The sequence below is a fragment of the Xenopus laevis genome, chromosome 4L, assembly GCF_017654675.1.
Source record: "Xenopus laevis strain J_2021 chromosome 4L, Xenopus_laevis_v10.1, whole genome shotgun sequence".
NCBI classification, from domain to species: Eukaryota; Metazoa; Chordata; class Amphibia; order Anura; family Pipidae; genus Xenopus; species Xenopus laevis.
This window is the reverse complement of record NC_054377.1, coordinates 4,380,763-4,524,941: the sequence shown is the minus strand read 5'-3', so window position 1 is coordinate 4,524,941 and position 144,179 is coordinate 4,380,763. Positions and strand designations below refer to the sequence as shown.

General features: G+C 42.0%; 2 protein-coding genes across 8 annotated transcripts; both read right to left on the bottom strand.

The window, feature by feature from the left end:
* Positions 1-9,732: 9,732 nt before the first annotated feature.
* mgat4g.L (MGAT4 family member G L homeolog) lies at positions 9,733-13,753 on the bottom strand. The gene is given in 3 exon segments (XM_018257292.2): positions 9,733-10,912; positions 11,249-11,396; positions 13,302-13,753. Coding segments are annotated over 3 exon segments (1,422 nt in total). The 5' UTR covers positions 13,413-13,753; the 3' UTR covers positions 9,733-9,749.
* A 22,842-nt stretch (positions 13,754-36,595) lies between these two features.
* Positions 36,596-143,667, bottom strand: tead1.L (TEA domain family member 1 (SV40 transcriptional enhancer factor) L homeolog). 7 transcript variants are annotated; one of them, XM_041589736.1, is made up of 15 exons: positions 143,449-143,667; positions 141,928-142,047; positions 104,689-104,942; positions 69,774-69,838; positions 62,609-62,671; positions 62,439-62,501; positions 57,002-57,013; positions 55,088-55,222; positions 54,283-54,329; positions 53,984-54,045; positions 52,087-52,211; positions 46,989-47,162; positions 39,617-39,757; positions 37,761-37,913; positions 36,596-37,455 (listed from the first exon to the last, which is right to left on the bottom strand). In XM_041589736.1, exons 3-15 carry the CDS (start codon positions 104,888-104,890, stop codon positions 37,342-37,344), a joined length of 1,356 nt encoding a protein of 451 aa, XP_041445670.1. In that variant the 5' UTR covers positions 104,891-104,942; positions 141,928-142,047; positions 143,449-143,667; the 3' UTR covers positions 36,596-37,341. The 7 variants fall into 7 exon arrangements, with proteins under 7 accessions (XP_041445670.1, XP_041445671.1, XP_041445672.1 ...); XM_041589737.1 differs by lacking the exon at positions 57,002-57,013; XM_041589738.1 differs by lacking the exon at positions 62,439-62,501.
* Between the last annotated feature and the right edge of the window lie 512 nt (positions 143,668-144,179).

Genomic DNA, 144,179 nt, shown 5'->3' with positions numbered 1-144,179 from the left:
AAATAATTGACTGTACAATATAAAATTGAATTCCTGAACCAGCAAGTGTATTTAGTTGTAATATTGGTGTGTAGGTGCATCTCAGGTCATTTTGCCTGGTCATGTGATTTCAGAAAGAGCCAGCACTTTAGGATGGAACTGCTTTCTGGCAGCCTGTTGTTTCTCCTACTCAATGTAACTGAATGTGTCTCAGTGGGACCTGGATTTTACTATTGAGTGTTGTTCTTAGATCTACCAGGCAGCTGTTATCTTGTGTTAGGGAGCTGCTATCTGGTTACCTTCCCATTGTTCTGTTGTTTGGCTGCTGGGGGGAAAGGAAGGGGGTGATATCACTCCAACTTGCAGTACAGCAGTAAAGAGTGACTGAAGTTTATCAGAGCACAAGTTACATGACTGGGGGCAGCTGGGAAACTGACAATATGTCAGATTTCAAAATTAAATATAAAAAAATCTGTTCTGCTCTTTTAAGAAACTGATTTCAGTGCAGATTTCAGTGTATCCCTTTAAAAATGCCGGCCTGTAGCTGGGAGAGAAGAACTAAGGAGACTCGACAAAGACAGAGCCAACAAAACCTCGGAACATGTAAAGCAAATATGAACTCGGATGAGACTGAATATAACAGCCTTGTAAAAGGTCAGGTTAAAGAATTATGTGATAAAATTATCACTAACTGGACTGGGTTTTATTTATTGGAACAGCACAAGGGCAGCTTGGCTTACAGATTAATATGGGGATAATAGGGAGTTGATCCCACAAATCGGCCCTCCCCATCCATCAGCCACTCAATCCGGCCGGGCCCTTTGCCCTTAATGGCTCCCTGCAATGTGATCTTGTTGTTATTTAAAAGATCTTTCCCAGTCTGTGAGTTGAATTGAGTCCTGGGGAAGCTCAGACGAGGCACATTTTCTCTCTCTGATGGATCAGGTAATGTTCTTCCATGATGGATGAGATCTGCAGGGGTTTAACAGAATTCCCCCCTCCCACCCCGTTGGTTCTGCTGAGCTGATCTAAGTCATGGTTTGTTTTTTTAGAAAAAAACAGAGGGCCCCTGTACCATGCAGGGCCCCTGTATAGCTGCACTGACTATATATATATATATATATATATATATATATATATATATATATATATATATATATATATCCATACTCACAGGTGCAGAATTACCAACATCTAATGAGGAGCAGACATGAAACTGATTGGCTGCCTCAGTTCTGGTGTCACCCAATCTCTGTCGCCCATTGGAGGCAGGTAACAGTGATTTGCTGTTTTGTTTATTCTAACAAGTACATGGGGTAATGTGTCCCAGCAAGAGGCATTTGGGGAAACGCGATGAATCTGATAGTGTCTTCACTTTCCTGATCCATCATTCACTTGATACCCTGGCGATAAAATATTTAGATGCCCAGGAATGGCATCTCTGTGACGCGCCCTTTGTTACAGCCGATCTGTGGGTGAATATCACTCATTCATAATGAGTAATTAGCAACTAGTTATTCTTTGTCTGTAATGACATTGCTGTATTAGAGGCAGAGATGGATTAAACCGAAATGGGCCCTTGGCATGGTAGTAAATTGGGGCCCTATCCTTTGGCTGCCAACGTACTGTCCCTCCTGTATATAAAACACACAGCTGTCTGTAGGGAGTTTATTGTAGAGCAGCTGCTGTTGGTACGAAGAATGAAAATGCCAGGTAGGGCAAGGTTAGAGGAAGATGGAGACAGTAGGACAAGACGGAGACAGTAGGGCAAGATGGAGACAGTAGGGCAAGATGGAGACAGTAGGACAAGACGGAGACAGTAGGGCAAGATGGAGACAGTAGGGCAAGATGGAGACAGTAGGGCAAGACGGAGACATTAGAACAAGATGGAGACAGTAGGGCAAGATGGAGACAGTAGGGCAAGACGGAGACATTAGAACAAGACGGAGACAGTAGGGCAAGAGGGAGACAGTAGGGCAAGTTGAAGACAGTAGGACAAGACGAAGACAGTAGGACAAGACGGAGACAGTAAGACAAGATGGAGACAGTAGGACAAAGGACAAGACGGAGACAGTAGGACAAGACTGATACAGTAAGACAAGATGGAGACTGTAGGGCAAGATGGAGACAGTAGGGCAAGATGGAGACAGTAGGGCAAGATGGAGACAGTAGGGCAAAGGACAAGACGGAGACAGTAGGACAAGACGGATACAGTAAGACAAGATGGAGACAGTAGGGCAAGATGAGACAGTAGGGCAAGATGAGACAGTAGGGCAAGATGGAGACAGTAGGGCAAGATGGAGACAGTAGGACATGACAGAGACAGTAGGGCAAGATAGAGGACAGTAGGACAAGACAGAGACAGTAGGGCAAGATAGAGACAGTAGGACAAGATGAGACTGTAGGGCAAGATGAGTAAATTCTATTTGTAACCCGTGTCTGAGTTCCCCTCGTGGGCACATCCAACTCCAGGTGTAAGTTCTTCTGTCGTGTCTCTACAGAGAGATTACTCATGTCATTGTAGTCAGGGAATTTACAGAGGGCTCCTTGGATCCGAATTCCCTATGGGGCAATTAATGACTCATTGCTGTAACAGTCGCTGCTGCTTTTTATGGAGATCAAAGGCCAAAGAAACAGAAGTTGTCAGTGAGGTGGCACCGTGCCTTTAAATGCAGCCAATGATTTGTTTTACACTTGACATATTATTAGTGTTTTCCAGGCTTGGAACTCCCCACCCCCCATCTGTATGTATTCTATGGCACCCCTTGCTGAAGCCAAAACCAGGAGTTAAATTAACACCCAAGTTAAAATCTTATAGAACCTCATAATATCCCTTAATCTCTGAACCCCCAAACTGGCACAGCACCTGCGAAAACCAGACGGTCCCATTCAGATACAGACAGGTGTCAGTTATGGGTTCCTTTAGCAGAGAGCAGGGAGTTAAGAGATAAACACTGGACTAGGATGGGAAAATACCTCCCTCTCCCTTTATCTCATTTGCCAGTAGTTGGGTAAATAACCCCCAGTCTCAGGCTGATTAAATTGACATAAACTCCCTGCGAGTAAATTAAATCCACGCACTGTTCCCTTTTCTCTGATTCCCAACTGGCCGGGAGTTATAAATCACCTCTAACACCTTCACTGATTTGTGAGACACTTGTGCCACCTGGTGGGCATTGATAATATTGCCAGGGGAACATTAACTGTAACATTTAACATGACCTGTAGGGGGAGCAGACAGGGAGTGGGGGGCAGCGGAGCCAAAAAACTTATGTAAAACTCAGTTCATGGGGCCTTGTAAAGATTTTCCTGTAGGGCCCAATAACTTCTAGTTACGACACTGATCTGGTCATTCTTTTAGCTCAATAAATATTATAACTATATTATATGCTGGGTTACAATATATACATGAGATATATATATATATAAATGCCTTTCCCAAAGGAGAGGGGAGAATATGGAGAGAGCATGGAGATTGGGCAAGGAGAAGGGAGAATATGGAGAGGGCAGAGAGATTAGGCAAGGAGAGGGGAGAATATTGGGAGGACAGAGAGAATAGGCAAGGAGAGGGGAGAATATGGAGAGGGAATGGAGATTAGGCAAGGAGAAGGGAGAATATGGAGAGGGCAGAGAGATTAGGCAAGGAGAGGAGAGAATATGGAGAGGGTAGAGAGATTAGGCAAGGAGAGGGGAAAATATGGAGAGGGTAGAGAGATTGGACAAAGAGAGGGGAGAATATGGAGAGGGTAGAGAGATTGTGCAAGGAGAAGGGAGAATATGGAGAGGACAAGGGGATTGGACAAGGAGTGGGGAGAATATGGAGTGGGTAGAGAGATTAGGCAAGGAGAAGGGAGTATATGGAGAGGGCACGTGGATTGGGCAAGGAGAGGGGAGAATATGGAGAGGGCAGAGAGATTAGGCAAGGAGAGGGGAGAATATGGAGAGGGCAGAGAGATTAGGCAAGGAGAGGGGAGAATATGGAGTGGGCAGAGAATTTGGGGAAGGAGACAGACATTGGGGAAGGAGAGGGGAGAAGTTGGATAGGGGACAGTGATTGAAGTAAAAGGTGGAAGAAGATGGGAAGGACAGGAGAGAAGATGGAAAAGGCACAGTGATAGGATGGAGAGAAGATCTTGAGGACAGAGAGTTTGGAATAGGAAAGGGAACAGAATTGGGGGCAACAGATGGAGGGGGCAGAGAAATTGGAGCAGGGAGAAAATTCAATGGAGGAGGCACAGAATCAAAGATGAAATGGGAAGACTGGACAGGAGCAGGAACAGCAAGTAGGACTTTTTACTGCAATTTGTTATCATTGGTGAAACTGCGTTTAATAAAAACCCTGTGATATGTATATATAAGATCCTATATGGTATATATAATGCTATAAGTTGGCCTTGGGCGGGGCTTTACCTGTATATGTTTGACTATTGGGGGGACCCTGCAATATTGATTTTTAATATTTTTTATACAACTGTATATGTACCACTAGGGGGCAGTGTGATATGTGGATATAGCAGGAAGCTGCTGTCTGAAACATTGCTGGAGTTGCCATATGTGAAAATAAAGGCAGTTTTATCTTTGTGTTATCTTTGTGAAATGGGAGCGCTGGTACCTTTGTGACTTTGGGATACAAGGCGTGTGAAGGTGAACATATCTATTTGCATTCACCCCTTTGAAGACAGTTTGTAACGTGTGCTGGAGAAGCCTTGCAATGATAAGAGTGGAGCCAATACCTAACTGAAGCCTTGACTGAGGCCGACCACACACAGGCAGATTTCATTTGCCCCTTCAGAAAATCAGCAGCTTATCGGCCCATTTGCCATATTATAATGATTTGCACTGGCACAATAATAATCTGATTGTTGTCCTGGGGGTCAAATAATGACATCAACCATATTTGGCCAATAATTGGGAGAGGAACATTTAGTAGAACTCTTTCCAAATTCAAGGCAGCAGTTTGTTTGTTGTACTGTCCCTTCCTCTCTTTCATCACTAGGTGGCGCTGTTATAATGACTTTTTATAATGTCTGAATCATGCAACATATAGCTGGTTTTCACTCGCTACAGAGACTCAGAGTCACTAAAGCAGGGATCCCCAACCTTTAGAACTCGTGAGCAACATTCAGCAGTAAAAGGAGTTGAGGAGCAACACTGGCATGAAAAGATGTTCCTGGGGTGCCAACCAAGGACTGTGATTAGCCATTTAGTAGCCCCTATTGTCAACCTACATTGAGACTCTGTTTGGCAGTGCACCTGGTTTTTATGCAACTAAAACTTGCCTCCAAGCCTGGAATTCAAAAATAAGCTCCTGCTTTGAGGCCACTGAGAGCAACATCCAAGAGGTTGGAGAGTAACATGTTACTCACGAGCTACTGGTTGGGGATCACTGCACTAAAGCAACTGATTTATTTGACTTTTATGTGCAATACCAGGTACATTATCCCTTATAATACATGAGTGATACTCAGAGTTCCCTGTATAACTCAGCCTGCAGCCTTGTGCCTTTATATGGTCACAGAACAACCCCTCAGTGACTTCTAATATCCTTATCATTTACAGTAGGGGTACATTATCCCTTATAATACATGAGTGATACTCAGAGTTCCCTGTATAACTCAGCCTGCAGCCTTGTGCCTTTATATGGTCACAGAACAACCCCTCAGTGACTTCTAATATCCTTATCATTTACAGTAGGGGTACATTATCCCTTATAATACATGAGTGATACTCAGAGTTCCCTGTATAACTCAGCCTGCAGCCTTGTGTCTTTATATGGTCACAGAACAACCCCTCAGTGACTTCTAATATCCTTATCATTTACAGTAGGGGGTACATTATCCCTTATAATACACGAGTGATACTCAGAGTTCCCTGTATAACTCAGCCTGCAGCCTTGTGCCTTTATATGGTCACAGAACAACCCCTCAGTGACTTCTAATATCCTTATCATTTACAGTAGGAGGTACATTATCCCTTATAATACATGAGTGATACTCAGAGTTCCCTGTATAACTCAGCCTGCAGCCTTGTGCCTTTATATGGTCACAGAACAACCCCTCAGTGACTTCTAATATCCTTATCATTTACAGTAGGAGGTACATTATCCCTTATAGTGTCTCTTACATTATGGGGGATTACTGTGTGCATATAACAGCCTGACTAAATATTAATTAAATAATGTTCCATTAGTTGCTCTAAACCACAACCCCATGGACAGAAGCTGCCATATTGATTCTCAGTTTCAGTATTAGCTGATTGTATAGTCCCATGCAAATTTACAGTTGCAGTCAAGGCACCAAATTGAAATGCCCAGCGGGGAAGTGCTGAGTGTGCTGTTACCTAAGGTTATAAAATGAGATTACTTATTTACATGAAAGTTGTATTTTTACCACCCCATGATCCAAATCTGCATTTTTTCCAGTGACAATTCAAAGACAGTCGTCTGACACTGAGAGAAAAGGGAAGAAAGAGATTTGTTTTCTGTACTGGGAACTACATGAAGTCTGGATCTTCCAGTAGGAATCAGATTATAATGGAGTCCAGTCTGTACAAGAAATGGGGGATCAGTCGCTATGGCAAACTCATGGCAAGCCAACAACTGACCAACTGCAACTCTTATTATGCCTTTGGGCTGTGGCATCGGGCAGAGATTAGGCAGAAGTCGATTTTACAGCCTCCTGATGGAAAGCATTTATGATCCATAGTTACATATACACCACAATTGCTCCTCATGTGACTCCCATATGCAGCTCCCTCCCCTGATAAGAGATATTGGGCAATAGACAAGAGCAGGATAAAGAGGCCACAGGGTGTACTCAAGGGGTACAGCATGTGACAATGACTAATAGACAATTAATATGTATAATTATAATAAATAGAGCAGATTTGCCTTTTTTTGCCCATGATTCAGAGTTATATTTACTCTGATTTATTATTAGGGCCACTGATATGATACTAGTGTAGAATCCTGTGATGGCAGCAGTAACATAAGGAATAAAAAATCATGCACTTAGACTAGCACACTCTGATTGCAGCTTACAGGGGGAGGGGCAACAAGTCTGTGACTCAAACAGTGGGTGGCACTAGGACATTGATGACAGCTGACACGAGGCGGGGCAAGGAGTATTTTACTCAAGCAGTGGGTGGGACTAGAACACTCTGATGGCATCTTACAGAGGGAGGGGCGAGGAGTCTGTGACTCAAGCAGTGGGTGGGACTAGAACACTCTGATGGCATCTTACAGAGGGAGGGGCGAGGAGTCTGTGACTCAAGCAGTGGGTGGGACTAGAACACTCTGATGGCAGCTTACAGAGGGAGGGGCAAGGAGTCTGTGACTCAAGCAGTGGGTGGGACTAGAACACTAATGGCAGCTTACAGGAGGAGGGGCAAGGCGTTTTTGACTCAAGCAGTGGGTGGGATTAGAACATTGATGGCAGCTTATAGGGGGAAGGGCAAGGAGTCTGTGACTCAAGAAGTGGGTGAGACTAGAACACTCTATATGTTTACAGGGGAAGATCTGGGAGACTGTAACTCAAGCAGTGGGTGGGACTAGAACAATCTGACAGACGCTTGTAGGGAGTCTGTGACTCAAGCAGTGGGTGTGACTAGAACACTCTGGAAGCTTGTAGGGAGTCTGTGACTCAAGCAGTGGGTGGGACTATAACACTGATGGAAGCTTACAGGGGGAGGACTGGGAGTCTGTGACTCAAGCAGTGGGTGGGACTAGAACACTCTGACAGATGCTTGTAGGGAGTCTGTGGGGCTCATTTATCAACACTGGGCAAATTTGCCCATGGGCAGTTACCTATAGCAACCGATCAGTGATTAGCTTTTTGAAGCCAGCTGCAAGTAGAACAATGAATGCAGCAATTTGATTGTTTGCCATGGGTTTCTGCCCATGGGCAAATTTGCCCAATGTTGATAAATGACCCCCTGTGACTCAAGCAGTGGGTGTGACCGTGGGTGTCTGCAGAAAATTTTCCGGGGGGGGGGCAAGTAAGCAAATATCACATAGAGTGTCATCCCACTGATGATGAACCTATTCACGACAATGCAGAAAATAACCGACTTCAGGCTTCCATGGGGTGGGGAGTTTAAAAATGTTTTGTGGTGTTGGGAATTAAATGTACAAACAAGTTCTTGGAAGTAACTGGTAAAGTCAGGGTGGGGCAACTTTCCCTTCTTGCCCCGTGTGCAGACACTCATGTGCTCATAGCGTAAGAGCGTGTCGGTTTTCTGTACATCAGTCAGCGTGCAAACTTTTATACCTACACCTTTCTGTTCTATATACAATTCTCAGTTCAATTGTGTCAATCAGTAACTTTCCCCTTATCTGTTTCTCTGTGTATTTCCACTCCCTTTCATTAAAAGCCAATACAGTGTAACAGAGATGAAAATAAAGTAGCTGTTATACCAGTTGCGGTGCTTTATCTCCTTCTGCTTGCAATCAAGTGCGCAATGTAAACAAATAAAATCACTGTTTGACGTCTCTCCGGGGGACTTTGTCTCTTGCCAGGTAGGGATGTCCCAGTGCAGAGGAAATTTTATATTGTCGGCAATGTCACACAAGGTTGTGTAGGTATTTAAGGAGGGGTTTTTTCACTGATACAAAGTATTTGCGCCTGGGTAATAAAGCAAATTCATTCTTTGCTCACCCTGTACAGGTAGGCAACACTATCAGCTGTGCTTGAGAAGTGGCTGCCTGGGAAAGACTCCTTAGTATCAATATCTCTGCCCACAGTTCTCCTGGGCTGTATCGGCTCTGAATATAAGGGGCAGTGTTAGCAGCTTGTACAAGGAAAGAGTCCAACAATCAGTGTTTATTTTAGGGAAACCCCTGCAAATGTCTAAGTGCCCCCTTGCCCCTATTTGCGGGATGCCCATGGGTGTGATTAGAACATTCTGATGGAAACTTACAGGGGGAGGGCTGGGAGTCTGTGACTCAAGCAGTGGGTGGGGCTAGAACACTCTGATGGGAACTTACAGGGGGAGGGGTTGAGAGTCTAACTCAAGCAGTGGGTGGGACTAGAACACTCTAATGGCATTTTACAGGGGAAGGGCACAGAAAGTCTTTAACTCAAGCAGTGGGTGGGACTAGAACATTCTGGAAGCTTGTAGGGAGTCTGTGACTCAAGCAGTGGGTGGGACTAGAACACTCTAGAAGTATGCAGGGAGTCTGTGACTCAAGCAGTGGGTGGGACTAGAACACTCTAGAAGTTTGTAGGGAGAATGTGACTCAAGCAGTGGGTGGGACTAGAACACTCTAGAAGTTTGTAGGGAGAATGTGACTCAAGCAGTGGGTGGGACTAGAACACTCTAGAAGTATGTAGGGAGTCTGTGACTCAAGCAGTGGGTGGGACTAGAACACTTTAGAAGTTTGTAGGGAGTATGTGACTCAAGCAGTGGGTGGGAGTAGAACACTGGAAGCTTGTGGGGATTCTGTGACTCAAGCAGTAGGTGGGACTAGAACACTGGAAGCTTGTATGGAGTCTGTGACTCAAGTAGTGGGTGGGAGTAGAACACTCTAATGGCAGTTTACAGGGGGAGGGCACAGAATGTCTTTAACTCAAGCAGTGGGTTCTTTAAAATATTATTGTACATTAAATACAATAAATACATTGTAGTCTTCACAAATTGTTCCTCCCCCCCCCCCAAAACTCCCGTTCCCCAAAATGCCTTTTCCATCAGGTTTGAGCAGATAGAAACCTTACAGCTCAGTTCAGAGCCGACCCAATAAACCACAGTAGTGTTGTCTTTTCTGAAACTTTTTTTTACTTTCTCATCCAAATTCCAATTTTCTGTATTAAAAGCCAGTGTTCTTGAGTGGCAGAGACTTGCACCTTCAAGCAGTCAATGTTCTCCCCCATTGGGTTGTTTATATTATTGCTGCTAAAAACCCCACCATGAAACTCCCCAATGTTTGTGAAGTCTTTGCAGGTCTGGTGACCATTGTCCGTAACCTTCCGTCGCCCCAGTTGTACGTACCCTGATCTCAGCACATCGCCCGGGTGATCTGCCGACCCAGTGACAATTGTGACATTCTCTATGTTAATAGGCTCCTGGAAGACCATGGTGAAGTGACTGGAAGGGGTCAAATTCTTACCCCAGAAGAAATTCGGACCTAAAAAGCAAACATTATCTGCCACGTGATCTAAATAAGCTTCTATGTTGGTAAAACAAGAGGCCGGTGGGCTGTCTCCAAACTTTTCCACCACTTCCACAAACTCTTTGTCCTTCAACTTGTTATGGTTATTTTGGAATGAAGAGTATGTGCCCATGTGCTGGAAGAGCGAAGGTTTGATCCGAATCATCTCCAGTTGGGCTTTCGACCTGTAGAAATGGTCCAACAACCAATCACAAGGCATTTCGTCATAAAACAGCAGCAAGAATCGGGCGAGTTTGGGAAGGTCTAGGTTATGATAGAGCTTCCCAATGTATCCCAGGCTTGAGAAGGTGATGGTGGTCCAAGAGGTCCTCTGAGACTCTATGCCCATTTTAATCCTGGTGAGGAAATTGTGAGCGCATGAGACGTCATCTTCTAGCATGAGGTAGTACTTGGATAAATTAGCGCAGAAATTTACCAGAAAAGCATAATCCACATTCTGCTTGGACCTAAATTTGACCCCGTACAGTGTGGGTCATTGGTAATTCGGCCGTTTTCAGACCGGTCCATGTGGCGGAAAAGTTTTGGGAAGAGGTGGCTTATGTTACTATATCGGAAGGCGCCCGGCACTTGGGATGGTAGAAGCAAACTTCTCATTAATCTCTTGGGCGGTGTTTAAGTTTAGGGACTGGTCCTGGTTGGCCAAATAGACCACAAGGCGGACCTCTTCCAGCTCCCCGGGGCTCAGGTGATTGAAAACAGAATCAATGGTTTCCAGCAAGTAGTTCTGCTTTTTCCTCTTCACAGACGAAATCCCGATGGTCAAGAACCCTTCATGGCAACAAAGAAAAGCGATTAAAATACGTTGACGCAATTGCGAGTTATGCTAAGCAAGGTTTTCCTTCATTTTCCAAGACTTTGGTCAAAACAGTGACATAGTCCTATCGTATTGCGATGTCAAGGGATTTGAACCTCCATGTGCCATGAAGTTTCCTGAGATACCAGAGAATTTCTAGTGATGTCTTATGACATCAGAGGATTTGTTTCCCCAACATCATCTTAGTGATTCTTTCAGGGACATCAGGGGATCTGTAGTTCCACCGATATCTAAGTGAGCCTTAGGTTAATGTTATTCCCACCACCAACACATAGGTAATAGATACTAACGTTTTCCAGTGCCGGGAGTTCCCAGAAGATAATCGTACGGGATGTGCAGAACACCCAGCACGTCTTGCCTCACAGAAAAGTTTTGGGGGGAACATGAGTTCGATACGTTGCTCCTTTGTAGTAACTGTTCCTCAAATTCTTCTCTTTTCTAAAGGCACAGAAAACAAGTGAAAAGCATGGTAAAGCAAAGATGTTGAAGTGGCTTTAAAAATCATTACTCCCCCTTTTATAGGAGGTGCTATATTGATTCCCTTAGACAGTACAATATGAGGGTATAGCTTATTGTGTGCCCAGAACATTCCTTCTCTGTATATTTGTATTTATACATATGGGAGGAGGAGGTGCCATATTGATTCCCTTAGACAGTACAGTATGAGGGTATAGCTTATTGTGTGCCCAGAACATTCCTTCTCTGTATATTTGTATTTATACATAAGGGAGGAGGAGGTGCCATAATTGATTCCCTTAGACAGTACAGTATGAGGGTATAGCTTATTGTGTGCCCAGAACCATTCCTTTCTGTATATTTGTAATTTATACATATGGGAGGAGGAGGTGCCTATTGATTCCCTTAGACAGTACAGTATGAGGGTATAGCTTATTGTGTGCCCAGAACAATCCTTCTCTGTATATTTGTATTTATACATATGGGAGGAGGAGGTGCCATATTGATTCCCTTAGACAGTACAGTATGAGGGTATAGCTTATTGTGTGCCCAGAACATTCCTTCTCTGTATATTTGTATTTATACATATGGAAGGAGGAGGTGCCATATTGATTCCTTAGACAGTACAGTATGAGGGTATAGCTTATTGTGTGCCCAGAACATTCCTTCTCTGTATATTTGTATTTATACATATGGGAGGAGGAGGTGCCATATTGATTCCCTTAGACAGTACAGTATGAGGTATAGCTTATTGTGTGCCCAGAACATTCCTTCTCTGTATATTTGTATTTATACATATGGGAGGAGGAGGTGCCATATTGATTCCCTTAGACAGTACAGTATGAGGGTATAGCTTATTGTGTGCCCAGAACATTCCTTCTCTCTGTATATTTGTATTTATACATATGGGAGGAGGAGGTGCCATATTGATTCCCTTAGACAGTACAGTATGAGGGTATAGCTTATTGTGTGCCCAGAACATTCCTTCTCTGTATATTTGTATTTATACATATGGGAGGAGGGAGGTGCCATATTGATTCCCTTAGACAGTACAGTATGAGGGTATAGCTTATTGTGTGCCCAGAACATTCCTTCTCTTTATATTTGTATTTATACATATGGGAGGAGGGAGGTGCCATATTGATTCCCTTAGACAGTACAGTATGAGGGTATAGCTTATTGTGTGCCCAGAACATTCCTTCTCTATATATTTGTATTTATACATATGGGAGGAGGGAGGTGCCATATTGATTCCCTTAGACAGTACAGTATGAGGCTATAGCTTATTGTGTGCCCAGAACATTCCTTCTCTGTGTATTTGTATTTATACATATGGGAGGAGGAGGTGCCATATTGATTCTCTTAGACAGTACAGTATGAGGGTATAGCTTATTGTGTGCCCAGAACATTCCTTCTCTGTGTATTTGTATTTATACATATGGGAGGAGGAGGTGCCATATTGATTCCCTTAGACAGTACAGTATGAGGGTATAGCTTATTGTGTGCCCAGAACATTCCTTCTCTGTATATTTGTATTTATACATATGGGAGAAGGAGGTGCCATATTGATTCCCTTAGACAGTACAGTATGAGGGTATAGCTTATTGTGTGCCCAGAACATTCCTTCTCTGCATATTTGTATTTATACATATGGGAGGAGGAGGTGCCATATTGATTCCCTTAGACAGTACAGTATGAGGGTATAGCTTATTGTGTGCCCAGAACATTCCTTCTCTGTATATTTGTATTTACATATGGGTAGGAGGTGCCATATTGTTTTCTTATGGAGGATAGGAACTTCCAGAACTTTCACTATATACATAATTATAATTTGATTTACACTATATATATACATATATGTAATTTAAGTAAATTCCCATTATTTACCTGGACAGAATCCCTGCAGTCACACTCCGTCCCCTTCTTCTTTAGCACGACAGTCAGGCAGAGTACGACCATTAACACAAAGAAAAACTGAGATAAATGCCATATTCTCATCTTCAAAAAAAACCAAATTCTTGGGACAGCGATTCTGAGTGTCTGGAATATAAAGAAATGTTCCCTAAAGTCATCAGGACCAGAAAAAAAAAACAATTCCCTATGATTCGAAGGAATAAAGGATTAAACCTTCTGAAACCCAAATATATTTATATTCTGTACTGGGCAGGTCCTTGTAACGAGAACAATAATTAACAGCCGGGGAAACGACAATTATAAGTAATATGGGCGGGGATAAGTCACAAGGATAGGTAGGTGGGCGGGGCCTAGTTTGTGCAACTTAAACCTTTTACCCTTATTTATTGAGCCGTGACTGAAACATGATCTCACTTGCTAATCGTATACATTTTATCACCCGGAAGTCCAGAGTTATTACAGGTAATAGGGCACCTCCCTTTTAAATTCAAAGAATAATGAAGTGGCATTTATTCGTTTTAATCCACATTTGAAGCTGGTTGCGCTTTTCTAAATGTTTAAGGCACCTTCCCAGCTGAGACCCAATTATATGGGGAGGCGCTGGACCCCGTTGCAGTGCATTAGCCTAAGAAATTTTTGGGACCCGCCATATACAGATTATACGTTTTGGTGGCATCTATTCAATTTTTGGTACCCAGAATGATTTTTCTTTTTAATAGGGGGGTCTGCAAGGGGGGACAACTTTTGCCTCTCTTACTGCAACCTTTATATGGAGTCCCTTAGGCGTTTAGGATTTGAGTTATGGCAAAGTAATTAATCTATACAAAAGTTTTAAAGTCACAATCTGATTTTAAAAGGGGTTCTCATCTCTCTTCTGACCAACCCATGTATATGAGAGGGGGGTATAAGTGCCACGTGTCTGGTGTATCAACCCTCATCCAAAAGAGAATAGTGCTGCGATGGGGGTACGCAGACTCCCTTGTTACATGATTTAGGTTGGTAAGCTCCCTGCAGCTTCCACAAAAATACCTGGGACATAGGAGGTCAAGGAGGAACCAGGCAGGGTTGTCCCCTATCCCCATAGCTTGAAGCACTGTCACTTTGTATTATTCTCTCTGTCAGGCATTGCTGGTTTTCATATACACATTTTTGGCCGGTGGCCAGGTCACCATCACCCGCCCCATGGGGAATGCGTAAAAAAACACTCTATATAAAAACACCCCGTGTAGTTGCACTCTGCACTGGTGCCTTCGTCATGCCTCCTGTTTTCCGGCACAAGTGCATCTATTAATGCAGGGGAACCCTGACTCTACCGCAACCTCCAAACATTCCCAATGTGGGCTGCATCAGCAGGGGCCACAGATTTGCACCTAAACAATTAGGCAAAACTTTCACAAATAGGACGGAAATGTGCCAAACATAACTCCCCCTTGTGGCCCACAATGCGCTGGACTTGTGGGTAAAAAATCTGATCCCCGACTGAGTTATTCTTTACACTCCCCCAAGTTACACACGAGAGTCAATGGTACAACGCACTGACCTTTTTGTCCCTCTGCTGCAGCAATGGATGTGGGTGTTTCTAGTTCCCCCTGTGAAACACTCTGCCCCCCTCTCTCACACACTGGAGCAACACTAATGAGTTAGTCTGTTAATGGGTTACTAGTCACCCAGAGCTGGATCCTGGGCTGGAGAATCATCAATTAAACACACACAGGTGTTAGTGCTGCGTGCTGGAAATTATGAGCCTCATTGTTACCTGCACCTTCAGTGCCAAGTGCACCGGCCCCCGGCTAAGCTTAAAGGCAGAGACACAGACAAAGAAGCGACAGACAATAGACAGTAGACCTTTAGCTGGTGATCTCAAGACTCTGTCAACAAACAGCTCGTCTATATCACCCGCCTGTTTCATTCTTTTCATTCCGATTTTTATTATATTGAAGTTACAAGGAAGTTACAAGGTCAATTGTCAATTTCCCAGCTGCCCCTGGTCATGTGACTTGTGCCTGCACTTTAGGAGAGAAATGCTTTCTGGCAGGCTGCTGTTTTTTCTTCTCAATGTAACTGAATATGTCTCAGTGGGACCTGGATTTTACTATTGAGTGCTGTTCTTAGATCTACCAGGCGGCTGTTATCTTGTGTTAGGGAGCTGTTATCTGGTTACCATCCCATTGTTCTTTTGTTTGGCTGCTGGGGGGGAAAAGGGAGGAGGCTGATATCACTCCAACTTGCAGTAAAGAGTGATTGAAGCTTATCAGAGCACAAGTCACATGACTTGGGGCAGCTGGGAAATTGACGATATGTCTAGCCCCATGTCAGATTTCAAAATTAAATATAAAAAAATCTGTTTGCTCTTTTGAGAAATGGATTTCAGTGCAGAATTCTGCTGGAGCAGCACCATTAACGGATTCATTTTGAAAAAGTTTTTTTTCTCCCATGACAGTATCCCTTTAAATAATATTTTCCATGGAACAAAATGCTAACAATGCTTTTATGGATGTAGATCTTAATGGGACAACATCACTTAAAAGTAGACCTCGCGTTAATAAAGTATGGGCACTCCTGGATTATATGTTATTCACATCAGTCCCTGCCCCAGTGAGTTTACAGTTTATGGTCTTTATTACATTGCCATCAGTCCTTGCCCCAGTGAGCTTACAGTCTAAGGGTCCTCTTACATTTCCCTTCAGTTCCTGTGCCCTTGAGCTTACAATCTAAGATCCTTATCACATCCCTATCAGTCCCTGCCCCATTGAGCTTACAATCTAAAGTCCTTATCACATTCCCATCAGTCCCTGTCCCAGTGAGCTTACAATCTAAGGTCCCATCACATTTCCCATCAGCCCTTGCCCCAGAGAGCTTACAATCTAAGGTCCCATCACATTTCCCATCAATCCTTGCTTCAGTGAGCTTACAATCTAAGGACCCTATCACATTCCCATCAGCCCTTGCCCCAGTGATCTTACAATCTAAGGTCCCATCAATCCTTGCTTCAGTGAGTTTACAATCTAAGGACCCTATCACATTCCCATCAGCCCTTGCCCCAGTGAGCTTACAATCTAAGGTCCCATCACATTTCCCATCAATCCTTGCTTCAGTGAGTTTACAATCTAAGGACCCTATCACATTCCCATCAACCCTTGCCCCAGTGAGCTTACAATCTAAGGTCCCATCACATTTCCCATCAATCCCTGCTTCAATGAGCTTTCAATCTAAGGACCCTATCACATTCCCATCAGCCCTTGCCCCAGTGAGCTTACAATCTAAGGTCCCATCAATCCTTGCTTCAGTGAGCTTACAATCTAAGGACCTTCTCACATTACCATCATTCCCTGACCCACTGAGCTTACAATCCTATCACACTCACACTCACTATGGGCAGTTTTATGAGGAGCCAATGAACCTGCCTGTATGTATTAGGGGTGTGGGAGGAAACGGGGGAACCCAGAGGAAACCCAGGTAGACATGGGAGGAACATACACACTCCTTGCAGACAGTGGCTGGAATTGAACCTGGGACCCCAGCTGACCACCCTCTTAGTGACAAAGTCTCCTTTGCAGACACAGCTGATTGTGCAAAGTGCACTCTTCTGACGCAAATGACCTTTCGCACAATTTAAACATCACTAAATAAGTGTAATAATAAGTGCAGGTTTTGTCTGTTTTTGTGACTTGTGCGCAGGCTGCAACTTTGTTTCCTTCTCTATTTATCCGTGAAACAAATGAGGGAAGAGCGACGTGTGACCTTGTGTTATAATGTGCGCACCTATAACTCACACCTGCAACAATAGGACTATTTGTAGCCTTTATTTGTACAGCAGGACACATTCCCCTGCCCTTTATTGTTTATTCGTCGCTATTATTCTCACATCACAATGGCACCCGCTACCTTCCTCGTTCATAATCATATTCATAATCATATTCATAATCATATTCCTGTAGGGACTCATATTCCTGTAGGGTGCGTGTATATAGAGTTACTGTATGTCTAGGTGACTATGTTCCTCCAGATGCATCACCTGCTCCTTCTTCCTTGGTTTCTCCTTCTCTGTGTGTAGACCAAATGGAGGAGCTTCCAGTTATAGCCCAGTCCAGTTATAGCCCAGTCCAGTTATAGCCCCCCAACCAGGCCGTAGCCCACTACAGTTTGTTTGTACACGTCCTGTAACCAGGATGAAACACTGTCCAGTAGTAGTCGCTGTAGACCATGAGATACTTCAAGTCCCATCGGCATCCATTGAATTCCAGTAATGTACTTTACTGAACACCATCCATAAGGTGCCACTGTACACTGTGTTCCATGGATATTTCAGCTAAACTCAATTCCTGTTAAACTAGTTTTCCTTGGAGATGGTCAGCATTCTTTACATAGATTCAGTCTGGGAAGATAACCCTTCTTATTTTCTTTTGGTAACACCAACTGTCTTCTTTTGTTTAGCATAATCATGTTTCCAAAGGCTTGCTTGGATACCTACTAGAGTCTCTTTCACCAATATTATTTTCTCATGTAGTCCATTATAACAATTCCCAGTGCACAGGGAAACCCCCTGGCCTAATGGAATCCTCGTTATGAGGAAGCCAAATCAGTCACAATCAAGGGTGAAGGGAGTTTATGCAGAGCTCATTGCCTATTTTTGCTGCTCCATTTAAAACAACACACCTGAGAATGAATGGGTGAGGGTTTACAAGAGATAACTGGTATATTGATGATTGTTTGTGAAGCTTCTCATTCATCCAGGTCATGGAATATCTGTAGAAATAAGTCAACTGGACTTGCTGTGTTTTTTCCTTGAAGACGTTTCACCAGTCATCCAACTGGCTTTCTCAATTCAGAATAACTGCTCAAATCAGCATAATCTAGAGAGAGAGTCCAACTAGAAGGAGAGAGTCCAACTAGAAGGAGAGAGTCCAACTAGAAGGAGAGAGTCCAACTAGAAGGAGACAGAGAGTCCAACTAGAAGGAGAGAGAGAGTCCAACTAGAAGGAGAGAGAGAGAGTCCAACTAGAAGGAGAGAGAGAGTCCAACTAGAAGGAGAGAGTCCAACTAGAAGGAGAGAGAGAGTCCAACTAGAAGGAGAGAGAGAGAGTCCAACTAGAAGGAGAGAGAGAGAGTCCAACTAGAAGGAGAGAGAGAGAGTCCAACTAGAAGGTGAGAGAGAGTCCAACTAGAAGGAGATAGAGAGTCCAACTAGAACGAGAGAGAGAGAGAGTCCAACTAGAAGGAGAGAGAGAGAGAGTCCAACTAGAAGGAGAGAGTCCAACTAGAAGGAGAGAGTCCAACTAGAAGGAGAGAGAGAGTCCAACTAGAAGGAGAGAGAGAGTCCAACTAGAAGGAGAGAGAGAGTCCAACTAGAAGTAGAGAGAGTCCAACTAGAAGGAGAGACGGTTGAAATAAATCAGCTCAACCAATAGCTGGGAAGCACGTTCTGCCCCAAAGAAAAGGGGAATGAGCCCCCCGTTGGTCTGGGCTCCCTTCTATCAGCCTCTCATGTTTGGCTTCTATACGTTAGTCTATATGGATTATTTAGTTTGAAGTGGACCTACAGCTCAATTTAGATTAAAATAGACCATATGACTTACAACCACCATCAAACACTTGGCGAATCTTTGAGATTTAAGCTCCATCCGTTTGTATGACGTAATGTTTTGTCAATTGAAAATCGGGTAAAAGGTTTGAGCAGAGAAGTGACAAAACGGCAACAGACTGGAACAGCAGTGTCACTTACGTAAATGGCCACACAATGGATCTTATGCTTCAGTGGAGCGAATTGATTGTATGATGGGTGTGAAACCTTCTCAATTATGTGCAGGTTTTCACAGTGGTGGAGATAAAGTAACATTTGACTGACCTTGTAACAAGAACAACTGATGGTGTTTTGCGCCTACCAAGGTTGTGATGGACACTGGGATAAAAGAAGACTTCTCACTGAGTCAAGGCTTTATTCACTTGTTAAACTATAGGCTCATTGGCCTTCGTGACCTTTTATTATCCACCAGTCACTTTCATTGCCCTAGGCCAGTTGTTACATCATTATCATAGCCAACTTTGCAGCTTTACCCATTCCCAACCTCAATTCCCATATTGACCCAAATTCCTGATAGAACTTGTATGATTCACATTCTCAGCACAGCCAAACTCCTAGTCTTACACAATTACAGCTGCAGTGCCAACACTCAACTTCTCCCAAACACAGAGACAAATGTAGAGGAGAAATGTAGAAGGGGAGAAAAGAGGGAGGATGGGGGAGAGTAACGCCAAACAGTTGGGGGAGAAAAGGAAAGGAGAGGGGATGAGAAACAGAAGGAGAGAAGGGAAAGGGGGTTAGGGAGTAAAGAGACAGTTGGAGGAGAGGAGAAATATAGAAGGGGAGAGAAGAGGGAGGATGGGGGAGAGTAAGGCCAAAGAGTTGGGGGAGAAAAGGAAAGGAGAGGGGATGAGAGTCAGAAGGAGAGAAGGGAAAGGGGGTTAGGGAGTAGAGAGACAAATGGAGGAGAGGAGAAATATAGAAGGGGAGAGAAGAGGGAGGATGGGGGAGAGTAAGGCCAAACAGTTGGGGGAGAAAAGGAAAGAAGAGGGGATGCGAGACAGAAGGCGAGAAGAGAAAGGGGGTTAGGGAGTAGAGAGACAAATGGGGGAGAGGAGAAATATAGAAGGGGAGAGAAGAGGGAGGATGGGGGAGAGTAAGGCGAAACTGTTGGGGGAGAAAAGGAAAAGAGAGTGGATGAGAGACAGAAGGAGAGAAGGGAAAGGGGGTTAGGGAGTAGAGAGACAAATGGGGGAGAGGAGAAATATAGAAGGGGAGAGAAGAGGGAGGATGGGGGAGAGTACGGCCAAACAGTTGGGGGAGAAAAGGAAAGGAGAGGGGATGAGAGACAGAAGGAGAGAAGGGAAAGGGGTTTAGGGAGTAGAGAGACAAATGGGGGAGATGAGAAATATAGAAGGGGAGAGAAGAGGGAGGATGGGGGAGAGTAAGGCCAAACTGTTGGGGGAGAAAAGGAAAGGAGAGGGGATGAGAGACAGAAGGAGAGAAGGGAAATAGGTTTAGGGAGTAGAGAGACAAATGGGGGAGAGGAGAAATATAGAAGGGGAGAGAAGAGGGAGGATGGGGAAGAGTAAGGCCAAACTGTTGGGAGAGAACAGGAAAGGAGAGGGGATGAGAGACAGAAGGAGAGAAGGGAAAGGGGGTTAGGGAGTAGAGAGACAAATGGGGGAGAGGAGAAATATAGAAGGGGAGAGAAGAGGGAGGATGGGTGAGAGTAAGGCCAAACAGTTGGGGGAGAAAAGGAAAGGAGAGGGGGATGAGAGACAGAAGGAGAGAAGGGAAAGGGGGTTAGGGAGTAGAGAGACAAATCGGGGAGAGGAGAAATATAGAAGGGGAGAGAAGAGGGAGGATGGGGGAGAGTAAGGCCAAACTGTTGGGGGAGAAAAGGAAAGGAAAGGGGATGAGAGACAGAAGGAGAGAAGGGAAAGGGGTTTAGGGAGTAGAGAGAAAAATGGGGGAGAGGAGAAATATAGAAGGGGAGAGAAGAGGGAGGATGGGGGAGAGTAAGGCCAAACTGTTGGGGGAGAAAAGGAAAGGAGAGGGGATGAGAGACAGAAGGAGAGAAGGGAAAGGGGGTTAGGGAGTAGAGAGACAAATGGGGGAGAGGAGAAATATAGAAGGGGAGAGAAGAGGGAGGATGGGGGAGAGTAAGGCCAAACTGTTGGGGGAGAAAAGGAAAGGAGAGGGGATGAGAGACAGAAGGAGAGAAGGGAAAGGGGTTTAGGGAGTAGAGAGACAAATCGGGGAGAGGAGAAATATAGAAGGGGAGAGAAGAGGGAGGATGGGGGAGAGTAAGGCCAAACAGTTGGGGGAGAAAAGGAAAGGAGAGGGGATGAGAGACAGAAGGAGAGAAGGGAAAGGGGTTTAGGGAGTAGAGAGACAAATGGGGGAGATGAGAAATATAGAAGGGGAGAGAAGAGGGAGGATGGGGGAGAGTAAGGCCAAACAGTTGGGAGAGAACAGGAAAGGAGAGGGGATGAGAGACAGAAGGAGAGAAGGGAAAGGGGGTTAGGGAGTAGAGAGACAAATGGGGGAGAGGAGAAATATAGAAGGGGAGAGAAGAGGGAGGATGGGGAAGAGTAAGGCCAAACTGTTGGGAGAGAACAGGAAAGGAGAGGGGATGAGAGACAGAAGGAGAGAAGGGAAAGGGGGTTAGGGAGTAGAGAGACAAATGGGGGAGAGGAGAAATATAGAAGGGGAGAGAAGAGGGAGGATGGGTGAGAGTAAGGCCAAACAGTTGGGGGAGAAAAGGAAAGGAGAGGGGATGAGAGACAGAAGGAGAGAAGGGAAAGGGGTTTAGGGAGTAGAGAGACAAATCGGGGAGAGGAGAAATATAGAAGGGGAGAGAAGAGGGAGGATGGGGGAGAGTAAGGCCAAACTGTTGGGGGAGAAAAGGAAAGGAGAGGGGATGAGAGACAGAAGGAGAGAAGGGAAATAGGTTTAGGGAGTAGAGAGACAAATGGGGGAGAGGAGAAATATAGAAGGGGAGAGAAGAGGGAGGATGGGGGAGAGTAAGGCCAAACAGCTGGGGGAGAAAAGGAAAGGAGAGGGGATGAGAGACAGAAGGCGAGAAGAGAAAGTGGGTTAGGGAGTAGAGAGACAAATGGGGGAGAGGAGAAATATAGAAGGGGAGAGAAGAGGGAGGATGGGGAAGAGTAAGGCGAAACTGTTGGGAGAGAACAGGAAAGGAGAGGGGATGAGAGACAGAAGGAGAGAAGGGAAAGGGGGTTAGGGAGTAGAGAGACAAATGGGGGAGAGGAGAAATATAGAAGGGGAGAGAAGAGGGAGGATGGGGAAGAGTAAGGCCAAACTGTTGGGAGAGAACAGGAAAGGAGAGGGGATGAGAAACAGAAGGAGAGAAGGGAAAGGGGGTTAGGGAGTAGAGAGACAAATGGGGGAGAGGAGAAATATAGAAGGGGAGAGAAGAGGGAGGATGGGGGAGAGTAAGGCCAAACTGTTGGGAGAGAAAAGGAAAGGAGAGGGGATGAGAGACAGAAGGAGAGAAGGGAAAGGGGTTTAGGGAGTAGAGAGACAAATCGGGGAGAGGAGAAATATAGAAGGGGAGAGAAGAGGGAGGATGGGGGAGAGTAAGGCCAAACAGTTGGGGGAGAAAAGGAAAGGAGAGGGGATGAGAGACAGAAGGAGAGAAGGGAAAGGGGGTTAGGGAGTAGAGAGACAAATGGGGGAGATGAGAAATATAGAAGGGGAGAGAAGAGGGAGGATGGGGGAGAGTAAGGCCAAACTGTTGGGGGAGAAAAGGAAAGGAGAGGGGATGAGAGACAGAAGGAGAGAAGGGAAAGGGGTTTAGGGAGTAGAGAGACAAATCGGGAGAGGAGAAATATAGAAGGGGGGAGAAGAGGGAGGATGGGGAGAGTAAGGCCAAACAGTTGGGGGAGAAAAGGAAAGAAGAGGGGATGAGAGACAGAAGGCGAGAAGAGAAAGGGGGTTAGGGAGTAGAGAGACAAATGGGGGAGAGGAGAAATATAGAAGGGGAGAGAAGAGGGAGGATGGGGTAGAGTAAGGCCAAACTGTTGGGGGAGAACAGGAAAGGAGAGGGGATGAGAGACAGAAGGAGAGAAGGGAAAGGGGTTAGGGAGTAGAGAGACAAATGGGGGAGAGGAGAAATATAGAAGGGGAGAGAAGAGGGAGGATGGGTGAGAGTAAGGCCAACAGTTGGGGGAGAAAAGGAAAGGAGAGGGATGAGAGACAGAAGGAGAGAAGGGAAAGGGGTTTAGGGAGTAGAGAGACAAATCGGTGAGAGAAGAAATATAGAAGGGGAGAGAAGAGGGAGGATGGGGGAGAGTAAGGCCAAACTGTTGGGGGAGAAAAGGAAAGGAGAGGGGATGAGAGACAGAAGGAGAGAAGGGAAAGGGGTTTAGGGAGTAGAGAGAAAATGGGGGAGAGGAGAAATATAGAAGGGGAGAGAAGAGGGAGGATGGGGGAGAGTAAGGCCAAACAGTTGGGGGAGAAATGGAAAGGAGAGGGGATGAGAGACAGAAGGAGAGAAGGGAAAGGGGGTTAGGGAGTAGAGAGATGAATGGGGGAGAGTAAGGCCAAACATTTGGGGGAGAAAAGGAAAGGAGAGGGGATGAGAGACAGAAGGAGAGAAGGGAAAGGGGTTTAGGGAGTAGAGAGAAAAATGGGGGAGAGGAGAAATATAGAAGGGGAGAGAAGAGGGAGGATGGGGGAGAGTAAGGCCAAACAGTTGGGGGAGAAATGGAAAGGAGAGGGGATGAGAGACAGAAGGAGAGAAGGGAAAGGGGGTTAGGGAGTAGAGAGATGAATGGGGGAGAGTAAGGCCAAACATTTGGGGGAGAAAAGGAAAGGAGAGGGGATGAGAGACAGAAGGAGAGAAGGGAAAGGGGGTTAGGGAGTAGAGAGACAAATGGGGGAGAAGAGAAATATAGAAGGGGAGAGAAGAGGGAGGATTCCATTTATTCCACTGGGATCCATTACTAGTTTTAAAATTTGCCCCCTACCCCCGTAACCTACTTTACCATTCTTGAATTTGCCCAGGACATGTCATTCTGTATTTCTAGAGCAAATTGGTAACCGGTAAATCAACATTCTGTGACTTTGTGCAGCGGCCAATGTGTTACATAAAGTGCAATAATGTAGCTATGAGTTTCCTTCTCTATAACAGTCTTACTTGTATCTGATAAATGAGAATCATAAGATTTTCTCGGGTAACAGTCTGAATAGCTGGGGAGTGATAAGCCAATCAGTGAATGGGAAGGGGCTGATAATCACTTGGGCAGGAACCAAACAAGAATAAAGGACCCCAGGCTGCAGGATATCAGTCACATCTCTAACCTTCCCCTTTAATAATAATTATAATAATAATAAGAAGAAGCATTTATTTATGTTTCCTGTTTTGTTACATAATTGGTTAAATCAGACACAGTTTATAGGAACAATGTGCCTCCCTGCACTGCCCCTGCAGAACCTCCTTATGTCCCGCATTGTTACATCAGCCGCTTGAATCCCCAGCAGCCCCTGAAATATTTCAGACATTCAGAGTATTTGTCAGTATCAGTTGTAAGTAAATACACTGTATTGTGACACGGCTGATACTGAATTACTGTATAACAATGGCCCCGCATTTTCCCACAACAGTTACTGAACTTCCCCATATCTGACAAGCACATGCCACAAAACTGGTACTGCAGCACCGCCATTGCCTTGTCTGATTCACTTGTGGTTTACAGAGTCCCTGGGGCCAGTTTTAGGGAAGGACAGAAACGAATTTGATTTGCTGTCTGTATAACAGAACATTCTGTCCCAGTGGCTGCACAGATCCTATCTGATCCCCATTGTAAGCAGCAGTCCTGTCCTGCTTTATGGCAGCTGAGATTCTAGCTATCTGTATAACAGAACATTCTGTCCCAGTGGCTGCACAGATCCTATCTGATCCCCATTGTAAGCAGCAGTCCTGCCCTGCTTTATGGCAGCTGAGATTCTAGCTATCTGTATAACAGAACATTCTGTCCCAGTGGCTGCACAGATCCTATCTGATCCCCATTGTAAGCAGCAGTCCTGTCCTGCTTTATGGCAGCTGAGATTCTAGCTATCTGTATAACAGAGCATTCTTTCCCAGTGGCTGCACAGATCCTATCTGATCCCCATTGTAAGCAGCAGTCCTGTCCTGCTTTATGGCAGCTGAGATTCTAGCTATCTGTATAACAGAACATTCTGCCCCAGTGGCTGCACAGATCCTATCTGATCCCCATTGGAAGCAGCAGTCCTGCCCTGCTTTATGGCATAGTGGAAAAAACATGAATAGATTCCCCAGCCCCAGTTGTATAGTTGTGCTCCAAAATGTCTTTCTGAAATCTCTTACACCGCACCAAAGCCTGAGATGAAGGTGTTGCTGCTCTCGATGGTCCCACAGAGAATGAGGAATCACTGGCAGGAGGTGTTTTGGGAGAGGGACTGGGTGTGTCCCAACCTGATTGGCAACAATGAGTGTTAAAGTTCAGTGAGAGTGATCTCCATTGCCCCAGCCTTAGGAAACCTCTATAGATCACCCAGAATTTCAAGGCTGCACCTATTATTATGTAATGGTCCTTCTGCTTTAAGTCCTCATTCTTCCAGAATCCCCAGTATTTCACCCCAAACCTGTTACACTGGGAACCTACTGGAACATGTGACGCAACTCTACCAGTCCAGAGATCCGTGTGCCTGAGGGTAATAGTTATAAATAGATAAAATAGCAGCTGGAATCACCCAGATATATAGGATCGTTGGGTGCTGATCAATCAGTGCCTTTAAACCAACAGTGCAGTGTTTCACCTTAAAAATACTTTTCTGCTTTATGGCCGGGGGTAGTTGAATAGACTTTAGTGTCACAATGGAGCAGGTCAGTAGTGATGTCACAATGTGTTGTAAGGCCATAGAACTGATTCTGCTTTCAGGAGCTGTCTCTAGGGGGCCCCACAGAGCAGGTGAAAAATATATATATATATATATATATATATATATATATATATATATATATACGGGGCGCGTCAGCTTGTGCATATTTTGTACAAACTTTGTAACTAAAAGTGTCTTTTTTACTAGTTACAGTTCAGCTCTGCAAAAATAGGTTTCCCTTGGGGTTTTATATTGGAGTGCTGGGGTTAAACTTTGTGTAATTTGTATATCAAGCCTCACCCATGTGCACCCAGGACCGTGATATTTACTTACTCTTTTGTTACCATTATTTATATTGTCTGTTACCAGTATCAGTAGTACCTACCGTGCCTGTTCTACCTGCGCTATATAAGAACTGCCTGTACCCTGTCCCAGTCTTGTCTCTTATGCTTTCAGATTTTAATTGGGTAGTGAACATGGATAGTAGTAACAGAAACATTGGGGTAACAATCACCCTGCTATAGTTCCAGGGGTACCCAGGGTACAAATAAGCACTCACCCCAAATCTCCCCCTAACTGACCTTCAGACTGGGCCCCCTTAGCTCATAACAAGGTTACAGATATATAGAAACATTGGGGTAACAGTCACCCTGCTATAGTTCCAGGGGTACCCAGGGTACAAATAATCACTCACCCCAAATCTCCCCCAACTGACCTTCAGACTGGGACCCCTTAGCTCATAACAAGGTTACAGATATATAGAAACATTGGGGTGTCACCCTGCTATAGTTCCAGGGGTACCCAGGGTACAAATAATCACTCACCCCAAATCTCCCCCTAACTGACCTTCAGGCTGGACCCCCTTAGCTCATAACAAGGTTACAGATATATAGAAACATTGGGGTGTCACCCTGCTATAGTTCCAGGGTACAAATAAACACTCACCCCAAATCTCCCCCTAACTGACCTTCAGACTGGGCCCCCTTAGCTCATAACAAGGTTACAGATATATAGAAACATTGGGGTGTCACCCTGCTATAGTTCCAGGGGTACCCAGGGTACAAATAAGCACTTACCCCAAATCTCCCCCTAACTGACCTTCAGACTGGGCCCCCTTAGCTCATAACAAGGTTACAGATATATAGAAACATTGGGGTGTCACCCTGCTATAGTTCCAGGGGTACCCAGGGTACAAATAAACACTCACCCCAAATCTCCCCCTAACTGACCTTCAGACTGGGCCCCCTTAGCTCATAACAAGGTTACAGATATATAGAAACATTGGGGTGTCACCCTGCTATAGTTCCAGGGGTACTCAGTGTATCTTGTGCAAGTAACAAAAGGTGTTTGGAGAACCTGTCGAGAGTAAGAGGCTGAGTCACTAGAGTTTCCCCCAGTTACCGCTTATATTCATGAAGGAGGACCAGAGACTTTTATTGCTTCGGGTACGAGGGCTGGAATTGGCATGTACAGTGCCGCCATCTAGTGATAAAATACCAGTATTACAACTATGACATATTTTGCTTTGTCAATGAAACCAAGCTGGAATCTTGCAGACTGTGAATTGGGAGGCTGCATCTTTTTGGGATCCCAGTAGATGCACCCATCATGTCAACTGCTGAATTTGCAGGAAACTCCATGTGATAGGCTGCAACAAATCCACCTGTTTTGGATTCCACTAAATACAGAAGATTCAGCTTAATGCCAAACCAAATAAAAAATGTAAAAAAATTTGCACAATCTGCGACAGTCAAAACTAGAATTTTTCTAGTTTCTGGAAATAACTCAAATCCGAAAATACACCAGCTAAAACCTGTCGAGGTCATGTAGGAGTCAGTGGCAGAGGTCCCTTCAACCATTTGAAGATGTTTGTAGCCTTCGTGAGGTTCAAGTTTTTTTCGGATGGTTTCGCTCGAAAATTCTATCACTTCAAGTTTTTTTTCAGCAATAACTCATTAACTGGAATTCAGGTTTTTTTTACCCCGAATTCACTGATTTGAGTTTTTTCAGACCTCACAAACTTCTGAAACGCGACCTTTGATAAACCCCTCAATGTAAAATATCAAATTGATTTTGAAGTTGATTCTACTTTATATTGAAATTAAATACTAACTGTAATTAATTTAAAACACATTTTTAACTTAACCTTAATTTAAAATGAATGAAATTAATATTAATTTAAATGTAATGTAAAATATTACATTTTTATTACTTTAAATAAAAATGCAATACTATGTTTAAATAATCTAAATTAATATCCTACTCATTATAATGCAAATAAAGGAAAATTAATACATTAAGGGGGGTTATTTACTAAATTCTGAATGCAAAAATCACTAAAAAATGTCAGAATTTTTTTTAAAAAATCGGACTTTTAAAAAATCACGATTTTTTTCGGAATTTATTAAACCCAGAGGATGGGAAAAGTCAGAATCGGAAAATCTGGCATCTCAGACCTGTCGAGGTTGGATATACCGGTAAGTCAATGGGAGAAGTCCCAATGATTTTTTATGTGCGCTGGGTTTCGTGCAATACCCCATCGTTTTCTGGCAAAAATCTGAGTTTTCAGATGAAAAATCCGAAAAAATCTTGAAAATCGGATGAAAAATCTGAAAAAATCATGAAAATCTGATTTTTTCCTACAAAGCAAATTTTCGGGAAAATGTAATAATAAATAAGCGTAAGAAAACCCGAGCAGATTTGATCTGAGTTTGTAGCAGAAAATATTGAGATAAATTTGGACTTTGATAAAAACCTCCTAAATATGATTTGCTTTAAATTAACATAAATACTATATGAATTTAAGTTAATTAAATTTACATTGTTTAAAAACAAATAATTTAAATTACTTAAAATTAAATACAAATTTTATTTTATATTGGGAATCCCATTTATCAAAGGTCGAATTTGAATTTCTGTAAATTTTCGAAATTCAAACACTCATAATTCGACCGGGAGGTTAAGAAAATTTTTTAGGTCTAATATTTGATAGAATGGTTCTGACCCAAAAATTCTAATCATATTCGATTCATACGAATCGAGTTTTTCTCCGAAAAGAAAAAACTCGAATGTCAGCAAGGCTATAAACATCTTAAAATGGATCAACGGACCTCTGCCATTGACTTGTACATGAACGCCGCGGGTCTTAGGTGGCGAATATTCGTATTAGGACTGTTTCCATGGTTGAATAGGGGGATCAAAATTCAAATGTGTGAATTTTTAAACTTCTAAAAATTCGAGTTTACTATTCCATCTATGATAAATCTGCCCCCTAATGTAACATCGATAAATTACAAATTTAAACAAACGAAATTGTTTCGAATTACTTTACATTAAATTCTTCTTTTAATTTTAACTTAAATTGACTGTAAAACGAATACATGAAATCATTTCAATTACTTTCAATTCAACACTAATTAATTAATGTTGAATTTACTTTAAATAAAAATGGAATACTCATTTTAGACTTTACATTAAAATGTAATACTTTATATTTAATGCAAATAATAAGAACAAAAAATGTATTGTTCATACTAGACTTTATGTGACGGTTAGAGTCACTTTGGAGTGAATGTATGAATTTTTAAACTCGAAAATTTGAATTTACTATTCGATCCTTGATAAATCTGTCCCCTAATGTAACATCAATAAATTACAAATTTAAATAAACAAATGAAATTGATTCAAATTACTTCACATTAAATTCTACTTCTACTATTCTACTAATTCTTGACTGTAAAATGAATACATTAAATAATTTCAATTACTTTAAATTCAACACTAATTAGTGTTGAATTTATTTTAAAAATTAAATACTCATTTTAGAATTTACATTAAAATGTATTACTTCATATATAATGAAAATAAGAACAAAAAATGTATTGTTCATACTAGAATTTCTGTGATGGTTACAGAGTCACTTTGGAGTAAATTCAATTTACTATTTGATCCTTGATAAATCTGGCCCCGAATGTAAAATCAATAAATTCCAAATTTATAAAAACAAATTAAATTGATTTGAATTACTTTACATTTACATTAATTTCTACTTTTAATTTTAACTTAAATTGACTGTAAAATGAATACATGAAATAATTTCAGTTACTTTAAATTCAACACTAATCAGTGTTGAATTTATTTTAAATAAAAATGAAATACTCATTTTAGACTTTACATTAAAATGTAATACTTTATATTTAATGCGAATAATAAGAACAAAAAATGTATTTTTCATACTAGAATTTCTGTGATGTTTAGAGAGTCATTTTGGAGTGAATGTGTGAATTTTTAAACTCGAAAATTTTAATTTACTATTTGATCCTTGATAAATCTGCCCCCTAATGTAAAATCAATAAATTCCAAATTTATATAAACAAATTAAATTGATTTGAATTACTTTACCTTAAATTCTACTTTTAATTTGAACTTAAATTGACTGTAAAATGAATACATGAAATAATTTCAGTTACTTTAAAACCCTAAAATTTTAATTTACTATTCGATCCTTGATAAATCTGCCCCCTAATGTAACATCAATCAATTACAAATTTAAATAAACAAATTAAATTGATTCTAATTACTTTACATTTACATTAAATTCTACTTTTAGTTTTAACTTAAATTGACTGTAAAACGAATACATGAAATAATTTAAATTATTTTAAATTCAACACTGATTAATTAGTGTTGAATTTACTTAAAATAAAAATGGAATACTCATTTTAGACTTTACATTAAAATGTAATACTTCATATTTAATGCGAATAATAAGACCTACTAAGTCGCATTGCAGTTGGCCAAAGTTGAAACTCTTTCACAAGGCAAAAAAAGCAACAGACGCAATAACAATTTAATGGTTTTTTATTTTCAATTGATACTGTAGGAATACAAATTCTCTAAAAAGCTACAAAAAATTCTACCACTATCAAGAAGGCATCAAAATCGGTCACTTTGCAAAGACATGAAAACACCTGCAGTAACTGACACAAAAATAGCATTTTAGAGTGATGAAATAATTGCACTTAACTGTCATAGATATTAAAGTAAATCACACGTACCGCGAAAAAGCTAGAATACACTTTTTTGTCTGTTTTTAATTTATTTTTTTCTTAAACAAAGCACCGTTAAAAAAAAAAAAAAAAAAATCTCAGCACACAATCCCTATAATTTCATATTACTATCTTTTCTAAGATAAATTCACTTTTAAAGCCGACGATTGAAACAGTTTTTATTTTCTTTAACGAAAAAAAAAAAGTACCAGTATCAACATAAAAACAAATAACACAAAATATATATATTTATATATATTGAACTGCTAAAAGCTTTGACGGATAAGGCCTTGACAAAAGTCTAAAAATGGTATTCAAAGGTTTAAAAACAGCATTTCTTTTTCTTTAAAAAGGGAGTAGAAACCAACAAGGCAACCTTGTCACCAACAAACCCCCCAGCAGTGCAATATAAAAAAAAAGAACCACTGACCACATAGGGAAAAAGAAGGCTTATGTCACACAACCATTTTGTACACAATACACAAAACAGGAAGTGACAACTCGTTTTAGTGCGAACGTAGAAACGGTTTACACACAGAGCTATGATAAGAGAAGGCTATTCAGGTTAGAAAGTTACAAAATTTTTTGTTTGATTATTTTTCAGGCACATTCTGTGTTGCGAATCAAACGCTGAAGTCGAGGCCCATTTAGGAGAAAGATAACAGTACAGTTACACAAACATAGAAACCATCATGGCTGACCTCCTGTGATGGGGAGGTCTTTGATTCCGGAGTGTAATGAAACAATGCAGAAAAACGAGTAAGAAAACACGCACAAATTCAAGAAAGTCTTGGGGTCGATAAAGGTAGCTGGTAGAACCCACTCACGTACTAGAATGAAGAATCTAGAACATCAACCTACGTTGGTGTTTCCCAAGAACGGGACAAATTTTGACCTGACTGAGTAAATGTCTTTTTAGGTTTAGGCAAACTAAGAATGCCCCGGCACAGATCCGATATTAAATATAGAAAAACCCTCTATTTTTGTATTATCGTATGATCCTTCTTAAATAGTTCAAGCTCTTCCAACATGAACAATTTTACATCTCTAAGCAATTTTTTTTATGTTTAAAAGAAATTACTTCCATAGGAAGAATCTCAACTATTTTCCTTAAAACTTTTTTTTTTTTTTTTTAAAGTTTTTCTACTTTTATACATCACAGTTCATATGTTCTATCTAGTGACAAATGTTCCCCTTCATGTTAGTGTCATAGTGTAAAGGAGACGGTGTGCTCTGTACATCACAACATTTTTTATCAAAAAAAAAATGTTGGTAAAGTCTCTTACAGCAGTCAAAAAACCCCCCCAAAAAACGATTTCCCATGAAGAATAAGAGGTAACTTACTCTTCTCTGTAGTGTATTTAAGAATTGTATGGTGGTTGTGTATTTTACATCTGCATCAACAACACACACAGCAGTGTAAAATAATCCCTTGGTTTAGAATGTTTAGGGTCCCTGATGTGAATAGGTTGTACAAACGGTTGTGCTTGCATTATTTTTAAATGAAAGCAATTGGGCGCATGGAATTTCAATTCTGAAACCCCACCTACTAAAACATAACTATTTTTATTTAAAAAAAAAAAAGTGACAAATATTCACTTGGTATGGGTGGCCACTAGCCCCACGCCTAATGAAATCGGTTAAAATGAAAGAAATGTTAAAGAAAAGGGCCACCTTAACATTTTTTTTAGGATGGTTGAAATAAAAACATACCTGAAGATTTATTTAAATTTTCTATTAAATGAAAGGAATGAAAACATTTTATTTTTTTATTTAAAAATAACCTGGCCTCATAATCTGATTTTTAGTGGCTGATTTCTACCAAGCAGACAGCATTTTAAGATGTTTACCAAACTTTAAAATGTAAGCTGAACTTCCCATTTAAATTCAACAAATCTGTGGGTGTCCAAAATCTTGTTCCTACAGTTAAACGGGGCAGTAAAGTCCTAAGAAGCCAAAACTATTTTTCATTTGTACAAGTTGCAAAAAGTACAATGTAGTTATAATACCAGATTCCAAATCCAGAGGGGCCCCCTGAACATGAAAATTGGGAACCTGGAGAGAGCCTACTGTGGGATGCTATACACCCTAAAATGTCATACATGGTGTTTTTGGATAGATGTTGTTAATGTATTACTACTCCCATGTTGTATATACACAGTCTTTGGTGGTGGCAGAACCTGGAGTCAAACACACTTTTTGAACCTCCTATATTAATATAAAGTAGTCACGTCTCAACTGAGCCCCCTACTACCTGTACCCCCAATTCCAAGGGCATAGAGTAGACATTTTAATGGAAAGATGAACGTGACTACAGACTCATTGCCATCTAGATGTTTGTTGCGAGTTTTTGTTGACCCAATAATCTTTATCCTATATGGTTTGAAAATAATATGGGAGATGAGAAGCCCCTTGTCTTATTTAAAGGAGTTATGGCTACAACAGAGAGATCTTTGCCAGACACAGCAATGCCGATGTCCACGGTAGCCAGCAGCTTCCACCAAACCATCCAACCAAAGGCATTATGGTGATCGGTTAATATATATATCTATATTTGGTCTAAAATTATGGCACTTTTTTAAGCTGGAATTCTTTTAAAATATGAAAGGCACATTTAAGATAGTTTGCTGAATCACTTGGTCAGGAGAATTTAGAAAGCAGCGTGGTTTCCTAGGGGGAAAAGAGAAATTGTAAGGAATTTGCAATGAAACATCCGTAAGAACAATGAGACAAGGCCACTGAATTCTATCCAGGCACAGAAGAGATAACATTATAATACTGGCACCTAAATGATTTAGCCAAGCCTGGGACTGGCACTATAAACAGCACTCTTACTATAAATTCTTAAAATGCAATGGGGTAAAACAAACAAACAAAAAAAAAAATGTCAATATTGGCTTTAGTAGAATTTCAAAAATTTGTCTGACAAAAATGTGGATAGGGAAAAAATTCATCCCCCCTCAACTTTCCCAAAGGTTCTCTTTAAATAGACAAAAGGCTGAATTAGAAAGGCATCAAAATAGAAATATTATAAATATCTTTTAAAAATTTTGTCTAATTTTTTGACTTCGACAGGATCCTAAATCATGAAAAGCACAAAAAATAAAATATACCCTCATTTTTTCTGCAGCGCTTTCACCCCTTTTCAATCAAAGGATGGAAATTTTCCCACTAAATTAAAAAAAAAAAAAATTCTGGTTTATCAGAAGTTGCTGATCCTGAGAAATGTCATATTAATTCAAAAATCAGGGAATTCGGATTTTGTAAGAATTTTTAAGAGAAATGAGAACGAGTTTTTTGCATTTCATGACTAGTTATGTAGTAGTGATGTGCGGGTCAGGGTTTTCAGGGTTTTCCGCACCCAACCCTAACCCACCCTGCTCCAGCCCGTGCTTCTGGGGTCCTTTTATAAACCCGCCCACCTATGACGTCACAAAAGGGGCGTGGCACGCAGACGCAAGACTATTAAACCGGAACCCGGAAGTCGGCATTTGAAGGTGGCGGGCGGGGAGAGCAGAAGAAGAGCTCAACCCACACCCGCCCGCCACCCACGAGGAGCAGTACGAGTTCGACCCAAACCCGCGGGTATCGGGTCGGCTGCACATCACTATTATGTAGTGTTTTGGATTTAAACTTGTAGTGTTTTTAATGTTTGCTCAGAAGAGTTTTATGTAGGGTATTATTGTCTTAAAACAAAAATATGGAGCATAAAACTTAAAAAAAAGGGTATAGAAGGTAATTCTCAAGGCAAATGTTACTATTTTTGTGCGAAATTAATTTTTGTGCACAAAAAAAAAAAATCAGTAAATGTGGGACGTTAAACATATAAATAGCAGAATATTCCACAACTTCCTGTTCTGAACAATTCCAGGGATCTAAGCAGGGGTGTCGATCGTTAAAGACTTCCCAAAATAAAATCCTCATCCTTGGTCAGCCAGAAAATAATGGGCAAAAACAACAGAGTTTTTGGGAATCTGCATGGATTGTTTGGTCCTTGCCTGGGACATATCTGAGGTTAAATTCTAAGGCACTGCTTCAAATGCTTTGGCAGTTCGTCTATAAAACAGGTCACAGCTAACGGGTGAAATTCTTCCAGCTTAGAAAAGAGCTCACAGTTTAAAGGCTACATTTCGTGATATTTTTCTTTTCAAAAAAATACAATATTTAAAGGGATTTAAGGCTTTTCAGGATGAACGTGTGCCGAGTTGAGGCCGTTTGAAAATACGGAAAATAACTTTTTAGACATGACACAAAATCCGGATCCAGAAGAAGTTTCTCTTCCCTAGAAGGGTTTTACTCAAAAGGGGGAACTGCCATGGCAATAAAAATGTACCCGAGCAATAGGGAAAGTTTTTAATAACGGTGATCATTACTACTGGTTTATTAATGCACTCATTTAGCCAAACGTTTGTTCCTGCTGCAAACAACTGACAGTTGGACATAACTGCCGACTGGAATCAGTTGGTTACAGTAGACTGATATAGGCAAGGTCTATTTGTTTGGTGAGATCTAACTGCACGGATCCAACGTTTTGACTCCCTGCAGGGACCATAATGGAGCCCTGTGCTGATCCGTTAGGAAACGCATGATATAGAACTGAATGTAGAACTCGCAGCAGGAAAAAAAAAATTGGAGGGAGGGAATGCACTAATAAAACATGTAGCAGCTAAACACAACTATGGAAAACCAATAACTAGAGATTATGGGGCAGATTTATCAAAGATCGAGGTAAATTTTCAAATGAAAAAAAATTCGAATTTCATGCTATTTTTCGTGTACTTCGACTAGGGAATAGTCCAAATTTGATTGAAACTGGGAAAAAATTTGAATATCGAACTGTCTCTTTAAAAACTAGACTTCGACCATTCGCCATCTAAAACCTGCCGAATTGCTGTTTTAGCCTATGGTGGACCTCCCAGAATCTATTGGTGGGCTTTGAAAAATCAAAGTTTTTTTTTAAAAACTTTGAATCGAATTCGATCAAATGCGGCCAAATACAGACCCATTCGATTGAAAACGGACCTATTCGACCGAAAAAACCTTAGATTTAATTTCGGTTTGTCTTTTTGAATTTCGAAGTTTTTTCAATTTGATAAATATGCCCCTATGTATGCACTGGAGTTCATGAGATCACATATATACATATATAGCAATGGCAGTTCAGATACAGTATTTTTTCTTAACAAATAACTTTGTGAAGGGACACATTTACTATTGGTCGAACATCGAGGGTTAATTAACCCTCGATATTCAACCGTCGAAGTAAAATCCTTCGACGTCAAAGGATTTACCGCAATTCTTTTGTTCGAACGATTAAATCCTTCGAATCTAACGATTCGAAGTGTTTTAATTCATCGATCGAACGTTTTTCCTTCCTTCCTTCGCTAAAAAAATACTTATAAAGCCTATGGGGACCTAACATTGGTGCTCGGTAGGTTTTTGGTGGCGAAGTAGGTGGTCAAAGGTTTTTTTTTAAAGAGACAGTACTTCGACTATCGAATGGTTGAATAGTCGAATGATTTTTAGTTTGAATCGTCCGATTCTAAGTTGTAGTCGAAGTAGCCAATTCGATGGTCGAAGTAGCCAAAAAAAACCTTCAAAATTTGAAGTTTTTTGCCTTCTAATCATTCACTTGAGCGAAGTAAAAGTGCCCCTTATTTTTGGTTTCATATCACCTTTGATTCTAATACAATTTATTTACTCGTATTAAAATCAGAATTTCTGCTGATGATTTCACTCCATTCTGTTTGAGGAGGGGACGGTGTTTAAAAGATAAAAATATTATCTGTAAAATGTTTTTTTAAAAAAAAAAGAAAAAAAAAGAAAAAAAAAAAGAAAAAAAAAAAAAGGTAAAATATTAAGCAAAACAAAACGTGATTTATTGCAAAGAAAATAAAGATCTCTGCGCTAGTAAAGGACAGTTTGATAGAGAACGTGCCGCTCAAGGGCTGGTTTGGCTGCGGTAACTGTTTATAACAGTGATCAGGGCTAGATTAACTCAACGAAGAAAAAAAAAAAAAACCCACCTAAGAATCCAAAGAATATATTTAACTTTTTTTTTTCCTCTTTTTAAAATAATTTAGAGAATTACAATCCGTGTGCATCTCCCTCAGGTAGTTAAAAAGAAACATTTCTTACATTCACACCATTTCTCTTTTAGCGTTTCGTGCTTGAATTGTCCAAGCAATATTTTTAAGTGAAAAGTTTAAAAAGGCTGAATTTTTTTCAAACGAAACGGATTTTTTCCCCCCTCTCTTTCTCGCTCTCCGTCCACCGGTGCAAAGTCTACTTAGAGTAGGATTCTGCACGATGTAGCGTCGCTGTGAAACGCGTTTGCTCTGCAAGGCTCAGCAGTGTGTCAACTCCTCAAATCATTACATTTGTTTTTGTGTTTTATCCTAAAGAAATAAAAAAAATCTTTACAACCGTAACGTTCTAAACAGATTATTTTTTCAAAAAGACTTGCTGGGTGAGACAGAGGCACTGCCACTTGTGTGAGGTTGAGTCTGTTTTCCGATGTGAAGGTTTTTGTAGTGTTTACGTGTGTAGGGGGCGACAGTGGGGGGGTCGCTCAATCTTTAACCAGCCTGTAGATGTGATGCTGTGCGCCGTGTTCGCTGTTTGAGACCTCGAATACACACGCCATGCAGAGCAGAGTCTCTTGTGTGTCTCTGTTCGTGACGACCTGAATAGAGAGCAATGTTAGACAGTACAGTAGAGATCTACAGAGTTTATAGCAATAACTCCGCCCCCTCCCAAGCTGCAGGACATCAGTTTCATAAATAGGATTGCCCAACTTCCCAGAATGCTTTGGGGCATGCTATGACAGCTGCACCCTCATGAGTCTGACAGCTGGGCAGTAAAGGAATTCTATGAACAGGACAAATAGAGGGCAATGGTTTTGGCCCTGTTACCAACAGAATATTTTTAGCAGGATCAGATCACATTACCAGTCACAACAAAACTCCCAGTAGCACCCAGTCTCCTTACCAATAAAATAGTGAAGTTTTCCAACACGCTGTTCATCATGTATTTCTCTGGTAAGTGCTTTAGCTTGTGGATAAAATTTATCATATATTCACACATCGGAGAGCGGTTTATCCTATATACAAATCGTCCATTCTCAAACCTTGCGTATTCTGTCTGCAGAGAAAAAAAGTACCAGGGGTTTCAAATGAGCAAATGTACAGACTATGAGCAAACTTAGGGACTGTTCCTGCTGAATTGTACTTAGTACAGAGGAATACCTATGCTGCCATAGTTTTATGGGATCTCTCTGTACAGACTATGAGCAAACTTAGGGGACTGTTCCTGCTGAATTGTGCTTAGTACAGGGAATACCTATGCTGTCATAGTTTTATGGGATCTCTCTGTACAGACTATGAGCAAACCTAGGGGACTGTTCCTGCTGAATTGTGCTTAGTACTGGGAATACCTATGCTGCCATAGTTTTATGGGATCTCTCTGTACAGACTATGAGCAAACTTAGGGACTGTTCCTGCTGAATTGTGCTTAGTACAGGGAATACCTATGCTGCCATAGTTTTATGGGATCTCTCTGTACAGACTATGAGCAAACTTAGGGGACTGTTCCTGCTGAATTGTGCTTAGTACAGGGGAATACCTATGCTGTCATAGTTTTATGGGATCTCTCTGTACAGACTATGAGCAAACCTAGGGGACTGTTCCTGCTGAATTGTGCTTAGTACTGGGAATACCTATGCTGCCATAGTTTTATGGGATCTCTCTGTACAGACTATGAGGAAACTTAGGGGACTGTTCCTGCTGAATTGTGCTTAGTACTGGGAATACCTATGTGCCATAGTTTTATGGGATCTCTCTGTACAGACTATGAGCAAACTTAGGGACTGTTCCTGCTGAATTGTGCTTAGTACAGGGAATACCTATGCTGCCATAGTTTTATGGGATCTCTCTGTACAGACTATGAGGAAACTTAGGGGACTGTTCCTGCTGAATTGTGCTTAGTACTGGGAATACCTATGTGCCATAGTTTTATGGGATCTCTCTGTACAGACTATGAGCAAACTTAGGGACTGTTCCTGCTGAATTGTGCTTAGTACAGGGGAATACCTATGCTGCCATAGTTTTATGGGATCTCTCTGTACAGACTATGAGCAAACTTAGGGACTGTTCCTGCTGAATTGTGCTTAGTACAGGGAATACCTATGCTGCCATAGTTTTATGGGATCTCTCTGTACAGACTATGAGTAAACTTAGGGACTGTTCCTGCTGAATTGTGCTTAGTACAGGGAATACCTATGCTGCCATAGTTTTATGGGATCTCTCTGTACAGACTATGAGCAAACTTAGGGGCTGTTCCTGTTGAATTGTGCTTAGTACTGGGAATACCTATGTGCCATAGTTTTATGGGATCTCTCTGTACAGACTATGAGCAAACTTAGGGACTGTTCCTGCTGAATTGTGCTTAGTATAGGGGAATACCTATGCTGCCATAGTTTTATGGGATCTCTCTGTACAGACTATGAGCAAACTTAGGGGACTGTTCCTGCTGAATTGTGCTTAGTACAGGGGACCTATGCTGCCATAGTTTATGGGATCTCTCTGTACAGACTATGAGCAAACTTAGGGGACTGTTCCTGCTGAATTGTGCTTAGTACAGGGAATACCTATGCTGCCATAGTTTATGGGATCTCTCTGTACAGACTATGAGCAAACTTAGGGGACTGTTCCTGCTGAATTGTGCTTAGTACAGGGAATACCTATGCTGCCATAGTTTATGGGATCTCTCTGTACAGACTATGAGCAAACTTAGGGGACTGTTCCTGCTGAATTGTGCTTAGTGCCCAACCTGCCATGATTTCATACCTCTACTTTCTCCACAACTTGTTTCCCGAACGAGCAGACTTTAGTAGAACAGGTTATCGTCATGTTTTCTGAACTCTCGTATTGACTCGTGACGCCATAAAACACCCCAGTGTCATCCTGGATATTGCAATTTAAATCCGCCTGCAGCAAAAAAAGGAAAAGAGAGTGAGAATGACAAAGACAAGGAAGAGAAGAAACCGGATTACACAGATTCAAGGAGGAACAGTGATATGTCTCCCGCTAATAAACATTATAGCCCTTATTGTACTTGCATGGGAAGAATGTATTTCCTTGTGCTCATGTGACTGTCTCTACTTCCTTCCTGTCAGTAAAGGAAGCAGCTTAAATATATTGCAATATATGGACAAACAATCCCTGTGTTGTTTAAAGGGTAAGGCATTTTTTAGTAGCAGTATGCACAAAATGTCTCTGTCTTAAATATATTGATAATGGGTTGAGTGCAGAGGACCTCTTGTAGTTGAGTAAAGGAAGCAGCACAGTCCTGCTTTATGGCAGAGGTTGTGATCATACACTCATGAAATCCAATATAAGCTCTCCAGATAGGATAAGATAATCAGTTTCTGGAAAATTAATTGCTGGCTGAAGACACATTATCTTAGTGCTATAAGATCTAAGGTCTTTAAAGGACAAGTAGATCTCCTTACTATGGTACATGCATCAGTGAAACAATATGGCTGCCCCTGGCCGTGCTATGCCTATATTTTTCCACTGCAGACTCGTTTTGGCTGGCCATACCTGCAGTGACTTCAAACCATAAACCTTTGGTCATTAAAGGAGACGGAAAGCTACCGAAGCAATTTATTGTCAATAGATTCGCTACAATAGTGGGAGGGAGGAACAAACTGAGCATGCTCAAGCCCTAACCCTGGAGGTTTAAGCTGAAAACAGGAAGTCTGATACAGAAGCCCATGAGTACACAATAGAAGGAAAGAAATGTGCTGTTTCTTTTGACAGAGGACTCAGAGCAGCATTACTTTGAGGGTTTACTGGTATATTTATATAGACCTTTCTGATAAAGCTTAATTACTTTTAACCTTTCCTTCTCCTTTAAGGCTGTTCCCCTTGCTGACAATGCGACCTCAGACTGCATTATCCACAGCCCGACTGACTACCTGCTGGCCATCATAAAACCGAAAATAACAATCCAGGATTCGGCCTTTTTTAGTAGGATTCGAATTCAGCCAAATCCTTCTGCCTGGCTGAACCGAATCCTAATTTGCATATGCAAATTAGGGGTGGGGAGGAAAATCGGGTGATTTTTTGTTACCCCACCCTTAAAGGACAAGGAAAGGCAAACAAATAAAATCCCATTTTTACTACCTATCTCCAATATACTTTAATTAAAAAATGTGTTCCCTTTTTATAAGAAACCTGACTGTATGCAGTGAAATTCTCCCTTCATTTACTGCTGTGGATAGGAATTGTCAGACGGTCCCTAACTGCTGAGAAGGGAAACAATCATACTTATGTACAGCAGGGGGAGCCCCCGCCTTACCAGCCATGCAGAATTTAAGCAGCTTTGTTTATGACGATCCCTAAGCAGCCCAGATCACACTGAGCATGTGCAGGGTCAGGGAAAGATGTATAACAAAGTTCCAAGATGACAGCCCCCTGTGGCCAACTTTGAAAGCATAAATCATTTGTTTGATTAGGCTTGTGGTGCAGTAAGTTCATGTTTATGTCTAGTATACAAAATACAGCATTTCTAGTCTTATTCTATTTTAGACTTTACTTGTCCTTTAATTTGCATATGCAAATTCGGAATTTGGTTCAGCCAAATCTTTCGCAAAGGATTCAGGGGTTCGGCCGAATCCAAAATAGTGGATTCGATGCATCCCTACCATGAACAAAGCAGCACCATCACCCCATATTTCCAACCTGCATTTTCGGGGTTACCTGACCCACTGCAGAACTATGGAATGACACAAGGAGGATTATGGCCGACTAGAGAGAACTATGGCAGCTTACGTAAGGCTGAAACTGCAGTAAGTAAGGAGAAGGGACAGCAGCAATAAGTCTTTTAGTATTGGAGGAACTTTTCATTCCCTCCTCTGAGAATAAAGTCCAAGTGTTCATCAATAAAAGCAACAAAATATCCAGACTTGCAGCACAAGTGGCTCAGGCTTTTGTCCCTGTGACAATGATTCTTAGCATGTGAGGGCCAATCAAGCTCAGTAAATGTGCCAGTGCTCTGTAAAGCCCAAAAGGAGAGTAGAAACAGTGTGGGCCTGTAGAACCGGAGGGCGTCATGCTGGAAGCCTTCCCTATGGCCTAATTACGCCTCCCTGTCATTACCTGAAATTGCAGCGAAACGCGTCTGCCCTTTCTTTCTCTAGCCAGGCGCAGAAATTGCTGCCGGACAATCACACGAGGGGAAATGGAACACCACTTAAAATGTGTCAGATTCTTCCGTGCTAAAGGCGTATTGATCCGCGGCGCTGCCTGCGACAGTAAGAAAACATGCGGCCGGAAACCTGCGGAGCTCAGGAGAGCAGAGAAGAATCGGGTGATAATCACAATTGTAACACGCGAGGGGAGAAGGAATAACAGGCGTCAGCAGCCTCCCCCCGCCGGCCAAAGTCAGAGAAATTCAATATTTTGTTCTTTTTTGTCCGTTAAAAATAAAATAAAATGATGATGGGCCTTAAAAGAAAAGTTAAAAAAGAAAATTTACAGAAAATTGGCCGGTAATTTCTCTTATTTACACGGCGTGGGAGCTACCGGCCTGCAGATATTCTATATATTGTCTCTTCCTTCTCTAACTGATGCATGAACTGTGGCACGTCGCATATACTCATCCCAGCACGTCGCATATACACAGCCGAGTACGTCGCATATACACAGCCCCGCACGTCGCATATACACAGCCCCGCACGTCGCATATACACAGCCCCGCACGTCGCATATACACAGCCGGGCACGTCGCATATACACAGCCGGGCACGTCGCATATACACAGCCTGGCACGTCGCATATACACAGCCGGGCACGTCGCATATACACAGCCGGGCACGTCGCATATACACAGCCGGGCACGTCGCATATACACAGCCGGGCACGTCGCATATACACAGCCGGGCACGTCGCATATACACAGCCGGGCACGTCGCATATACACAGCCCCGCACGTCGCATATACACAGCCCCGCACGTCGCATATACACAGCCCCGCACGTCGCATATACACAGCCCCGCACGTCGCATATACACAGCCCCGCACGTCGCATATACACAGCCTGGCACGTTGCATATACACAGCCGGGCACGTCGCATATACACAGCCGGGCACGTCGCATATACACAGCCGGGCACGTCGCATATACACAGCCCCGCATGTCGCATATACACAGCCGGGCACATCGCATATACACAGCCCGCATGTCGCATACACACAGCCTGTTACGTCGCATATACACAGCCCTGCACTTCGCATATACGCAGCCTGGCAAGTCGCATACACACAGCCCGGCACATCGAATATACACAGCCTGGTATGTGGCATACACACAGCTCTGCAAGTCAAATATACACAGCCACAGGCAACCAGTGAGCACAGGGTTCCATGGCAACTTGCACCCACTAACACTTCCAAGTTTGCAGGTCTGAATAACAAAAAAAAATAACTATGGGGCACCAAGGCACCACCCCTAACCTGCCAATCATACTGAATGCGGGCAGCACTGTGTTCATGGGACGGCACGGATCTTTATGCTTCACTCCGGACCCCAAAGACCTGCACCTAAGGCTACAACCCTGCCCTTTCCCAGAGGCCCTGGACCCACTAGAAATAAGGGCTGACGGAATTGCCCTTAGCAGGTGCCCTCCAGTCTCTCCTTCCTGGGTAACAGGTGGCAGTTACTGAATGAGCCCCACCTGATGGCACCATCGTCATCACGTTCCCCTCCAAATGAAAGGAAAGTTTCTCCAGATGGGGAGAGGGCATTTTGGCTGCTGTATTTCTCTTCCCTAGAACTGCATTGGTCAGAACACAGCATGTGTCATAGAATGTTTGGGGCTGCTGGGAGTTACAAAGCTGAAAGGCCCCGGCACTGCTGAATACCCCCCCACATGTTTGCAGTTTTGCATATGAATGCCTAGTTTCCCTTTATTTAACTCAAAGCCCATTTAGTGAGAGTATCTTATTTTTCTATTATCCAATGCTAATGAATGTGAATGCCCCCGTATTCTGCACCTGAGCTTGACAACATTCTTTCATCTTCAAAGGTCATTTTATTTACACCCTTCCCATCCAACGGCAGCACCTTGTTATAATCTGTATGAATAAACCCAGTATATTGCTCTTAATTATTCCCCTTCCCTACAAAACAGCGCCTTGTCCCCCCTCCGACTGCCGGCACGCACCCGCAATCATCCATTCAATGGGATCCTTGTCCAATTTACATTTCATAAACAAGCGCCACATCAAACAGCTCCGAGGCTTCTCCTGATTACTAGTGCCGCCACTTTCTACTTCTGTTTGTAATTCTAATTCCTCCCAAAAGCACACGGCATCTCATTACACAATCCAATCCCCCTTCCACTATCTACAAATATGCGACCGCTCACTCACCCCTGATCATTAGTATCTGTAACATGTTGTGTTTTCATTTCTAAAGATCCAATATAATCACCATACACTTGGCTAACAACTTCCAGCTGCCCTATGTACAATACAGGCATAGACTCTTTTGTCTCTTCTCCCAATGGGACAGAATGTTCTGTTATACCGATAGCTAGAATCTCAGCTGCCATAAAGCAGGACAGGACTGCTGCTTACAATGGGGATCAGATAGGATCTGTGCAGCCACTGGGACAGAATGTTCTGTTATACAGATAGCTAGAATCTCAGCTGCCATAAAGCAGGACATGACTGCTGCTTACAATGGGGATCAGATAGGATCTGTGCAGCCACTGAGACAGAATGCTCTGTTATACAGATAGCTAGAATCTCAGCTGCCATAAAGCAGGACAGGACTGCTGCTTACAATGGGGATCAGATAGGATCTGTGCAGCCACTGGGACAGAATGTTCTGTTATACAGATAGCTAGAATCTCAGCTGCCATAAAGCAGGACAAGACTGCTGCTTACAATGGGGATCAGATAGGATCTGTGCAACCACTGGTACAGAATGCTCTGTTATACAGATAGCTAGAATCTCAGCTGCCATAAAGCAGGACAGAACTGCTGCTTACAATGGGGATCAGATAGGATCTGTGCAGCCACTGGGATAGAATGTTCTGTTATACAGATAGCTAGAATCTCAGCTGCCATAAAGCAGGACAGAACTGCTGCTTACAATGGGGATCAGATAGGATCTGTGCAGCCACTGGGACAGAATGTTCTGTTATACAGATAGCTAGAATCTCAGCTGCCATAAAGCAGGACAGGACTGCTGCTTACAATGGGGATCAGATAGGATCTGTGCAGCCACTGGGACAGAATGTTCTGTTATACAGATAGCTAGAATCTCAGCTGCCATAAAGCAGGGCAGGACTGCTGCTTACAATGGGGATTAATAAATAAACCCAATAGGATTGTTTTGCCTCCAATAAGGATTAATTATACCTGAGTTGGGGTCTAGTACAAGGCACGGTTTTACAGAGAAACAGGAGATTATTAAAAAAAAAAAAATTACTTGATTGAAATAGTCTATGGGAGATGGCCTTCCTGTAATTCGGAGCTTTCTAGATAACAGGTTTCTGTATAACAGATGTCATACTTGTATTACAAAAATAGTTACATTACAGAAATAGTATGTTCTTACCACAATGACATAAAACTAGCAAATAATAGTGATAAAGCAGACTAAAGGTGGCCATACACGGATAGATCCGCTCGTTTGGCGATGTCGCCAAACGAGCGGATCTCCCTCCGATATGCCCACCTTGAGGTGGGCAATATCGGGCTGATCCGATCGTGGGCCCTAGGGCCCAACGATCGGATCCTAGCGTTCGCCAAACGGGCGGTCGGATCGCGGGACCGCATCAACTAACAGATGCGGCCGCGATCCGACGGGATTTTTAATCCCATCCGATCGAGATCTGGCCGACTTTCGGCCAGATCTCGATCGGGGAAGCCCGTCGGGGGCCCCCATACACGGGCCAATAAGCTGCCGACACGGTCTGTCGGCAGCTTTTATCGGCCCGTGTATGGTCACCTTTACACTAACGGCATTCGACGGCTTTATGCAGAAGTCTCAGGCTGCCTAAAAACAATCTCATTTTAATACATGTACTAATTGTGATTTCCAACCACTAGATGGTGCTGTAGAATAGAATTTAAACAAAAGAAATTGTACATAAGCCACTTTATAGCTATTATTTAAGGGCAGGCCAGTGACACACGGAGAGTATTTTATATCCAGTTAATATACCGTTACCCTGCAAGATTGAAAAAGCAGATAACAGCGAAGCTTTGTAGAATACAATGGGTTCAGTTCTTACACCAGAGGGGTCACATGCCATTGATGTCTCTATAAAACACTACAGACTGTAGTAATAACCTATAATCTTTCTTATATTAAATAAGCATTTGCTTCCAAGAGAATGTTGAACAACAAAGAAAACAAGTAAATAAACAAAATGCTCCGACGTTTGCTGATTTAATCCCATTGTTTCAAGAAAGGATGTCTGAGCTCTACAGATGACAAAACTACAAATTATCTTAAAGGAACAGTCCAGTGTAAAAATAAAAAATGGGTGAATAAAATAAAAAATGTATCTAATAGAGTTAGTTAGGCAAAAATGTAATGTATAAAGGCTGGAGTGACTGGATGTGTAACATAATAGCCAGAACACTACTTCCTGCTTTTCAGCTCTCTAACTGAGTTAGTCAGTCACATGGGAAACAGTTATGACTCATGTGACCTCCACTCAAGTCTCTGATTTGTTACTGCCTGGTAACCAATCAGTGGAAAGCAAGAGAGCTGCAAAGCAGGAAGTAGTGTTCTGGCTATTATGTTACACATCCACTCACTCCAGCCTTTAGACATTACATTTTTGGCTAAAAAACTATATTAGATACATTGTTTATTTTGCACAGCCTATTTACCCAGTTTTTATTTGATCACATTGAACAATTCCTTTGAAAAGTGCAAAGAAATAAAAAACATTTCCCCTAAATTAACTGGGTGATGTCAGGTTGGCACCTCACCTACAGGCTCAGCCCCCTTTGCACCCCATGAATGGCATCTTTGGGGCCACAAACCCTGACTGAGGAACACTCTGTACCCCCACTGAGGGAAGCCCTGGGCACCAATCATATTGTAGCACTGGCCAGGGAGCCCAATCCCAGCTTACTATTACCCCTACCAAACACTCTCTCTATGGACCGAGGGGTTTATTGACTTACCCAGAACTTAACCAAGAAAAATGCATTTTGGGGTCCCTTCCCGAACAGTTCCTTCAGTCCTCCCTTCTTCTCTGGAAATTTGTCGTAGATTTGGCGAATGTCTACGGCTTCAAGCAGTGGATCACTGTAAGAATGATTTGCTTGTCCAATGTGCACAAAGAGGTGTTTGTTGTACTGTGAGGGATGAAAAGACAAAATGTCAGAATAAGGGAAAACGCTGGGCACTGTCTGGAGATTTCAGCCCAAAGTTGGGGACCACCCTCCTTCGCGATAGTAGTAGAAGGAAAGCTACGGAGGCAGTTTATTGCTAATAGATTAGCCACAATAGTGAAAGCTATAACACTGTATTAATTCTGCAGAATGCTTTACCATACCTGAGTAAAAAGCTCTAGAAGCTCTGTTTTTTAGGATAGCAGCTGCCATATTAGCTTGGTGTGACATCACTTCCTGCCTGAGTCTCTCTATGCTCACTCATAGCTCTGGGCTCAGATTACAGCAGAGAAGGGAGGGAGAGAGGAGCAAACTGAGCATGCTCAAGCCCAGGGCAAGGTGGTTCAGTATGTTACAGAATGGTCAATTCTAAACAATTTTTCAATTGGTCTTCATTATTTATTTTTAATAGTTTTATCATTATTTGCCTTCTTCTTCAGACTCTTTCCAGCTTTCAAAAGGGCGTCGCTGACCCCATCTAAAAATACAAATGCTCCGTAAGGCTTCAAATGTATTGTTATTGTTACTCTTTATTCCTCATCTTTCTATTTAGGCCTCTCCTATTCATATTCCAGTCTCTTATTCAGATCAGTGCATGGTTGCTAGGGTAACCTGGATCCTAGCAACCAGATTGCTTAAAATGCAAATTGACGAGCTGCTGATTAAAAAGCGAAATAATTCAAAAACCACAAATAATAAAAAATGAAAACCAATCACAAATTGTCTCAGGATATCACTCTCTATAACATACTAACAGTTCATTTAAAGGTGAACAACCCCTTTAAGCTGAAAACAGTTAGTCTGATACAGAAGCCCATGAGTACACAATAGAAGGAAAGAAATGTGCTGTTTCTTTTGACAGAGGACTCAGAGCAGCATTACTTTGAGGGTTTACTGGTATATTTATATAGACCTTTCTGATAAAGTTTACTTAGTTTCAGCCTTTCCTTCTCCTTTAAGTATGGCTTTATATGGATACATCATTTCATATAGAGACCTGTCTAACAGAGACTCAACGTTACGGGATAGGAGTGTGAGAACTGACACTGATGAGAGGCAAAAAAAAGTAAAAGTGGCCCCTGTAACATGTGGATAAGTGACAGTTGAGCCAGTGACACTTTTAGCTGGGAGCTATAGTTGAACAACAGCTGGATCAAAAACACAAGTTATTAGATTAAACAATAATCTTTGCACAATAATTTTCCATATAAGGGAATATATCCCACCCCAAAAGCAACCCGCCAGCATGATGGAGACACGGCAGCTTTACTGGTGGTCTTCCCATTAAATATTATGGGAGAACACAAGGAAACAAGTCCCCCAGGCACAGGTCTGTGCTGCAGAATTCCTAGTAAGACTAAAAGAATTCAGCACCCCCGGGAGGCGAGAGGGAGGGAAAGCCTTGGGCACAGGGTGACCTGAATATTTATTTTTAAGACCACCTGCCTCTGATGATGGATGCAGCCCCTTAAGCCTCCAGCAACTCACTTACATTTCTATTTATGTTTAACTGTCACATGGGTGAACCCTTCATCCATCATCTTCTGTGCCAGTCACATATTCCTATAGCAAAGGATGTGCCCAACAACACTGGCACAGAATTCCATGTAGGGGTCGTGTCTCCTATTTGCTGCACATATAACTTTTGTAGTCAATATTCTATTGCTCCGATTGGCTAGGAGTTATTTTATTCATGTTCTAATTGGCTGCGGGGTCTGTGGCTATTTCATTCTCTCGTCGGTCAGAGGTTAGACTAATCATGTGAATGTCAGAAAGTTAAAGGGATACTGGTTTTTTTTCCAAAACACATCAGTTAATAGTGCAGCAGAATTCTGCACTGAAATCCATTTCTCAAAAGAGCAAACTGATTTTTTTATATTTAATTATTAAAACCGGACATGGGGCTAGGCCAGGAGTGCCCATACTTACTACTAATGCAAGGTCTACTGGTAGATACCGATCTACCTTTTGGGCACATCTGGGCTAAACTGACATATTGTCAGTTTTCCAGCTGCCCTTAGTCATGTGATTTGTGCTCTGGAAAACTTCAGTCACTCTTTACTGCAAGTTTGAGTGATATCATCCCCCACTCCAGCAGCCTAACAACAGAACAATGGGAAGAACACAAGATAACAGCTGCCTGGTAGATCTAAAGGCCCCCATACACGGGCCGATAAAAGCTGCCATCAGACCGAGATGGCAGCTTATTGGCCTATGCGTGGAGCCATCCAATGGGCTTCCCCAATCAATCAGGTTAAAAAATCCCGTTGGAGCGCGGCCGCATCTATGCAGTCCCACGATTCAACCGCCCGTATCAACGATCGGATCAGCCTAATATCGCCCAATGCGGACATATCGGGGAGAGATCCGCTCGTTTGGCGACATCGCCAAACAATTGGATCTCTACGTCTATGGCCAAGAACCAAGAAAAATGAACAGCACTCAATAGCAAAATCCAGGTCCCACTGAGGCACATTCAGTTACATTGAGTAGGAGAAACAACAGCCTGCCAGAAAGCAGTTCCATCCTAAAGTGCTGGCTCTTTCTGAAATCACATGACCAGGCAAAATGAGCTGAGATGCACCTACACACCAATATTATAACTAAATACACTTGCTGGTTCAGGAATTACATTTTATATTGTACAGTCAATTATTTGCAGTGTAAACAGTGTAATTTAGAAATAAAAACAACATCATAAAAATCATGACCTAATCCCTTAAAGGAGAACTCCCTCCTGCAGTGCCGCATACCATAGATGGCATTATTGTGGCAGCCCATGGAACAGAGCATGTAAAGATGGCATGCCGTGATGGGACGGGATTCAGCACATGTGTGACCCTGAATAAGAAGCAAAGAGAGTGTCCGATATCCCGGGCCTGGCATGTGACTAATCCCACTCCTCTACAAATAGCTCTGCCTGAGTTCAGCCCATTAAAATAGTTTAATGCAGACTTGCCTGGCGGTGACCTAATGAAGGTATGAAGCCTGGGTCTCTCCAAGGGCTGAATGTGGATATATTCCACTCCACTGCCCAAATAGCTGTATTTCATAGGAGTCATTATAATAGCAGATCCATTAGGATAAATGGAGGGAATATTGTATATTAACTGATGCAGGAAACACAGGGACAGTGATGAGCTTCATGGAGCTTTTCCTTAGTACTGACAATGCTAAATAATATACAAAGTATTTATCTTAAGTTGGCAAGTGCGACCCTACTAGCTTTTGACTCCTGTTCTATAAAGATGGCCATAACCATACGGAGAGATGCGAGCATTCATAGGGCTGCAACAAAAGCCCCGTTACCAACAATAATCATGTAAGCAGAAGATGAGCAGAGCCCTGAGGAATCTCCCGGAATGATATTCTATATGCCATCTAGAGCGTTGCATACCTAGAGAATCCTAAATCACAGCGCAGCTGCCCATGCCCTCTGCCAAACAGACAGGTGCCAGGGCAATGTATTCCCCCATATAAAACTGGGCTTCTTGTGCGAGAAAACACAACATTGAAGTCTGAATTATAAACACCTGCTTTATGGATACCAACCATGTACTGAGAAATATATTTCTACTATTATTATTATTATTAACATTTATTTATATAGCACCAGTATATTTCGCAGTGCTGTACCAATTAGCCACTTTTAGCTTGGGTCCCCCCTTAAGCACTCACCCCAAATCTCCCCCTAACTGGCCTTCAGGCTGGGTCCCCTTAGCTCATAACAAGGTTACAGATATATAGAAACATTGGGGTGTCATCCTGCTATAGTTCCAGGGGTACCCAGGGTACAAATAATCACTCACCCCAAATCTCCCCCTAACTGACCTTCAGACTGGGCCCCCTTAGCTCATAACAAGGTTATAGATATATAGAAACATTGGGGTGTCACCCTGCTATAGTTCCAGGGGTACTCAGGGTACAAATAAACACTCACCCCAAATCTCCCCCTAACTGACCTTCAGACTGGGCCCCCTTAGCTCATAACAAGGTTACAGATATATAGAAACATTGGGGTGTCACCCTGCTATAGTTCCAGAGGTACCCAGGGCACAAATAATCACTCACCCCAAATCTCCCCCTAACTGGCCTTCAGACTGGGCCCCCTTAGCTCATAACAAGGTTACAGATATATAGAAACATTGGGGTAACAGTCACCCTGCTATAGTTCCAGGGGTACCCAGGGTACAAATAAACATTCACCCCAAATCTCCCCCTAACTGACCTTCAGACTGGGCCCCTTAGCTCATAACAAGGTTACAGATATATAGAAACATTGGGGTGTCACCCTGCTATAGTTCCAGGGGTACCCAGGACACAAATAAACACTCACCCAAATCTCCCCCTAACTGACCTTCAGATTGGGCCCCCTTAGCTCATAACAAGGTTACAGATATATAGAAACATTGGGGTAACAGTCACCCTGCTATAGTTCCAGGGGTACCCAGGGTACAAATAAACACTCACCCCAAATCTCCCCCTAACTGACCTTCAGACTGGGCCCCCTTAGCTCATAACAAGGTTACAGATATATAGAAACATTGGGGTGTCACCCTGCTATAGTTCCAGTGGTACCCAGGACACAAATAAACACTCACCCCAAATCTCCCCCTAACTGACCTTCAGATTGGGCCCCCTTAGCTCATAACAAGGTTACAGATATATAGAAACATTGGGGTAACAGTCACCCTGCTATAGTTCCAGGGGTACCCAGGGTACAAATAAACACTCACCCCAAATCTCCCCCTAACTGACCTTCAGACTGGGCCCCCTTAGCTCATAACAAGGTTACCGATATATAGAAACATTGGGGTGCCACCCTGCTATAGTTCCAGGGGTACCCGCATCCCGAATCTTAAAAAAGAAAATCAGAAAGAGCACTTACTGCATCGGGGTCCCGCTGCTGTTCTAAAAACGCTGAGAATTCCACCAGCCGCAGTTTGGTTGTGCCAATGGAGCGACCTTGCCATGCTGGAACAGAGGATGGTGGGGGAGCGGCAGGTTCAAACCCTGAAAAAGAATATAGGTCTGTGTATCACGTCTGAGCATCAAAACATTGCGAAGAAAAACAGAAAACTGTCATCATATGGCTTTAATTACACTATATTGGCATAGGTCATTTTCTCATCGCTATATGCTATAGCCTCATACAAAACAATATGGCAGCTCCCACTTGTACATATATATAAGGAAGGAGTGTTAGTGCATGAAATATGTTATACCGGTATACTAAAAATATGAAAAATTCAGAATATTACAAGGGAAACATTTGGAAGATAAATTGTATTTAATTGAGGCACCAGAAGGAAATAAAACTTCTGGCTTCTTAAAATAAGACAAAGATAGTCACACATTCTGGCCCTTTTTGGGAAGGCGCGTTTGTAATACAGTTTCACCATATCAAAGTCAGACAGCGCAGACAAAGAAATCAGGTGTGAGCTTATGTTCCTGCACAGAAAGCGCCTCCCCGGAGGTACAATTAAAGCTTCTTAGCAGCGCACCTGTGCTCCGGCTCTCAGGGGACAAATCACAAGGAATTTAAAGTGTTTCTTGAAATGTCTCCACTCGAAGGAAAAACGAGTGTCTGGGAAACAACCCCACTACCAGCCAGTGACAATATCTGCCAACAGCATGGCACGGCATATCCAGTGCCCAAAAACTGGCCCCGGTTCTTACCGAAAATATAAATAGTATAAAAACGGGAGATTAAAGGTAAAGTATTTCCCCCCCATTTGTCGCAGCATACCTTGCGGCACTCAGGTCCTTTAAGGGGGTGGTTCACCTTTAAGTAAACTTTTAGTATGTTATAGAATGGCTGATTCTAAGAAACTTTTCAACTGACCCTTATTTTTTCTTTTTTTTATAGTTTCTGAATTATTTGCCTTCATCTTCTGACTCTTTCTAGCTTTCAAAGGCTAAAAAAAAACAAATACTCTGTAAGGCTACAAATGTATTGTTACTTTTTATTACTCGTCATTCTATTCAGGCCTCTCCTATTCATATTCCAGTCTCTTATTAAAATTAATGGATGGTTGCTAGGGGAATTTGGACCCTAGCAACCTGAACAGAGAGCAGTTTTCAAATGAGGGGTCACTGACCCCTTCTAAAAAAAACAAATGCTCTGTAAGGCTACAAATGTATTGTTATTGCTACTTTTTATTCCTCATCTTTCTATTCAGACCTCTCCTATTCATATTCCAGTCTGTTATTCAAATCAGTGCATGGTTGCTAGGGGAATTTGGATCCTAGCATTCATATGGCAAACTGCAAACTGAAGAGCGGCTGAATAAAAAGCTAAATAAGTAAAAAACCACAAATAATAAAAAATGAAAACCAATTACAAATTGTCTCAGAATATCACTCTTTAGTTAATTTAAAGGTGAACAACCCCTTTAAAGGGGAAGGAAACCTAGTCGGCGCAAACCCCCACCCCCCCTCCCGTTTGTTGCCCACCCTCCCTCCCACCCCCCCTGGCCTACCCGTCCCGCTGGACCTGTGCAGAAGGGTAAGTAACAAGTTAGGGGCATTTGCCCAGCGGGACGGGTAGGCCAGGGGGAGGAGGGAGGGTGGGCAACAAACGGGAGGGGGGGTGGGGGGTTTGCGCCGACCAGGTTTCCTTCCCCTTTAAGTAAAATATGACAAAAAACAAAATACACTTCCTGTTATAGTGACATGATTTCCGGGATTTCGCAGAACACAAAATCCAGGAGAGGATTGTGCCCAAACTGCCTGTGAGTCCAGCAGAGGGGAGTTAAATGACTGACATTTAATAGAAACATTACCTGGAATTGGTGGGGCGGCGCTTGGTTGAATGGGATAGACTTGCTGAGCAAATGGCTTCACACTAGAAATGAACAAAGAGTTAAAATCAATATCATGGGTTCTGATGCAAATAAGCACTATACGGATACCTGTTCTATAAATAATGAGCAAAGATAATACAAATCCTAAATGATGGCACATAAAGGTGATTTAAAGCAGCCACAACTTTATGTAGGGAGTCTGCCAATAAGAAGCACCCAGTACACAAAAGGCACGAGGCTAGAATCATAGCGTACAGAAAGTTTGGGGCTGTACTTACTCTTGGGAAGAGCCAGGTTGGCCCGTCTGGATCATTCCTGGCCAGTACTGAGGACAGAAAGAAGAGTCATCGTCAGCAGGATGAAATGACCTAGATGCAACCCTCTAAATGTATTAATATTACTATTATTATCCCCTTGGGTATTGCAGAGGTCAGACCTGAAGGGATATGAGATACAAATATCCTCTTTCCCAGGCACAGTGGCTGCTTCTAGTGACTTCCATTACTCCCACTAATTTCCCTGCCCATTCTGCACTCAACGTGACCCTTAACTTAGCTTCAACCTTCCATCTTTATGTTAACTGTGCTTCAGTGAGACCATGGAAAAGGTTTCCCTACCTAAGAGGTAAAGGAAGATACTTCTCCTTTAAAGGAGAAAGAAAGCTACCGAAGCAGTTTATTGCCAATAGATTAGCCACAATAGTACAAGCTATAAAACAATATTTATTCTGCAGGATGCTTTACCATACCTGAGTAAACAGCTCTAGAAGCTCTCTGTTTGTTTAGGATAGCAGCTGCCATATTAGCTTGGTGTGACATCACTTCCTGCCTGAGTCTCTCCCTGCTCACTCATAGCTCTGGGCTCAGATTACAGCAGAGAGAGGGAGAGAGGAGCAAACTGAGCATGCTCAAGCCCTAGCCCTGGAGGTTTAAGCTGAAAACAGGAAGTCTTTGTTTCTTTTGACAGAGGACTCAGAGCAGCATTACTTTGAGGGGTAACTGGTATTTATATAGACCTTTCTGATAAAGATTACTTAGTTTTAGCCTTTCCTTCTCCTTTAAGAGCTCCTAAAAGCAAACTTACCCCGGGAGCAGCAGGGAAGGCAGAGCGGGGGATTCCGGGCAGGCCCAGCTTGTTGTGAATTGCAGTAGCCGACACGATCTGAGCAGACGACATGGCTGCCATGTGTTGCAGTGCTTTGTCCTTTGACGTCTGATCCTTAAACATAACAGTTTGCATGCGGTTACTGAGTGCTGTGTGGCAGGGGAGTGGGCAGCTCTAAGCGTGGGTATTAAACACGAGAAGCCGTTGGCAAAACGTAGTAAAGCTAGCATGCATCTAACGGAGGGACATGGGACTCCCAAGCCCCAACTCCCTACAGTCTGGAGATGGTTTCTCAATGTCATTTAGAGTCACCTACAACTTAAAGGGATACGGTCATCGGAATTTTTTTTTTCAAAATGCATCAGTTAATAGTGCTACTCCAGGAGAATTCTGCACTGAAATCAGTTTCTCAAAAGAGCAACAGATTTTTTTATATTTAATTTTGAAATCTGACATTGGGACATATGTCAGTTTCCCAGCTGCCCCCAGTCATGTGACTTCAGTTACTCTTTACTGCAAGTTGGAATGATATCACTTCCTCCCCAGCTGCCTAACAACAGAACAATGGGAAGGTAACCAGTTAGCAGCTCCCTAACACAAGATAACAGCTGCCTGGTAGATCTAAGAACAGCACTCAATAGTAAAATCCAGGTCCCACTGAGACACATTCAGTAACATTGAGTAGAAGAAACAACAGCCTGCCAGACAGCAGTTCCATCTTAAAGTGCTGACTCTTTCTGAAAGCACATGACCAGCCAAAATGACCTGAGATGCACCTACACACCAATATTACAACTAAATACACTTGCTGGTTCAGGAATGACATTTTATATTGTAGAGTGAATTATTTGCAGTGTAAACAGTGTCATTTAGAAATAAAAACTACATAATAAAAATCATGACAGAATGCCTAGATCTACCAGGCAGCTGTTATCTTGTGTTAGGGAGCTGTTATCTGGTTACCTTCCCATTGTTCTGTTGTTATCACTCCAACTTGCAGTACAGCAGTAAAGAGTGACTGAAGTTTAGTAGAGCACAAGTCACCTGACTGAGGGCAGCTGGGAAACTGACAATATGTCTAGCCCCATGTCAGATTTAAAAATTAAATATAAAACAAATCTGTTTGATCTTTTAAGAAGGATTTCAGTGCAGAATTCTGCAGGAGCAGCGCTATTAACTGATGTGTTTTGAAAAAAAAAATGTTTTCCCATGACAGTATCCCTTTAAACACTTTCAGCAACTAATGCCATACCCAACACGTGGTAGCTTTGGGCCAATAACTGGAGTAGATAGGGGGGCCTTGGGAGTATGATAGTAGAGGGCAAACTCCACAGGCTAATACAATTCTCAGCCAATGTATTTTCCAATATCTGAAGGTGAGGCAATTACCTATCAGTCTGGAGAGGTTTAGCTGCCAGCCAGTTATATGACAAGTGTTGGGCTTAAAGAGTAGGTAATAAATGATAATTGTATCCCTTTAACTGAATGTTTCTCTCTTTGGTTGTTATTTCATTATACTGTGACCAATGAAAAACGAAGGCAGCTCGGGCATGAGGATTATACAGCCAAGACAAGACGTTAGAGATGGATACACGGTGTATGTAGAAATGCTGGTGCATGATGGGGCACAGTGGGAAGCTCTCCATAGCAGGCCGATATTTCAGGCAAGTAGAGAGACGTTCTGGCAGAGCATGCACGCTTTTTGTTCTCTAGCTTGGCCAATGGTCAGCGAGTGTCAGTACCGTCAACGCTGAGTTATTGGAATGATCTTGCCAACGCCCTAAACAAGGTGAAGGACAGAGAGCAAGCAGAGTCTACAAACAAAAGGCGACGGCCAAACACTGTGCCAAGCAAAGGGGCAGTCGGGCACGGTTGGGCCATTCAATAACTTACCATGTTTGTCACCTAGATACAATACAAATTGTGCGTTAGAAGGTGTGCGTAAAATCGGAGAGGAGGAGGACACAGGTATTTGCTACAGATACAAAAACCAGTAGGGAAATTGGCGACATGTATCATTTCTAGGATTGGAAACAGGTCTTGAATTCCACAATCCTCTGCATTAGAAAACTGCTGTGTACAAGATGCAGGGATTTCCAGTCGAGCAATGGTTGACTGACGATACAGGGGGTTATAATTTAGCAATGGCTGGCTGACTATTGCCAATGGCTGAAGAACAGAAGTTCAATGCAGAATTAGGCTCGAAACTTATATTTTGGGGTTTTGCACCAGCCCAAGGGCTTTAGCAGGGAAGCTCTGAGACCTATGAGTAAGTGAAACGCGTTAGGCCTTCATCTGTAATGTCCTAATAAAAGTGTTTGAATTTTTATCCCCTTTTTGGAGAAAAATCACAATTTCTGTTAAAGGTCTGTGCCCCCCCAATATATTATTTCATAGTCTATAATTATAGGAGAAATATCCTCTCTGAGAAGCTTTGGCTAATGATTAATCTTTAAAGGTAGGACACATTCTTATTTTACCTTATTATCCTTTATTATGTAATTAGTTGTCCTGTATATATAATAAAACTGTATGTAACTATGATTCCCTACAACAACAACCCCCTCCATAGTGAACTAGTAAATATGTTATATTGATGACATTTATAGCAAATCACTTCCTATTTTTCCTTAATTTTGTATTGGGAAGGCAGGCAAAAAAAACCGGAACATTCACCGAATGGTTTTTGTATCGTCTGCACCAAACAAAATAAAAACCCAAAAAACAGTTACACATTCAGGTTACCGTTAGCGACATAACAGTTATATGACATCACAAGGGTTAACAGACAAACCTACTTGTGCACAACACAATGACATTTGGTAAGGGAGCGGTAAAAATATTCAGCCGAGAAACATTTCTTACTACCTCTGCTGCTAGAAATCATATTTTAATAACAAATACACATGTAGGATCTGATATCCGGAATCCTTGGGGTTTTCGGGATAAAGGGGGTGGGGGATCTTTCCTTAATTGGGAGCATTGTGCCTTAAGATCGCTAAAAACATTTTTAACATTAAAATAAAAAACTCATGGAATTGCTCTGCCACCAATATGAATTTAGGAAGATTAGACTAAAAATTATTTGATTTAAAGGGGTGGTTCACCTTTAAAGTAACTTTTATTACGTTATAGAACAACCAATTCTAATCAACTTTTCAATTGGTTTTCATTATTTATTTTTTAAAGTTTTATAGTTATTTGTCTTTTTCTTCTGATTTTTTGCAGCTTTCAAAATGGGCGTCGCTGTCCCCTTCTAAAAAAACAAATACTATGTAAGGCTACAAATGTATTGTTACTTTTTATTACTGATCCTTCTATTCAGACTCTCTCTTATTCATATTCCAGTTTCTTATTCAAATCAATGCATGATGGTTGCTAGGGGAATTTGGGCCCTAGTTACCAGATTGCTTAAAATTAAAATTGAAGAGCTGCTGAATAAAAAGCTAAATAACTCAAAAACCTTCAATAATAAAAAATGAAAACAAATTGCAAATTATCTCAGATTAATTCTCTACATCTAAAAGGTGAACAACCCCTTTAATAGGACATCATGGAAAATAGTATTCATGTATTTCTGAGCTTTTTGGATAACAAATATGCACATATATATTTTTAAACTTTGGATAAAATAATAAAAAAAATACAAACAATAGTAAAATGTTATTAAAAAAAATCTTAATTATAAAAAAAACATTTATAAATAGTTTTAAATATAATCTAAATTTAATTTTTTTTTTTTTTAAAAAAAAAAAGGTTTTATTTATTTGTTTGAACATCCTCATACACAGATCAGTGGATTCAATAAGTCATTATTTACTAATACACACATCAAAGCTATCCTTTGTACATTCCCGGGGCAGATCCGGCAAAAATTGAATTTTTAATTAAGAATTTATAAGTAATTATTTTTTTCAGGACTGATCTGGTTTAAAACCCCGCCCCCCAGCTTTCTGGCTAACAGGTCTGTTGGCTAACAGGTCCCATCTCTACATGCCATGAAAATTTATATATATTTTTTTATCTTTGAATATCTACAGATGAAAAAAAATAAAAAAGCATTTAAACACTTTAAACATTAAAAAAATCTTTAAAAATGATTTTTATTAGTAGTTACTATTTTATATTTTTAATATATATTTTTTCAGCACTGTGTGGAGCTAACGACCCCGCCAAGCCCTAGTATGATAAAAGGAGGTCGCCTTAATAAGACTAAAATGAAGAGGCAGTTTCAAACGTGTAGAGAGACAAAGATAGTCCCTCCCTAATGTGTAGTCAGACCTGGAACAGCCCCTTGGGAAGAGAATTCTAATCAAGTATATAATTATCACATAAAGGAGGATTAATATTTAAAGTCTAGGAAAATAGGGTAACGGTCTTTAACCTAACAACCAAGAGATCCAGGGCAATTATGCAGCAACGGAGATGCGAGCTGTGACATCATGATTGCTGCTTCGCAAATTGAAAATTAATTTAAAAAAAAAACGAAAATTGGTTTTCTTTTTAAAGATTGAGTAAGTAGTTTCTGAAGGGCAGTATTGGCAAACAAAAGCTATTTTATCCGGGTAATGGTTAAGGCTAAGAAAAGAATGCACATGCAGATCTGTTCCAACTTGCAGCCTAATGAGCAGTAATTAATCTCCCTCTCATTGTGTTACAACTCCATTCACATCAAAGGGATTGTTTTTTCACAGCCTTTACCATTGCTCATTGAAGGGATGAAAAAAAAAGCAAGAAAAATAGGATTATAATTAAGACTTTTTGATGGGTTTTCATAAATATATTTTGTACATCACTAATCAGCCGTTGCATTGATCCAGTCCGCCGACATCAGAGCGGAATAGTAAACGCGGAACATTTTTGGGAAGGGTCATGCGCCCGCTTGTTTGGATGGGGCTAAAATGATAACGACCTTATTTGAACTCTCCCCGTGTATTTTGGGGAGTTTATTGCAGCTCTTTAATGCGTGTAGCTCTGCTGTGCAACATGCAAAAAGACACCATATAGCTTAAGGGTTATAATAGAAGAGCAGCAACCCAACGCATTCCACATGGTTTAAAAAGAATAAGGCAAGAGAAAAAAAAAAGAGAGTTTCCCTTTACAGCAAAGCAGTTAAGCGTGCCAAAAAGACTGACGCTATGGTTGAAAAATTTTAGTAGTTCCCTTACTCATCCGTTAAGCCAGCCTTTATAATAAGCTAGCCACCAATGAGCCATGCTTGTATGTGGGCACTCGTACTTGCCGCTACACATAAGAGCAGATACCTTTACCCTGTGGCCCTAAACAGGGGTGCGTATCCGCCGAAATGTCTAATTCAGCCACAGCGACCCCCGATCGAGGTACAGTTAATGCTTCAACAGCCAAGCTTTCTTAAAAGCCAAGATGCTTCAGGCAGTGAAAGGGTTAATAGAACTGGGGGCAGAGTAATTGGGGTGGAAGAAAAGCACAGACTGTGAGGGGCAGATTTATAAGGGTCGAATTGAAAATCTGAATTTTTATATTCGAATTTTGACTTTATTTAAGTGTAATTCGACTATTAAAAAAAAATCATGTACTGTCCCTTTAAGAATTCAAATTCGACTATTCGCCATCTAAAACCTGCCAAATTAGTGTTTTAGCCTATGGGGGACCTCCTACAATCAATTTGGAGTCATTTGGTGGACTTTTGAAAAAAGTAAAAAATATATATATTTTTTTTCCAAAAATATTTGTATTTGGGTGAAAAACCTCAATTCGAATTTGCATCTAGATCCTATTCACCTGTTTTTAGAAAACTCTATTTTTTTTTTTAAATAAATTCCGATTGGTCGTTTCCCACCCTGAGTTTATGGGAGTTTTTAGAAACGCCCATTAACTCGAAATTCGACCCTTGATAAATCTGACCCTTAAAATAATAATTATATATAAAAAAAAAAAGCTCACTGATGCTGAATGTGAAAGTCTGTGATGTTAATAATGGGCTGTGAAACAATTTATTATTGAATTTATTTTTAGATTATTTACATTATAAATATTCCTATAAAAAATAGGATTTTTTTTTTTTACTTTATACTTCAGAAACCCATTTCCATAGAGTCCTGATTCAACAGGCCTTGTTCTTGATAATAAAGTTGCTTGAATCCATATTGATGGCAAAACAATCCTTTAGACTTTTTTTTAAAAAAAAATATTTATTTTATTAGGCACAGTGCTTCAAATTACGGAAAGATGCAGTATCCAGAAAACCCTGGGTCTCAGGCATTCCGGATACCAGATCCCATGCCAGTATATTTTTTTAATAAATACAAGAAATTGGGACTGTTTGTGTCCAACACTATCAGACTCCAAAAGGCTGAAATTTTTAAAATTTTTGATCAGGACAAAAAAAAAAAAAAAGAGCAGAAATCGAATAAGGGACAGGGATCAATTTCAGTAACAGGGGACGTCAGCCAAAAATACACCTTTGCCTAATTAAAAAATAATTCTATGCAAATATTTTGGATGGTTTTAAAGGGCAAGTCAACCCCAAAAAATAGATTTGCCTAATAAAATAAAACAAAATTCTAAGCAACTTTGCAATACACATTAATCACAAATTTTCTATGGTTTTTAAGTTATTTGTATATGTATTGCTACGTTCTATTCTCTGCCCTGGTGGCTCAGACTGTTGATACAATGTAAGACAAGGCAGCTGATTTGCTGGGGAACTGACTTTTGCAACAACCAGGTGTTTAGCAAAAGTGTTTTTGCAAATAACTTTAAAAGCACTGACATTTTTTAATAAATGTATTTTGCAAAGTTGATTAGAATTCTGTTTTCTTTTAATAGTCAAATTTTTATTTTGGGGTTGACTTGCCCTTTAAAGATATTTGTAGAGGAAATTGCAATCCACCCGTATGTGGGTTCTGTCTTTTGAAACAATGTAGCAGAAGCCGGCCTCGCATGCAGCTCTGTTTCTCTTCTGTTACATTGGATCCAATTGCCAGAGAATAAAAATGGCCACACAGATGCCGCAATTACAATTACAAATACATTTAAAACCATTGAGATTTTTAAATGAATATAAATTGGAAAGTTAATTGGAATGGCAGGTTCTGTAATTCTGCGTCGATTTATTTTTGGCTTTTACATTCCCTTTAAGGAGTGAAATGTTATAACTAAAACTCTATATATATATTTTTGTAAACGGAGTGGGGGGCTGGTAGAGGAATAACAGAGCAGGCATTAAGAAATGTAAACAGCTCTCACATGCAAGGAAACTAGGTTACACAAAAAGCATTCAGCGGTCGCCATGGCAAACAGGAAGTGCAATGCTTAGCAACCACAAGCCCAAAAGCACAGAAGCGCATACCTTTAGCTTGGAATGAAAATCACGAGATTTCCTTCTGGCAAGAACCTGAATGTGACTAGACACCTGCAGGGTAGGGGAAGGGAGGAAAACAAAGGGGGAGGGGAAAAAAAAAAAAAAGCCTGTAACCATGGATATTAAAAAGCCCTTAAAGCCGGGCCAGCCAGACGTACCTTAATGGCCGCTTGGATTTCTCGAACTTTCTTTCTTGCTAACACCTGTATGTGACTAGACACCTATGGGGTTCAGATTTAAAAAAAAAAAAAATATATAGGTATAAAAATAAAGGGAATCATTTTTTTTTTTAACGAAGATTTTTTTTTTTTGGGAAGGAACTCCATGCGTTTAGTGCCGACATGTCGCCATGCAATGAAACGCATGCGACGTGTCGGATGTTGTGATGAAACAGGAAGTGAAGGAGAATCGCATGTAAGAACTACATTTATCCGACTGTCGATGCATTTGGTGCCAATAAGTCACCATGCGACGAAACGCATGCGACGTGTCGGATGTTGTGATATAACAGGAAATGAAGGAGAATCGCATGTAAGAACTACATTTATCCGACTGTCGGATGAAAACGCAGTGCGACTCCCTGTGAACACACTGCGTTTTCATCCGACAGTCGGATAAATGTAGTTCTTACATGCGATTCTCCTTCATTTCCTGTTTCTTCACAACATCCGACAAGTCGCATGCGTTTCGTCGCATGGCGACGTGTCGGCACCAAACGCATTGCGGAGTTCCTCCCTTTAACTGTGCTGGAAAAACTCATCCCAAAGCTTTCAGATTCAAAAGCAGACATTGCGGAATTCTGCAACTGGACAGGACAAGGCCTTCTTCACTCTGATTAATATTTCTAATGAAGCCGGATTTAAATGTAATTTGGACACTTAAAAAGAGAGAGACTGACACATCGAATTATAACAAACGCGCTGCAGCTTTTAAAATTGAGACAACGTGAACCAGATTGGATTATACTGTCAATTAGATGCAAATTTCATATGCTCAGTGTGTACAATACAGCATTTCCCCAGTTTCTTCCTGTGTGTCATAGTCTTGAATAAAAGGCACCAAATCCCTAAAATTAAAGGGATACTGTCATGGGAAAAAACATGTTTTTTTCAAAATGAATCAATTAATAGCGCTGCTCCAGCAGAATTCTGCACTGAAATCCATTTCTCAAAAGAGCAAACAGATTTTTTTATATTCAATTTTGAAATCTGACATGGGGCTAGACATATTGTCAATTTCCCAGCTGTCCCAAGTCATGTGACTTGTGCTCTGATAAACTTCAGTCACTCTTTACTGCCGTACTGCAAGTTGGAGTGATATCACCACCTCCCAGCAGCCTAACAAAAGAACAATGGGAAGGTAACCAGATAGCAGCTCCCAAGATAACAGCTGCCTGGTAGATCTGAAAAAACAACATTCAATAGTAAAATCCAGGTCCCACTGACAGACATTCAGTTACATTAAGTAGAAGAAATAACAGCCTGCCAGAAAGTAGTTCCATCCTAAAGTGCAGGCACAAGTCAAATGACTGGGGGCAGCTGGGAAACTGACAATATGTCTAGCTTCATGTCAGATTTCTAGATTTAATATAAAAAAAATCTGTTTGCTCTTTTGAGAAATGGATTTCAGTGCAGAATTCTGCTGGAGCAGCACTATTAACTGATGTGTTTTGAAAAAAACATGTTTTCCCATGACAGTATCCCTTTAAGAAAAAAACCCAAAAAACAGGAACTCATTGATTCTTATCGTTTGTGCCTTGGGGGAATGGTAAATAGATACATTCCTTTAAAATATTTCCATTGTAACTTCAAACACAGATCAGCTTGATCACATTAGTAAGATAACTGTCCCTGAAAATGCATAAAGATACAATTCAATGACAGGTACAATTTTGTGTGTGTGGGAGGAAGGGGAGATACTGCAATTTCAGCTGGTCATTTTTGCCTTTAAGTTAGATATTAGTATGTTATAGAATGGCTAATTCTAAACAACCTTTCAGTCGGTCTTCGTTATTTATTTATTTTGAGTTTTGTAATTATTTACCTTCTCCACTGACCCCATCTAAAAAAAAAACCAAATGCTCTGTAAGGCTACAAATGTATTGTTACTTTTTATTACTCCTTTTTCTATTCAGGCCTCTCCTATTCATATTCCAGTCTCTAATTCAAATCAGTGCATGGTTGCTAGGGGAATTTGGAGCCTAGCGACCACAGTGCAGAAATAACAAATTGGGAGAGCTTCTGAATGAAAATAACTCAAAAACCACACATAATAAAAAATGAAAACCAATTGCAGATTTTCTCAGAATATTATTCTCTGCATCGTACGAACAGTTAAATAAAAGGGGAACGACCCCTTTAAATAGACTGGCCTCCCATGCAAAACAGGCGTCATCTCTCTGAAGTGTTATTACCAATACTGGAACTTTAATCCTTCGCCTCGGCAAAATCGAAATGCTCTAAAATATGGAAATGTGTTCCAATGGTGACCAGAAGGAAAACCTTTCTATTGTTCACAGGCCGTAAGGTCTTTTCCTACTGCATCGCTGTGAATCTGCAGGACGAACCTCAGGAAAGGTTTTTAATTTACGAGAATGAAGCGCAGGCTGGTTTTTTTTTTCAGAATGAGTTAATGGATTTAAAAAAAAAAAAAAAAAAGAAGCGTGAAAAGACTCCCAGCAGCCCTGGTGTTTGTGCTGACTCATCGCTTGCTTTTTACTATGTACTGAAACATAAGAGGCCTGACAATGTGAGGAGCCTTTGTTTGTAAAGTGCAGACAAACACAGAAAGGCAGCCGAGCACTAAATCTGGAGCAACTCGCCACTCTGACCTTCTCCCAAGCTGGTTTGGGTGGAAAAGAAAAAGGAATATGGTGTCTTATTAAAGGAGAACTAAAGCCTAAAAATGAATGTGGCTCAAAAGGTCATATTTTCTATAGTGAACTTATTGCACGAGGCTAAAGTTTGAGCTTGTCAATAGCAGCAATGATCCAGGACTTCAAACTTGTCACAGGGGGTCACCATCTTGGAAAGTGTCTGTGACACTCACATGCTCAGTGGGCTCTGATTGGCTGTTGAGAAGCTAAGCTTAGGGCTCGTCACTAATTATCCAGCAGAAAATGAGCTTCCCTGGCTGTAATATAAGCTGATGCTACAGGTTTGCTGATAGCATACTCTCTATAGAAAAATACCCAGGGCAAAAAAATATAGCAGCGCCTACTGGGTTACACAAATACAGGTATGGGATTTATTATCAGGAAACCCGTTATCCAGAATGCTCCCATAGACTCCATTTTATCCAAATTATTAAAATAATTTCCTTTCTCTGTGTAATAATAAAACAGTAGCTTGTACTTGATCCCAACTAAGATATAATTAATCCTTATTGGAATCAAAACCAGCCTATTGGCTTTATTTCATGTTTATAAGATTTTCTATTAGACTTAAAGGGATTCTGTCATGATTTTTATAATGTCGTTTTTATTTCTAAATTACACAGTTTACACTGCAAATAATTCATTGTATAATATAAAATGTCATTCCTAACCCCATCTCAGGTCATTTTGCCTGGTCATGTGCTTTCAGAAAGAGCCAGAACTTCAGGATGGAACTGCTTTCTGGCAGGCTGTTGTTTCTCCTACTCAATGTAACTGTGTCGCAGTGGGACCTGGATTTTACTATTGAGTGTTGTTCTTAGATCTAACAGGCATTCTGGATAACAGGTCACAACCTGTACCAAAAAGATATCTTGGATTTGTTCTCAATCTTTTCTGGATAGGAGGACCATGTAGGAAACAGGCTGGATTAGTCGCAGGTAAATCACCCAAAATCAAAAGAGAGGATGTGACTTAAAACTGGGATAGAGACACCAGCTTGGCCAATTTGTGTATGTCAAGTCAACACAGGATCAATGGAATTTGGTTTATCTAGTTCTGTGCACAAATCATCCAACGACCGGATTACGGTAGGCACCGTCCAAACACACACACAAATATATCTGCCGTGTCGGCTGGGTTTTGCATGAGGCCAACTGTATTTAAATATATTTACAATGGGAGAGAAAGAAAGAATTTAGATGAGAGTGCAAAGCAAATATTGGGGCAAAGGCAGCGCACGCTGAAGGGAAGCAGAATGTGCCGTTTTCTGATAACAATGTTCCAGCATAGACAGTAAATGAACTAATACTAATTTCTTGTATTTATTGCACAAGTTGGGGCTGCCATGTTGTTTCCCCTAAAGAGAAGAGTATGAGAGCATAAGACATTGAGGCACATTTATCAAGGGTAGAATTTTGAATTCATGTGAGTTTTTTTTTTTTTTTTTAAACTCCCTTAAAAGAACAGTTCAGTATAAAAATAAAAACTGGCTAAATAGACAGGCTGTACAAAATAAAAAATCTACCGGTATCTAATATAGTTAGTTAGCCAAAAATGTAACGTATAAAGTAGGGATGCACAGAATCAACTATTTCGGATTCAGCTAAACCCCCGAATCCTTCATGAAAGATTCGGTTGAATACTGAACCAAATCTTAATTTGCATATGCAAATTACTTCCTTGTAAGTCACGCAATTTCCCTCCCCGCCCCTAATTTGCTTATGCAAATTAGGATTCGGTTCAGCCGGGCAGAAGGGTTCGGATGAATCCGAATCCTGCTGAAACGGCCGAATCCCACACCGAATCCTGTATTATTCGGTGCATCCCTAATATAAAGGCTGGAGCGACTGGATGTGTAACATAATAGCCAGAACACTATTTCCCACTTTGCAGCTCTCTTGGTTTCCACCGATTGGTTACCAGGCAGTAACCAATCAGAGACTTGAGGGGAGGTCACATGGGTCATAACTGTTGCTTTTGAATCTGAGCTGAATGCTGAGGATCAATTGCAAACTCACTGAACAGTTATGTCCCATGTGGGCCCCCTTTAACTCACTGACTAACTCAGAGTTAGAGAGCTGAAAATTAGTGTTCTGGCTATTATGTTACACATCCAGTCACTCCAGTCTTTTTATACATTACATTTTTGCCTAACTAACGATATTAGATACATTATTTATTTTGCACAGCCTATCTATTTACCCAGTTTTTGTTTTTACATTGAACTTTTCCTTTAAATTCGCATGACTTGAGGACATTCATAAAAAAAAAAAAAAACTTGGTCTAATTTAAAAGACCCCGAAAACCTTAATGGATTTCGATCAAACTTGATTTAAGTTTTTTTCTCAGAAAAAAACTCAAATGTCAGGAAGGCTGCAAACATCACCAAATTGATCCCTGGACCTCTACCATTGAATTGAACAGTAATTTGTCAGTTTTAGATGCCGAATAGTCAAATTCAAATTCTTAAAGGACCAGAGTATGATAAATCTTGAAATTCAATTACAATTTTTTTTTAAAAAAAACTCGAATCGAGTTTGGATAATTCCCTAGTCGAATTTGACAGTTTTGACCCTAAAAATAAATAAAATTGAATAAATCTGCCCCATTAATTTATACACATCTTCCTTTCTAAACATCTGCATTTATACTATAGGTTTGGGGGGGGGGTCAATGTCTGATTTTGAATGGTTTCAATGGAACACACTTGAAACACAAGGGTATAGAGTCTGTTGGAAATAACGGAGGCAAAAAACATGACAGCACCTTCCCATGTACATGAATGCAGACTGAATGTATATTCTGTGTTTTATAGATAGAGATATACATATAATGTGGTATTCTTAGATATTTGGTAATTTGCCCATTTTCGTGAATTGTCGGTGAAGGTTTGCGTTCCCATTTCGGACAATTAGGCTGCGTAATGACTAAGAGAAATCCGTAATTTAAATAAATAGCCGGGCTTTGCATCTCTGAGGAAAAAGGGAGCAATCTGCAGGCAATTATGCAGCGCTGCCTTAAAGCCAACGTGATTGTTGGTAATTATAAACATGGCGTGCCAACGGATCCCAGGGCCATTTGTAAAGCAGCTCTAGGTATAGGGTATTTTCTGTCATTTTCTAAAGAGATGGAAGTCACTGTTAAGGGACTTAAGATAACAATCAGGGGTTGCATATTAAACAACCTTTTCCTGAATACAGAAAGGAAAATAGAGAAGCTTTCGGCTTTATGTTCTTGTCTGGAGGTGTAATGTAAAACAATTCTGATAAGGGACTAAAGCAGGACATTTCGGATGGCCCAATAGCTTATCAAGTTATCCAACGTTTTGCATATACTGGTTTCTCATACAAAGATGTCAATGGACCCTTTAAAGCAGTGATCCCCAACCAGTAGCCCGTGAGTAACATTTTGCTCTCCAACCCATTGGATGTTGCTCCCAGTGGCCACAAACAGGAGCTTATTTTCGAATTTCAGGCTTGGAGGCAAGTTTTGGTTGTATAAAAACCAGGTGTACTGTCAAACAGAGCCTCAATGTAGGTTGACAATCCACATAGGGGCTACCAAATGGCCAATCACAGCACTTATTTGGCACCCAGGAACCTTTTTTAATGCTAGTGTTGCTCCCCAATTTCTTTTACTTCTGAATGTTGCTCACGGATTCCAAAGGTTGGGGATCCCTGCTTTAAAGGAACAGTTGTAAATATAAAAACTAGGTAAATAGACAGGCTGTGCAAAATAAAAGATTTTGTTAATATAGTTAGTTAGGCAAAAATGTAATGTATAAAGGCTGGAGTGACTGGATGTCTAACGTAATAGCCAGAACACTACTTCCTGCTTTTCAGCTCTCTAACTCTGAGTTAGTCAGTGACAATAAGGGGGCCCACATGGGACATAACTATTAAGTGAGTTTGCAATTGATCCTCAGCATTCAGCTCAGATTTAAAAGCAACAGTTATGACCCATGTGGCCCCCTCTCAAGTCACTCATTGGTTACTGCCTGGTAACCAATCAGTGGAAATCAAGAGAGCTGCAAAGCAGGAAGTAGTGTTCTGGCTATTATGTTACACATCCAGTCACTCCAGCCTTTATACATTACATTTTTGCCTAACTAACTATATTAACAAATTGTTTTATTTTGCAAGGGCTATATATTTAAGACTGGGAATTATCTTGGAGGGCCACATCTGGTCTCCAGTTGGACAGCTCTGATCTATGCTATAAAACTATTTGCCCCCTTGGGCAGTTATTCTTGGAGTTTCTTCACGGCTTTGCAGCTGGTTGTCTAATCCAATGAAATCGCAGCTGGACACGCCCCCCAGAGAACACATGTAAAACAACATGGCGCCCTATACCCACTTATTTACACCATAGACAAAATACATGGGCAAATAGGGTTTTTGAAATTCTGGTCTTTTTTTAGGACAAATCAGGAAGCGAGATATTATTACCTGTTTCCTGGTCCGCGTTTTCCCTGTCCTTAATTTGATGTATCGGGCTATCAATTCATTCCTACCTGAAATAAAGGAGAAAGAAAGAAGAAGAAGAGACACTTAGAATCAGGCACAATCTTTTGTTGCACATCATATGCACATATCACAGTAAATACAGTATATTCTCTCTTCCCTTTTACTGAACCAGTTCATCATGGACGCCAATTGATCACATGACCCGTTACCCTACAGACCTGTAGCAGGTGAATGAGTGTAATGATCCGCAATTCCACAACAATGCAAAACATGCGACTACGATGGGCTGCAGAGAACGCTGGGGCTTAAACCAATTATAAGCATCTTTATAGGAGCAGCCACACAGCTATGTTTGTTATGATTGGCATGGCTGCCCCCATGGCTACACAGCAGCTTGTCAATATAAACTATAGTAGTACTTATCTGTTATCTACTGTGTATCCTGTGCTTGAATGGCTGCCCCCATGGCTACACAGCAGCTTGTCAATATAAACTATAGTAGTACTTATCTGTTATCTACTGTGTATCCTGTGCTTGAATGGCTGCCCCCATGGCTACACAGCAGCTTGTTTATATAAACTATAGTAGTACTTATCTGTTATCTACTGTGTATCCTGTGCTTGAATGACTGCCCCCATGGCTACACAGCAGCTTGTTTATATAAACTATAGTAGTACTTATCTGTTATCTACTGTGTATCCTGTGCTTGAATGGCTGCCCCCATGGCTACACAGCAGCTTGTTTATATAAACTATAGTAGTACTTATCTGTTATCTACTGTGTATCCTGTGCTTGAATGGCTGCCCCCATGGCTACACAGCAGCTTGTCAATATAAACTATAGTAGTACTTATCTGTTATCTACTGTGTATCCTGTGCTTGAATGGCTGCCCCCATGGCTACACAGCAGCTTGTTTATATAAACTATAGTAGTACTTATCTGTTATCTACTGTGTATCCTGTGCTTGAATGACTGCCCCCATGGCTACACAGCAGCTTGTTTATATAAACTATAGTAGTACTTATCTGTTATCTACTGTGTATCCTGTGCTTGAATGACTGCCCCCATGGCTACACAGCAGCTTGTTTATATAAACTATAGTAGTACTTATCTGTTATCTACTGTGTATCCTGTGCTTGAATGGCTGCCCCCATGGCTACACAGCAGCTTGTTTATATAAACTATAGTAGTACTTATCTGTTATCTACTGTGTATCCTGTGCTTGAATGGCTGCCCCCATGGCTACACAGCAGCTTGTTTATATAAACTATTGTAGAATTTCTGCAGAAAACATACCAGTTGTAAGAGTGCAGCCCAATAAGTATATTATATTTTTATTACTTTTATGCACTTTCCTTTTTTTGGTGTTACTGTTCCTTTAAGTCTTTGGGTGAATAAGCCTGTCACCCTTTATTTGAGCATGAAGGCGTAATCTAGGGGTAGTGGGTGTCAGTAACACAAGCAGGTGTACAGTAAGTACCTAAGGCTGGGAGGGTAGGTGATTTCTGTGTAGGAAACTACAGTTGAGACGAGCAGCAGGGCACGTGACATAAGCCAAATAAACAGCATCTGGGGATTTTCAATTAGAGGCCATCACCCAGCTCTCCCGCATTGTAATCTCCAGCAGATGAGGTGCAGGCTTTACTACTCTCAATAATTCACACACACATATTGTGTACACATCACATGACAATAAGGGCATTCGTGCAACCTCCCGTTTCGCAGATCAAAGGGCCCAAATGGACGACTGGGAACGTGCTAACCGCTGAATAATTCATTTCATGCCACTGAGAGGAAAAAATATGGCTGAGCGGGATCGGTTGGCTCGAGACCTTTGCTGTGTCGTACCCCGAACACTAAATAGGAAAGGAGGGGAAGAGTCCTCCAAAAAAGAGAAAAAGGTCCAACAGGCCACAGTACTGCTACTTGCAGTTCCTAAACTGCAAGTAGCAAAGTGATTTCACTTTGTTTTGTAAAAGCATTTCCTTTTAGATCTGGACACCCATATAATATATTGGTCTGCTCATCCCTTAAGGGCAGAGACAGACGTGAAGATTCGGGGGGATTTAGTCGCTCGGTGATTAAGCGCCTCTTATTTGGGCGACTAAACTCACGAAAAGCCTTCCAGTCGGATAGAATCTAAATCGCCTGTGGGATGGCACTCTGAGTGCTTTGTTTTCCAAAGTCGCCTCACGTGGAAACTTTGGGCAACTTCGGAAAATAAATCGGAAAACATCCATCCTGTCTGCAATTTAGCTTCTAACTGGCGGGAAGGTTTACGGGGAGATTAGTTGCCCGAAGAAGAGGCGATTAGTCCGCGTCTGTCTTTACCCTTAACTGGGCATGTAGAGAAAACAGGTGCAGCATGTGAAACATCACTGGCCTGTTAGCTACATAAATAATAATACAAATTTAATTGGACAATTTAGGTAATTACAGTTTAATTGACCCAATTATGTAAATACTATTTAACTGGCCCATTTATTTTTCGGGTTGATTTGACATGATATTGTATGAATGTTGAACCTTGGGGTGAACAAAAGACTTTGGGGTGGCTGGTAACAGTTTGCCCCTGTATGGAAGGAATTTTCAAGAATAAAGGAACGTGAAATATTATGAAACCTTAAGTTAACTTTTAGGGGCCGATTTATCAAGGGTCGAATTTCAAAGTAATGGGAGGATTTTTGAACTCCCATAACTTGGAAATTCGAATAAAAAAAGACCAATCAAAATTTATTTAAAAAATTGAAGTTTTTAACATTGAGTGAATAGGCTGTATTCGAATCATCGAATCGAATTTTTAGCGCATTTGATTGAATTTGAAACTAAGTATTTGCCCCAAACAACTTCGATTTTTCACCGAATGACTCCAAAAATGTCCTCCGTAGGCTAAACCAGCAATTCGGCAGGTTTTACATGGCAATTGGTTGAAGTCGAAGTTTTAAAGAGACAGTACATGATAAATTTCGATAATCGAATTTTCTTCAAATTCGAATAGAATTTTGGCCTATTCAAAAGTCAAAGTACACAAAAATAGCTCGAAATTCAAATTTTTTTTACTTCAACCCTAGATAAATCTGCCCCTTGCTGTGTTATAGAATGTCCTACTCCCAAGAACTTTTCCATTAGTCTCTTATAATTTTTGAATAATTCATCTTCCATCTCTTTACACCTTTCAAACAGGGGCATCTCTGAAACTGGCAGCCATTAAAAAGCAATTGCTCTACCATATTGTAAGCTAAAAATGTAGTTACTTTTTATTAGGCTTGGTTGAATTTGACCCGTTTCGTTTCACCATAAATTTGCTGCCGGGGAAATGTCGCCAACACCCATTAAAGTCTATGGGCATCAGAAAAATTTAGATGAGCGGCGAATTTTTTTGCCGCGTGACACTATACAAGTCTATGGGCATCATTTCCGCGGCAAAACAAGGTGAAAAAATTCGCCCATCCCTACTTTTTAGCCCTTATCCTTCAGTTCAGCTTCCAGTCTCTCATTCAAACCACCACCTGGTTACTTGGCTAAATCGGTTCCTAGCAACCACACAGTTGGTGAAATTCCAAACTGGAGAGTTGCCAAACTAGAAAAAAAAAAACCAAGGCTCCAGAATATCAATTTCTGCTTCATACTAGAGGTGAACTATCCCTTTAAAGACAGGAAACGGGTCATATAGGACTTTTATCTAACGGCAAAGAGCGTGTGCCCCCCTTGGGTTACACTGAACAAGTATTAATACTTCATGCGAATACATATTTAAATAGTAATATAATCTATAATAATACTTATAATATAATTAATATATTTAATAAATACTTTATGCCAATATTCTTCCCTTCTCTCCTTACAAACGAAGCGATCAGCAAAAATGTGAAGCAGAACAATTGGCCGGGGAATAGCGGCCTCTATATAAGTTATAGATTGCAACTCTGATTTAAATAAGAAAAGTGCACCGAGCGATGCAGAGTCTTTGTAGAAATATAGGAAGGTTCCACGGCTGCCGATCAAGAGGGGGGGACAGCAGGCTGAACTAGTTTAGACCCCCTATGAAAGCTGCCTCCCAGCTGTGCTCGCTCTGTCCCCTTTTCCGCATTATTCAGGATGGTTTAATCTCAATCACAATAATCTCTGGAAATCCCGGAGGCCGGCAATTGGCATTTAAACCCTGCCTACAAAAGGCGAGCCGTGCATATTTTATAAACCTGTCCAACAGCTTCTCACACCTCACTCCCTGTCAAATCCAGGCTATTTAAAGGGGAAGTTGCCCACCACGGCAGAGCAAGCAGCAGGAAAAACAGGACATTCACTCCTGAATTTCAGTATGACTATTAAAAGGGACTGTTAACTTTTAGTATAATGTAGAGAGGGATATTCTGACACAATTTGAAATTGGTTTTCATTTTTTATTATTTGTGGTTTTTGAGTTATTTAGCTTTTTATTCGGAAGCTCTCCAGTTTGTAATTTCAGCCATCTGGCTGCTAGGGTACAGATTCCCCTAGCAACCATGTATTGATTAGAATAAGAATAGGAGAGGCCTGAATATAAAGAGGAGTAATAAAAAAGTAGCAATAACAATACATTTGTAGCCTTACAGGTAGGGATTCGGCCTTTTTCAGCAGGATTCGGCCGAATGCTTCTGCCTGGTGATCCAAATCTGAATTGCATATGTAAATTAGAGGCAGGATAGAAATTGTGTGACTTATTGTCACAAAACAAGGAAGTAAAAAATGTTTCCCTCTTCCCACCCCAAATATGCATATGCAAACCGAATCCGAATTTGCATATGTAGATTTGGGGTGGGAAGAGGGAAACATTTTTTACTTCCTTGTTTTGTGAAAAAGTCATGTGATTTCCCTCTCCGTCCCTAATCCCGAACCAAATCCTGGATTCTGTGCATCCCTACTTACAGGGCATTTGTTTTTTAGATGGGTCAGTGACCCCCATTTGACAGCTCAACCCGCAGTCCCTCGTTTGTACTGGAAAGTCCTGTTTTTCTCTGCAGTGAACAGCCAGAAAAACAAACAATACATCTAACTTAATTGGCTTTTGGCAGAGAGCCCAGAACAGCCACAACTGCAGATAAGATACTTTTGTAACAATTTCGAGATAAGCAAATAAGTAATTGTAACAATATAAGATAACAGGTCCCTTGGGAAAAGTTAGACTCACAGCTTAAAGGGCAATTCACAATCATTAGCAAAACTGTAAAAACTGAAAAAAATCACAGAAATATGTTCAAACTTTCATAACCTGCCAAATTTTGTAAAATGAACATGTTAATTAGGCGGTGTGGCCAAAAATGGTTGTGGTCAAAAATGTTCGCCGCTCTACATTAGCCAACTTTTTTTGTCCCTCTTTTTATTTCCAAAATGTTGGGAGGTATAGTAACATCAAAAATTTTTTTAAAAAAAATTCATTTGTATACTACGGGAAAAAAACCACGAACGCATACTAATCTTTAAAATCGCAAAGTCTTTATTTAGAAATACCGTACAGAATCTCCACTTGCGCTCCTCTTAAGAAAAGGCGATCCATTGTGCAGCGCTCGATTTCTCCTCCCTGCTTTCCTTATAGGAGATAGCCAGAGAGGAGAAATTGAGCGCCGCACGATGGATCGTCGCCCTGTCGCCTTATCTGAAGAGGAGCGCAAGCAGAGATTTGGTTAAGTTATTTCTAAATAAAGACTTTGCAATTTTAAAGTTTAATATAGGTTGTTGTTTTTTTTTTTTAGTAGTATGCAATGAATTTTTAAAATTTCTTTTTTGATGTAACTGGTGTTTTAAAGGGAACAAAGCCCCCCTGTTGGACAACTATGATGGCCTAGATTCATAGTACATCTCCCTGGAGGCACAGGCTATAAGAAAACACAGGAGTTACATACCTCCCAACATTTTGGAAGTAAAAAGAAGGACAAAATTTTTTTTTCAGCATGTAGCGCAGCAATTTTTGACCACACCCTTTCTGTGGCCACACCCCCTAATTACCATGTTTGTTTTACAAAATTTGGCAGGTTATGAAAGTTTGAAAATATTTCTCCTTATCTAAACTGTGTTTTTAGGTCTCAAAATTGTTACAAATTATCTTATTTGCACCTGTTAGCTGTTCTGGGCTCTCTGCTAAAAGCCAATTAAGTGAGAAACTTTGTTTCTTTTTCTGCCTGTTCAGTGCATAGAAAAGAGGGACTTTCCAGTACAAATGAGGGACTGCGGGTTGAGCTGTCAAAAGAGGGACTGTCCCTCCGAAAAAGGGACAGTTGGGAGGTATGGAGTTGTGACTGCTATGGAGAGCGCCATTTATGTCCCCATTTGGCAGGTCAAAAGCCTCCAATAACACTGCACCACACCCCTGTATAAGTCATGGGGAAAGGTAATAAAGAAGCTCGTAGGCAGCCACTCAGAAAGACAATGGAGGCTTAAGCAGGGCTGAAACAAGTAGAGTCAGTTTATACCTTTGTTGCAGGGTTAAAAGGGAAACTCTGCTCTGACAGATCAACAATAGAAACAAGAGAAACTATGGAATTATGGGTTAGTGGCCCCTGAGTGCACTCGTCTGTGCTATGTACAGAACTGGGAGTAAAACGAAATCCTTTACTTTGGGTCTGAGATGATTCTGGAGTCACTAGCAGCGGGAATTGCCCAGAGATCTGTTGCTACATGTACAGACAGGTTGCCAGCGCCTATGGCAAAGGGCAGAGATATTTAAAAAATGCGCCAACTGCATCGCTCGCAGCGCAGGTTATAAATAAATTCGATGTGTTTGCATTCTTCCCTGAGAGCTAAATTACACTCAATTATGTACTTTAGGTTCCAATGCAAGAAAGTATAGGGAGGACTTTCTGCTTGCACAGAACAGCGCTTCATTGTGCTTCTAATCATAGTGGGAGCTGCCATTTTGCTTGTAGGGATGCAATGAATATGGGCCTGCATATTTTGCAGTATTTCACAGAATCTTAAATATTAGAGAGAAAAATGTTGCGGGCACACAATAAGCTGTGAGGGATACTGTACTGTCTAAGGGAATCAATATGGCACCTCCCTCCTCCCATATGTATAAATACAAATATACAGAGAAGGAATGTTCTGGGCACACAATAAGCTATACCCTCATACTGTACTGTCTAAGGGAATCAATATGGCACCTCCTCCTCCCATATGTATAAATACAATTATACAGAGAAGGAATGTTCTGGGCACACAATAAGCTATACCCTCATACTGTACTGTCTAAGGGAATCAATATGGCACCTCCTCCTCCCATATGTATAAATACAAATATACAGAGAAGGAATGTTCTGGGCACACAATAAGCTATACCCTCATACTGTACTGTCTAAGGGAATCAATATGGCACCTCCCTCCTCCCATATGTATAAATACAAATATACAGAGAAGGAATGTTCTGGGCACACAATAAGCTATACCCTCATACTGTAGTTAAAGGACAATACAATAATGAAGACAAACTGAAGAGAGAAGCGTACGCTGAGCTCTATGGTATATGACAGTAAATGTACATTCTTGGAAGGAACTGTACATATAATGTGAAACATTTTTGTAACCTTGACAGCAGAATGCATTTCAGGGTGTATAAAGGCTGTGTCTTGTATTTTCCCTCTCAGTCTGCAGGAATGTTTTCCTGCATTGAATGTTATTTTAATGTATTATATAAAAAGCAAATATGTGTGAAAGCTTCACAATTTCACATAAATGGGAAAAAATTGATTTTTAGCACATATTTTGTTTTTTTTCATGTTTCGAAATGTCTGCACAATAAAAAATACAGAATGCTGTATTGTTCTCTTGGAGGAGACCCTGAATTGGCCTCAAGGACTCGGCACCTACATCACAATACAAATGGCTGCGGTTTGCTGCCTTGCAGGCAATAAAGTCGTTCTGCCGAAGGCTACACGTGATTTGGTCACTGCAATGCCCACGGCACCAAGATACTGGCATGGATACATTTCCCTAAAGTTGTCATGTATAATGCTTAATGTATATGCTCTGACACATTTTCACAGAGCTTTATAGAGATTGTCACACCAACTTCCTGTCCCAGTGGAGCTTACAATCTAATTTCCCTTTTACACAACACACACTAGGGTCAAATCTTTCAGGAGCCAATTAGCCTTTCTGTATGGTTTTTTGAGCGTAGAAAGAGTACCCACAGAAGCATAAGAGAGGACACAAACTGAACCCAGCTGTTAGTGATGCCACAATGGTTTAAAGGGATACTGTCATGGGAAAGCATGTTTTTTTTTCCAAAACACATCAGTTAATAGTGCTGCTCCAGCAGAATTCTGCACTGAAATCCATTTCTCAAAAGAGCAAACAGATTTTTTTATATTAAATTTTGAAATCTGACATGGGGCTAGACATATTGTCAGTTTCCCAGCTGCCCCCAGTCATGTGACTTGTGCCTGCACTTTAGGATGGAACTACTTTCTGGCAGGCTGTTATTTCTCCTATTTAATGTAACTGAATCAGTCTCAGTGGGACTTGGCTTTTACTATTGAGTGTTGTTCTCAGATCTACCAGGCAGCTGTTATCTTGTGTTAGGGAGCTGCTATCTGGTTACCTTCCCATTGTTCTGTTGTTAGGCTGCTGGGGAGGAAAGGGAGGGGGGGTGATATCACTCCAACTTGCAGTACAGCAGTAAAGAGTGACTGAAGTTTATCAGAGCACAAGTCACATGACTTTGGGCAGCTGGGAAACTGACATTATGTCTAGCCCCATGTCAGATTTCAAAATTGAATATAAAAAAATCTGTTTGCTCTTTTGAGAAATGGATTTCAGTGCAGAATTCTGCTGGAGCAGCACTATTAACTGATTCATTTTGAAAAAAACATGTTTTCCAATGACAGTAACACTTTAAGCTGCCACACATAGGCCCATACAGCCACTGCATTTGTTGGATCTATTTCAGCTATAGTGACCCAAGATCAGATTCTGGAGTCAGGTCGGACAGTGCTGAAAATCCAGATATGGTGTTTTGGCCACCCCCCCCCCCCAGTTCTGCTTCTATTTCAGGATGGTTAAAAAATGTAGGTGCAAACTGTAGGATGAAGGAGATTGAGCTGTTACTGCAGTTAGGGGTGGAGGGCCCCCTAAAATTTGACTTGTGTTATCGGTTGTTTCGTCAAATCCTGGATCTGTGCCTTTATTGGTCAACTTTGGTCAGGGCCGGAACCAAGGGTAGGCAGAAGAGGCACCAGCCCAGAGCGCAACGAAAGGAGGGCGCTGGGCAGGTACCAGTCTTCTGCCTACCCCTAGTCCATGTTCGCGCTCCCTCTCCATTCCCTACCAGCTCTCTCTCCCCTGCCCTCCCTCTCCCTTGCCGAGCTCACCTCTTCGGTTTTTCCCCTCCCCTCCGTCGCTCTGCGCATGTGCACACACACTGGATGGGGGGTGCACGCACGGAGAGGAGCGAGCATACAGAGAGGAGCGCGTGCACACACACGAGCACGGAGGGGAGCGCAGTGGCTGGCTGGGTCGCCTAGGGCGCCCAGTCAGCTTGGTCCGGCACTGACTTTGGTATCTGCTTACGGCCTCAAATCCATTTGATGCCTGTAGGGCCCATGTAACTGCTCATCTTGATCTGTGTGCCTCCAGCATTATACAGTAGAACCCCCATTTTACGTTTTTAATGGGACCAGAAAAAAATGGTGTAAAATCCAGGGAAATGTAAAATCAGGGAAATGTACTATGTATAATATACAGGTGGGACCACAGAACAGCAATGTAAAATGAGGGAAAACTTAAAAATCAGGGGATGTAAATATATATATTTCAGATACAATTCCGAAAATTTTTTCTTATTTGAACAATAAATCCTGAACTGGCTTAATATCCAAGGGAATCATCAATTGGTTCACCCTGACACGCAGCTAATCCTTACAAACGAGAAATTAATTGCGTTAGTGCTTCACCATGTGCCCATGAATGTGCCCTCATTACTCCTAAACGTATTCGCTTTACTGCTCGTTCCCAATGAATGGGCTTGTCCAGTCAATTACTGCCGGATCACTAGGGAGTAATTAATGGCATCCATTACGACCCAAATCATTCCATCAATTAACCAGAACAGGCTGTGTCCCAACGTATGGGAAGAGAGGGGCGCGCGTTTTGTTCTGGCGCTCTATGATGAAGACCACTTTCCACTGAACCAGAATCGACACTGACAACTCCCAGAATAATTTTACCAGATGAAAAGCCAAAATGTGAGAGTTATTAGCGAGTCCCCCTGGAATTAAAGCCAAGCAATTTTAAATGCGCTAAAAAAGCACTGGCAGGGCCACTCGGCACCAATCAGACACAGGGTTAAATCAATATTTTCAATCTGTGACAATCAATTCTGGAGTTGGAAACTAGTTAGCAATTGACAGAATGTGTAAATGAAAACCCAAACGTATGATTATTTGTTAAAGTGGAAGCGGCACGTTGCAGCTAGAGGTTCCATTTTTCCAGGGTATTCGCAGGGAATCAGGCAGCTTCTCGCACGCTAATGGAGAGGAGACGCTCTAGCCTGCAAGCTCCCAAAATCTTTATCTAACGATCGCTGAATCGACGGGGACAGTTTGGAGCTGTGACGAGCGTATTGTTACCAGTGATTAGCACAATCAGGAGAGAATAAAAAGCCTTGGAAGCGCTACAAACGCACTTTTCCCAAAGTCACCATTATTTTTCCCTGTTTACGCATTGCTGAGAAAAAGTTATTTTACCTTGATTTCTAAAAAGAAAAAAAAATCTGACCTTTTCATATTTTTTGCTTATTACGTGGAAATTTTTTTTTTTCTTCTTAAAAAAAAAAAAACGTCCTTCCAGTTTCCCCTGAGAGCAGACAAAATGCAACACGCAATAAACACACATTAAGACAAAAACAAAAAGCATTTGTTAATTTTCAGCATTCAAGTTCGCTTTTAAAAACGGTTTATTTTCCTTTATCTCATGTTCAGTAAAATGCAACCTGGATCCAAGGTCTTTTTGCAAACAGAACCTTATTTAGCTGTATTTTTAATAGTAGGAAGAAGCTATGTGATTAATGCAATAATTAAAATACAGGTATGGGATCCATATTTTGAAAACCCATTATCCAGAAAACTCCAAATTACGGAAAGGCCTGCTCTCTCCTATAGACTCAATTTTACCCAAATAATCCAAATTATACAAAATTATACCCTTTTTCTGTGTAATAAGAAAACAGGAGTTTGTACTTGAGCCCAACTAAGATATAATTGATCCTTATTGGAAGCAAAACGAACATATTCGGATTATTTAATGTTTGTTTACATGATTTTCTGGTAAACTTAAAGGGATATTGTCATTGGAAAATGCTTCCGTTAATAGTGCTGCTCCAGCAGAATTCTGCACTGAAATCCATTTCTCAAAAGAGCAAACAGATTTTTTTTTATATTTAATTTTGAAATCTGACATGGGGCTAGACATATTGTCAGTTTCCCAGCTGCTCCCAATCATGTGACTTGTGCTCTGATAAACTCCAGTCACTCTATACTGCTGTACTGCAAGTTGGAGTGATATTGCCCCCTCCCTTTCCCCCCCAGCAGCCTAACAACAGAACAATGGGAAGGCAACCAGATAGCAGCTCCCTAACACAAGATAACAGCTGCCTGGTAGATCTGAGAACAACACTCAATAGTAAAAGCCAAGTCCCACTGAGACTGATTCAGTTACATGAAATAGGAGAAATAACAGCCTGCCAGAAAGTAGTTCCATCCTTAAGTGCAGGCACAAGTCACATGACTGGGGGCAGCTGGGAAACTGACAATTTGTCTAGCCCCATGTCAGATTTCAAAATCGAATATAAAAAATCTGTTTGCTCTTTTAAAAAATGGATTTCAGTGCAGAATTCTGCTAGAGCAGCACTATTAACTGATGTGTTTTGGAAAAAACATGTTTTCCCATAACAGTATCCTTTTAAGTAGGAGAAATAACAGCCTGCCAGAAAGTAGTTCCATCCTAAAGTGCAGGCACAAGTCACATGACTGGGGCAGCTGGGAAACTGACAATATGTCTAGCCTCATGTCAGATTTGAAAATTTTATATAAAAAAAACTGTTTGCTCTTTTGAGAATAGGATTTCAGTGCAGAAGTCTGCTGGAGCAGCACTATTAACTGATGTGTTTTGAAAACACATGTTTTCCCATGAGAGTATCCCTTTAAGGTATAAAGAAGACCTTTGTGGAGTTTCATGCTACAAACAATAACCATCGCACAGAAATGGGAGGTCATTGCATACTGGATTTCAAACCATTCCTTTTAGCTCACATTGTTATTGGTTCACCACCACTACTGCATTCTAAACCTAACACCGAGCAACCAATCATGCTGTGAGTCCCAGACTGTGAGAAGAAGCATATCAGCTGCACCAGGAGAAAATGTTTAGCAAGAGGGAGTAGGTGCCATGCAGTGAGATCCATGATTCCAGTACAAGTCAGTGAGTCACTAATGCCCCGTAGCCAAACAGGACTGTTTTGGCTGAAACAGTTGAAGCAGCACACAAACTTTTTCATGGATATGTATATGAAAAATCTAATCATAGGAGACAATTATAAGACATTTGGAGGATGTTTAAGACAGTTTCCCTTTAATAAGAACCAGTGTACTAAGGGTTACTGAAGTGTCTGATGTCAACATAACACGGGATTAACGGCACCCATGAATGCCCGTTGCCGAACAATATTGTGAGTGTTTGTGGAATGGCAGGAAATCTTCCAGCACTTTCTAACATGGCAAATAGCACTTGACCTTAGTGAAATGCGCAGTGTACCAGGAGTATGTGCACAATATGTACCGCGCGCAAGCACAGCCGGCTGTCTGAAAAGCAATTGTACTTGACCCAGGACTCAAGTCTCCCTGGCGCTCAAAGGAAAAACACAAGTCTCTCTGGTATGAAAGAGAATATTATATAATAGTAACACAGGCATAAGTCCTACCCTGCACTATACAAGGCTGAGACACATTGAAACACTGACAGACCAGCGGTACTAGATGCCATTGTGTGTGTGTTCATGCCAACTGTGGGTGCACAACAGCTCATTACAGTGAAAAAATATCATAATATTTATATGGATAATTCATATTTGTGTGTGTGTGTATATCTATCTATATATATATATATATATATATATATATATATATATATATATATATATATATATATATATATATACACAAATATACAGAGAAGGAATGTTCTGGGCACACAATAAGCTATACCCTCATACTGTACTGTCTAAGGGAATCAACATGGCACCTCCTCCTCCCATATGTATAAATACAAATATACAGAGAAGGAATGTTCTGGGCGCACAATAAGCTATACCCTCATACTGTACTGTCTAAGGGAATCAATATGGCACCTCCTCCTCCCATATGTATAAATACAAATATACAGAGAAGGAATGTTCTGGGCACACAATTAGCTATACCCTCATACTGTACTGTCTAAGGGAATCAATATGGCACCTCCTCCTCCCATATGTATAAATACAAATATACAGAGAAGGAATGTTCTGGGCACACAATAAGCTATACCCTCATACTGTACTGTCTAAGGCAATCAATATGGCACCTCCCTCCTCCCATATGTATAAATACAAATATACAGAGAAGGAATGTTCTGGGCACACAATAAGCTATACCCTATACTGTACTGTCTAAGGGAATCAATATGGCACCTCCTCCTCCCATATGTATAAATACAAATATACAGAGAAGGAATGTTCTGGGCACACAATAAGCTATACCCTCATACTGTACTGTCTAAGGCAATCAATATGGCACCTCCCTCCTCCCATATGTATAAATACAAATATACAGAGAAGGAATGTTCTGGGCACACAATAAGCTATACCCTCATACTGTATTGTCTAAGGAAATCAATATGGCACCTCCCTCCTCCCATATGTATAAATACAAATATACAGAGAAGGAATGTTCTGGGCACACAATAAGCTATACCCTCATACTGTATTGTCTAAGGAAATCAATATGGCACCTTCTCCCCATATGTAAACCATGCAAATTTACATAAAAGAACAATTCAGTCCACCTCAGCAACTACATCCTTCTCATTTTGCTCAATATTAAAGGCTGATGTTTTTTAAGGATTTTAGATGTGATCCCCTTTAATCCTTTTTGCGGGGGCCCAATTAAAGAGAATCAATTTTGTGACTTTAAACCAGTTATGGACCTTTGTTTAATTGACATTTTTTATAGTATTCAGGGAGACCATGGTGACCCAACATAAACAACATAGGGACCCTATGGATGGTTAAAAAGCCGTGATTTTAGTAAAATAGGGAAAGTAAAGCCTTCTCACAAACAGGACAATGTTCCATTTAATCAATATTATTTTGCAAAATGATAGATTTAACAAAATCTTCTACAATATGAAACTCCCAAGTGAAATGTCTTATTAAGAAGCTTGCTCTGTTTTTCGGTGTTCTCCATATTAGAAAAATGCCTCGACATTCGGCGCCAGTTGAGTTAAACACTTGCACAGGAGCACAAAAGGGGAAAGAAAACAATTTGCTAAACGCACCATTGTGACATCCTTAGGGTGCAACACAATGGATTCTGCTCTGAGCCTTTAAGTACCCAGTAATATACTCTTGCTCTCATCACAGCTAAAAATCCCTTAATGCAACATTTGTTCTGAAAAACTCAATATTGTTTCTCAGCGTGCAGCCAAGTCTTGCTCCGTTAATGCATGTTCCCCTTACATGCATTTAAAGCTGATTTATATGGAGCAAGAATGCAGCGCTGAGACTCTGGCCTAAGAAACATTGAGCCGAGTTAAAGAAATACCATCATATTTAGATCATTTTCCATCCATCTTTAGGCCCGTTGTTAAAGGGAAACGGACTCCCAAATATAGTAAAATATGCAAAAATGACGTGCACATTTGGATAACGTCGTTAAAGGTAAAGTTTAACATAAACGAAAAGATTTAATTGAAGTGAAAGGAATCCTTTAAATAGGATTCAAAAGTAAAAATAAATATCAAGAGACTAATCTGAAAGTATATCAATTTTCTAGGGATGCACGAATCCAGGAATCAAACTTTTTCAGCACGATTCAGCCTGGCCGAACCTAAACTAAATCCGAATTTGCATATGCAAATTAGGGTCAGGAACGGAAATCACATAACTTTTTGTCACAAAACAATAAAGTAGAAGTGTTTTTTTCTACTTTTCCCTTCCTGTCTCTAATTTGCATATGCAAATTAGGATTCGGATTCAGTTCGGTATTTGGCCGAATCCTTCATGAAGGAAACCCAAACCCCAATTCGGTGCATCCCTACAGTTTAAAGGCAGATTCAGACCATTCCTTCTGCAAACTTATGTCTTATCTTCTGTGATGTATATGTATAGAAAGACGGATCCGCACACATTCTGATTGATGCAGTCGGGGAGTAGTGTGTGCCGATCCGTCTTTCTATACATATACGTTGCTAGGGGACCCGGCCGGGTCTACGGAATAGACGCACCACTAGTTGCAGGATTGGTGAACTACAGGTGTGTGCAGGCCTGGACTGAGATTGAAAACAGGCCCTGCATTTCAGGTACACAGAGGCCCAAACAGGCCACACAGCAGCCCAAACAGCCTCCCACCAGCCCAATATATAGTGACTGTCTATAGCAACTTACAGCAGCCCCTCTGGCATTTGCCAGAACCCACAGATTGCCAGTCCGGGCCTGGGTGTGTGGTAGGAGAAATAACATTATCTTCTGTGACAGCATCATCACACTAGCTGGTCTTCTACTAAAATAAACATGGAGCAAGTCAAAATATCTATTTGCAACATTTTTCCCTTAGGCTGATATATATATATATTCATTTTGTATTTCCTACTTCCTGGTATGTGGCTTTTTTTTTTACTAAACACCGCATGATAAAGGACCTTCTGAACTACGGGCAGCACCCTGTAACATCACTCGCCATGCTTATATCAAGAAACAAGCCTTCCACATATTAAAGCAAGCTTTGTAATATGCCTTTAAATGGCATTTATTTATAAAGCAGTAGGAGGGTGTAAACATCAGACATGCATATTCCACGTAGATAATGACTGATACAGGAGGTATCGCTAATACATACTGCCATTTTTCTGAAAGAATGGGGTCTCTCATTTAAAAAAATGCTGCCCATAGAAGGGGCTTTATAAATAACTTTTTGCAAGTCAAAAAACCCTGGAGGACTCAGAGTCTTAGAACTTTAGAACTAAACACTTAGGGGCAGATTCACTAAGGGTCGAATTTCGAAGTAAAAAATACTTCGAAAATTCGACCCTCGAATTGAAATCCTTCGACTTCGATATCGAAGTCGAAGGATTTAGCGCTAATCCTTCGATCGAACGATCGAAGGATTTTTCGTTCGATCGAACGATTAAATCCTTCGAATCGAACGATTCGAAGATTTTAATCCAACGATCGAACGAAAATCCTTCGATCAAAAAAAGGTTAGCAAGCCTATGGGGACCTTCCCCATAGGCTAACATTGACTTCTGTAGCTTTTAGCTGCCGAAGTAGGGGGTCGAAGGTTTTTTTAAAGGGCAAGTACTTTGACTATCGAATGGTCGAATAGTCGAACGATTTTTCGTTCGATTCGTTCGATTTCGTTCGACTTCGATCGAATTCGAACGAATTTAACCAATTCGATGGTCGAAGTACCCAAAAAATACTTCGAAATTCGAAGTATTTTTCATTCGAATCCTTCACTCGAGCTTAGTGAATCTGCCCCTAAGTTTTAGTCCAATTGGTAGGTTTTTAATATTTTACCACAATTCAGCCCTGACCTACTCAACTTTCATTCTGGTGGGAACAACCAGATTAGCTGCTGAAATTCCAAAATGGAAAGCTGATTTTTACATTTTCCAGCAGCCGCCATATTATAATCAGAAAATGAAAGACTTGCAGCTTTAGCTGGAGCGACGATTTGTCCAGGCGCACGATGGCCAATAATATGGTTTGAAAGCTGGAAACGGCGAGTAAATAAACAAGCGATTCCTTGACAGGAAGTCTGGCGAGTTCAGGGAATTCTAAGGAAAAACTATAAATGGGTGAAAATTGTGTCTACTAGGGACGCTGCCCCCCCCCGGTATAATAACATTGTATTTGTGAGTGCAGCCATTTCCAGAAAGAATTTGCCTACTTTGTCTGTTTTCTTAAGCCGAGTCAGCAGTGCGTAACGTAAACAGATTAGAACTTTGTCGTTTCTATGGAAATTCTGTAGAAACAAAACAGTTACCTATGGCTTTACCTACACAGTATATATCCCATAATATATGGGTCTTACCAACCACTGGAATACCATACTGGAATGCAAATATTATCTGTACACTATCTGCCAAGTATTTACTTCCTACTGTGCCAGGGATTCTGGGTAATATTCCATTTTCGTCATAATCACACAGCACCCAGCTCTTCCCTCACAGCCAGGGATTCTGGGTAATATCCCATTTTACCTCATAATCACACGGCACCCAGCTCTTCCCTCACAGCCAGGGATTCTGGGTAATATCCCATTTTACCTCATAATCACACGGCCACAGCTCTCCCCAGCCAGGGATTCTGTAATCCCATTTTACCCATAATCACAGCACCAGCCCCCCCACAGGGATTCTGGGTAATATCCCATTTTACCCCATAATCACACAGCACCCAGCTCTTCCCTCACAGCCAGGGATTCTGGGTAATATCCCATTTTACCCCATAATCACACAGCACCCAGCTCTTCCCTCACAGCCAGGGATTCTGGGTAATATCCCATTTTACCCCATAATCACACGGCACCAGCTCTTCCCTCACAGCCAGGGATTCTGGGTAATATCCCATTTTACCTCATAATCACACGGCACCCAGCTCTTCCCTCACAGCCAGGGATTCTGGGTAATATCCCATTTTACCTCATAATCACACAGCACCCAGCTCTTCCCTCACAGCCAGGGATTCTGGGTAATATCCCATTTTACCTCATAATCACACGGCACCAGCTCTTCCCTCACAGCCAGGGATTCTGGGTAATATCCCATTTTACCCCATAATCACACAGCACCCAGCTCTTCCCTCACAGCCAGGGATTCTGGGTAATATCCCATTTTACCCCATAATCACACAGCACCCAGCTCTTCCCTCACAGCCAGGGATTCTGGGTAATATCCCATTTTACCCCATAATCACACAGCACCCAGCTCTTCCCTCACAGCCAGGGATTCTGGGTAATATCCCATTTTACCCCATAATCACACAGCACCCAGCTCTTCCCTCACAGCCAGGGATTCTGGGTAATATCCCATTTTACCCCATAATCACACGGCACCCAGCTCTTCCCTCACAGCCAGGGATTCTGGGTAATATCCCATTTTACCTCATAATCACACGGCACCCAGCGCTTCCCTCACAGCCAGGGATTCTGGGTAATATTCCATTTTACCCCATAATCACACAGCACCCAGCTCTTCCCTCACAGCCAGGGATTCTGGGTAATATCCCATTTTACCCCATAATCACACGGCACCCAGCTCTTCCCTCACAGCCAGGGATTCTGGGTAATATCCTACCATTACCTCACAGCATACAAAGTGCCCAAAACATAACTTCCTTTGTAGGTGTCTATGAAGGTTTTCATTCATCCAGGTCATGGCATATCCAGTAGAACTAAATTTATAGTATCAGGACTTGCTGAGTTATCATTGAATTCCTTTTGTTTTTTTTAGAACCAAATATTTTATTTAAACCTGCTTTAGAGAGCGGAGGTGCATTTATAACTGAAAAATCATATTTATATCGCCATCTACGTAAAAGGAAAAATAGAATTCCCTAATAATCCCGATACAGTTATTAGAGGGCAGACACAAAGCTGACAGATACAATTACACCCTGTGACGTGTCAGCGGCAACATCTCGTTTTTCCGCCCCTGTGGAGAAGCAGGTTGGACAGGTTGCAATGAATACAAGGGATATCCACAACCATCAAATGAAATCAAGTAATTATTTACTTAGTTGCGATGGTTTCTACCCCACAGTTCGATTGGAGCATTAACTCTGCAGGCACCTGAGTTGCCTCCAGCTCCCGAGGAATGTACAAAAGGACAAACACTTTCACCTTCAAAATATGTAGTCTTTAAGGGATAACTAATAATGCTCTAAATAATGGTTGTCATGCTCTGAAAAGGGCAGTTGTCACATGATTATTCTAGGCAAGATCTTCTTGCTTTTGTGTGTCCAATCGGCCTCCATTTTCTGGGTCTGGAGAGAAACACCCCAGCAATATTATGACGCTATGGATGATGGTTCTGTGGGGGGGGTGAACAAAACGCTAAAAACTGCCCCCCATTCAAAGCGAATGGGAAAAAATGGGAAAGTGCAGTGTGTTCTTGAACTTGACACGACCCATGCTTGTAGGCAATTTCTGTTTACTTAAATTGGGGGGTGCATGCACTGCTGACTGCAAGTAACAAGTAAAGACACCAGTTACCCTGCTAAGGGAGAGTTCCTTTATCTATAATTATTATTATAATTTAACAATGGGAGCTGCCACTTGCTGAGATACAAGGGAAAGCTATGGGTAAATTCACTCACAGCGATGCTCTTGTTTTACAGATCTGAAGCTGCAGAACTCTGGCTCGATCAGGAACATGGTACAAATAAACCCGGGGAAACAAGTCTTCAAAAATACAAAATAACTTGATTATTAAAATAGATAACGACGAGGACTCAAGAACGCCTTGCGGCTGCTGCTCCTTCGCGGGCTCGGCCGAATGTCACCAAACAGGATTGCCAAGCACAGTAAGTCTAATACTCACAGTGGGTGGGCCCCAAAAAGCTGATTATGCTTCAAGCTGAAGTTTGAGAAATATTTTTTTTTTGTTCAAAATATACATATACAGGTAAGCGACCTATTATTACGAAAGCAATTATTAATGGCAAAAACATTCCTATTGGGTTCTACACATTTCTGTAATGTGCACGGTGCTGCACGTTACAGAAATGTCCCTAATCTGGAAATCTCCTATGCATTCTGGATAAGAGATCCCACACCCCTTAAAAGAACAATAGGCAGCTGATGCAGAATAGCAGCACAAGTGAATCTGGTTAGGGGAGAGCCAGTCACATGAGAAGTGCAACTGTCAGTGTTTACAAATTATAAGGCCAAGTCCATCCACTTATAACTACCCAAGGCATGGGGCCTGTCATTACAGGGTCTTTAACAAAGGAGGTAAAAAGTGAGGGATACATAGATGGCAGAAAGAAAATAAAATTAGGGGTTCACAACAAATGTCATATTTAATTTACAGGAATATGTATTTTTCAAATGTTGGATATGGTCAATGATGGCTGTTCCCTCTTTTTTTTTTTAAGCACAGACAATTTATAAACGGGAGTGAGCGCCATATTGTTTTCCAGACAGCATCTAAAATACAAATACATATTTGAAACAATATGGCAGCTCCCAGTAATATTTACACTTCTATGGAGAAACAACAAACTAAACCCTCCCTTTGTGGTTTAGATATTTGGACAAAAGCAATACTTAGAGACACATGAAGGGATAGTTGTATCAGTCATGGACCCAAGGATATCTAGGACAGTGCATAAATGTTCAGCCCAAATTAACTGACCTTCAGATTAGCCTTCCAAGTAGCATCTAGGCCCACAAATGAGCTTTTCTCCAAATCTCACCCTAACTGGCCTTGAGGCTGGGACCCCCTGTGGGGGTTCGACACCCCTGCAGTTTGGGAACCACTAGTCTTATAATATAGCAGCTCCCACCCAAATGTAAGAATAAACATAAACAGTTGGATGGACAGCAACGATTGCTACAAAAAGACAGAGACTTTTACGACGGCGAAATAAAAGGAAAGTATTTCAGCACAAATGAAACTCTAATACCCCCCTCATAATTCTTTTTGTTATAAGTTAAGAAAAATTTATTGACATTTAAAGAACACACATTGTGCAGCGGCGAACAAATGGAATCTTTGTTTGTGCCTAATAATTACAATGCGTGGGTACTAGCGAACTAGATTGTAAACCTCGAGAAACACAAGGGCTTATTGTCGCCATTAAATCTATTACAATCGCAAAACTGGTCATAGCTTTGACATGAAATGGTCTCGTTTAGCAGCTGACACAATAGGCCACACAGACTTTCTATACATTGACATTTGCTAAAAGATTTCTCCCTATTTATGATTCTCTTCCAAAACGCATCACAATTAAAGCAAATGAGCACTTGAGAACCATTTCCCTGAAATGCACTGCACTCATTTTTTTATGCTTAATCCTTGCAATTATAGTTAAAGGGGACCTGTCATCCACACATATAAAAAGCTGTATAATAAAATACTTTTTCAAATTAAACATGAAATCCAAATTCTTTTTTTTATTAAAGAATTCATAGTTGTTAACTCATTTAAAAATCTCAGCTGTCAATCAAATATGCCTGCCCCTCCTCTATGCCTTAAGGTGGCCATACACGGGCCGATAAAAGCTGCCGACAGACCGAGTCGGCAGCTTATTGGCCTGTGTATGTTGGCCCCCGACGGGCTTCCCCGATCGAGATCTGGCCGAAAGTCGGCCAGATCTCGATTGGATGGGACTAAAAATCCCGTCAGATCGCGGCCGCATCTGTTCGTTGATGCGGTCCCACGATCCGCCCGTTCATGTTCGTTAGGATCCGATCGTTGGGCCCTAGGGCCCACGATCGGATCAGCCCAATATTGCCCACCTCAAGGTGGGCATATCGGAGAGAGATCCGCTCGTTTGGCGACATCGCCAAACGAGCGAATCTCTCCATGTATGGCCACCTTTAGGCAGAGCATTCTATCCCAGTCGCTGCACAGATCCTATCGGATCCCCATTGTAAGCAACAGTCCTGTCCTGCTTTATGGCAGCTGAGATTCTAGCTATCTGTATAACAGAACATTCTGTCCCAGTGGCTGCACAGATCCTATCTGATCCCCGTTGTAAGCAGCAGTCCTGTCCTGCTTTATGGCAGCTGAGATTCTAGCTATCTGTATAACAGAACATTCTGTCCCAGTGGCTGCACAGATCCTATCTGATCCCCATTGTAAGCAGCAGTCCTGTCCTGCTTTATGGCAGCTGAGATTCTAGCTATCTGTATAAAAGAGCATTCTGTCCCAGTGGCTGTACAGATCCTATCTGATCCCCATTGTAAACAACAGTCCTGTCCTGCTTTATGGCAGCTGAGATTCTAGCTATCTGTATAACAGAACATTCTGTCCCAGTGGCTGCACAGATCTTATCTGATCCCCATTGTAAGCAGCAGTCCTGTCCTGCTTTATGGCAGCTGAGATTCTAGCTATCTGTATAACAGAACATTCTGTCCTAGTGTCTGCATAGGACAGAATGATCCCCATTGTAAGCAGCAGTTCTGCCTTGCTTTATGGCAGCTGAGATTCTAACTACTTTTCTGACAGTGACTGAGATAAGACAAATTAGCAAAGCAAAGGGAACAACCCTGCAGCAGTTTAATAAGATGTACTTGTATGAACACTAGCCGTATTTAGCCACAGAAAGCTTCCCAGCCTTAATTACAAATGCATCTGTTTTCTAAGCGCCAGCTGTTGGTTTATAATTTTTAATGCTATTTCATGTTAATATGTTCAAAACAGGCAGCAACTTAAGGACTTCAAAGCTGCTTACTCTTATTTAACCAACATTATCTTTATGTAATGCTTTAGAATTGCAGAGTTTAATTTAATTCCACCCGAGATAATTTTTCACCTAATCTTATAAAGCAGTGAGCGTCTGACGGTGCGAGCGGGTTGAAGCCGCTGTCACCCCCATTTGACTGTGAACGATGTGATTACAGGACACTCAGCAGGCCAGCACCATGAACAGCTCTGTGAGCAGAACTCAACCCAATGTAGCTGCTTGACGTCACCAAATACTTTCCTCCCTGTCTGGCTCATGCCATAAATGGGAGTCTGCAGGGTGAGATACTCAAAGCTGAGCTGCGAATATATTCTGCCCTGAATGCACCACCAATGCATGTACCTTACTGCTTAATCAACTCGGGAATCAGACCTATGTGTAATCAGTGTTGGACTGGGCACACCAGAAGACCTGAGGCTAAGGGCCCACTTTCCAAACTATTATACCTCCTCTCCTCACTCAACCTCTTTATTATTCTATTCTCTTTTCTCTACTTACTATACTCTATTATTCCATTATTAAGCCTCTTTGTTCCCATAAAGAAATAGGGATTGACCATGAAATAGGCCAAATGGTTAGAAGCAAGAGGCCCACTGGGGATTTTTCCTGGTATCCTGGTGGGCCAGTCTGACACTGTGCGTAGCAGTCTTGCCCTGATTTATTGCTGAGATTCTATCTCTCTATATAACAGAACATTCTGTCCCAGTGGCTGCACAGATCCTATCTGATCCCCATTGTAAGCAGCAGTCCTGCCCTGCTTTATGGCAGCTGAGATTCTATCTCTCTGTATAACAGAACATTCTGTCCCAGTGACTGCACAGATCCTATCTGATCCCCATTGTAAGCAGTAGTCCTGTCCTGCTTTATGGCAGCTGAGATTCTATCTCTCTGTATAACAGAACATTCTGTCCCAGTGGCTGCACAGATCCTATCTGATCCCCATTGTAAGCAGCAGTCCTGTCCTGCTTTATGGCAGCTGAGATTCTAGCTATCTGTATAACAGAACATTCTGTCCCAGTGGCTGCACAGATCCTATCTGATCCCCATTGTAAGCAGCAGTCCTGCCCTGCTTTATGGCAGCTGAGATTCTAGCTATCTGTATAACAGAACATTCTGTCCCAGTGGCTGCACAGATCCTATCTGATCCCCATTGGAAGCAGCAGTCCTGCCCTGCTTTATGGCAGCTGAGATTCTAGCTATCTGTATAACAGAGCATTCTATCCCAGTAGCTGCACAGATCCTATCTGATCCCAATTGTAAGCAGTCAGGTAACAGGATACCCAAATAATGTGGTTTTATTTTCTTCTTTCTTTCTTTCTTTCTTTCACTTTTCTCATTTCAACAAATCTGTTAGCTGCAGGGCTGTGATGAGCCTAAGAAAATTTCACTGTTCAAAACATAAAATATAAAAGCATTGGGATTGTTGAGGGATACTAAGCAACATATGGCTTTTGGGTTATCACGCCAAGAGAAGAAATGATTTAAAAGAAAAAAAAAACAACTGTTTTCTTGATGATGAGACAGTTGCTGTGGAGACAGAGGTTAATTAACTGCATGCGGCTAAGGGATGAATGGCCTAAGGGCCATGAGAGTGGCAACTCTCGTTTGGCATCGCTTAACGTTTCCTGCAATCTCGGAGCATCTCTCATATTTGGAATACCGGGGATATTACCTTATCCTCGCACAGCGCCTTAGGAAACACGACATTGCTGTTTATTCATTTTGATCCGGCAACATTCTTTAATCGTATCAGCGAGACAGCAACGTTCCGTCTCCACGAGCAGGAAATAAAGATATGGTGCCCGGCACAATGGGACAAATAGGATTAAGGTGTTGTCAGATTGGAATGGGAGATTGTGATTCCCTGGCAGGGACCCTTCCTTTTATCCTTCAATGTTTATAATGGGACAAATACTGAAAGGTGGATTACAAGAAAAATCAAGTCAAACCCAATATCCATAAAAAAAATAATCATTTTATAGTATTTGTTATGATGCGAGCGGTGGCATGCTCGGTGGTGTAGGAGGAACTCATTATCCTTACTTGCACTGGAAGGGAGAGTGAGACAAATCATGTTCTCACCCAAAAGAAGCTGCCCAAATTCGACTGTAAATACAATTCATGTGGCTTTCAGCACATTTTCTGACCAGTGAAAACATACTATCTTTCACACCAACACACACAAATAGCAGAGAATGCAGATACAAAGACACAGTAAATACCATACAAATACAGTTAGTGATGCGTGCCATTGCGGAGGAGCCTGAGGAGTAATATTACATAATGAATATGAAATGTTTACTTATGTTTCACCGCTTCCTCGGTTTCGCCTAGACAGGAACCACGCGTGTGACGCTGGCGCGGGAGCTTGCAATTGAAAATGAGATACGGCTGCCGCTAACTTAGTTGTGCAAATGGAATTGTAAATGTACAAACATCGAGCCTTCCTAGAGAATTAAAAAGAAGTCACAACATGTAATTTGCCTTCTCTCAAAGAAGCGGAATTGTTCTAAATGGAATTTACTGCATATGAATTCAGGTCCGGGAATTTATTTAATAAGCCTCTAAAATGTAGCCAGTGGCGGAGATTTTCTTATTCGCCTGGGGAACATCCAGAACAAATGAGACAAAATAATTTGCCTTCTCTCCTTAAAAGCTGAGAGACTACAGGTCGGACACTCCTAATGTATAGACCGGTCACTAAAGTCCTGCGTCAGGTTGGATACACGTGGAATCCCCACAAAGTGGTCGGGTTTCGGGCAAAAAATTCTCCAATTCCTTGGCCATGTGGGCAGTCCAGTGGGTCCTCGTTGCGGATAAGGTACTTGCGGTTTGGGTCGGGTAGCAGGTCCAAGCGGGTAAGAATGCGGGTTTCGGGTCTGGGTTGCAGATTGCAGGTACGGGTCGGGGACGGGTTCCAAAAAATGGACCCGCGCAGTACTCTACTCTACTGGTCACATCCAACACCTTTCTTTTTTCTCCCCAAAACTACCCAGCACTGAGGACACCTCCACCCAGTGTTGTGTTAAAGGGAATGTAGTGCCATTGGGTGCCTATAGATTTCCCTATGCCCTATGTATATACAGGTATGGGACCGGTTATCCAAAATGCTCGGGACCTGAGGTTTTCCAGATAACGGATCTTTCGGTAATTTGGATCTTCATACCTTAAGTCTATTAGAAAATAGGCTGGTGTTGCTTTCAATAAGGATTAATTGTAGCTTCGTTTGGATCAAGTACAAGGTACTGTTTTATTATTACAGAGAAAAAGGAAATAACTTTTAAAAATGATGATTATTTTAATAAAATGGAGTCTATGGGAGGCGGCCTTTGTAATTTGGAGCTTCCTGGACAATGGGTTTCCAGATAACAGATCTCATACCTGTATAACTATTAGGCCTCACCACTATCTGTACAGCAACTTGGGACTTTCTTCCATCTCCTAAGTAATGAGACCCATTGGCTTGCCAGCAATACACAAACGTGACAATTAGTGCTCCCCGACGAGAGGTGGCTGGACACTCGTTAGCCTTTGATTTCACACTCAGCAACGTTGCTTGTAAACTCCCACGGAATGGAATGTGACTGAACAAGAACATTTTGTGAGTGCACCTGCCCCAGGGTTACAGTCATGAGAGATTGATCTGTCAATGTCACCTCCACCCCCTACAGTCACTGGCTACCAACTTTGTTGGACTCATCCAACAACTTTAACCAGATTACAGAACCTTCCTGAGCTCTGCCGATCCCAGTCCATGATGAATGTTACCATACACATCTCATCAGCCCTGAGTATGGACGCCCCAAGACAAACCTGCGACAATCTAGATAATGACATCGGTAGCGATGGCTTCGGGGAAACAACTCTCAACCTAAGCGAGCAAAGTGGCCTCTCTTTTTCCTTGGAGGGGCAGCATCAAATCAGGCTGTTTTTATATTGTTTTGCTAAACAAACCGAAATGTATTTCATTTTCTGCCTTCTCATGTCTCCTAGTAGCAGCTCTGTAAAGGTGGACAGACATGGGAAGATCTGCTTGTTTGGCAAAGTCGACATACAAGCAGATCTTTCACCGATATGCTCAACCTTGAGGGGGGCAATATTGGGCTGATCCGATTGTTTGACCCTTGAGACAACGATCAGATCATAATAGCAGTTATGCAGGCCGTTGGATCAAAGACCAGATACATTTGGGTCCTCGAATAGATTGGATAATCAAATCTGGTCAATTGATATCTGTCCGATTTTCGGCCAAATACTTGTAGTTCAGACCCGTTTGCTGGTGCCATATATGGGCCAATAAGCTGTAGACTCTAAGTCAAACAGCTGTAATTGCCCCATGTATGGCCACCTTTAGCGTCTATTTATAAACAGACAGATAAACTGCTGGAACCCCCCATAATGAATCCTGGGATGATCCGAATCTGGTCAATGATCAGATTATAACTGAAGCTATGTAGATTGAAGACCACATCAATGCACTTGTGTGGTCCTCAATCAGACAGGAAAGTTAAACCTGCTTGATAAATATCTGTCCAATTTTCAGCCTGATATTGGTCGTTCAGGAACGTCTGCTGGTTCCACATATGGGCCAATAAGCTGCCAACTTGGTTCAAGTCTGCAGTTTAAATCAGCCCACCTTTAAGGTCCCCATAGACGCAAAGATCTTTCGTTGGTGAACGATCGATTTCAGTGCAACATCGGCCAACATCTGTCAGAAAATTGATCGGCCAGGTTGAAAAAAATGTATCGGTCACAGTGCAATCTATCTATGTTTGCAGGGCCAAGAAGGCACCAACCCTCAGTTCTCCTGGCAATATCAGCTGAAATGGTCTTTTTAGTTGGACACATCGTACATTTAAACGATCGTTTCCAGATAACGAAAAGATCTTTTAAAAATCTTTACATCTTTTGCCAGCTTTAGAGTCTGTCAACGATTGGATCATAATTGCAGCTATGCAGGCCATTGGATCGAAGATCGAAAATCAAATCTGGGAGAATGCAGGTCATACATTCAGCTGTATGCAGATTGTTAGCTCAGTAGGGTAGAGAATCTGAAAATTGCTGCATATAAAAATAGACAGGTGTAGAGGCATCTAGTAAAAGACTATAATGAAAGGAGCAAAGACGATTCCTAAAATAGCTAACATTGCTTTACATTCTCCCACGTGTCTCCCCCCACCCGAGACGAAGCACTGGACTGGGCCGCGGGGATGATCTTTACTGAGGAGCTCGTTGTTCAACGTGATCCAAACATTCTGATTTCCCAGGCGGACAAACTGTCCTCAGCTCCCATTACCTCTAATCCTCATCACCTTTATATTTAGTATTATTAAGGTCTAAGCGTTTCACCGCTGCCTCTTTCCAGCTATGATAAACATGCCCACGATTTTCTTTCTCTAGAAATATCAGCTTACGGTTACGGCACCCTACCCAGTTCCAGTGCCTTTTGGATCGGGTGACAGCGGCCAGCCTTGTGTATGTCGCTCCGAAACGAGGGGGGAAGACAATTGCAAATCTCCTCACAGTGATTGGAATAACAGGAGGATAAACATGCAATCTGACCCCATATCTGGCATTTGGGAGTGCCATTTCTACTTTTCATTGCCTTCGGGTCTTTCAGGGCTACACATGGCCGACAGGGGCAAAACATTTCCAAAAAAAAACCACAATGGATTTTATAATTGAATCAGAAATCTGGAAATTTAAATTTCCTCTTTCATTACTAGGGAAAAGGTAATTCCATGGTTCAGCCACTAGAGGCACCAGTCAGCTTCCCACAAGGTCCCGAGTTCTGGTCTAGGCAGGGCAGGTCTAGACTCTAAACTTTTCTTATAAATGGTCATCAAAGCAGTACCATGGTAATACTGTGTGTGTGTACTGTGTGGCCAATATATCGAAATACAGATGGTGTAACTGTATATATATCAGTCACATACTACAAAAGGTCATCACTTACATACATGATAGTGAACTTCCTGCAGTAGGTATTATTGCTTAAACCACTGTCTAATCCAGTGATCCCCAGCCAGAAGTTCATGAGCAACATGTTGCTTTCCAACCCCTTGGATGTTGCTCCCAGTGGCCTCAAAGCAGGTGCTTATTTTTGGATTCTAGGCTTGGAGGCAAGTTTTGGTTGTTTAAATCCAGGTGTACTCCCAAACAGAGCCTCAATGTAGGTTCACAATCCAAATAGGGGCTACCAAATGTCCAATCACAGCCCTTATTTGCCACCCCAAGAACATTTTTCATGCTTGTGTTGCTCCCCGACTCCTTTACTTCTGAATGTTTTCAAGGGTTCAAAAGGTTGGGGATCCCTGGTCTAATCTGCAGAGAACCCTGGCTCTCCAAATGTCCAAAAATATACATATGAGTTACAAAGAGAGACTTTTATGGGATGACTAAGCCCTTTAATTGGACCTTCTTGTCCTCCATTTGTGCAGCAGCAGCAGCAGATGTATTTGCAAACCCCTGGATTGTCTCAATTTCAGGGAAAACATGAATATACAGGAACAGATGGAGAAAGACAGGCAGCTGGATGCATATGGCAGATCTGCAGTTAGGGCAGTTGCAGTTAGTAACATATGGAGGAGTCACAGTAGCTGCACTTCAGCAACCTTTACAAGGGCAACATAGATGGCAGTTGGTAACAGTGGTGATGGGAGTTGCAGGGCAGCTTGAACACCTGATTTAAGAGACTAAAAATCAGACCAGGCAAAACCTGCTAACCCTCTCAACTCCCAGCCAACTGGGTCCTGCCGGGCCTACAAACTTTCAGCCAACAGCAGCTGCAGAACCTGACTGGAGAGTACGGCTATTTTAACCCACCCCAGAGACAATATTCCATTTGGGCTCTATGGGTCACATGACAGCTGCAGGCTGAAGGCCTTGAGGAGTTCGACAGCCCCGGGGCCCCGCGCTGACAGGTTGGGAGCACGACGGCACATCAGAGCAAAGGAGGAAACAAATCCTTCTTTCCATTACATCATCCCATGAGCAGCGAGGGCGGGAGGGATCCCAGCTGCAAACAGCCGCCCCACCATCTGCTGCCCCTTGTACCGCATGCGAGATTTCTCTCCAGCCTCATACTGTTAGTTATTGAGAGAGGGAACTGCAGCCGGGATAAGACAGGGAATTCATTGCGGACAGCAAATTCCCCCCAGTATGCAGTGAAGTCATGCCCACATGCAATAATGCCCACCACCAGCTCTCAACCCCTGCATGGTCCATGTACAACCTTTTTACCCATGAGCCACATTAAAATGTAAAAAGAGTTGAGGAGAAACACAAGCACGAAAAAGTCCCTTGGGGTGCCAAATAAGGGTTGTGATTGGCTATTTGGTAGCCCCTATGTGGACTCACAGCCTACAAGAGGCCCTACTTGGCACTATACTTAGTTTTTATGCAATTAAAACTTGCTTTCAAGCCTGGAATTCAAAGTAGGTATGCACCGAATCCACTATTTTTGATTCGCCCGATCCAATCCATTGCGAAAGATTAGGCTGAATACCGAACCCTAATTTGCATATGCAAATTAGCTGTGGGAAGGCGAAAACATTTTTTACTTCCTTGTTTTGTCACCCGATTCCCCCCCACCCCTAATTTGCATATGCAAAATAGGATTCGGCCAAATCCGAGTCTTGCTGAAAATGGGTAGAATAATATGTAATAATATCACTTCTGTAGCACACATTCCCGCAGACAGCAGCCCTCGGCCTGAAAGACTCGTTTACATTTGAACTGCCGACAACTACAATTTCGAGAAGCAGATAACTGGGGATTCTGGGGGTTATAGTAGAACAATAGGTGAGAGGCTTCAGGTTGACCATCCATGCCTTCATATTCAACAGCAGCTGGAGGGATAAGCCGCAGGTTGGACAGCCATAGTTACATTTTTGGAAGTAAGAAGCGCTTGGATCCCCACTGCAAAGCTGAGCACATTAAGCAGCCAGTAAAAACAAAGGATAACGCATCAAAATATTATTTAACTGGCGCCGAAGCAGTACAGAGCTGTATTATTCCTTAATACCCCCAATTCTTTCACTGGGAAGAGGTTTCTGCGGGACGTTTGTGCAGATCAGAGCGGAGCAGATAATTCCTTATTTGGGCATTGTGCCACAACCTGTCCTTTAAAATTCAGTTTTCATCCCCCCGGCAGGCCGGAGGAGTTCACTAAGCACAGCAAGTGGTAATGGATTGAAAAAGCGATACAAGGTTGATTTTGTCTGCTCTGCAGCGCTGGCCCCAAACACCGGCCACCAAAGCTCAGCTGGAGAGCAGAACGAGACTGCAGCCATCTGCCTCTGCTCTCATTTGGATGGGGCACTTGAATTTCCTCATCTGTATCCGCGAGCCCAAAGGCCCAGCGATTAAACGACCACATGGAGAGCAGTTATAATCCGCCGCAACCATGACAAACACAGCTACCTCATGCCAAGACAAGCTACAGAACACCAACACTGGCGTAGGTCTGCTGCATAGAGCAGGTGGTCCTCATGAATGTCACCAGAATGTATGAAGCCCAGCTACAACTCAAGTGAGTACAGCGAGGAACCAGAGAGGATGAGGATGGTTGGGGTGCAGTCAAGCCAACCATACATAGCAAAATACACTCAACTGGTGAGATCTCCAAAACCTATGCTCTGGGCCAAATCGGTCTGATATATTTGTTGGCCTGGAAACCAATTATCTAATCATACAATGGGGTCCCATGGAGATATCAGACAGGCATGCCCATTAGTGGACCCCTTATATGGCCAATAAACTTTTAACTTGGTCTAGAGTCGCCAGCCTTTACTGGTCCAAGTCATGGATGATAATCAGGAAGGATCTTGGCATTGAAGACAGAGGTAGTTTATTACTGGAGGCAGATCTTGTCATTGACGACAGAGGTTGCTAATGAGGAGACGATCTAGGAAGTGAGGAGAGCAGTTGATAATGAAGAGAGGAGCTTGAGATAATGGATACAGGGAAGAAGAGACTGATAAGGAGAGAGGAACTTTAGATACTGGAGAATGGAGGTAGACAACAGGGAAATGAGCTTTATACTTGCAAGAATGGAGGCTTGTAGTAGGAGCAGAGACTAGAGGCTAAGGACAGGAGAGGCTAAAAGTTGAGTTTGATAATAGTTGAAGTTGAACAGCCTTTACATTAGACAGCAGGTTGGTAACAGGAAAAAAAGAGACTGAGAATGAGGCTGATAATGGGTAATGAAGTTTGAAACTGAGCTTAAGATGATGAGAAGTGAAACTAATAACAAACACTATAGGAGGGAGATGAGCGGAGGCTAATGTGAAGGAGACATGCTAAGGCTTATGGGAGGGAGACATGCTGAGGCTGATGGGAGGGAGGCAAGTGGAGGATGATGGGAGGGAGGCAAGCGGAGGATGATGGGAGGGAGGAAATCAGAGGATGATGGGAGGGAGGCAATCGGAGGATGATGGGAGGGAGGCAATCGAAGGATGATGGGAGGGAGGCAAGCGTGATGGGAGGGAGGCAAGCATGATGGGAGGGAGGCAAGCATGATGGGAGGGAGGCAAGCGGAGGGTGATGGGAGGGAGGCAAGTGGAGGATGATGAGAGGGAGGCAAGAGGAGGATGATGGGAGGGTTGCAATCGGAGGATGATGGGAGGGAGACAAGTGAAGGATGATGGGAGGGAGATGGGCTGAGGCTAATGAAGAGAGAGTTGAGCGGAGGCTAACCGGGGAAAAGGCTTGAGGCTGATTAAAGCTGGGGGTGAAAATGGATAAAAGAGCTTGAGAAGAAAGCAGGGGCTCAGGAGTTTGAGAAAATCAAAAGCTGATAAAGAAAGAATCTGAGGATGACGAGAGGTAAATACTAGAGATCCTCATCTGAAAGGGACAAGAGACTTAAGCTGGCCATAGACAAAAAATGTCAGGACTCTCCACACACGGTCCGAAAAATGTACAAATCCTCGATTCGTACGATCAGATCTTTGCGTCTATGGCCAGCTTAAATAAAATACACTGGGTAGAGGAGAAAGCAATAAGGAAACAAAAGTGGAAAAGGAAACGTAGATTGTAAGTTCTTTAGGCAAGTGTAGACTAATCCTGATTGGCACATGCCATAAATGTAACATTTTCTTATGTCAATGTTAACTATGGGGGAGGGGGGGGGTAAAGTGTCACCTAGTTTTGTAGCAGGAGAGAATGGTTGGGGGGGTACAGTCAAGTCAATACTGTGCTCACAGCAGTGCTGATTTCAGGCTCAGGTAGAGTGGTCATCGGCCTCGGCCAACAGCTACAGAGGTGCTTGAGGGCAAAAGAGCCCCCAAATGACAAATGTACAAATATTGTGCCCAATATTCAACCAACAGCTGAAGGCTGAGCATCCCGAGCCCATCTAAGCAGCCAGCAATCAGGAGCAACCTTCACATGCTGGAGAGAACCTCTCAATGTTCTGCAGAAGCAAGAAAACTCAGGAATGTCTCCCTCACAATCTGGGTCAGTTGGCAATCAAACAGGACAGGTCTAGAGAGTTTCACAAATTGGCTTCAGTCATACGGCCGCAGCTTCATTCAGACTCAAGCTGTTCTACGCAGAAACACAGGCAAAGGAAATCTTCTTCTCTGTGTGCAAAAGGTTCCAGCTCCAAACACTTTAATTAAGAGAAAAATTGGAACAGAGTTTTTCCCTTAATTTACTTTACATTTACACACACGCTCCCGTATTCCTGCCAGGTTACAGACAATAGCTTGGTGTTAAGCACTTAATTGCTTCATATGTTCTCATTTTCAGCCGTCTTCTGCCAAAAACACAAAGTACCTTTTGCACTCAAAATAAACACCCCCCCCCCCATATAAACTAGGGATGCACCAAATCCACTATCTTGGATTCAACCCCCGAATCCTTAGTGAAAGATTCGGCCAAACACCGAACCAAATCCTAATTTGCATATGCAAATTAGAGGTGGGAATGGGAAAACATTTTTTACTTCCTTGTTTTGTGACAAAGTGTCACGGGATTTCCCTCCCCACCCCTAATTTGCATATGTAAATTAGCATTCCGATTCGGTTCGGCCGGGCAGAAAGATTAGGCCGAATCCGAATCCTGCTGAAAAAGGCAGAATCCCGAACTGAATCCTGGATTCGGTGCATCCCTAATATAAACTACCTGCTATAAGCTCCACCCACTTACCCAGCAATCTCTTGATATCCCATGGTGTAGCTGAAGTTGCTCAAAAAAGGTGGAACAATGATATGCAGCAAGTTATGTGCCCAATGTCATAATGTTTCTGTAATGTGTAACATTTCATAACACAGTGACCCCCAGCAATATATATTACAGTGCCCCAGTAATATATGTAACTGTATTACAGTGACCCCAGCAATATATGTAACTGTATTACAGTGACCCCAGCAATATATGTAACAGTAGCTCCAGCAATATATGTAACAGTGGCCCAGGCAATATCAGAGGGCACCATTCAAGTTTTTATTGGCACCTAACTGCCATTACTGCTCCAGCAACAGTGGCCCCAGCAATATATCCAATTTTAGGCCAGATACGAGTCGGGGAAGCCCATTGGAGGGTCCCATACACAGACCAACAAGCTGTCAGCAACTGTTATCTGCTTGTGATGTGCGGCCTGGCCCACACCCGCGGGTTTGGGCCGACCTCGGCATATCCTTTGCAACCTTTTTCTGCCGGATTCCTGCTTTTTTTTTTTTAAATAGTTTCGCCCCCTGCCCCACAGTACTGGTCTAAATATAGAAGAGAGGAGGCAGGTGCTTGTGTATGGGAAACTTAACTGTCCTGCAGGCTGAGCTTGGCCCACTAGTGATGTGCGGGTCGATTTCCACGACACGCACCCGCCCTCCCTTGGCCCGCACTTCCGGATTGCTTTTATAGACCCGTGCGGCTTCGCCGATGACATCACAAAAGGGGCGGGGAGAGCAGGCGCAGCATCTTTTAAAGACGAACCCAGAAGTTGGAAGCCGGCATTTGATGGCGGGGAGAGCAGGGGAAGATCTCAACCCACACCCACCCACGAAGAAGCATGCGAGGTCAGCCCGAACCCGTCTGACCCGCGGGTAAACCCGAGGGTCCCGCGGGTATCGAGTCGGCCCGCACATCACTATCGCCCACCACTGCACCAGCCCCCCAGAACATAATGTACAAAACCAGTGATAAATTGAATCTGCTTATGGATTACAAGGTAACTCAGCATCTAGACGGACTTACCATACATTTTGCCTTCATCAGACAAGATAATTTTCCTCCGACCGCAGGGGGGATAGATGGCCAGGGCCTCCTGAAAGCTCTGCTCAATGTCCGGGCTCCAGACCCCCTCAGCGTCATTGTCCATGGGTTTATCTGCCGAATCGCTCATCCTCTCAATGTCATCGCCAGGACTATCGCTGCCGCTCCAACTGCTCGGCTCCATGATTGTGGTTGGGAAATCCAAGCCGAGGCCTGGAGTCTGCACAAAGAGAAACCTGGGGGGCAGAAAGCAAGATATTATTGACATATATCTACAAAGGGCATTTTTGCTCGAAACATGTAGTGTGAAATAAAAAGGCATCTTTTGCAGCAGATTACTGCGTCTACCTGGTCTGTTCCACTAATAGATTTTATTTTATGGGATATATCTGTATAATCAGCAAATAATAATAAGAAAAACACACTTTTGGCTATTTCACTGTTCATGCTGGTTTAGGGGGCTCAGTTATAGCTGGTGGATATCTTAAAGCGAATATAATTGCTACAATCAGTAGGCCAGTTCCTTGCTGCTGAAACACTTGGTGTGTGTCAGACATTGATACCAAGACTGGAAACCACTACTGATTGCCCTGCTTTAGCTCTGTGCCACTGTCCTATCATAAAGCAGCCCCAGACATCTCCAGGCAGCAGTGCTGTAAAGCCTGTAGTAGAGTCCTGCAGCGGGTCGGGTACCTGTGGGTTACCTGCAAAAAAAGCAGGCAACCTGCGCGGAATGAGGGGAGGATTTTCTGATGCGGGTATAGCCACGTGTCTGCGGGTCGTGGGTCTCATCTAAATATCTTATGTAATATTGTCTATATTTTGCTCCTGTTAAAGTTTTACGAAACTTGCCTCTGTCCCACCCACTTTTGATGACGTCACTTCTGGTTTGCAGCACCAACACTTCCTGTTTGATGGTGGTCGGCAGTTGCGGGTCCGGGACTGGTAGCAGATCAAAGTGGCTAAACATGCGGGTTGCGGTTTGGGTCGTGGACTGCGGGTCAGGTCGGGTCTTAGAAATTGGTTCCACACAGGACTCTGTTTTAGCGGGATTCGGTTGAATTCTTCTGTTTGGTCGAACCGAATCCAAATTTGCATATGCAAATTAGCGGCTCGGGAGGGAAATCTCATGACTTTTTGTCACAAAACAAGGAAGTAAAAAATGTTTTCCCCTTCCCACCCCTAATTTGGATTCGGCTGAAAATGTTGTTACTTTTAAAATTCGACTTCGGCCATTCGCCATCTAAAACCTGCTGAATTGCTTTTTTTTCTAGCCTATGGGGGACCTCCTAGAACGAATGGCAACAAGAATTCACCGGCACACAGGTAATGCAAGCAGGTTATACCTTGCTAAGTGTTTATTGCAGCATGCAACATTTCGGGGTTGCTCCCTTTATCAAGCATTTGGAGTCAATTGGTGGACTTTTAAAAAATCAAAGGTTTTTTTGGGGAAAAACTTTGAATTGTACGATTCAAATGCGCTATTACTTCGATTCCTATTCGATCGAAAACTGACCTATTTGGCCAAAAAAATAACTTTGATTTCATTTCGGTTGGTGTTTTTGAATTCAAATTTCAAAGTTTTTCAAATTTGAAATTTGACCAAATTTGAAATTTGACCCTTGATAAATCTGCCCCTTAGTCATAGAACATATGACCTCTTTAAAACTACCACAATAGAGAGTCAGCCTTTGAGACCAGTACTTTGGAGATCCAGCAGTAACATTAGCCCCAAATTACACGGCATTAGACCCGAGCCTATTTACTATCTGACTACACTTTTTATCCTGCTGAAAGAATCCCTTTAACTTGTTCTCACACAGCGGCGGCGAATGCGAGGACGCAAATAAATAAAAGATGCCGGTGCTTTATATTCACACCTGCTAGGAGAGGTAAGGTTCCCTCTTCCCACAGACAGGGTATTAATGTCACATCACAGTTCACGACGCACTTCTCTTATTTCACGACTACCAGGAGACATTCTCGTATCGCGCCCCCAAACAGCTGCGTCTGACAATCACTGGCGAGCGGACAATCAAGCACATGCTCCACGCAGCGACAACACAATGGGAACCAATCGGATCACACACAAATGGGGAGAAGGTTGTTACAGAGCAGGGGGCACCAGCCACGCCATTTCTATCAGCTTGACCAATGTGAAGTGTCTCAAACACGTTCTCCCAGCTGAGAGCCAAGACTCATCCAGAGTCAAGAGATTTAGGTTTTAAACTCCTTAGTGTTGGAAGGGTTACTGTCTGCTCTCTCTCATTTCCCTACAGAAATAGGGATTGGTAACACTAGATAGGTACCTAATATATAGAGACAAGAGGAAAGTGTTGGAAGGGTTACTGTCTGCTCTCTCTCATTTCCCTACAGAAATAGGGATTGGTAACACTAGATAGGTACCTAATATATAGAGACAAGAGGAAAGTGTTGAAAGGGTTACTGTCTGCTCTCTCTCATTTCCCTACAGAAATAGGGATTGGTAACACTAGATAGGTACCTAATATATAGAGACAAGAGGAAAGTGTTGGAAGGGTTACTGTCTGCTCTCTCTCATTTCCCTACAGAAATAAGGATTGGTAGTACGAGATAGGCACCTAATATATATAGGGACAGGCTACAACCTGATTGCATGAGTTACTGCAGACTCATTATGCAACAGTTATACAACAATTAGTCAGATAGCTGATTTTCTGGCCACTAAGTCGAAGGCAAAGAAAGGTTTGGGTAAATAAACAGATCCAGGCTCAGCGCTGGTGAGTGATGGAAGGAGAAATAGGACATTGGTATTTTAATTAGCACTTCTGATTTTTTTTTTCAGCTTAATGACATCGGGAGATGGTTCGTTAAAGACTCTTAAGCACAAGAGAGATAGTGACGCTTGTGGGGTTATTGAATTAAACAATGAGCCAGCACATTAATGGGTCCCCCCCCACCATAACCTATACGTGAAATATTCAACTTGAGGCAGAAAATGGGATTTTGTGGTGTCTGATATCTCCTTCCAACCTTCATATTCTGCAACAACAGTGTTTTGAATCATAAATGGGATATATTAGAACACTATAGAATGTACACAAGTCAATAAAGGCGATGCAAGATCTCAATGATTATGACCAAACTGGGATCATTAAAAAAAAACCGGGGAATGAGATACTCTCAGGTCATGAGAAAAATAAAAACTTTATTAAAATTAAATGCAGCCTCCTATATAATATTTTCCTTTAATAATTCCACAATTAATAGGAACGAGCTGCTCAAACAATCCGCCCCTCTTGGCAACAAAGTCGGGACATGGGGCCGGCAGATGTGTCAGTATATATCACCCCCCCCCCCCCGCTGATCTGTTTTTGGTTTATAGGAACTCGGCAATAATAATGTTGTGCCTACGCTGTCGTGTGTAATAAGGTGCTGCTCCGAGTTCTAACACGGGTGCCAGGGTGTCACTACGGGCTTTGTGCTGGGGAGCCAATACTGTGAGTCCCACACCAACTAATTAAAACCTCCGTCACCCAATAAACCATGACCCGAGAGTAAAAGTAACTTAAACTGTATTGTTTTCATTGGGTGGGGTCTTCTAGCATACGGTGCCCCACCGCAAGAACACCAAGACCACAGAGAGTTAAAGCAATGGCAATAGTGCCCCCTTTTACTAACGATTAAAGGGGAAATCTTCTAACAGGCCCCCCTTTATCAGTCCATTTTGCTAATTTTGGTGCAATTTTAATGCTAAAAACGGTCAGTCATCATTATCATTTCCTTCCCTCTCCGGATTTAACGGCAGGTTATGGATTAGGCAAGACCCTGGAATGTATCCACCAAATGTATTAGCCTGGCGGGAAGCGAAAATAACCGGCATTCTAAGCGCCAATAACAATGAAACAGCCTCTGCTCAGAGTCCAATTATCACCGGTAGGCACTTTCAGACCCGGTATTTAAAAGGTGAAAAGAGAAAGGGGCTGGTGTGGGGGGAGTTGGAGGCCCCGGCACCTATTTCCAGGAAAGATATGAGCGCACGATGAAGGGATAAATTGGGGTTAAAGTCAAGGAGCAATCGTTCCCATGTAATTCATTTGCAAACAGAATAATAACATCATTCAGGATATGCCACTGTTTCTATGCACCTTGTCATGGCCAACAATGAGCCCCATTTGACAGAAAAGGAAGTAAGGAAATGAAGAAAAGGAAGTAAGGAAATGAAGAAAAGGAAGTAAACAAAGAAAATGAAGAAAGGGAAGTAAATAAATGAAGAAAAGGAAGGAAGGAAATGAAGAAAAGGAAGTAAACAATGGAGGGAGGAAGTAAATGAAGAAAAGGAAGTAAAAGAATAGAATGAATTCAATGAAGAAAAGGAAGTTAATCAATAAAGAAAAGGAAAGAAGGAAATAAAAGAAGAAAAGGAAATACATGAGGAAAATGAAGGAAGGAAAAAGAAAATTAAGGTAGTAAATAAAGAACATGAAGGAAGGAAGGAAGTAAATGATGAAAAGGAATGAAGAAAATTAAGAAAATGAAGGATTTAAATGAAGAAAAAGAAGGAAGTAAATGAAGAAAAAGACAGTAATGAAGAAAAGGAAGTAAATGAAAAGGAAGGAAGGAAATTAAGGAAATGAAAGAAGTAAATGAAGAAAGGAAATTAAATGAAGAAAAGGAAGGAAGTAAATGACGAAAAGGGAGCAAGTAAATGAAGAAAATGAATGAAGAACGTAAATGAAGAAAAGGAAGGAGGATAATGAAGAAAATGAAGGGAGGAATCTAGTAAATAAAGAAAAGGAGAGAAAGAAGTAAATGAAGAAAAGGAAAGAATGAATGAAGGAAAAGAAAGAAAGATGCCTAAAAGGCAAGGGGGCTCTCGATTAAAGATCCCTAAAAGGCACCTCTTGACCATCACTGGTTTCCATGAGACAACAGCGGTGATCAAGCTCTTCATTTGCCGCTGGCCATTGCGTTTTGGCCACCAATGACTACTCACAGTTTGTTCCTTACAACTTTATCAGGTGTAAATGTTATCATTTTCCCCTAGAAGGTATGCTATGTTACAAAATATTAAACAATATATTATACATAGGTTTATTTAGAACAAAAACACTTCCCCTTCGTGATGCCAATTTGCCTGAACTTGTGCACTTTCTGGAATCTCTGCTATGAGAGAGTTTTTCGAGACGAACTTGAAAATCAAGTTTCATTTTCTGGGCAAATTGCCGGCAGCGATGCTTAACCCCGACTGGTTCTTAAAGTCGCCCCTTGCGTGTTTTTATGCTCAAAAGTTGCCCCATATCTCACACTTTTACCGAGCAAGCTGTTGTCTAGGGTCAGAATTCCCCTAGCAACCATGCATTGATTTGACCAAGAGACTGGAATATGAATAGGAGAGGCCTGAATAGAAAGATGAGTAATAAAAAGTAGCAATAACAATCCATTTGTAGCTTTACACAGTAGTTGTTTTTAGATGGGGTCAGTGACCCCCATCTGAAAGCTGGAAAGAGTCAGAAGAAGACAAATAATTGAAAAACTATATTAAAAAATAAAACGTATTAAAAGTTAACTCAAAGGTGAACCACCTCTTTAAATCGTGGTGGCGGCTGTTAAGTAGCAGAATTATGTGTTCTGAAGTTATTGCTTATTGAACCCCGGAGCATTGAAAGAAGGAGAGGGGCCACAATGCAGAGACGTGTAGTTTAAAACTGCTGTGGGTATTAAGAGTTAACATTTCAGAAGAAGATCTTGTGACTTGATACATTCACATTCAATCATCCCTGAGCCAAATCTTTTCAAGATACATAATGTAATTTTTGGGAAGAAAAAAAAAACCCCGATGATTACTCAGCTGCTCTTGGTCTGTCCAAAAGCCCTTTGTGTCTGCATCCGACTTTCTGGCTGCCAAATGGATAGTGCTGGGTTTAATCCCGGTCCTGGCCGCCACAATACACAGCAGCTGAGTACAACCTCACACTCCCAGCCCGAAAGGCAAACGTAGCACAGTGAGGGCTTTCATTAACCTCTTCCAGTTCTGTAAGCAGAGCGCAGTTCTGAGGTTTAGTCAGCAACAGTTTTAGTAGGAAAGTACAATACAAAGTCACGTCTGCATAGCAGCCTGTAGTAGTAGTTGGCTGTGGGATAGCAGGTACAGTAGGGAGAGATGGTGTCTATAGTAACAGTGGATAATAGTCTCTGGGAAGGGAGTGTGACTGTGGGATAGCAGGTATAGTAGGGAAAGATGGTGCCTATAGTAACAGTGGGTAATAGTCTCTGGGAAGGGAGTGTGACTGTGGGATAGCAGGTATAGTAGGGAGAGATGGTGTCTATAGTAACAGTGGATAATAGTCTCTGGGAAGGAAGTGTGACTGTGGGATAGCAGGTATAGTAGGGAGAGATGGTGCCTATAGTAACAGTGGGATAATAATCTCTGGGAAGGGAGTGTGACTGTGGGATAGCAGGTATAGTAGGGAGAGATGGTGTCTATAGTAACAATGGGATAATAGTCTCTGGGAAGGGAGTGTGACTGTGGGATAGCAGGTATAGTAGGGAGAGATGGTGCCTATAGTAACAGTGGATAATAGTCTCTGGGAAGGGAGTGTGACTGTGGGATAGCAGGTATAGTAGGGAGAGATGGTGTCTATAGTAACAGTGGATAATAGTCTCTGGGAAGGGAGTGTGACTGTGGGATAGCAGGTATAGTAGGGAGAGATGGTGTCTATAGTAACAGTTGATAATAGTCTCTGGCAAGGGAGTGTAACTGTGGGATAGCAGGTATAGTAGGGAGAGATGGTGTCTATAGTAACAGTGGATAATAGTCTCTGGGAAGGGAGTGTGACTGTGGGATAGCAGGTATAGTAGGGAGAGATGGTGTCTATAGTAACAGTGGATAATAGTCTCTGGGAAGGGAGTGTGACTGTGGGATAGCAGGTATAGTAGGGAGAGATGGTGTCTATAGTAACAGTGGATAATAGTCTCTGGGAAGGGAGTGTCACTGTGGGATAGCAGGTATAGTAGGGAGAGATGGTGCCTATAGTAACAGTGGATAATAGTCTCTGGGAAGGGAGTGTGACTGTGGGATAGCAGGTATAGTAGGGAGAGATGGTGTCTATAGTAACAGTGGATAATAGTCTCTGGGAAGGGAGTGTCACTGTGGGATAGCAGGTATAGTAGGGAGAGATGGTGCCTATAGTAACAGTGGATAATAGTCTCTGGGAAGGGAGTGTAACTGTGGGATAGCAGGTATAGTAGGGAGAGATGGTGTCTATAGTAACAGTGGATAATAGTCTCTGGGAAGGGAGTGTGACTGTGGGATAGCAGGTATAGTAGGGAGAGATGGTGTCTATAGTAACAGTGGATAATAGTCTCTGGGAAGGGAGTGTCACTGTGGGATAGCAGGTATAGTAGGGAGAGATGGTGCCTATAGTAACAGTGGATAATAGACTATAGGAGAGATGGTGCCAATAGTAACAATAAGTGAAAAATAGCAGATTTCTACTTCCTGTTTAATATTAACCTTGGAAGAGGCAGAGAACAGAACCAGTAGTTCTGCTGGACTTGGCCTGGTACCAAGGTGACTTCACTTGTGGTTTATCGGGAGACAGAAATTTCTAACAGCAACTTTTTATTGAGCATGTGACCTCAGCTGGGGGGGGCATCATAAAGGGATTAGGAACATGGTCGGCTCATAAAACAAAAACTGGGATGGATTTCTCCTGCAGACAATGGGCTTTATCCTATAAATGGATGTAAGGAAGAGCTCAGTGCTCATGTATAATGAATCCTCTGGATCACTTTGAACTGCGCTGAACCTTTTTCTGGAGAAATTTTATTTATTTATATCAAATAGGAAATCGTTTAAGGGTAAAGGCGGCCCCTCCATAGGTTAACAGGGCACGAAATGAATAATTTAAAGGGATGAGACAGACGGCAGAAGGAAACCCTATAGGGGAAATGAAATACCCAACTGGCACAGCGTTTTGATGAATGTGAGTGGGGCGGGGTACGGTGTCCCTGAGCTGCCAATTCCTTTGCCCCAAAGAAACTGGGGCCCCTATGAAAGCTGTACAAAAACAGCCCAATTCATTCTTTTCCTACCCTGGTACAAAAACATGACAAACACAGTTTTGGAGCAATATCGGTCTGACTATGGAGGGAAGAAACCTTCATTGTTTCATATTAATCCTTGAGCCTGTCTGTCAGCAGATGGAAGAAACGGCCGGACAGATGCCGTGTTTGTAAAAGGAGTGAGTCACAGGGAAGTTTCGGGTGTTGTTGGCTGAACACTGTACAAATGTCCGACTCCCAAACAATGGTCTGTTGTGCAGATTCACATCTGTATTTGCCATCACTTGCAATCGGCACTTGTCAGAAGCGAAGATGAACAGCGTCTTGGAATGGGCCGGAGTTTTAGCTTTAAAGGATAAGTTGTTGTACCGTGTTAGCCAGAGCTAAAATGTTCTGAAAGCTTGATATGATTATATTATATATATTATATTAGTCAATAAAGGTATCACCTATGTACCACTTTATTTTTTATTTCAAAAGAGTGTAATAGCTTTAAAGGACAACTACCTTCATAGTAAGTACAGCCAGTAAATTAGAAAGCCCAGATTTTGGGCAAATAATTTATAGATGCAGTTGATCACAGAGTCACTACAACACAAAATAATATCACTCAAGTGCATGAATAAAGGCTGTTTTTTAATACCTCTCTGTACAGACTATGAGCAAACGTAGGGGACTGTTCCTGCTGAATTGTGCTTAGTACAGGGAATACCTATGCTGCCATAGTTTTATGGGATCTCTCTGTACAGACTATGAGCAAACTTAGGGGACTGTTCCTGCTGAATTGTGCTTAGTACAGGGAATACCTATGTTCCTGGCCACAATCTTGGCGACGTATGCAAATTAGGCGCTAGCGTAACTTTGCTTTGCTTGACGAATTAACACTAGCGCAACTTCTCTACCTTTCGTGTCCCTGAACGCAACTTCGAATTTTAGTGGATTAGCGGCGCCCTGGCGAAGTGCGCCGAAGGCTGCGCTAGTGCAACTCTGCAGGTTAGTGAATTTGCCTCAATGACTTTATACGGTATTGGACCTGTTATCCAGAATGGCATCAGACAACATTTTCTGAACTACTATGCTTCACCCCTTAAATAATTCTTACCCTGTGATTAAAACAGGGTTTCGGGAAATTAATAGGAAGGTTGTGGCCAGCCCATTGAAACAATGGCAGCTTAGGTAAGACTGAAACTGCAAGCTGAGCCAGTAGCACCTACACGGACATTAGGAAGGAAAAAAATCGCTGGCGTAAATTCGGTAACGAAGTGGACCTATTCTAGCGCTACTTCATACCCTTACACCAGGCGAAGTTGCGCTATGGCAAAGGGACGTAACTACGCTAATTCACTAACTTGCGGATTTTACTGAACGCTACCTTTTGCGCCAGACTTGCCTTTGCCACCTCGGACCAGGTGAAGTGCAATAGAGAAGATAGGACTTGCTTCAAAAAAAAGTTGAAAGTCCCAAAAAATGCTGCGTCTTTTACTTTTTTAAGGGTGATAGGGTGGAAAAGATCGTAAATTTTATTGAGGGTACCCTCCTTCCCCCACATTTACTAACATATGGCATCTAAACTATACAGTGGGCACATGTATAGGGAAAAATAGCAACTCTACTTTATGAAGCTTTCCCAGGCTTGTGTAGTGTAATGTATTTGCTGCTACATATTCGTCCATTGTACTTTAACTTGGCGCCGTATGCAAATTAGGCATCGTTAGCGTAACTTCGCTTTGCTTGACGAATTAACGCTAGTGCAACTTCTCTACCTTTCGCCTCCCTGAGCGTGAATTTTAGTGAATTAGCGACGCCCTGGAGAAGTGCGCAGAAGTGCGCCGAAGGCTGTGCTAGCGCAACTCCGCAGGTTAGTGACTTCATACGGTATTGGACCTGTTATCCAGACTGCTCAGAAACCTGAGGATTTCGGATAACGGATTTTCCCGTAATTTGGATCTTGATACCTTAAGTCTACAAGAAAATCATATAAAACATGAAATAAACCCAAAAGGCTGGTTTTGCTTCCAATAAGGATTAATTATATCTTAGTTGGGATCAAGTACAAGCGACTGTTTTATTATTACAGAACTAAAGGGAATAATTTGGATTATTTGATTATAATGGAGTCTATGAGAGACGGCCTTTAATTAATTCAGAGCTTTCTGGATAATGGGTTTCCAGATAACAGATCCCATACCTATAGCTGTACAATCACCCAGCCGCATGCATTGGAAAAGATCTCTAAGATTGTAAGCTCCTGTGAGCAAGACCCCTTATCCTCCTGTTTCATTCAGCGGCCTGTGTTTGTTCATTGGTGTTACTATTAAATAAATAACGATTCCACGACACATTAATGAGGACAGGCATCACTTTTATATGAATTAATTGCTGATTAGTGATGGTCGGCACCTGGCAAATTATTTTATTATTATTTTTATCACAAAAGGCTTAAAAAAAAACAAAACATCCACAATGGCTGATAATGGCATTCCTCAGGTCTCGATATCGCTCACCGCGGCAATGAGCTCGCAATGTCGCCGGCGTGGATATTATGTAACCGTGCTGTTACTATGATAAGATCACTGGGGGGAAATGGGACTTTTAATAAAGGAAATTCTGTAAATCAGGAGCATTTGTTGGAAACTGGAAAAAGCTCCATTAATTAGTCAGATCTGTGTGTGGGGCTCTGGAATGTAACCATTATATTCCTCTATAAATGCGCAACGTGTATTCAACACTTGGATCAAAGAAAACATTATTTAACATAATAAGAGCACGGATGGCCCCAGATCCTTGTTTTAATGGTTGTTTTGCTTTTTATGCATTTCTGATTAGAGGGAAATACATTCCTCCTACTAGATATATTGTTCCTTTCTAATCTTTATTATACACACTACTCATTTATTGACAGAATGCTCCTGCCATAAAGCAAGACAGGACTGCTGCTTACAATGGGGATCAGATAGGATCTGTGCAGCCACTGGGACAGAATGTTCTGTTATACAGATAGCTAGAATCTCAGCTGCCATAAAGCAGGACAGGACTGCTGCTTTCAATGGGGATAAGATAGGATCTGTGCAGCCACTGGGACAGAATGTTCTGTTATACAGATAGCTAGAATCTCAGCTGCCATAAAGCAGGACAGGACTGCTGCTTACAATGGGGATCAGATAGGATCTGTGCAGCCACTGGGACAGAATGCTCTGTTATACAGATAGCTAGAATCTCAGCTGCCATAAAGCAGGACAGGACTGCTGCTTACAATGGGGATCAGATAGGATCTGTGCAGCCACTGGGACAGAATGTTCTGTTATACAGATAGCTAGAATCTCAGCTGCCATAAAGCAGGACAGGACTGCTGCTTACAATGGGGATCAGATAGGATCTGTGCAGCCACTGGGACAGAATGTTCTGTTATACAGATAGCTAGAATCTCAGCTGCCATAAAGCAGGACAGGACTGCTGCTTACAATGGGGATCAGATAGGATCTGTGCAGCCACTGGGACAGAATGTTCTGTTATACAGATAGCTAGAATCTCAGCTGCCATAAAGTAGGCCAGGACAAGGTTACAATGCTACAATGTTACAAGGCTAATGGATACGTTCCTGATATATTGTAACACTCTTGTCACTAACTGTAACATTACGTTAGTGAGTCGGAACATAGAAGTTAACATACTCACTGCTCCTTGTTGTTCAGCAGAGATCAAGGAATATTTTACAATAGACTTATTAAAGCTCATTTATGTGCAAGAAATAAAATGTATTGATGTTAAGCAATCAGCCAGACGGCTCTTTATTTATTAGAGTGCCTGGCACATATATATCCCCGAGCAGTGTGACCTTGCCCTACACTCACATACACTCATATTAATCAACCAATGAAACCCTGCAGCAGAATCAGTCCTCCTCCAGGTCTGTGAATCAGCTGGCTTTCTGCTACATTGTTTCAAGAGTCAGAACCAGTGATGCACAGAGGATCAACAGCTGCAGCAATTACATTTATGCACAACTTTTACTTTGTAATCGATGTATATGGGAATTCTGCTTAGAACTGAATGTTGTACAGAAACAAAAATGATCATTTTCTTGACTGGTAGCTTGAAGCTCAAACAAATATTAGCTGGATAGTTGGAAAATCCCCCCAAAAAACATATTTAGACTCCACAGGTTCTTATGTGATCCGGTGTGTGAATGTTAAAGGGGTGATTCACTGTAAATTTAAATTTTAGTATGTAATAGAGTGCCTCATTCTAAGCAACTTTTCAATTGCTCTTCATTATTTCTTTTTTTATAGTAAAATTATTGGTCTTATTATTCTGACTTTTTCCAGTTTTCAAATGGGGGTCGCTGACCCTATCTAAAAACAAATGAAAAAGGCTACAACTGTATTGTTATTGCTACTTTTTATTACTCATCTTTCTATTCAGGCCTCTCCTATTCATATTCCAGTACATTCAATTCAATGCATCGTTGCTAGGGGAATTTGTACCCTAGCAACCAGACGGCTGAAACCGCAAACCAGAGAGCTGCTGAATAAAAAGCTAAATAACTCAAAAACCACAAATAATAAAAAATGAAAAGCAATTGCAAATTTTCTCAGAATATAACTCTCTACATCATACTAACAGTTTAAGGGTCAGGGCACACGGGCGACTAATCTCCCAGAACTCCCTCCTGGCCACAGGATGGCACTCAGAACGCTTTGTTATGGAAAGTCGCCCGAAGTTGCCTCAGGAGGAAACTTCGGGTGTTTGGAAAACCAAGCGATCTGAATGCCATCCCGCTGGCGATTTTCATTCTAGCCAGCAGAAAGGCAGGGGAGATTAGTCGCCCGAAGAAGATGAGATTTGTCACCTGGCGACTAATCTCCCCATGTATCTCTGCCCTTACTGTTACGTTGTATTACTTATCTTTCTATGCAGGCCTCTCCTATTCGTGTTCCAATCTCTCATTCAAACCACTGCCTGGTTGCTAAGGTAAACACCACCCTAGCAACTAGACAGCTGCTAAAATATCCAACAAAAGAGCTGCTAAACAAAAAGCAAATTAACTATTAAAAAAATCCATTAATATCAAAAATCAAAGGTGAACAACCCCTTTAAAGAGGAAGGAAATAACGGGTATTCCCATAGGCTAATTACAAATGAAAACTGGACTGCAGCCTATGGAAGGATCGCTCCGCCCCCAGCCCATCTTTACTAAAGCAATGGGGAAGATCCGTTACTGGTGTCAGAGGGTCGGCTAACGAAGGTTTGCGTGCCTGGATGCGGCTTTTAGTAGAAAATATTCGGCGTGCAGCAGCTCCTAGATATGAACACGCTCCTATGAATTTTAAAGGAATGTATCGTTATCGCTTTCAGAGTTGCGACTTAGGGAACGGAAATGGGCACCAGCTACAGCAAAGCCCTACGTTAGAGTCCTGCAGTGGGCACCCTGCGGTTTTCAGGTGCGGGTATAGATGCGGGTCTCATCTAAATTTCTTATCTTATGTAATATTGTCTATGTTTTACGAAACTTGTTTCTGTCCTGGCCACTTTCGATGACATCACTTCCGGTTTGCAGCAACACCACTTCCTGTTTGATGGTGGTCGGCGGGTTGCGGATAAGGCAGTTGTGGATCCAGGACGGGTAACGGATCACAGTGGGTAAATATGCGGGTCTTAGAAATTGGTTCCGCGCAATCCTAAGGCACCTAGGCAGCCAGACCCAACTACTTTTGGAATGAGCATTACAGGGTACACTTCTGCACCCTTTAGTTGCCCCTGTTCCCTGAATCATAGCAAATGAGCCCCCGGGACTAGACATTTATTTGCATTGGCACCCGAGCCTCCATACAGTCCCACAAGCTATATCTTAAATATTGGCCTGAGCCGCAGCCAGAAATCTGTATTTAACACAAACACGGCGCTTCCGAACGACGGGGCAAATTTGCCAACATCCAATTAAAAATGATCAGAGGCTGGAAGGATGAAAAGTGCGCGGACAGCTTTCTTTACATTTCCATTTATCCCCTAATCAGGCAGTAAACAAGCTATTTCCAAACATGACAGCTCCTAAGTGTCTCTAAAGCGTTTCCAGATTCATGAATATTCATTATATGTAGAGGGAATGGGGGGGTTATTGCAGCACGGAGGCTTATGTATCAACATCAACTGTGCTCCCTGACTGCGAGCCAACATGGGACCCAGTGAGAATGAGGAATGAATGGATATTGGGAAGTTGTATCAGGAGTCAGAGGCAGCAGTGCAGAGAAAGGGACAGACACAATGACAGTTACACAGAACTATAAACCCAGTGAGAATGAGGAATGAATGGATATTGGGAAGTTGTATCAGGAGTCAGAAGCAGCAGTGCAGAAAAGAGAAAGGGACAGACACAATGACAGTTACATAGAACTATAAACCCAGTGAGAATGAGGAATGAATGGATATTGGGAAGTTGTATCAGGAGTCAGAGGCAGCAGTGCAGAGAAGAGAAAGGGACAGACACAATGACAGTTACACAGAACTATAAACCCAGTGAGAATGAGGAATGAATGGATATTGGGAAGTTGTATCAGGAGTCAGAAGCAGCAGTGCAGAGAAGAGAAAGGGACAGACACAATGACAGTTACACAGAACTATAAACCCAGTGAGAATGAGGAATGAATGGATATTGGGAAGTTGTATCAGGAGTCAGAAGCAGCAGTGCAGAGAAAGGGACAGACACAATGACAGTTACACAGAACTATAAACCCAGTGAGAATGAGGAATGAATGGATATTGGGAAGTTGATTAAAATGAAAATTTTGGGTGGAGTTCCCCTTTAATAAGGCATGTTGCATGGAAATAAGGGAATGTATACGACAGAGGAGCGCTTCCACTCGAGGGTTAAGCCGTGTACAAGGTGACTGCCTCTGTAGGTGCCACTGTTACTCGTGCCCTTGCCAGTCAGAGGTGTTTGTGTGTGTGACAAAGACTCATTAATCGGTTTGTCCCTTCCAGGGTCGGGTTCAACAAAGCCTTCGCCATCAACCTGGCCTTGGTATAAAGAATTTAATCATTACATTTATATCAGGAGACTTACAAGCAACTATTTATTTATTCAAGGTTCTCTCTGATTTTATTTCATTTTTCTTTTCTTTTTTTTGGAAGGTCTTTCTTATAAGGCTCTTTTATCAGAGCTGAATCCCTTTTAAAGGGAAACGGTCAGGGAAAATTAAAGTTTCTGTCTAACCTTGAAAAACAAGCTCAATGTATAGCAGAATGGGCTTGGAAAATACATTTCATCGACTTACTAAATTGATAAAAAGAGTAAAATATGTGCTTCCACTGGAAATGGCCACATCTTCTACCGGTCTCACAAAGCAACAGTCCTGTCCTGCTTTATGGCAGCTGAGATTCTAGCTATCTGTATAACAGAACATTCTGTCCCAGTGGCTGCACAGATCCTATCTGATCCCCATTGTAAGCAACAGTCCTGTCCTGCTTTATGGCAGCTGAGATTCTAGCTATCTGTATAACAGAACATTCTGTCCCAGTGGCTGCACAGAGCCTATCTGATCCCCATTGAAAGCAGCAGTCCTGCCCTGCTTTATGGCAGCTGAGATTCTAGCTATCTGTATAACAGAACATTCTGTCCCAGTGGCTGCACAGATCCTATCTGATCCCCATTGTAAGCAGCAGTCCTGTCCTGCTTTATGGCAGCTGAGATTCTAGCTATCTGTATAACAGAGCATTCTGTCCCAGTGGCTGCACAGATCCTATCTGATCCCCATTGTAAGCAGCAGTCCTGTCCTGCTTTATGGCAGCTGAGATTCTAGCTATCTGTATAACAGAGCATTCTGTCCCAGTGGCTGCACAGATCCTATCTGATCCCCATTGTAAGCAGCAGTCCTGTCCTGCTTTATGGATGAAATTCTAGCTATTTATATAACAGAATAGAAAGGAAACAACACAGTATGGCAGCTTCTACCTATATATAAAAATACAGGTATGGGACAGGTTATCCAGAATGCTTGGGACTAGGGGCTTTCAGGATAAGGGATCTTTCTGTAATTTGGATCTTTGTACCTTAAAGGGGTTGTTCACCTTTGAGTTAACTGTCAGTTGTAGAGAATGATAATCTGAAACAATTTTCAATTGGTTTTGATTTTTTTATTATTTGTGGTTTTGCATTATTTGGGTTATTATTCAGCAGCTCTCCAGTTTGCAATGTAAAGCAACCTGGTTGCTAGGGTGCAACTTACCCTAGCAACCATGCATTGATTTCAATAAGAGATTGGAATATGAATAGGAATCTCCTGAAAAGAAAGAAACACAAGTAATAAAAAGTAGCAATAAATGTGTAGCCTTACAGAGCATTTGTTTTAGATGGTGTCAGTGAACCCCTTTTGAAAAAATATACAAAATAAATAATGAAGACTAATTGAAAAAGTTGCCCATTCTATAGCATACTAAAAGTAAACTTACAGGTGAACCACCTGTTTAAGTCTACTAGAAAATCTTATAAACATTAAATAAACCCAATAGTCTGGTTTTGCCTCCAATAAGGATTAATTATATCTTAGTTGGGATCAAGTACAAGCTCCTGTTTTATTATTACACAGAGAAAAAATTGGATTATTTGGATAAAAATAGAGTCTATGGGAGACAACCTTTCTGGAATTCAGAGCTTCCTGGATAATGGATTTCCGGATAACAGATCCCGTACCTGTACAAATGTACAGAGAAGGAATGTTCTGCTATACTCTTATGTCTATGGCAGCTCCCACTGCAGAAATACAAACACAGAGAGAAGAATCCTAGTCCCGATTACTGTTTGGAAGCAGCAGACTCACTAACCGCACTTCCACAATCAGCGCTGAGAGGGGAAGTCGTTGAGTTCTGGGTTTCCTGTCTGAGGTCATCGTTCAGAACTTGAAGACACCGAGCGGTTTCAGAACTGACTCATGGATTATTCATGGGCAACGTACAGACTCCAGTGTGCTCTGATCACGGGACGCCCAGCTCCGTTTACAAACAGGGCAGATTGTCAAAAAAAATAAATAATAATAATGTTTTTTCTCCCCAGCAGTAGTGATCGGCAAATTTGCCGGAAATTTCGAATTTTGACACCCGTGTTAATTCTGACACTCGCATTAATTATGGATTTTTGTTAAAGTCAATGGGCGTCCAAATACTGTGGACACGCAACATTTTTTTCGTCCAAAATTTTTTGACGTATGGGATTTTTTGTGGCAGTTTTGCAGTGGAAATTCACTGCGAAATTGCACCTGCCAAATTTATTCGCTACCCAGCAGCCATTGCACATCTCAAGGCAAAACTGTTGGTTTACGTGACTTCCCCATGTTGTGATACAATGTAACAGTTTCTATATAATTTATAACCCACATGTATCACTATCAGCACCTCTGTCTGCTACAAAGTGATCCATAGCAGCAGTGACGGGAAACAGACAGAATTAGGCAACCTGCACTACAACTCCCGACTACTGAAAAACGCACGAGAGTTGTAGTTCAACAACAGCTACAGCAGGTTGGACCCACCCCCCCGTTGTTTCGCATTGTTCTCAGCCGCTTCCTGAAACAATTTTCAGATTCCTGAGAAAAAAAAATCCCTCGGCTCCCGATATTAAATATTCAGCAGCCGCCTGTCCGGAAAAGATAAACAAAAAATTTGTTTCTTCCTTATAAAGTTATGCAGAGAAATGGCGCCGATTCAAAGAAATATGAATGTGACTGGGAGGTGATGAAATCCTAAGTCAGGGGGGAGACCCAATGTGCCCCCAGAACCTCTTTTATCTTTTACAGCTGCTAAAAGAACAAATTAGTTGTTAGTACAGGTATCAGTTATACAAAAAGCTCTGAATTACAGAAAAGCCATCTCCAATAGACTCTATGTTATCCAAATAAGCCAAATTTTAAAAAATTGATTCCTTGTTTTGTGACAAAAAGTCACGCGATTTCCCTCCCTGCCCGGATTCACCCAAATCCGAATCCTGCTGAAAAAGCCCGAATCCTGCTGAAAAAGCCCGAATCCTGCTGAAAAAGCCCGAATCCTGGATTCGGTGCATCCCTAATTTTTTTTTCGAGATTTATTATTTATACTGTAGATATATAGAATCTGGAAATAGTTTGAATTCAAAAATACTCCAGGAATGGCGGGGGGGGGGGGTCCTTCAACCATTTGAAGATGTTTGTAGCCTTCATGATGTTCGGGTGTGTTTTTTTCGGTGGGTTTCTCTCGAGAACTCGATTAAATCAACTACTTTATTAGCAGACAAGGTATGGGGATACAAATTTCGGAAAGTTCTCTTATCCAGAAAACCCCTGAGCTTTCTGGATAACAGATCCCATTATACAGCAGCCACTGTTAAGGCAGGTCCAATTGATATTGGAAATATTTTAGCGGATCAGCTGGATACTTATTTACTAACAGGTCCAATCTCCCCGCCCCCCTTTTGACATTGATCAAGTTTCACTGTCCAAATTAAAGGGAAAGTTGACTCACTTTTTATATATTATAGATGGATGGGAAATGGCAACCCTCAACCCCATTTTTTGGCTCAGCACTGCCCAATGTGTGGGCTCACTGAACCCCAAAAACACAAGACTCCCCATGAGACTTAAGCAAAGCAAAGAGCAAATATATATATAAAAAAAAAAACTTAGTTTATATTCATATCCTTTACCATTCATCTCAGGCTTATTTTAAAAATTGCTCCTCCGGTTGCTGGGGTAAATCACCCTTAGCAACAAGGACTGCAGAACCAATGAAGTAAAAAGCATTTAAAATTGTACTGATCGTTACACAATTTGTGATTGGTTTTCATTTTTTATTATTTGTGGTTTTTGAGTTATTTAGATTTTTATTCACCAGCTGCAATTTCAGTCATTTGGTTGCTAGGATCCAAATTCCCCTAGCAACCATGCACTGATTTGAATAAGAGACTGGAATATGAATAGGAGAGGCCTGAATAGAAAGATGAGTAATAAAAAGTAGCAGTAACAATTAGGGATGCACCGAATCCAGGATGCAGTTCGGGATTCTCGCTTTTTCAGCAGGATTAGGATTCGGCCGAATCCTTCTGCCAGGCCGAACTAAATCCACCCCTAATTTGCATATGCAAATTAGGATTTTGTTCGGCATTCGGCTGAATCTTCTGAGAAGGATTCGGGGGTTCGACCGCATCCAAAACAGTGGGTTCGGTGCATTCTTAATAACAATACATTTGTAGCCATACAGAGCATTTGGTTTTTTTAGATGGGGGTCAGTGACCCCCGTTTGAAAGCTGGAAAGAGTCAGAAGAAGGCAGCAAATAATTCAAAAACTATAAAAGAAAAATAATGAAGACCAATTGAAAAATGTATAACATATTGAAGGTGAACAAAAATACAAAAAAAAGACCAATCGCAATTTGCTTTTGAATTCTGCACCAAGCCGAAAGTTAATTCTACGCTGAACAACCACCTCGAATACATTTTATTCTCTGAATTAGAATTTCCCCATTGAAGGAGCTTGAGAAAGAAAATAAAAATGGGCGTTTTGAGTTATTTTTTACCTGCGGTTAAATTCCAGGGTCCGACGACTCCCCCCATTCCCGGGATACAATGAGTCCGACGCAGATACAAATTACAATCAGCAGAAAATTTCCCCCGTTCCGACCGGCGCCACTGAATTCCATTAGAAAAGCCGCGGCAGGAGAGCTTGCGTTCTATTCGCTAATGATACCCTTGTGCGGGGGAAATAACCGCAGCAATATTGTAGGCCGCCTCTGATATCCGTTATTAAGTAATTAATATAGAATTTGCGACCAGCTGGGAGGAATAAGGGAATGTGGACATTGTGTGACACATTCTGCGCTTGTCTGACAGATTCATGTTCTCACATTCCGCATTTCTTTTCTTTTTTCCTCCTTTTTACTTGTAATTTCAACTAATTATCTCCATTAGCCCAACTCCAAAATAAAGACAACTGCATCCAAGGAATATTAAGCTCATAGCTTACGTCTTTTAGCGGCGGCAGATTTAAACGAGCTGCGTTCTGACTATTAAACAGCTGTCCTCTCCCCGGGATCTTTGGATTGTGTGTTAATTGTTTGTGTACAGAACATATTGTCGCTCTCATTTCAATGGGAATCATGGAATATACTCGTTATCCTCATTATATAGGCATCTTGTGCTAAGGAAACACCTGAAATCCTCACAATCCTTGTTCCCTGTACCATATGCCTTTATATGGTAATAGAACCCCTCAGTGAATTCTAATATCCTTATCATTTACAGTAGGGGGTACATTATCCCTTATAATACATGAGTGATACTCAGAGTTCCCTGTATAACTCAGCCTGCAGCCTTGTGCCTTTATATGGTCACAGAACAACCCCTCAGTGACTTCTAATATCCTTATCATTTACAGTAGGGGGTACATTATCCCTTATAATACATGAGTGATACTCAGAGTTCCCTGTATAACTCAGCCTGCAGCCTTGTGCCTTTATATGGTCACAGAACAACCCCTCGGTGACTTCTAATATCCTTATCATTTACAGTAGGGGGTACATTATCCCTTATAATACATGAGTGATACTCAGAGTTCCCTGTATAACTCAGCCTGCAGCCTTGTGCCTTTATATGGTCACAGAACAACCCCTCAGTGACCCCTCTAATATCCTTATCTTTTACAGTAGGGGAACAGCATTATTTTCACCAGTAAAATACCATTAACTTGGGATTCAGAAGACAATGCAGAGTCTTGACTACACATCCTGATTCTTTTGGTAGGAGGCTGAACGCCCAGCTATTGATATCTCTAGTAGGAAACTAATGCTATTGGCTATGACTGATACCTTTTGTAGGTGAATTATTCAATTTGCTCTGATAACTCTGTAGTCTGCCCCGTTTCATTGGCTGCCCCTTTGTTTCCCTTAGAAACACAACAATTCTTATAAATGGCTCTTCGTAGAGTGAACATAACAGTTAAGACAAATCACAGGGAAAGGGCAAAGTGCTCTTGGCTCAGTCAGTTTATGACTCCAGACCTGTAGCAGTTATCTTACTGAAGCTTCTCCTGCGTGATATATACTGACCTGCATTCCCTGAGCAAAGCAACAATCTACTTCTGTGTGTCTACATTGTGTCCTCCAACGTCCAATCTACGGTATCACTCACTAATGTACCCCCTACTGTAAATGATAAGGATATTAGAAGTCACTGAGGGGTTGTTCTGTGACCATATAAAGGCACAAGGCTGCAGGCTGAGTTATACAGGGAACTCTGAGTATCACTCATGTATTATAAGGGATAATGTACCCCCTACTGTAAATGATAAGGATATTAGAAGTCACTGAGGGGTTGTTCTGTGACCATATAAAGGCACAAGGCTGCAGGCTGAGTTATACAGGGAACTCGGAGTATCACTCATGTATTATAAGGGATAATGTACCCCCTACTGTAAATGATAAGGATATTAGAAGTCACTGAGGGGTTGTTCTGTGACCATATAAAGGCACAAGGCTGCAGGCTGAGTTATACAGGGAACTCTGAGTATCACTCATGTATTATAAGGGATAATGTACCCCCTACTGTAAATGATAAGGATATTAGAAGTCACTGAGGGGTTGTTCTGTGACCATATAAAGGCACAAGGCTGCAGGCTGAGTTATACAGGGAACTCTGAGTATCACTCATGTATTATAAGGGATAATGTACCCCCTACTGTAAATGATAAGGATATTAGAAGTCACTGAGGGGTTGTTCTGTGACCATATAAAGGCACAAGGCTGCAGGCTGAGTTATACAGGGAACTCTGAGTATCACTCATGTATTATAAGGGATAATGTACCCCCTACTGTAAATGATAAGGATATTAGAAGTCACCGAGGGGTTGTTCTGTGACCATATAAAGACACAAGGCTGCAGGCTGAGTTATTGTTTCCAGATATACTAATAGGTGATTAGATAACAAATGGTTTATGTAACATTGGTTAAGGTAAAGACTTGGCACCGCAGTGATGGTGAGTGTAATAAACAATCTCTTATTATTTTATGGCACCGGCAAAGTGTGCAGTTCAGTCTGGGAACAGGAAGGTTCAGGTGAGACTTTGCAATTGTATAAATCTGCTGCTGTTATGCAAGTGGCTCATCCACATAAACACATTATATATAAATATATATATATATATATATATATATATATATATATATATATATATATATATATATATATATATATAAACTATAGAGACGTGGGGGGTGGAGCTCAAAGCTGAAATGGGTTTCTGGTTTACAGGTTGAAGCTTTTCACAACCAAAAGTTGTAAAATGATTATTTTTTTTTTAACTGCTGATAAAAACCACAGTTGGTTTTGCTTAAGGGTTGGTTTGCCTTTAACTTAACGTTCAGTATGTTATAGAATGGCTAATTCTAAGCTTTTCAATTGGTCTTTATTATTTTATTTTTTTATAGTTTTTAAGTTATTTGCAGTCATGTTCTGACTCTTTCCAGCTTTCAAATGGGGGGTCTCTGACCCCCATCTAAAAAACCATATGCTCCGTAAGGCTACATTTATTGTTACTGCTACTTTTTATTACTCATCTTTCTATTCAGGCCTCTCTTATTCCAGTCTCTTATTCAAATCACTGCATGGTTGCTAGGGGAATTTGGACCCTAGAAACCAGGTGGCTGAAATTACAAACTGGAGAGCTGCTGAATAAAAAGCTAAATAAGTCAAAAACCACAAATAATAAAAATTAAAACAAATTGCAAATTGTCTCAGAATATCCCTCTCTACATCATACTAACAGTTAATTTAAAGGTGAACAACCCCTTTAAAAAGAAGACAGGAAACAGCACAACCTGCTCCTGGTTTCCTGATGTTGGACTCAACACTAAACATTCCCTGTACTTTATAACAACACAAGTGACAGTATTTTCAGCCTCACATTCAGGATTCCTTTACTGCCCCCTCCCCAGAGAGCACAAGAGTATTCAGCAGATACTCTGTGCTACAGCCTGAAAGCCTCTGCTTTTCTGCACTGACGCAAAGCAGGGCTCACTGTACTGCACTGACACACAGCAGAGCTCACTTTACTGCACTGACACACAGCAGAGCTCACTTTACCGCACTGACGCACATCAGAGCTCACTTTACTGCACTGACACACAGCAGAGCTCACTTTACCGCACTGACGCACATCAGAGCTCACTTTACTGCACTGACACACAGCAGGGCTCACGTTACTGCACTGACACACAGCAGGGCTCACTTTCCTACAATGACACACAGCAGGGCTCCCTTTACTGCACTGATGCACAGCAGGGCTCACTTAGCTGCGCTGACACACAGCAGGGCTAACTGTACTGCATTAACATGCCGCAGGGCTTACTTTACTGCTATGACACACAATAGAGCTCACTTTAATGCACTGGCACACAGCAGGGCTCAATTTACTGCACTGACACACAGCAGGGCTCACTTTACTGCACTGACACACAGCAGGGCTCCCTTTACTGCACTGATGCACAGCAGGGCTCACTTAGCTGCACTGACACACAGCAAGGCTCACTTTACTATACTGACACACAGCAGGGCTCACTTTACTGCTATGACACTCACTTTACTACACTGATACGCAGCAGGGCTCACTTTACTTCACTGACACATAGCAGGGCTCACTTTGGGGCACTGGAAAGGGGTCTTTTTTCCCTCAACCTTGTTGCTCAGGCTACCAAAAAAAATTAGTATTTTCCCAGTAGCCAAAAAACATAGAAACCCTGAGCTACTGTGTGTCGCCAGCCCATGTATTCAGAGTGATTCAGCAGGATTGAGGGACAGTAAAGAATGAAGCCGTTTTATGAGCCTGATAAAGGGAACATTTACTGCTGAGCCAGACTGTAATAAGTCTTCCAGCAGATGGTAGGAGGCTTGGGAAATCTCTACCTGGTGCAGTTACTGTTTTTATTAAAGAAAAATACACGTTTTGCCATTGGACAGTGAGACTGAGCAAAGAAGAGCAAGGTCAGAGGCAGGAGAAAATAAAGAATAAATCCCCCCCCAACCCGGCAAACTTGGCTTTCACAGAAAAAAAAATCCTGGTCTCGGGAGACAGTGAAAAGGCAGAGACCTCGGAGACTGGGAATTCTTGTAAAACAGATGTCACCGCTATGGAAACTAAAGGGGGAGTCTGTGCCCAAGGATGGAAAACACATTGACAGAGACAAGAAAAGTCAATTTTACACTGCTGGGACGTTCTTCTGGGGAATAGGGGTGGTGAATCAATAATAAATAAAATTACGAACATGTTTTTCAATATTTACGCCTCTGAAAAAGGATCTTTGTTTTTTTTCAATTTGGGTAAAACTAGCAAATCAGTGGGGGTTAACCCAAAGGTGAATTTTTAGAAACTTACTTTTTTAAAGAAAATGCATTATTTCTTGCTATTAGATGGGCCATGCTGATGCTTTCTTACTCTAGGTTGAGGACTTTTCAATTTGTCTTGATAATGTGTTAACCTGCTATACAGTCACCCTGCTATAGTTCCAGGGGTACCCAGGGCACAAATAAACACTCATCCCAAATCTCCCCCTAACTGACCTTCAGACTGGGCCCCCTTAGCTCATAACAAGGTTACAGATATATAGAAACATTGGGGTGTCACCCTGCTATAGTTCCAGGGGTACCCAGGGTACAAATAAGCACTCACCCCAAATCTCCCCCTAACTGACCTTCAGACTGGGCCCCCTTAGCTCATAACAAGGTTACAGATATATAGAAACATTGGGGTGTCACCCTGCTATAGTTCCAGGGGTACCCAGGGTACAGATAAACACTCACCCCAAATCTCCCCCTAACTGACCTTCAGACTGGGCCCCCTTAGCTCATAAAAAGGTTACAGATATATAGAAACATTGGGGTGTCACCCTGCTATAGTTCCAGGGGTACCCAGGGTACAAATAAAACACTCACCCCAAATCTCCCCCTAACTGGCCTTCAGGCTGGGCCCCCTTAGCTCATAACAAGGTTACAGATATATAGAAACATTGGGGTGTCACCCTGCTATAGTTCCAGGGGTACCCAGGGTACAAACACTCACCCCAAATCTCCCCCTAACTGGCCTTCAGGCTGGGCCCCCTTAGCTCATAACAAGGTTACAGATATATAGAAACATTGGGGTGTCACCCTGCTATAGTTCCAGGGGTACCCAGGGTACAAATAAAACACTCACCCCAAATCTCCCCCTAACTGGCCTTCAGGCTGGGCCCCCTTAGATCATAACAAGGTTACAGATATATAGAAACATTGGGGTGTCACCCTGCTATAGTTCCAGGGGTACCCAGGGTACAAATAAACACTCACCCCAAATCTCCCCCTAACTGACCTTCAGACTGGGCCCCCTAAGCTCATAACAAGGTTAAAGATATATAGAAACAAATATCTAATTCTTGTTGACAAAATCTAGTTAATACATAAGCAGCCAATTTATTTTCCTAACTAGGATGTGAGGTTCCTCTATGGAGGCAGAGAAATCTCCTGACAATAATGGGGTCTTTGACGGGTCTCTATGACTGTACTAGCGGCTGTTAGTTAAGAATAATCTCTCCCTTGTACTGAGTACAAAAACAGTGGAGAGCTCTCAATCTAAAAAAAGACCACAGACCAACCATAATATGGGATCTTTCAGATAAGTAACTTTAATTCACTATCACTAGGTTTTTGCTTGAAGGACACTGGGGGCTGCCTTAAGTGTAAAGAGGTGCTGGGGTCCCTGCATTATTCACACTACAGCAGGAATTGGGGATCAGAAAGGCGGCACCCACAAAGTAACAATACCCAATTCTGTAGCTCAAAATAATTTTTGCAGGTTGCTAGGGAAGTTAACCCTTGGCAACCAGAAAAGCAGAATGAGGGTGAGACAAGATGTATAAAACTCGATAAGATAATTAATTCTTTTACCTGGGCTTTACATGCTGCCTGGATGCACAACCGTAAAATAAAAACCAGACCCCGTCGAGTGACAATAAACAACTTGCATTGATAATGTAATTCTTTATGGAAGGGAAACAACAAGAGACTTACAGAACAGGGATAATAGGACAATCTCTGGATGCAGGACAGTATGAAAGCGTTGCGGCCTTCAGCAATTTAAGGTGGCCATACACAGGCAGATTAAAGATGCTGATATGGGTCCTTTAGACCGATTCGGCAGCTTATCTGCCCATGTGTGGGGGCTCCCGACGGGTCCTCCCGATCTATATCATTCCAAAAATCGGGCAGATATCGATCTGTCAAGTTTGATTTTTTTTGTAAGATCCAGGCCCGCATCAGCTAGTAGACGCGGTCCTGCGACCCGTCGGAGCCGATTCATACGCCCCAGGAATGGGCACCCACCGCCCCAAGAATGGGCACCCACCGTCCCAGGAATGGGCACCCACCGCCCCAGGAATGGGCACCCACCGCCCCAGGAATGGGCACCCACCGCCCAGGAATGGGCACCCACCGCCCCAGAATGGCCCCGCCCCAGGAATGGGCACCCACCGCCCCAGGAATGGGCACCCACCGCCCCAGGAATGGGCACCCACCGCCCCAGGAATAGGCACCCACCGCCCCAGGAATAGGCACCCACCGCCCCAGGAATGGGCACCCACCTCCCCATGAATGGGCACCCACTGCCCCAGGAATGGGCACCAACCTACCCAAGAATGGGCACCCACCGCACCAAGGCATGGCAAGAATTCTGGGCACAGCTTCCAGTATTATTTATACAGGTATGGGACCTGTTATCCAGAATGCTTGGGACCTGGAGTTTTCCGGATAATGGATCTTTGCGTAATTCGTATCTTCATACCTTACGTCTACTAGACAATCATATAAACATTAAATAAACCCAATAGGCTGGTTTTGATTCCAATAACAATTAATTATATCTTAGTTGGGATCAAGTACAAGCTACGGTTTTATTATTACACAGAAAAAAGAAAATCAGTTTTAAAAATTTGGATTATTTGCATAAAATTGAGTCTATGGGAGACGGCCTTTCCGTAATTCGGAGCTTTCTGGATAACAGATCCCATACCTGTAGTAGCAAATAATGAAGAAGGAAAAAAAACCTGCTAATTATGGACTATATAGGTTATCAGCTGCAGGCTCCTAAAGAAAACTTTAATGCAAGTACAGTTTTAAAAAAAAAAATGCGACCCAGAAAGTCAAGTGGTTGCAGGAAGGAGGGGAGAGAGAGAGAGAGGCAGCACGGGTGCCTAGTGAGGCAAGTATGAACCCTATCACAATGCTAACAATTAGTAGATATCTTATCTGCACAATATAGGGACCATATGCTGCCGCTGCTCCTGAGACTCCTGTTGCACGGCAGCACGGACAATGGCCCTCGCCACCGACAGGAACGCTGTTTGACAAGCCATCGGTCGCATTTTTTTTTAAAAAAAAACTCTGGGGCGAGGGGGCGGGGTGCCCCTCTAATCTGCATTTTCTTTCTTCCCCAGGTGAAGGTTGAGAAAAGCAGATGTCAGCCCCAGAAGCAGCTGTCTGCTACGGACGATTTAACACATTCCTGGCTCTTTTAAAGCCATCAAATCCCATTTCATATTTCTACAGGCAACAGATTTCAGGAATTTTGTCTATTAAAGGTCTAGTGCTTTCCTTTGCTTTAATCTCCCACTCTCACAGCTAAATCAGCCATTAAATATACTTTACCAACAGTATCTTCACCATGCAGGGGTCGAAAATACAACCTTCACTATAGATTCTACTTTATATATCATTAAATGCAATGTTAATGTAACAAGGAAACAATCTTTAATCCTCCTACTTTAAAGGGGGTTGTTCATCTTTAAATTAACTGTTAGTATGATGTAGAGAGCGATATTCTGAGACAATTTGCAATTGGTTTTCATTTTCTATTATTTGAGGTTTTTGAGTTATTTAGCTTTTTATTCAGCAGCTCTCCAGTTTGCAATTTTTAGCCATCTGGTTGCTAGGGTCCAAATTACCCTAGCAACCATGCACTGATTTGAATACAAGGTTTAAATATAAATAGGAGAGACCTGAATGAAAAGATAAGTAGTAAAAAGCAATAACAATACATTTGTAGCCTTACAGAGCATTTTTTTTTGTAGATGGGATCAGTGACCCCCATTTGAAAGCTGGAAAGAGTCAGAAGAAAAAGGCAAATAATAAAAAAAAAAATATAAAAAAAATAAATAATGAAGACCACATGAAATGTTGCTTAGAATTAGCCATTCTTCAACAAGGACTGTAGAACCAACAAAGCATTAAAGGGGTTGTCGCCTTTTAGTGATATTCAGACACTTTGTAATTAGTTTTCATTTTTTATTATTTGTGGTTTTTGAGTTATTTAGCTTTGTATCCAGCAGCTCTCCAGTTTGTGATTTCAGCCATCTGGTTGCTAGGGTCCAAATTACCCTAGCGACCATACATCGATGTGAATAAGAGGTTTAAACATGAATAGGAGAGGCCTGAATGAAAAGACAAGTAATAAAAAGTAGCAATAACAATACATGTGTAGCCTTACAGAGCATTTGTTTTTTTAGATGGGGTCAGTGACCCCTATTTTAAAGCTGGAAAGAGTCAGAAGAAGACAATTATTAAAAAAAATATATATATATAAACAATAAATAATGAAGACCAATTGAAAAGTTGTTTAGAATCATCCATTCTATAGCATACTAAAAATTAACTTGAAGTTTAACCACCCCTTTAAATTGCACCGCTCAGCATGGCAGCACCAGCAAGCAACAGGTTAATAAAGGGCCCCTGTGTAGCATCAGTCTTTAACTACACATTGCACTGGCACCTATATAATTGGGAATATAAGTATAAATTTGGCCTAAATGGTTTTCAGTTTTTTTTTTTAAAGGGGAACTGTGCCCAAAAACTTTAGTGATTGTAAGCAACATACGTGAATCTCCCATGTGTATCTGAAAGCACACGCGGGTTCCTTCTTAGTTATTTGTCAAGCGTTTGCACCTGCTTCGTTCTGGAAAACATCATGTGGGGGGGGGGGGGAGAAATAGCTTGAGGCTACAGGAATCCAGCACTGATGGAGTTAATGGATCTAGCCAAAACTAGAATGTGCTTTTAGACAATGAAAGTCCCAGGCCCGGGGGGTGAGGGGAGTGGTTGTGTAAAAACACCTGGCCTCTTTATTCCTTCTGCCTGCGAGTGCACCCGACTGCCGGCTGTGAGTGCCAGCTCAGATGAAGTCATTTTCCCTTTCTTCACAGTCCGAATAATACGAATAATACAGGGTGAGGAGGAGGAGGGGGGCACAGGGCTGGAGAAAAAAAAAGTATCAGTGGGATGCTGGGAGTTACAGTTTAAAGGAGAAGGAAAGGTTAAAAGTAATTAAGCTTTATCAGAAAGGTCTATATAAATACACCAGTAAACCCTCAAAGTAATGCTGCTCTGAGTCCTCTGTCAAAAGAAACAGCACATTTCTTTCCTTCTATTGTGTACTCATGGGCTTCTGTATCAGACTAACTGTTTTCAGCTTAAACCTCCAGGGCTAGGGCTTGAGCATGCTCAGTTTGCTCCTCTCCCTTCTCTGCTGTAATCTGAGCCCAGAGCTATGAGTGAGCAGGGAGAGACTCAGGCAGGAAGTGATGTCACACCAAGCTAATATGGCAGCTGCTATCCTAAAGCTTCTAGAGAGCTTCTAGAGCTGTTACTCGGGTATGGTAAAGCATTCTGCAGAATAAATATAGTTTTATAGCTGCACTATTGTGGCTTATCTATTGGCAATAAACTGCCTAGGTAACTTTGCTTCTCCTTTAACAAAAGCACAGAGTCAGGGTTGACATCAAGTATAAAACAACGATGACTACTGTAGGGGCTTCCAGTGAATTTTAGGCCCACTGTGATATTTTAATTTATTTATTTATTTTTTTCTTAACAGGGTTCCTTTGACCTTTGCTGCTCCCTAATAAACTGGAAAGGCAAATATTGGCCCCCAACTGGCACTTACAAAGGGCCCGCTGCACTGACAACATGAGGGACTGACCATTCATTTGCATTTATGATAGTGGCCCCTTATTTGGGGCCCAGGGTAGGGTCTCTCCCTAGGGAAAGGAGAATATACAGAGAAGCTCATTAATCAACACTGGGCAAATTTGCCCTTGGGCAGTTACCTATAGCAACCAATCAGTGATTAGCTTTTTAAAGCCAGCTGCAAGTAGAACAATGAATGCAGCAATTTGATTGGTTGCCATGGGTTACTGCCCATGGGCAAATTGGACCAGTGTTGATAAATGACCCCCACTAGTGTCACATGGAGAGGAAATACAGAGTGTTACGTTGTAACAAAACAGACGTGGTGCTAAATATTGCCCAGATTTGTTCCGTCACTGTGACTGTCAACAAGGAAAACTGTCAAGTTCTCCTCCTATGGGGAACAGCTCAGTCCAGGAAAGCAACATGGCAGCTTCTATCAGAAGGAATACTATACTAAAAGTGAGCAAACGCTAGAGTACATCACAATGCCTTTGGGTTGCTAAGGAGCAAAAAAAATCCCATCCCCTTGTTCCGAGTTCCCCCTCCAATAAATGTTTGCGAGTACATAAGGACATCAGCTGCGCTGCCTCTGTATGTAATTATCCTGCTTTACTGGCCTCTTCTGCAGCAAGATGGTTCCGCTTTATAAAGCCAGGGACGGGGTGCTCCGAGTTTAAATCTCTTAACTCTTTATTTATTCTTATCTTACAGCTGTCTTGTGGGGGGCCTGTGTATTCCTTATGGCACTATAAGGGCTATAACTGTGGGATAATGTGTGTAGTAAAGTACAAGTAGTAATTGTGGCAGTGCCTATAGTGTAGGGATGTACCGAATTCAGTTCGGGATCCGGCATATGCAAATTAGGGGCGGGGAGGGAATCGTGCGACTTATGGTCACAAAACAAGGAAGTTAAAAAAAATTTCCCACTCCTAATTTGCATATGCAAATTAGTGTTCTGTTCGGTATTTGGCCAAATCTTTTGCGAAGGATTCGGGGTTCGGACGAATCCAAAATGGTGCATTCGGTGCATCCCTACTATAGGGTCAATAACATATTATATCAGGGATGTCTAACATGTAGCACCCTAAACTGAACGCTGGAAGATACAGGGATGTGTAGTCCAACAACAGTTTCAAGTTCGATTGAATAAGGGCAACACACGGGGTATTTTGCTCAACAGTCACCGGTGGGGTCCCAGGTGCAAAACAGGAGCAATATCCCAAGGCTTACTCTGCACATAAAGCAATAGTAAGTGTTCTGGGATGACTAAACATTGGCTGCTTTATAACATCTCAGGGAACTGCAGCAACGCAGTCACATGATTCCTCCCGAAATCCACATGGAACACTCCGTAGGTCTATTCAACACCCCCCCCTTCAGAACCAGCGCTCTCTTTACTTTCCCTTTTTTTAGGGATGCACTGAATCCAGGATTCCGTTCAGGATTCGGCCTTTTTCAGCGGGATTTGGATCCAGCCGAACCCTTCTGCCTGGCCGAACCAAATCCAAATTTGCATATGCAAATTAGAGGGGGGATTGAAATCGTGTGACTTTTTGTCACAAAACAAGGAAGTAAAATATGTTTTCCCCTTCCCACCCCTAATTTGCATATGCAAATTGGCATACGGATTCGGTTCGGTATTCGGCCAAATCTTTCGCAAATAATTTGGGGGTTTCGGCCGAATCCAAAATAGTGGATTCGGCCGAATCCTTCTGCCCGGCCGAACCGTATCCTAATTTGCATCTGCAAATTAGAGGTGGGGAGGGAATTCGTGTGACTTTTTGTCACAAAACAAGGAAGTAAGAAATATTTTCCCCTTCCCACCTCTAATTTGCATATGCAAATTAGGATTCGGTTCGGTATTCAGCCGAATCTTTTGCGAAGGATTCAGGGTTTGTCCGAATCCAAAATAGTCACAATTCATACGAAATCCGCCGCTTTGGATTTTCCATTTAGAGACAAGTCAGCTGGTCAATAGAAACAGCTACATTACACCCCCTACAAGGAAATGCTGTTTTATAGTGAGAATAAAAATTCCATATCTTCCCTTCAAAACTCCGCAGGTCTGTTTCGTAAGAACCGCGGCCAAATCCGGAGGAGACCGCTCTCCTATCTATCTCATGTAAACTGCTTGCAACACAGCCACATTGGGGTCAACCCCGATTCCTACATCCCACCATGAGCCAAAAATACTAAAAACACAACATCTTCGTGTAAAGGTGCAGCTCATCTGCGTTCCCACCGAATTACCGACTACACAAAAAAACTACACAATAAAAGATTAAACAACATATATTTGCAATTGGTTTGCATTTTTTGTTATTTGCGGTTTTTGAGTTATTTAGCTTTTCATCCAGCAGCTTCCCAGTTTGCAATTTCAGCCATTCTGTTGCTAGGGTCCAAATTCCCCTAGCAACCATGGATTGAATTAAATAAGAGACTGGAATATGAATAGGAGAGGCCTGAATAGAAAGATGAGTAATAAAAAGTAGCAATAACAATACATTTGTAGCCTTACAGAACATTTGTTTTGTAGATGGGGTCAGTGACGCCCATTTGAAAGCTGGAAAGAGTCGGAAGAAAAAGGCAAATAATTGAAAAACTATAAAAAAAAAAAAAAAAATGAAGACCAATTGAAAAGTTGCTTAGCATGAGCCATTCTAGAATGTACTAAAAGTTATAGTAAACCACCCCTTTAAAGGGGAAGTACACTTAAAATGCTTACCCATGCTGCACCACAACACAGTGCAGGGGAATAAACCCCATGAGGTCAAAGCACTTAGTAAAGCATAACAACCAATCAGAATATTTCTTTATTGAAGCAGATCAGTCAAAGCTGATTGGCAGCAACAGGTTTCTACTAGAGTTCCCATAGACTTCCTGGACTAAATGCCATCCCACAGCTACTGGAAGCCAATTCCATGCACCTACAACTCCTTTATATTTTATATATATATATACTATATATATTAAACCTGAACAGATAAAATAGTGATGAGACTAGATTGCATGCTGCAGACTGCACATCTGCCCCCCATGTGTCTCATCTTACTGCCTGGGATGAATAGGGAAATAAACAGATTGCATCATGGGAACGTTGGTGGGAATGCCTCGTTTACAAGCAGCCGCTTCCGTTTCGCCAGATAAACAGGGAGACGAGGAATAAAGTGAAATTCCTTGGTTTGGCCGCCCCACGTTGACGATTGTGACCACAAACATGACATGGGCCTGACTGCAAATAAACAGATTAGTCTCCTTTAAGTAAATGTTTGGCCAATCAGCTGCTGGCGCAGTGAGGAATCGTACTGATAAATGGCACCTGAATACCCTCTCTGTGATACCCGACATGTAATACCCGCTGTGTAATCAGCAAGTGTAATTGTGACGTCACTGGGTATTTCCATATCAACCTGTGGCCCCAACATGGCTCATGCCAGCGATCTTATTGGTGATTCCACCAACCAACCGAGTCCAATCAGAATTTAATTTAATTTTACATGCAGGGCTTACCTTACATGAACCATGGTCCATAGCTGTCAGAGGATGCTGGGAAATATGTACATACTAGCCCCGCCATCACCTGCTTTACTATATACTTACTAACCCACAAATACAGCCTCTTACCCTTACAAGCTCTTGCCTTACTATACACACTATCCCACAATTCTCCTAACACCCCCTGGTGTTATTATAACCAATATCCCACATCTAGAGCTCCTTTTCCCCAACACCCTCTTGCTTTACTATACACACTATCCCACAACTAGTTTATTTTCCTCACAACCTCTTGTATTACTATACACACTATCCCACAAATACAACCTCTTTTCCTTACAACCTCTTTTATTAATTTACACACAATCCCACAAATACAGCCTCTTTCCCTTACAACCTCTTGTATTACTTTACACACAATCCCACAAATACAGCCTCTTTCCCTTACAACCTCTTGTATTACTATACACACTATCCCACAAATACAGCCTCTTTTCCTTACAACCTCTTGTATTACTTTACACACTATCCCACAAATACAGCCTCTTTTCCTTACAACCTCTTTTATTACTTTACACACAATCCCACAAATACAGCCTCTTTCCCTTACAACCTCTTGTATTACTATACACACTATCCCACAAATACAGCCTCCTTCCCTTACAACCTCTTTTAATACTTTACACACTATCCTACAAATACAGGGGATTTTTCTTTTCCTTACAACCTCTTGCATTACTATACACACAATCCCACAAATACAGCCTCTTTCCCTTACAACCTCTTGTATTACTATACACACTATCCCACAAATACAGCCTCTTTTCCTTACAACCTCTTGTATTACATTACACACTATCCCACAAATACAGCCTCTTTTCCTTACAACCTCTTTTATTACTTTACACACAATCCCACAAATACAGCCTCTTTCCCTTACAACCTCTTGTATTACTATACACACTATCCCACAAATACAGCCTCCTTCCCTTACAACCTCTTTTAATACTTTACACACTATCCTACAAATACAGGGGATTTTTCTTTTCCTTACAACCTCTTGCATTACTATACACACTATCCCACAAATACAGCCTCTTTCCCTTACAACCTCTTGTATTACTTTACACACTATCCCACAAATACAGCCTCTTTCCCTTACAACCTCTTGCATTACTATAAACACTATCCTACAAATACAGCCTCTTTCCCTTACAACCTCTTGCATTACTATAAACACTATCCTACAAATACAGCCTCTTTCCCTTACAACCTCTTGTATTACTATACACACTATCCCACAAATACAGCCTCTTTCCCTACAACCTCTTGTATTACTATACACACTATCCCACAAATACAGCCTCTTTCCCTTACAACCTCTTGTATTACTTTATACACTATCCCACAAATACAGCCTCTTTCCCTTACAACCTCTTGCATTACTATAAACACTATCCTACAAATACAGCCTCTTTCCCTTACAACCTCTTGCATTACTATAAACACTATCCTACAAATACAGCCTCTTTCCCTTACAACCTCTTGTATTACTATACACACTATCCCACAAATACAGCCTCTTTCCCTTACAACCTCTTGTATTACTTTACACACTATCCCACAAATACAGCCTCTTTCCCTTACAACCTCTTGCATTACTATAAACACTATCCTACAAATACAGCCTCTTTCCCTTACAACCTCTTGCATTACTATAAACACTATCCTACAAATACAGCCTCTTTCCCTTACAACCTCTTGTATTACTATACACACTATCCCACAAATACAGCCTCTTTCCCTACAACCTCTTGTATTACTATACACACTATCCCACAAATACAGCCTCTTTCCCTACAACCTCTTGTATTACTATACACACTATCCCACAAATACAGCCTCTTTCCCTTACAACCTCTTGTATTACTTTACACACTATCCCACAAATACAGCCTCTTTCCCTTACAACCTCTTGCATTACTATAAACACTATCCTACAAATACAGCCTCTTTCCCTTACAACCTCTTGCATTACTATAAACACTATCCTACAAATACAGCCTCTTTCCCTTACAACCTCTTGTATTACTATACACACTATCCCACAAATACAGCCTCTTTCCCTTACAACCTCTTGTATTACTTTACACACTATCCCACAAATACAGCCTCTTTCTTGACACCATCTTGAGAGGTTATTTTGCACAGTTACAGCCCCTACCCAACATTATGTCACCTTACTACACACAACTACACCACAGTTACATCCCCTTCTCCCCCTGCCACTATCTTTACTATACACACTACACACGGTTATAGAAAAGTGAGGCCTATTGGGTATTAACCATTCGGGATTCTGTTCTATCTCTGCTAGGTGAGTTTAAAAATACTTTCCCTTTTCATTACATAATATTTTTATTGTTACATTTTAATGTTAAAAAGTAAAAAAAAAACAGAAATGATGGGATAATGGGATTCCCTGTGGAACAGCACTTTTATTAAATGTCATACGGTACAAGGACAAGCTGTAAAAGTGCGGATCCAGCGTGTGATCCACAAACACAATGTCCAACAAGGATTTATATTGAAATGATCCATTAACCTGACAACATACACTGTAACCAGTAACATCACATTCTATCAGAATCGGGGGATTTATTCAATCACATTCACTTGAAAAAAATTCTAAATATTCCGTCCAATTCATGAGGGGGGGGAGATAAAAGATCCGGAAAGCCGGAGGCGGGAACCAGAAATACGGATCCAAGGAGAGCAGGGGGACATTGCAATTAAGGATACAACTATATGTTTATTTATATTTTAAAAGAAATTACCGATTTTGATGCAATTGTTAAAAAAAAGGAGATTAAAATCTCAGAATTCTTAAATTAGCGGAATCGAAACAATTAGGACAGAGCCAAACCCAATTGTGATGAATTTGACAAGAACTGGACGACACTCATTGAAATTCACAGCTAATAAAGATTTAATTGGAGTTATCACAAATATTGTAAGGGCTTTTACTAATTACGACCCCCTTGAATTTTATTTCCTTTTCCACAGGGGGCCCATTTAAAGGCACAAGGGCCCCCCTCTAATTTGTCTCCGAGACGAACACTCATTGAGCCGAGCCTCCCGGGAGTTAATAAAGACCAGAGATAATTAGCAATGGAAAGATTCATTATGACACCGGCCAATCAATAAAGGAGCAGACTCAAGAGGAAGAAAACATGATTTTAAAGGCCACGTTAAACCCAAATTCATCTAACGAGGTGCCCACCGGCCTGTATAATTATCTATAATTATCGTAATGACTTTATGGCAATAGATGCAGCGGCGATGTACAAAATCAAAGCAAATACCTTCCCGGAGCATATCAATATCTTAGAACCGGAAATCATTATTGGGGGAGATTATGAAAGTTCCGTGATTATCATGAATTGTCTAATGAGCAGACGGCATTCTGGGAATCCACTCGGTAAAAGCACGCGGGGGGTTAACATTGCCTTATGAGACAACAGGGCTGCGGATTACAATAAAAGCTCAGGGCGGTGGAAAATTCCAAGACAAAGATAAATAACAAGAGCAAGTTTTCTGTTGCGGAACTACAACTCCCAGCATGCACCAAAGGCCAGTTGTAGTTCAGCCATTGTTTTGTTTTTTGTTATTTTCTCCTACCGAGAGGGAAGTTTGCAGGATGAAATCCGCCCGGGGTCCTTTTCTGCACCCAGCGATTGTGTCGACTCCGGAGAATGTTCCACTTGAACTTGTAAAGATGCAGCGGCGGCAGGAACGGCCCTGGAATAGGGGGACATGAAAGTATTTTGGATTTTCATTCTTCTGCCAATGCAGGGGGGGCGCCTACTAACCCAGGGGAAGGGGGGGTATTGAGCGCCCAAGAGATTCTGGGGAGACCTATGTGTGGGTGTGTGTTGAGTGAGTGTGAGAGTGTAGAGTAAGTGTGGGAGTGAGTAAATGAGTGTGAGAGTGTGTGAGTGTAGAGGCAACTGCAGGGTGAAGGGGGGCACTGAGCACCCCAGAGATTTCTGGGGAGACCTGTGTGTGTAAGTGAGAGTAAGTGTGAGTAAGTGTGGGAGTGAGTGTGTGTAAGTGTTGGAGTGTGTGAGTTAGTGTGTAGATAAGTGTGTCAGTGTGTTATGGAGAGGGTGTGTGTCTCAGTGTGTAAGTGAGTGTCAGTGTATGAGTGAGAGTGAGTGTGTGTAAGTGAGTGTGTAACAGTGTCAGTGTGTTAGAGAGAGAGCGTGTCAGTGTATAAGTGAGTGTGTGAGTGTGAAAGTGAGTGTGAAAGTGAGTTAGAGAGTGTGAGTCACTGAGTGTGTGAGTGAGAGAGAGACTGTCAGTGTATCCGTATGTTAGAGAGTGAGTGTATGTCTCAGTGTTTGAGTGTATAAGTGAGTGTGAGTGTGTCAGTGAGTGTCTCAGTTTGTGAGTGTGTGTGTTAGAGTGTCAGTGTGTTAGTGAGTGTCTCAGTGTGAAAGTGAGTGACTGAGTGTGTGAGTGAAAGAGTGAGTGTGTCAGTGTGTTAGAGAGAGACTGTCAATATATGAGTGAGTGTTTAAGTGTATCCGTATGTTAGAGAGTGAGTGTATGTCTCAGTGTTTGAGTGTATAAGTGAGTGTGAGTGTGTCAGTGAGTGTCTCAGTTTGTGAGTGTGTGTGTTAGAGTGTCAGTGTGTTAGTGAGTGTCTCAGTGTGAAAGTGAGTGACTGAGTGTGTGAGTGAAAGAGTGAGTGTGTCAGTGTGTTAGAGAGAGACTGTCAATATATGAGTGAGTGTGTAAGTGTATCCGTATGTTAGAGAGTGAGTGTATGTCTCAGTGTTTGAGTGTATAAGTGAGAGTGTGTCAGTGAGTGTTAGAGTGAGTGTGAGTGAGAGGCAAGTTCAGAGTGAAGGGGGGGTCTCCCAGCAGTTGATAAGTTTTTCCTTCTTCTGTGAAAATGTCAAAAAATGTTTGGGGGGGTCAGCCAGTGTGAGTGCAGCTGAGAGAGGACAAGGGGGGGAGCAGCAGAAGTTGCAGTGGGGGGGGGGCAGATCCCTGAGGGACACACGTCTGACCCCCCCATTTCTACTGAAGTCTCGGCACTTCCTGGGGCCCCTCGTGTGTGACTGACCCCCCCTAAACTTACTGACCCCCCCAGTGACCCCTAAACCAGACACAAGTGCCCCCCATGTGACTCACCAACAAGCGGAGCCCCCGTGTGACGAGCGACTTGTCCCTCAGTCTCTGCTCTTGTTCCTGGGGGGGAGCGGGGGGCGCTCGGCAGACTCGGGGGGACCCGGGGGGAGGGGCGGCTCAGGGTGAGAGGACGGGGCGCGAGCGATGTGAGGAATGATCGGAATGACGAGAGGAATGAAATGAACGTCAGGACCGAACTAGCGGAGGGGGAGGAGCAGCAGGGGCGGGGCGGGACACTACTGACGTCAGGCGGCTTTCCCCCCAGTTCCCTCCCCTCGAGAGGCGGAGTCGACTGACGTCACGGGGCGGGGCAGCGGCTGTCTGGGCGGGAAACGAGAGGGTCGCGGAAACACTTTCACTTTGGGCAGCAGCTGAGGGGAGGGGGGAGTGGCCCAACTGAACACGGGGAGAAATACACAGATTTGTTTTTATTTATATCAATCTTATAACTTGTCATATAGACACTTTGTTATTCACCAGCTGCACTCTGTGACTTTTATTTACTGCACTGCTGCTCCTGACTGTGTGTAACTGACTGACACCCCAATGTTTCTTTATACCTGAGTTTATTTACTGCCCTGGGACTGACTGTTACCCCAATGTTTCTATATATCTGTAACCTTGTTATGAGCTAAGGGGGCCCAGTCTGAAGGTCAGTTAGGGGGAGATTTGGGGTGAGTGCTTATTTGTACCCTGGGTACCCCTGGAACTATAGCAGGGTGACACCCCAATGT

What these genes read in the sequence shown, in the direction of transcription:
- tead1.L (XM_041589736.1), bottom strand. Translation starts at nt 104,890, where the DNA reads ATGGAGCCGAGCAGTTGGAGCGGCAGCGATAGTCCTGGCGATGACATT. An exon ending in AAATCCAAGCGGCCATTAAG is followed by an intron (nt 62,502 to 62,608) that starts GTACGTCTGGCT and finishes CCTACCCTGCAG; the next exon opens with GTGTCTAGTCACATTCAGGT. An exon ending in TTTTCTTGGTTAAGTTCTGG is followed by an intron (nt 39,758 to 46,988) that starts GTAAGTCAATAA and finishes TTTTTGCTGCAG; the next exon opens with GCGGATTTAAATTGCAATAT.